At 42.3% G+C, this 122,685-nt stretch overlaps 1 protein-coding gene, 1 non-coding gene and 2 pseudogenes across 3 annotated transcripts; 1 reads left to right on the top strand and 3 right to left on the bottom strand.

The window, feature by feature from the left end:
• Nucleotides 1–1,899: 1,899 nt before the first annotated feature.
• Nucleotides 1,900–53,090, bottom strand: ST3GAL5 (ST3 beta-galactoside alpha-2,3-sialyltransferase 5). Of its 2 annotated transcripts, XM_045827697.1 has the most exons (7): nucleotides 52,873–53,090; nucleotides 32,917–33,040; nucleotides 25,883–25,994; nucleotides 12,514–12,857; nucleotides 8,765–8,951; nucleotides 7,356–7,514; nucleotides 1,900–3,114 (listed from the first exon to the last, which is right to left on the bottom strand). In XM_045827697.1, exons 1-7 carry the CDS (start codon nucleotides 52,955–52,957, stop codon nucleotides 2,866–2,868), a joined length of 1,260 nt encoding a protein of 419 aa, XP_045683653.1. In that variant the 5' UTR covers nucleotides 52,958–53,090; the 3' UTR covers nucleotides 1,900–2,865. The 2 variants fall into 2 exon arrangements, with proteins under 2 accessions (XP_045683653.1, XP_045683655.1); XM_045827699.1 differs by lacking the exon at nucleotides 25,883–25,994 and having other exon boundaries at nucleotides 52,873–53,009.
• On the top strand, nucleotides 20,916–21,591 carry LOC123811511 (annotated as a pseudogene).
• Nucleotides 53,091–55,341: 2,251 nt separating the features above from the next.
• Nucleotides 55,342–55,423, bottom strand: TRNAM-CAU. The gene has a single exon. It is a non-coding gene; the product is annotated as a tRNA-Met (tRNA).
• A 10,098-nt stretch (nucleotides 55,424–65,521) lies between these two features.
• Nucleotides 65,522–77,432, bottom strand: LOC123811287 (annotated as a pseudogene).
• Nucleotides 77,433–122,685: the final 45,253 nt, after the last annotated feature.

Raw genomic sequence — 122,685 nt, 5'->3', positions numbered from 1 at the left:
TGAAGACTAAGTTACCATTTCTTAATCTTCTACAACACTGGATTGAAAGTTTCTCTTGAGACAACAAGGCAAATTCAACAACCCCTTTGATATCAAGTCCCAAAGCGCTGGAATTAGACTGTAACTAAAAGTGGTCCTTGGTTTTAGAAATCTTTAATAACCTGGAGAGACCTGGGTGTGACCACTGCTTTTTCTTTGCGATTAAGCTCCTGTCTACCACAGACTGGACTGATGGCTGATGGCCAAGAGGTTCAATACTCAGTCTAGTCAAAAAGCTGGTTTGACGACTTGTTTCAACTAATGGGTCCAACAAATGATGAGACCCCTCCAGTTCTGTGGAAACAGGCATTGTCAATGCCTTATTAATGCACTCCTGGGACACGAAAAGAAAGTCAGCATGACATCAAAGGGGCAGAGAAGCAGGCAAGGTAACAGCTAGAATACACACAGGGTCTAGGCCTCCACTTAGCTTTTGCCTAACAATACAAGATGCGTCATCGGCAAGTGCCCACCCCGGTCCCAGAGCATTTCTCTAAGACCAGCCTAGGTTTCTGGAGAGAGTATGCTTTCCATAGGAGAAAAATAAAAATGTACATGAGTTCACTGATATCGTCTGTGGCTCCAAGTTCCAGGAAGAAGTGTATTAACATGTGTAAGTCCTCCTAAGTTGCCTCAAAACCCACAAATATGACCATGTGAGAGGGGTGTGTGCTACAGAAGATAGAAAGAGTGATGGCGAAACCTGAGTTACTAGACTTCAACCTTGTGACACCCTGAAGCACCTGAGGTCTGTTTCCCGAAAAGTGAGTGTGGAGCAACTCTAAAGCAAAGACACAACTTCGATGAACTGCCACAGCGCTATTGTTTGCAGAGTGGCCTCTAATCAACCCCACCTGGCTGGGAGACTCCATAAAAGGTCTGAAAGAATATGCCTTTTCATTCCTTTAGGGAACTTACTGCCTGCTAGTAACTAAAAGTCGAGAGTCGTGGGTAAAGCAATATTAAGGATGCAAGAGAAGAGATAGATGAGGAAGGGTGGGGACAGACCAGGTGTGACATCTGCTGGCATTGAGCTATACAGTGCATACAGCCTTGGGAGGACATGAGTCCACATGAACTGCTGGAGAGGTGCTCGCAGCACTGGTAAGCTGTCTGAGGAAGTTACAAGCCGTGGCTTAAAAGAACAATCAGGCTTTGAATAGCCGCTGAAGGATGAGGAACTGGACATGTGTGGGACAGTCTGGCCGGACCTGAGTCACAGGACAGCTATGGCCCATCTTCCTGGGCCTCCATCTTCAAGTCTTAAGTCATCTAACTGCGGAGAATTTAAAAGCCTTTTCTCTTAAATAAATAGTATCTTACAAAGTAGAAAGCAAAATCCAAAGAAAACTGTAAGACACAAACCCAGAAAATACTATTTTGTTAGGCTGGCTAGTCTGAGCCTGACCCCAGAGCCCTGGATGCCCGGGGACTGGGCCGGGACGCTGCAGCCTGGCTCGCTGACCTGCAAGTGCAGGAGACACCAGGCGGGCTGGGGGTCAGAGCTGCCCTGGGGCTGCAGAAGCAGTTAAGGGAAACTCAGGGAGAGGCAGCAGCAAGAGCGAGGGGGAGCAAGATCTCTGGCAGCAAACACTAGAGAAATTAAGAGACAAAAGCTGGAACGAGATGCCAGTTGTCTGGGAAGAAGCCACCAACACCCAGCGTCCCCCTCCCGCCCCCCTCCCCCCAGGAGAGCTTGCAGCCATCTGGGGGGAAGCCCCTCGCAGGACAGGCGGCCTTCATCGTGGTCCCTCATGCTGGCACCCAGTGAGGCCCCCGTCTGGCAGCACCCAAATAAACATTTCAGGTAGACTTACAGACTTCTTTTTTTAAAAGCGCTCAAACTAACTATACCGTGAGAGCTCTTCAAAAACTTTTATTCCTTTTGACCAGCACACTGCCTGGCACATGCTGCCAGGCAACATTAAAAAATTTTTTTTAAATGGGCAAGTTATATCACTGGGCGAACTGCATTTCACTGTTTCAGAAAGTGTGGTTATTCTTGGAAAGGCTTCGTTCTTCCCGAACTCTGGATAACAGGGGTTTTGTCCTATTTTTATAAGCCACCTCGCACAGACAGTGGAATGCCTTAGATTGCCATTTAAGTGCGTTAGAAGGGCAGTTAAGAACTCACAAGAAATTCAAGAGTTGTCATAATTGCAGGGATGACAGTGGCTTCTAGAGCCCAGGACAGATCTGCAGAACTGAGAGGGCACAGGAAACGTCCTCCTTGTCTCTCCCCAACCAGGAACCTTCAGGATGGTTCCCTGGGTTGATTCCTGCAGGTTGCTTGCAGGAGGCAGACTGACAGAGAGGAACCTCGAACTTCTCCAACCAGCCCAGGCCTCCCCAGCAGCACGGCCCAACCAGTACCAGGGGCATGTCATTCTGAAAGTGCCCCCGACATCTGCCCTGCCACATGGGGTAACAAGGGCCAGAATCAGGCATTTGGGGCTCTCTTTGAAGGCTGACCTCCCTTCTTCCACTTCATTACCTGGTCTTCTATGTGCACTAGACAAGGGCAGAGGTTTTATAAATTAAATAACTTTCTTAATATACAATAGAACATCATCACATACAATTCTCTTTGAAAGGTCTTTCCAATTCAGTTCTCAAAATTAACTTATAAAACATTGTGCAAAAACACTGACCTCAAATAAATAGGGGGGAAAAGTGGGAAGACCTAAACTGTTGTTCTTTTTTTTTAATTAGAAGTTAAAAACACCAGCTGCACTTCAAAGTATTTGCAGGCTGAAATGACTCAAGAAGGCTCTGAAAAACAGCCCTCTGAGTCAGAGGTGCATTTTCAAGTGAGGTTTTCTGTGTTCAAAACTCGCAAAGGATGCCTCCGCTGAGGTCCTTCACCACGCCCTCTTTGACCAGCCGCAGGAGCAGCCGGGTCTCCGTGGTCACGTTGTGCATGGTCTGGAAGTTCATGGCAGCCATGCAGAGATTGTCAAAGTAATGCAAAGGTGTTCTGGGTTGACTGAGGTCGTATCCAAAGCCTGCCAAACTGACTTCATCACACAGATGTGTGGCTAAGACAACAGCAATGACACCAATCGTGGGCACGTTCTGAAAGAGAAAAAAGACAAAAAAATCTTAGCAGGATTCACTGCTTCCCAAGTAGTACAGATGCCATGCCAAGTCATACAGCCTGCAGTGGGGGCTGCATGCAGAAACATCACACAATTTTATACATCACAGAGTTCTAAAGTGTGACTTCCTGTCGAAGGCAAGACTCTAGACTGTAAAACATGGGCTGTGGTGGGAATACTTTCAGTGCACCACCCAGAGGCGGCGTGCCACCACACCAGTTCTTTCAGTTCTTTCTGCACCAACCTAAGAATTTTATTTTCCTAAAACTTCTACCTACTGGTCCTAAGGGTGACAACCAGCATTACAAAACAAGGCCATTTCCTCTTTCACACGACAAACGTCTAAGGTCTGTTCAGGGATAAGAGGCTAAAGGTCCTTCCACAGTCCTTCTCGGGACACGTGCCTCCCTGGCTGCACCTGTGGACCGGCTGTGCCCGAGAACACAGCCGTATCGGTGCCGCAGGTGAAGACTCTGCTCACCCGTTAACTGCAGCCACGGCCCATTGAAGGCCCTCATTGCTTTTCTGGCAAACAATGCTTCAGGCCATTTTCACATGTACAGATGCTCAGTCAGTTTCTGCTCACCCTCTCTGGGCAAATACATTTTCAGGCCCCAAATGTCTAAATCATTTGGGATTCTGACTGTACCAGCACTCCCTCCTCACAGCTGATATCTTGCCACTTGCAAATCTGGATCCCTGCTTTTGGGATCTCCAGCCCAGCCTTGCATAGACAGCACACAGGGCGGAGAGGAAGAGAAGGCCCCACAGCTGTCTCAGCCCTCACTGAAGGCTGCTGCTGATCTATTAACTGATATATTCTGTTGTACATTTTTTTAGGTGCAAATGGACCTCATCTGCTCATCTCAGCTAAGTCTGTGGCTTGCAGAACCAACTTTCATGGTTGGTAAACAGGATGAGTGAATGCTTCAGGGTTCCCGGATTAAAGAATGATTAGGCAGCCTTTGCTGAAGCCACCAGCCGTTGAGAGCAGCTTCCTGCTCCTCATGTTGCATCTACCTCTTGAAGACAACCTAAAAAGGAACTGACCAGTCATTCTGCATGTTTGAAAATAGAAACTGAGAGAAATCAGCCCAAAGGAAGCCTTGCTTCTGCTCAGCCTTAGGACCCCCAGGCAGTGTCCTGCCATCTCTACCTGTGGTCAGCTTGGCCCCCAGCCTGTCGGGAGCACTCAGTAAGAGCGAGTGGAAGAAGCATTCTGAAATCAACTGTTCACAGGGGCAAGGCACGGAGAGAAACTCAGAAACTGTCAGAAACTACCCAAATCGTGTTATCTCTAGAACATGGCCCCTAAGATCATTATCCAACAGACTGTCCTCTCTGTGGAAGGCCATATGCATGAGGGAAGTTCTGGACAGTGTAATTTTTAGATCAGAAGTCATCTTTAAGTTACTGTTTTCATCCAAAAGAAAAATATCATCTTGTCCACTTTAAAAATAAAGAAATATTCAATTCAAACACATAAATCGATTGTAATGTAGAAAGTAAAAGTCTCCCACAGCCTCAGCCTCCAGAGAAGGGCCTTCTTCACAGTTTGATGCTTATTTCCAAGCTTTTTCCTGTGCATCTCTATATACACACCTTTATTTTCAAACAAAAATGGAATTGTATAAATGTTCTGTAATTTAATTTCTTACTTAATATATTATGGAGGTGTTTTCGTTTCCATTAGTTTTTCTTCATCCTTAACAGTCACACAATATTGCACTGACTGAATCATAATACGTTCATACAGTCCCCTAATGATGAATGTTTGGGCTGTTTTTAATCATTTGTTGTTAATGCTATGGTGAGTATCTTAGAATATCCATCTTTTCAGATCTCTCTAATTTCCTTATACTGAAATTTTACAGTAAAATTATGGTTCAAAATTATTCATATTTAAAATTGATCTGTATTGCTAGACTACCTCACCACCATAATTCTGCCCAAGAGGGTAGGACTAAGTTCTGCCCCAAATCTAGGAATGAATCCGGTGCCTGTCTCTGCTTCCTTCCCCAGAAGCCTGCTCTGTTAAGTACTCAGACTTCTCAGCTCCGCCCCAAAAACAGACCAAAAAATGTCATTTGGCTCTGATTTGCTTCTGATTGTTGGGGAAGTGGAACTGTTTGCCATGTATTCCTCGCTGTATTAATTTCTTCTTTTGTGAAATGTCTGTTCATGTTCTTTCTCTAGTTTTTGTTTGGTCATCTTTTTGGTTTAATATGATCTCTTTATGCTCTGAAAGTATTTACTCTGTAATATACATGCTACATTCCCCCCATTTATTTTGTCCTAACTCTCATTTCTGATACCTTTTGCCATTCAGCAATTTCATATTTTATGCAATCACATCTGTCCATTTTTTAAAGGTTACCTTTTAATAAAATCTCCTTATAAACAAATGAGCATTTGCTTGTGTTTTTTAAAAAATACTATGGAATTTAATAAAGAAACAGGCTAGTTTAAAAGATACAGAAATCTAAAACAATTGAAAGATACTTAAGTATATATATAGTAAAACATCTTTTTTTTCAGCCTCACCCAAGGACATTTTTTCATTGCTTTTAGAGAGGAAGTAGGAAAGAAAGTAAGGGGGAAACATCAACACAAGAGAGAAACATCAAATGCCTCTTGCCGGCATTTGGGGTATCTTGGGGCATCAAATACCCCAACTGGAGACCGAACCAGCACGTGCTTTGCCTGGGAATCAAAACCGCTACCTTTTCGTTTATGGGCTGAGCCACCTTTGTAACTTAGTTTAAGAATCTTGCCAAAGTCTGCTAAGTCTTTTTAAAAAACTTTTGTTAAAAGTGATGCTAACAGATTAACACGTTCTGGGGCCCCCTATGTGCTCTGTGTGGGACAGAGCAGCTGAAGTACCATGTTCAAAGATTCCAGTCATAGTCCCTGACAGCCCCTCATGAGGGGCAAGGCCTCTGTCCTCTGAGGGGAAAACCCACCGCTTCTGGACTGGAAATTGGTCCCAGACACACTCCTGCAACGGGCAGGAACCATTTGTGGGCCTGCCGTGGATGGAGAGGCAGGAAAGCACCAAAGAGGGTGGAGCATCTGAGGAAAAGGGCAGCCTGCTGGGGAAGAGCTTCAACACTGTGAAATGCCCAGCTGAGCTGGGCAGTGGAGCCTGAGGCTAGAACCAGAGTTGAATTTAGCTGTCACTGACCATAGTAAAGAACAAGGTTTTGTTTTCAAGAAGCCTCCGTAGGTGTTCATTTTCCCTAATAACCACAGAGTTATTCCTTTAAAATGTACAGAGTTGTTTTCAAGAATCTTTATAATTGGAATCTGATTTACATGGAAAATAAAGGAACCTGCTAGTCTGCCTATCACTGACTACACCTCAGAGTCTGGCTCAGTGTCTGCAAATTGTGACCCTGGCCAGCTCCACCTCCTAGGACATATCTCAGGCCCTCAGTGTGAGCAGCAGCCCCACATTTCAAAATTCCTTGCTTTCCTTTACATATAAAGGTTTTGCTCAAAATTTTGTTTAAGAATGATTTCCACTGCTTTAACAAGTTTTAAAGACAGAGGTCTAGCTATTCAGATCACAAAGAAACAGGTAATAAAGGCCTCGCCACCCCCTGGTGGCAGCACAGGCTAATTGCAGGTAAAGAACTGACTGCAGTGAACAGCCTATAGTGTGCAAAGATTCTCAAATTACGCTGCAAAATAAAATCACTTGGGGAACTCTGAAAATTCCAAGGTATAGCTCACAGAACAGACCAATTAAATCAGAGTGCCTAGGGTAGGGCCCGTGCATCAACTGAAAAGCACTGCTCTGGGGGGTGACTTTATTTACTATCACCTATGAAATGTTGAGAAATGTCAATTCTCACCCGAGCAGGCCACAGAGTTAAAATGTAAAGAACTTTCCAAACCATCACAGTGCCTTTCAGTATCCTGCAAGTTAGTTATATGGAGTCCCAGAGTAAGAATACTTTAAATAACATCTCAGTGACCTAATGTCAATGTGCTGATTATACTAAAGAGATGAGTCACCAGGGGGAAGGCCAAGTAAGCGATGAGGAGCCCTGGAATCAAGGTGCAGAGTGGAGAACACAGATGAAGCCTCTGCCCATGAACTAGTTTCTCCACTGGAAAGTACCTCTAGGTATACTGCTGAGCCCAGGTGACATTTGTGCAGATGCCGCCCCTCAAACACAGAGAATAGTTAAAGTTCAGTAGCAACAAAAATACCTTATCTCGGCCCCAGAACCTTGACTGAGGCTCTGAATATTGAAGGATGTCAAACGCAGTCTCTTTGATAATAACTGGATTCAAAATCCTGAAATTTTTTGGCTGTAATGGGATTTTTTCTGCTACCTGCTTCCAAAAGAAGAGTCGTACCCAAAATGGCTAAGAAAAGAAAACAAACAATCATTAGAACTATTTAGTTGTCATCTGATCAGTGGAGGAAGAAGAGGCCTCCCCTGACGGGCAGGCCAGGCCATGGTCATAGCCCCTTATGGGCATACCTTCTGTAGCAAAGTCACAGATCTTTGCAAATTCAGTATCTCGACTCAAAAAAGCAACTCCAAAGGACCTGATTTATGAAGGTGGCACTGGACTAGGACAGGAACTGCAGAAGCAGCTCTTGTTTGTTTGGGGAAGAAATTCTTCAAGGAGAGACCTGAGGTGGTAGCGTTTTCAGGGTCCAAAGCCACCATCTGGCCCAGGGAAGACTGGCAAGCAGAGCCAATCCAAGAGTAAGAAGTGCTGGGAGTGTCCCCTCTGATCAGGCCCTCACCCTGTGTCCTCTCTCTCCACTTACCCTGCGTCCCTGTCCTGTGAAGTCTCTTGGTAACTGACTGTAAGTCATTTCATATGTGCTTCATCTTCCAGCTAAAACAACTTCTACTCAACAGAAGGTCCAGAAGACCATGATAACCTGTACAGAATCAAGCTCTGGAGATACAAAGTCTCCATCATGTGAGGCTTATGTGAAAAGTCTGATATGTTCTATTAATTTTATGGACAGCTAGTTGGTGCAAGTGTTTATAAATGCACACACACTCCACAACAGCTAGCCTCTGAAATTTACTTCAACACAATGGAAGGGACGATAAAGTAATGTGATTGGTCATTGTAAAGACAAACAACAGGAATATAACCAAGTGAGGGGCACTTCCTCCAGATCTGCCCCTCTGGAATGCTGTGAATTTACTCTTACAAGAACACCACCAATCAAAGCGCTTTTGGAGAAGTTCCCTGAGAATATTCCTAGGAGATTTTACGTATATACTTTTGAAAATCCTCCATAATGGTTTCCGTTAATCTGTGTAAGCCCAATTTCTAGAAAGAGCCAAAAGCCATATAAGTTCAATTCTGGTGAATAAAGTGGATCATCATCGTTAGTATTAACACTTTTGGTCCAACCTCGATATTCCCATTGAGTAATGATCATGATTTCCACCTGTGACTCGATCAAATTCTGAAAGCCATTCCCAGCAGGGAGTTCTGCGGGGTTTCTACAGGGAGTGGTTATTAAAGAACACACAAAAGTGAGCCTTCTGCTGTGTTTCTTTACAAGCAAGGCTGTAATTACAACAAGAGACCCCTTCGCTTTTCACAAAGGCACATCTGATGGTTGAATTTCTAGTGCTTACCAGGGTTTCGTTTTTTACCATTGCTTGAAGCCAGTTGAAGTCAACACTCTTAAATAAAACAGCAACAAACAAGTCATTGGAATAATACTCAAAGTCAGACAGGGGGGCGCCTTCTGGGTAAGTCATCCTTATAGTAGTTTTATTTCCAACATGCTCTGAATATCCCTCGACTGGTGCACTGTTTAACCTATTTAAATAAAAAGGACAAGATAAATGACAGAGCAGGACATTAACTATCTTATCACATTACAAAAAAATCCCCTCCTCATGTTCTCCACACTTTTTCGGGGACTGGGAGTGAGTACAAGGTTGGGGGGTAGGGTGCCCTCCCAGCAGCCTCCTTTCCCCTACAGCTCGGCCCTTCCAAGGTGCTTGATGAAGGCAGCCTCCAGTCCCCTGTGAGGGACTCTGAACATCACGCAATTCTCTCTAGTCCTGCTACTTTAAGCCAATCCAAACATATCATACTTGGGTTTTCTCTGGGCACTGGTAATGTTTCCTTGAAAGCCTCCCATTGTGCTCAGACATTGGTGGCTCTTGCTAGAATTTCAAAAAGGTAACCAGAGAGGAAAACCTAGAAACCAGAGCAAGGGAGATAAGAGTGACAGTTGTATATGGACAGGGCGGAACCACGGGCAGCAATGGGCCCAGGTGCAGCCTGGTCTTAAGCAAGGATTTGGGACACATATAACTATTAGATCAGTGAGGACTTTACCGGAGTAGTTGTTTGGGGAAAAATCTAAGCATTCTTCCCAAAGCAAGAACACTCACCCTGCCACACAGGTTTGTAGTCTGGTCCTTCACCTGAATTGTGTCACCTGTATCTAACCTTTCTTTTCTATTCCACTGTCACTTCCTCTTCTAGATCTCAGACACCTAACCCCTGGATTATCAAAAGATATTAGACACGACAACTAAATGCAAAGCATGATCCTAGACCAGTTACTTTTTCTTTCCCTTTCTGCTTTTCCCTCTCTTTCTTTCCTTTTCTAAAATGAAGGGCTTTATAAGGATAACTGGCAAAATCTGAATAAAAACTGTAGGTAAGGCCTACTGTATCAGTGTTACAGTTCCTCATTTTGAATATTATCTCTGGTATTATCAATAATATATTATCTATAATAGCATGTCCTTGTTCTCAGGAAACACACACTAAAGGATTCAGAGGTAAAGGAGCTACATATTTGCAACTAACTCTGAAAGGGTTCAGAAAAAATAATGGTATATACAGAGAGAAAACGATAAAGTCAATGTGACAAACTGTTATCAGTTGGGGGGTCTGGGAGAAGGGTGAATGGGATTCTTTGTACTAGTTTTGCAACTTTTCTGTTAGGTCTGGGATCAATTTAAGTCTAAAAGTTCCCCCAAAAGCTTCTTAACTGAACTTCTCCCTCATAATTACCCTACAGCCACCTTTTCTCTGCCCCCAGTGCTCAGGGGCCTCCCAGTGCCTACGTGTAAAATCTACACTCCCCTGTCTGGTGCCTGCCACCACCAGGCACCTTCCCAGCCCCTGTTTCTGCTCTCCCAGGGCCCTTTCTTCCTCCGGTCAGGTGAGGCTCCTCACCCAGGTCTCACTGCCCACCCTCCTCCCCGAAGAGCTGACCCCACTATTCTACTGCTCAGGGCTGCCCGTCTGCCCCACATCTCCCCTCTGGACCAGAGTGCACACCACCAGCACCCCCGGTTTCTCACCTCCTCGCCTCCTACTTCCCAGTCATGCACCATAGATGGGCATGGGGTCCTGTCTGCCTCCCCCAGTGCTGCCTGTGCACAGGAGACCATTCAGCTGCTCACACAAGACCAGCGTTGAGGTTCTAGAAGCTTAAAAACCCTGCATTTGGAATGCTGGGGTCTGGCTTGGAGCCTGGGGCCTACAGTGTCCTCATCTACAACACTGGCCAACGCTGAGAGCTTCACCAAGGAATGAGGACATCTAAAGCACATGACATGCACTGTCACAAAGACATCCGCCAGTGAAAGGTAGCAGACACACCTGCCTTCACCTGAATCTTGACACTCCCGGTTCACACCGTCCCTGCTTTCTGGATGGGGCCTATGGCACCCGCTTTGCCTTAAAACTTGTTCTCACCTGTTTCTTCTATCTCTTGGAACTTCCAAAAGTCTGGTTCTTTCCTTCAAATACCTTACACCCCTTGCCCTCTCCTCCTTATTTTCCCACATTTCCCCCCAAATGAAGCAAACATTTATTGAGCATTTACTATAGGCCTGACGCTACTCTAAGTGCCTTTAATCTGTTCACTCACTTCATCTTCACAGTGACCCCATCAGGTCTGCGCTAGCACTGCCTCCACTTCCACAGGAGGAAGCGAAGGCACGGGCCAGGGAGGAAAACTGCCCAAGATCTCAGCGACTGCAGACATGGGCGTTATGTTGTCACATCGTCACTTTTAGTTTAAAATATCTGAAATGGATCTTGTCACCCTCTCTCACTAACCAGAGATTTTCCTCAACTGCTCCATTTCTGCCGGTGGTTCCACTCCTGTCTCAGACCCTCAGACTAGAACACTGAGTGTCCTCTGACATTAATTATCAAACTGTCAGAAAGTCCTGTAACTTACTGTTCCAGTACGTCTCTCATATTTGTTCTTTAGCCTCTATTTTTTCATTCTCTGTCTCATGTCAGGCCTGCACAGCGCAGGCCTTGATCGCAACCTCCAAACCCAGGCTCCTGTCCCTGTTTTCTCCTGCTTTCAGTCAAATCCACATCCTACTCTGACAAATTTAATGAGCACCTACCTTTCATCATGTTCCCAGTTCTTCATACCCTTAAGATAGGGACAATTTACTAAAATAAATTAAGAGTCTTAAAAACATTCAAATATCTTTAAGGCAACAATTCTAGGAATTCTTGGAATTACTTCCAAGGAAATGATCAGAGATGTACATAAAGACATATGTATGGGAATGTGCGAGGCGTTTTCACAACAACAAAGAACTGGAAACATTGTGAATGTCCTATAGTTGGAGAATGGCTAAAAAACTTATGATATAGTTATTTAAAGGAATATTAAACACTCAGTAAAGTCAGTTTCCCAAAGACATTTAATGACCTCAGAAACTGTACTATTAAATTAAAAAAGCAAAATATTCCACAAGAATATAAATGCACTCGTTAGTATGTATATAGAACAAAAGTAAAAAAAAAATACAGCAAATTAATAGTGCTAGGTTATTTGCACTGAGTGACATTTTCTTCCTTATATTTTCCTATATTTTTAATCTTCAAGAATAAATATATTTTACCTTTATAATCAGAAAAATCTATAGCCAGCTAAACCTAGAAGAGTCTCGGCTGATTGTATTGTGACCCGTTGGATGCATAAAAACTTCTCGGCCCTCTGTACCCCCAGCAGCCCACTGACTACGGCTCCCCCCCAACCCAGCCCGCTCCCAGAGGCCAGGCATCCCGCTGACTCAGTCTCTCCCATCCTCCTCTGGCTCCGCCTGTCACAGCCTTTGCTGGCTGATCTGAATCTATTCATCCTTCCAAATCTCACCTCTTCTGAAAGTGTTTTGCCAAACTGGGGCCAATACAGCAGTTTGGAATTGGAATTCCAAACATTATTGGAACATCTAATAATCATTTCATGTTTTTGTGACGCAGTTAACTCCCCTGATGGCAGGGACACACAGTGCTGCCCTGTCCTCACTGTTCCCGGTGCCGCTGGGACCAACAGCCGTGAACTCACCTCTAGAGGAGAAAGGCTGGTTGGAAACTAACGTACCTTATCACGACGTCGAACTGGTTGAGGGCACGGCCCAGCTCTAGTCCGTGGAGTATTCCGCCGCTTCCGACAACCACACAGCGCCTGCAACTCCTCGCTTTCAAGTGTTCGGGGACGTCGTGCTCAGGCAGCACTGCCAAGAGGTCCTGGACTTTACTGGAGAACTTCCGGAACCCAAAAGGAGGGTCGTACTTGTACTCGGCCTCATTCACGTCGGGGGTTTTCTTCACGAAAGGCGGCAAGTCCACGCTGTACCTGTGCCCGAACAACCGCGCCATGGACTTCTTGGCGAACTTGGGTCGGCATTCCTTTTGCAAGACTTGCTGAGCGTATTTCTGAGCTCTCTGGAATGAGATCACGCCAGTCAGAGTTGAACACACTCCCAGGCATTAGAAATACATCCTCTGTAAGATGTCTGACGTAGCTCCCCGTTTCATTCTCTTTTACCACAGATCATCTGCTCTTAAGAGTTAATCTATGCTAGAAATTTGAAGAAAAAACCTGGGAGAATCACATTACAAGGAGACAGACTGAACCAGAACACTTTTTTTTTCCATTACAGAAGTAAAGCAGAAAGGACCTCCACCTTGTACCATCCCCAGCCTAACCTCGTTCAAAAAAAAAAAAAATGGAGCATAGGAGATACATTTTGAGGAGTTTAAGATTTCGTGTTTCATAAAATCCTGTCACATCCTACAACATGGATGCACCTTGAGGACCTTATACTAGGTGAAATAAGCCAGTCACACGTGGTGACTGCAGGGGTGGGGGTGGGGGGGGAGGGAGGTGTGAGAGGACTAAATGGTAATAGAAAAAAATACAATACAAAAGAAACAAAAACAAGCCAGTCACGAAAATACAAATACTGTAGGATTCCATTTATGTAAGGTATCAACAGTATTCAAATGTACAGAAATAGAAAGTAGAATGGTGGTTACCAGGGACTGGGTGAAGGAGAAAATGGGAAGTAGTTGTTTCATGGGTAGAGTTTCAGTTTTGTAAGATAAAAAACTTCTAGGGATCTGTTTCACAATGAATATACTTAAAGCTTAAAAATGGTTAAGATGGTAAATTTTATGTTATGTGTTTCTTACCACAAGTAAACATTTTTTCACATTTCAGGTTCCAATCCAGTGGGGTAAGAAATAAGGCTTATTTATCAGCTGGGGGCAATGACCTCCACATACTCTAAAACACAGATCACTTGAAATATAATCAGGGAATGATGTCGTGTCAACACAGAAGTTGCCTTGGTTTCCTACACCGTTTCCCCTGTAGATCAACATTTTGCATCAATAAGAAACTACTGAATGCCAAGTACACCAGCCCAGCTGAACACAGCACGTCACAGAAGAACATGGTACAAATGTCCATCTACCCCAGTCTTCCTCTTGGGGTAGTCTGGGCAAATGCTGACTCAGGACCAACCGACTGGCAGAAAATTCCCCCCATCACTGCTTTTTGTCCTTATCTCCGCACCCAGCGGCCTTGGCCCTCCCTTACACTTCTTGTTACCAAGCTACCTTCACACGCACGTGAACATCAGCAAGTGTGTATGTGTCAGTGGTTCTAAATTTACTGGCATATTTTTAGGATTGAGCATGTCTTTTGAACTGTGCCAGTACAACTATGAGGATTATTACTGTTGTAATAGTTTTAACTGTTTGCCCCAACTATGATTTTTCTCAGTCTTGTTATTTTTAATTGTCAGATTTTTGTACAGTACCTTTTTTGTATTTCTTATTTTTCAATTACACTTGGCGTACAATATTATATTAGTTTCAGCTATAAAACATAGTGATTAGGCATTTACATAACTTATTAAGTGACCACCCCAATAAGTCTAGTACCCACCTAATAGCATACATAGTTATTACAATATTATTGACTATATGCCCTATGCTGTACTTTACATACCTGTGACCATTTTTAAAAAGATTTTATTTACTTTTTATCTATTTTTATTTTAAAAAAAGATTTTGTTTATTTATTTTTAGAGAGAAGGGAAGGGGAAGAAAGGAGAGAAATATCAATGTGTGGTTACCTCTCACACGCCCCCTACTGGGGACCTGGCCTGCAACCCAGGCATGTGCCCTGACTGGGATTCAAACTGGCAACCCTTTGGTTTATAGGCCCACACTCAATCCACTGAGCTACACCAGCCAGGGCTATTTATTTATTTTTTAGAGAGAAAGTAAGGGAGGGAGAAAGAAAGGGAGAGAAAAACTTCAATGTGCAATCGTCCCTTGCATGCTCCCTACTGGGGACCTGGCCCGAAACCCAGGCATGTGTCCTGACTGGGAATCTAACCTGCAACCCTTGGTTTGCAGGCTGGCACTCAATCCACTGAGCAACACCAGCCAGCACCTCTGTGACTATTTTTATAACCGCCAACTTACACTTCTTAATCCCTTCACATTTTTCACCAGCCCCCAACTCTCTTCCCATCTGGCAACTGTCAATTTATTTTCTGTATCCATGCGTTTGTTTCTGTTTTGTTTGTTTACTTATTTTGTTTTTTAGATTCCACATATAAGTAAAATCATATGGTGTTTGTCTTTCTTTGTCTGACTTATTTCACTTAGCACAATACCCTCTAGGTCCACTTATGTTGTCACAGATGGCAAGATTTAATTCTTTCTACGGCTGAGGAATATTCTTCTTCAATCAATCATCTATCCATGGACACTCAGGTTGCTTCCATATCTTGGTTATTTTAATAGTACTGCAATAAACATAGGGATGCATGTATCTTTCTGAATTAGTGTTTTGAATTTATTTGGATAAATACCCAGAAGTGAGATTGCTAGGTCATATGGTAGCTCTATTTTTAATTTTTTGAGGAACCTCCACTCTGTTTTCCATAGTAGCTGCACCAATTTACATTCCCACCGACAGTGAGTGCACAAGTGAGTGCCCTTTCCTCCACATCCTTGCCAGCACTCGTTTATTGATGATATCTATTTGGACAGGTGTGAGGTGATATCTCATTGCAGTTTTAATTTGCATTTCCCTGATGATTAGTGACATTAGCATATGGGTGTTCTCTTTGGAGAAATGTCTATTCAGGACCTCTGCCCATTTTTTAATTGGACTATTTGTCCTTTTGGTGTTACGTTGTATGAATTCCTTATTATTTTTTGGATATAAACCTCTTATTGGCTATATCATTGGCAAATATCTTCTCACTTGATAGGTTCTTTTTATTTTGTTGATGGTTTCCTTTGCTGTGCAAAAACGTTTTGGTTTGATGTAGTCCCAGGTGTTCGCTTTTCTTTTGTTTCCCTTTCCCAAACTGACATACCCCCCCAAAATCACTAAGAGCAATGGTGGAAAGTTTACTGACTGCCTATACTTTCTTGTAGGATTTTTATGGTTTGGATTCTAATGTTTAAGTCTTTAATCTAAAATGTGCCTAATTTTAACAAACCATTTTTTAAGAAATCCTCCTGCCCTGGCTGGTGGAGCCCATTGCAATGAGTACCTGTGAACCAAAGGGTCTCTGGTTCGATTCCCAGTCAGGGCACACGCCTGGGTTGCAGGCTAGGTTCCTGTGGGGGTGCACGAGAGGCACAGCCACACATTGATGTTTCTCTCCCTCCCTTCCTCTCTCTCTCTAAATAAGAAAATAAAATCTTAAAAAAAATCCTCCTCTCTGACTTTATTTTAATAATTCAAAGGTAACTGCAGGTTCAAGATATGAGATAATAAAAAAATCAGAGGCAAATGGATCAAATGTTAAATAATAATAGATTCCAATACACTGAGATTTTACTGGATTTTCTGGCAAGCACTTTTAACCACGATTAAATGGTAGTGGGGTGAAGAATATTTTCAATCCAATATCTGTACATCTTGTTTTAGCTTTCTGTATTAGCATCATCTACTTCTTGGCAAACTTAGTAACATTTTCCTTGGACAATGTTTCCAGCTTTCCTCTCTTCAGGGAGCCTGCTAGTCAAGTATTCTCTTCGCCTTAGGCTTCCCTGTCCTGGGGTGGCTGATGGAGCCCTGCTGCCCCATCTCGCACAGATCCTCCACGGCCACCCACCCACGGCGGCCCCGCGGCTCTGCACTCCACACCTGGCTGCCACCATACTTCTGTGTGCAGCTGCTATAATAATTTTTTTTGTAGAAACATACCTATCTTATTATAGCAGAACCCCCTCCTTTTAAACAAATTATAGCTTTGAAAATTTATCCGTACCTGGAAAGATCACGCTGTTTACATCTTGAGGCTCTGACCCGGGTTCTGACGAGGAAAACTGATATTCTTTTAGCCTCAGACAATGCTGTAGACACTATGCATAATCACTGTCTCAGTTCACTTCACGGTGCCTAAGACACCTCGCAAGACTGTCATCAGTATCATCATTCTGTGGGCTCACTTCCTGGGTAGCATAACTAGTAAGGGCAGAGCTGCCAAGCTAACTAACCTGGGCTAAAGATTACTTCCCCGACTCCCAAAGCCACACACAGCCTCTGCAGACACAGAGCAGCATGCAAACACCCCAGACAACAACAGTCTTGAATACAAATTGGCAGCTTCAGGAAGAATCAGTGGGAAAGCCTGGCGAGGAATTGGTCCTGACCTGGAGCAACCCCAGAACTGAGGGCCGGTTCCTGACCTAACCTGATACCCAGCAGGCCCGTAATTCCTGGTTGGGGGGGGGGTGTGGTGTGGGCAGGGCAGAGGAGCTGTGCACACTATACACATCTGTCTCCAGACTCTGGGTCTGAAGCTTAGAAACAGCAATTTTTAGGGGACAAAGATCTAATTCTTCACTACACAATGACGCCCCAAACATCCAGCTTTACAAGTCTCCCAGGATAGAAATGGACATCTGAGAGGTGCCAAGGGAGACCTAGAGAAGCTCGGGGACTGACTCATGACCTGGAAGAGAGGTAGGTGATCGAGCCGGAAACCTATGCACAACGCGGCTGGGCTGCCAAAAGTTCTCTTTATTAATTTCATTTAGAAAGAATGAAACTTCATTCCATTTCCACTTTGGCAGAGTTCCATTTCAGGCTTCAAACTTAATTTTCTAGACTGTGAGCAGAGCACAAGTTTAGAATAGGCTCCTGACTGTGACCCCTCCTGGACCTCATTCACAGCAGGTGCAATAAATCAACCCCAGGAGGGAAAATGTTCCAAATGCCACCAGAAATGCCTAAAGCTGCAGCAATTCTTTTTCTTATTTTGTTTTAACTCCTTCAAAGATGTATAATTGCAGCCTTTCTCCTCCCTCTTCCAGGCTTTGAAGCTCAGAAGGAAAACACCTGGGGGATCTCACCTTGCAGGGCTGTGATAAAGAGAGGAAGGCCTTCCTCCCCTCTGCTGCAGATAACTTCAAGGCTGGAAGCCAAGGTAGGCAGCAAGGATGGATGTGGAAGGGTGTGGATGACATTTCGCAGGGGAAGGCCCACTGGGAAGCAGAGTTGGCGACTCTCAAAGACACAGGAACCCCCACATCTCTCAAATCAAGGCATGGGAATGAGGGCTTCAGTTTTTAGGTCTTCCAGGCTGAGCTCGCTGGCAGCCCACAACTGAGAATAAACCAACATCCGGCAGTTGCAAACATCACCAACTGGCAATTTGCCAGGGAAAACCAGTGTGACATTTCGTGGAAGTGTAATTTAAAAAATCGAAGTATGTTGCTTTTTATTTTATATCCCACATACAATTGAGATCATATGGTATTTGTCTTTCTTGGTTTGATTTATTTCACTTAGCATAATGCCCTTGAGGTTCATCCACGTTGTTGCAAAAGGCAGGATTTCCTTGTTTTATATGGCTGAGCAGTACTCCATCGTGTGTGCGTATAACCAACAGTATGGTGGCTATCAGAGGAGAAGGGGGTGGGAGGTGCTGAAGAGGGTAAGTGCAATTTCACATGTGAACTATCCTTTCAAAGTGTCCAAGCATTCCTGCAGGGACCACTGTTAGTCTTTTAACAAGAAGCACATTAAGGGACATCTTTAAATAAAAAAACACAAAACCCTGAACCAACATGGCCACACATCTCTGTAGTACTGCAGGCAAAGTCCAGTGCAACACAAACACTGCACTGAGTTCAACAGAGTCAGCAAGGTCCCACTAACACTGCAAGTCGCTGAATGTCATCAACAAAGATAACGGCACCCCACCCTTGTGGCTTGGAGATCCTCTTCTGCTAATACACATCCACGATAATTCACATTATCCAAAAGCTTCGGACCCACTCCACCACCAGCCTGGAGGCAGGCGGGCTTTCCTTTGTGGAGAGTTCATACTGGACATCATCTCATGGCCACTGAGAATCTCATGACCTCCTGATCAGCTTCCTGAAACATTTCCCCTATTCTGGGGACTTGAGAGAGGGTTTCTGTTCTCATTTTAATGATGTACAGCTACATATCAAATTTAGGAGCTGCTTAGTGTGGCATCCAGGGGCTTGCACTTCCAGCCCGACTTCATTTTCAGTCTCATATTCTGCTATTCCCCACCCCAAATCCTCAGCGATATTCAACCCTTGCATTCCACTAATTTGCAAGGCCCTCTGAGGCACCTGTTTCTGCACACACTACTCCCTCTGCCTCGAATGAAGCATCACAACTTGTGAGGACCATTGTGGAAAGTGTGGCATTTTGACAGGGTCAACAATGTTAAAAAGCTACACTAAAAATAAGTCTCAAGGTAGCAGAATAAAAGACACCCCTAAATCCACCATGGTTATAGGATGGCTTTACTTCCTGTTTTGTTAACTTCTGAACCGAGACTGTCACACACAAGTGTGCCCCCTTATTCTTCCCTCTGTCCCCACAAATTACAGGGGACTTTCCACTTTATTCGTTTCTGTACTATCTGAACTTTTATAATTTTAAAAAATAATCTTTTAGAAATCTTTTAGAACTGGGTTGATGTGGTGGTTACTATGGGCTGCCTGCTGGGTCTCCATTTCCCACACCTTTGTAGGGAACCACAGTTTTGTCCATCCTTTCTCCACCTGGGCAGTGGGCTTGGGAGGCAGACCCTGGCCATCAGGTACTCCCATCCCTCTTGTCAGTGACTGGTCAGGAATCATCACTAGAGCCAATCAGGGAAGGGCACTGGTGGCCGTCAGAGTCTGTTGTTGGTCCAGCAGTAAATTTAGGTTTTAAAACTAGCCCATAAGCCTAAATGGGGCACTTGTATTCCATACTTTAGGGGGAAAGTGGTTGGGGAGCTTTTTTTCTGTCTACTGTCTCCTGGTAGATACAGGGAGTTAAACAAAAGGTATCTGTCCTACTTCTCAAAGAAATTTTAAATTTAATCTATATTACTGAAAGTAACTTCCTGTTATTTAACTGTAGATTTTCTGTATAATTTGGAGATCAAAGATGAGACATCAAACTGCAGTTCAAGTAATATCTCCCTCTTCCTCTGGAGTTTAATAAGGATAAATACATTTTCATTAATGTAAAATGTTAGCACACAATCCCTATCCCCCAAGGGCTTGTGTGCTGGACAGTGAGGAAGACAGTCAAAATACCAGTGGCAAGTGTTAGGATTAAGGTACAAAGGGGCTTCCAGAAGCCAGAGAGAAGGATGAGCAGAAAAGGCTTCTAGAAAAGGGAATCCCCGAGCTGACATTTGATGTAACAGGTAAGTAACAAAGAAGCAAAGAAAGGGAAGGGCTCCAGGCAGAGAAGAAAGAAAGAATGCGGCCCTCACAGGGGAAAGTCTTTTCAACAAACAGTGCTGGAGCAACTGGAGAGCCACATGCAAAAGAATGAAGTAAGACCCCCTACCTCACTCCATATATAAAAACTAACACAAAAATGTGTCAAAGACATAAACTATAAAGAGCTAAACTTTAAGATCTAAAACTATAAAACTCTTAGAAGAAAACACAGCATTAAACAATGTTTTCTTAGGTATGACATCAAAAGCACAAGAAACAAAAGGAAAAATAGACAAACTGGACTTCATCAAAATTAGAAACTGTTGTGCTAAAAATGAAGAGGGAGAAAAGACAATTCACAGAATGGGAGAAAATACTTGCAAATCATATATCTGATATGGGACTGGTACCCTAAATATGTAGAGAACTCTTACAACTCAATAATAAAAAGATAAATAACCCAATTAAAAATTGGACAAAGAATTTGAATAGAGAGTTCTTCTTAGAAGATATACAAATGGACAGTGAACATATGAAAAGATGTTCAACATTATTACTTATCAGAGGAATGAAAATCACAACCATAATGAGGAAGAAGAAAGAAGCTCAAATGACATCCTGTGAGGGGGTTCAGTGCACCTGATACAGGCAGTGCTGGGGTAGTGGAGATGGCAGAGGGAGGCTGAAGAGACTGGTAGAAATCAAGTCATGAGGAGCCCTACAGGCCAGACTAAGAAGTGTGGATATTCTCCTAAAGGTAATGAAGAGAATAAAAAATTTGAATCTGAGAAGCAACACATTAGATTCAACCATATTCAATGAGTGGGTCATGACTGGCTGCAGGAAGGCAGGTAAAGAGCTTTCCCAGGCAGCTGCCAAAGATGGCGGAGGGGCAGGTCTGGGTGCCCAGTGGCTGACACCATCTCCTGGGCGCCTGGTGGCCATCATGGCAAAGCAGGTACTGCTGGGCTGGAAGGTAGTGGTCGTGTGCTCTGAGGGCATCAACATTTCTAGCAATTTCTACAGGAACAAGTTGAAGTACCTGACCTACCATTTCTGAGTCCCCAGACACATCTGTTGGTGGACCATGAGAGGCATGTTGCCCCCCAAGACCAAGTAGGGCCAGGCTGCCCTGGGTAGCCTCAATGTGTTTGATGGGATCTTGCCACCCTGTGACTAGAAAGAGCGAATGGCAGTTCCTGCTGCCCTCAAGGTCGTGCATCTGATGCCTACACAGATCCCTCCTGTGTAGTGTGCCTGGCTCATGAGGCTGGCAGTCACAGACACAATGGAGGAGAAGAGGAAGGAGAAGGTTAAGATCCATTACCAAAAGGAAAAGCAGCTCATGAGGCTGCAGAAACAGGCTGAGAAGAATGTGAAAAAGAAAACTGACAGATACACAGAGGTCCTCGAGAACCATGGATTCCTGGTCTGAGTCCAATAAAATTGACTGTTGATTCCTCAAAAAAAAAAAAAAAAAAAGGTGGGCAAGGAGACATGAATTTGGGGCAATGGGTAAGAGCCAAGGGCAACCTGAGATCATGATCCTTTTCCTGAAATCCCAGACATTACATATTTAAATTTTTTATTATTTACTAATTTGAGAGAGAGAGAAACCTTGATTTACTGTTCCACTTATTTACAAGGTCTGTCCAAAAAGTATCCAGCCATGTACTATGAAAAATAGAGATATTTACTGCAGAAGATATAAGATTCAAGAAGCAATGCACATAGGACAATGATGCTTCAGTCCCCTTCAAAGTAGGCACCTTAGGACCTCACACAGTTCTCCCAGCATCTCCTCCACTGGTCAAAACACTGTAAAATCCTTTGCTGGAATCACCATCAGATGCCCTGTTGTATTTTCCTGAATCTCACTGATGGTCAGAAGTCTCTTCCCTTTCAGAGGTGATTTTAGTTTTGGGAAAAGTCAGAAGTCATATGGCACCAAATCTGGGCTGTAGGGGGACTGAGTCACAGGAATGATTTGATGTTTCACCAAAAATCTCTGCACCAAATGTGATGCGTGAGTGGGTGCACTGTTGTGATGAAGCTGCCAATCACCAGTTGCCTATAGCTGCAGCCATTTTTGTTGTATTGCATCTTTCAACCAATCAAAAACATTAAGGTTGTACTCCTTATTCATTGTTTGGCCTGGAGAGGGGTATACTTGTGATAGACAGCACCTTCCCAATCAAAAAACAAAGTTAACATGGTCTCGATCTTGCTGTGACTTTGCTGTGCCTTCTTTAGGCGTGGAGAACCCGGCAACTTCCATTGGGACGACTGGGCCTTCGTTTCCAGATCATAGCCATTGACCCACCATTCATCTCTGGTGATGACCTATTTGAGGAAACCTGGTTCATTTGTAATGGTCTGAATCAAGTCATTAGCAACTGCAACACAATGTTCCTTCGGCTCTGGTTGCAGAAGCCATGGAACAAATTTTGCCATAACATGTTTCACGCCAAGACCCTTCGTCAAAATGTCAGAAACAGTAGTTTTTGGAATCCCAAGATTAGCTTCTAGTTCTCACACTGTCAGACATCAATCTTTGTGGATTGTAGCCCGAACACGTTCAACATTCTCAGGTGTTCTGCTTGTTGCAGGTCTTCCAGAACATGGATCATTTTCAACATATTCTCAACCATCTTTGAAGGTTTTGTGCCAAATTTTTATTTGCACTGCACTCATTGCATCATCCCTGAAAGCCTTCTGAATCATCTGAATAGTTTCCATGTAGCAATGTTCAAGCTTAATACAAAATTTGATGCAGATTCGTTGCTATTCTCCCTCAGTTATTTTGAATGTGACAGCCACACAGTACACATGCTCACTCACTGGTGTCTACTGTCCCCACTGACTACTACAGCGAAGTCGTCATTGTTCACGCATGCACATTCCAGTCCAATTTCCTTGGCTGCCAGGTTACATCGATGTCATACAAACTGTTCTCATTATATTAACAATGGATGGACTTTTTCCAGGTTGATGCTTGTATGTGCACTGACCAGGGACTGAACCTACAACCTTGGTGGGACAATGCTCTAACCAACTGAGCTACCTGGCCAGGGTCCAGAAACTACGTATTTTTATAAGCACTGGCCCTAACATTAGAGGGCGCAACAACATGCTTACATAAATCATAATACTCAGACTCCAGAGGGAGTCTGGTAAGTTTCAGAGAAGCTCCAAAGTACCACTGAAATCGGTTTGAAAGTCACTGAGTTGGGAACTAGTGGTGCCCACATACCCACCTTCAGAACAGGGAAAGCCCCAAGTTGTGAAACCAGCCTAAACCTTCTAGTCAGGTACTGGTGAATTGTGAGAACCATAGAATCTCAGGGCTAGAAAGGATCTAAAAGGCCCCTGAGTCACCCACTGTCTGATGCCTGAATTCTACCTATAGGGCCCCCAAAACAGTTATCCTGGCTTTGCTTCAAGACCTCCAGAGATTTGTCAAAAAGGTGAACTGTTTATCCCATCTTTGAAAGCTCTGGAATATCAAACCCTTCCTTCAGCTCGGTTCCCACCCCCTGGTCTGCATCTCTGACATTAAGGCCACCTAGGCAGGGCAACCTGTGCATGGGGGAGTCCTTGGCTTGTTGACAGTAGCTGCTATGTGCCCTGTACCAGGTCTTCTCTCCCTCAGGCTACACAAATGTCCTCATTCCCTAAAAGGTTCCTCAGGCACATGATCTTGAGTCTCTTCTCTGGTCATTCTCAGAAGTCACTGTGATTCCTTGGGGGGACCTTAGAGAGTGACAGTCATAATGTTCAGAGTACTGATCTGAACACTGCAGGGACCAGAAAACCATCCCTGGTCTATTAATAGGCAGCCACAGCACACACTGATGCAGATAGCACTGGTCAGGCACTAAAATAACAAAGTAACCTTTACCCACGGTGTTACTAAACCACTTCTTCCCCATTCTGGTACTTGTGAAATGGTGTGCTCGACCCCTCAGAAGAGAGCTCACATTTCTCAGACAATTCCCACTCAGCAACGATTATCTGCAACTGATCAGGTGGCTGGTGGTACGCAAGAGGACTCATAGAGAATGTGGAGTGCAGCAAAGGAATAAAGGGAAGAGTTCACAGGAGACAAAAAAGAGAAAGGGTGTCTAAAAACTTTATCCAAGAGTGCTGAGAAGGGGCCTTGGAATTGAAAGGGACTTGGGGATGTCTGCAAGGCCGGCCACTTCGGGAGGAGAGGGACCGCCCGAGCACAGGCTGCTGGACACACCCTGCTCCAGCAAAGCAGATGTGCTACCGCTGAGGAACTGAGTCAGCCAGCTGAGGGCACATGCAGCTGGGACAGTAAGGCTTCATGATCAGCAAGTGCCCTGAGACACAAGGGTCTGCACAGGCCAACCTGTGCATTTATTAGGTACACTCTTTTCATTTACTTGTTTATACCTGTCTATGCCACCAAAACTTTGAGGCACTTAGGACAGACGGATTACATCAGAAACACGTGAATAAAAATCAGGATCAGAAAAGGGGCTTTGTGGATACTATCTAACTCAACTTGGATGACCATCCAACTACATAGATGCTGTTATCTATATTTCACAGCTAAGAACACTGGGTCTCAAAACAGTTAAGGAAATTGCCCAAGGTCTCATTGTTATTAAGTGACATTTACACTTGAATCTAGGTCAGAAACTTAAGCTCTCTTCTGTTATCACACTATCCACATCTTCTGGCTTCTTCTCTGTGGGCACTCCCTAGCCAGGCAGAGAACAGAGTCACCTGGAGCTCAGACTCTGAAATCAAGCTGCTGGGACCAAGCCCTGACTCCTCACCAGGTATGGTAACCTTGGACAGGTGATAATATCCTGCCCCTCCACTTCCTTACCTGTAAGCTGGGGTTAATAACAGTACCTACATCCCCAGGACTGGTCAGAGGGTTAAATGAATTTGTATTACTAGAGCACTTTTAGAACAGTTACACAGTACACACTAAAGTAGATTAACTAGATTAGTCAACTAAAGTAGATGTGAACTCAGGCAAGCAGCTTAACCTCCTAGGCCATCATCTGTAAACTGGGGAGAATACGGAGAAATCTCCCAGGCATGACAATTACTAAGTGAGATAATACGTGTAAAGCACCTATATGTGTTTGGTTATCACTATTACCACACTACCTTACTTAAAATCATCTCTTCTTTCATCCAAGGCTGAACATTATTGGGTAATTTAACCACTCAAATAATCAGCACAATTAGCATTTAATAGGTTAATTGATTTAGAAAAATAAATATAAACTTAAGGAAAAATGATGAAATACAATGTGAAATCATTAAAAAGCAAAATGAAACACAGGAATGACAGGTGATGCTAAAAGAAATTCTTCCCATTCTGTTTTGAGAACACATGCAGAGAGAGCATCACAGCATATGGACTACAGGGCAGCTGCCTGAGAGCGTGCTGAATGGAACTCACCCCCACCCTACCCCACCCCACCCCACCCCACCCCACCCCACCCCACCCCATGACGCCAGTAAAGGGGAAGAACACTGGGAGTTAGGTGGCTGAGTTGGTTGGGTTTTTTTAGGGTGGACTGTCTCTGATTCTGGGTTTAGAGCGCTAAGACTAAGTGTTTTCCCCTCTGTTTATAACTTTCATGAACATTTATTTATAATACTTCAGAGATGATATTACTGTTTAAATGTATGCTCAGAAACATTTTAATTTAAACCACACCAATGGAATATCTAACCTTTACGCGGTCAGGGTCCACATAATGCATTTTTTTCATATCACATTCTTCAGTAGTATAATTTAACTTGAGGATATAAAGGATCCACACTCCAAACACAAGCAATATACACCTAGAAAAAAAATCAATTAGGTAGAATGATCCAGTCACATGATAATCAGGAGCAACTGTGAAATAAGTGAAAACCTAACCCAAATTGGGTTTGCCTGTCATGCAGCATAAAAGTACCATCTTTTTAAAATTTATTTATTTATTTATTTTAGAGAGGGAAAGGAGGGAGAATGAGAGAGAGAGAGAGAGAGAGAGAGAGAGACATCAATGTGTGGTTGCTGGGGGCCGTGGCCTGCAACCCAGGCATGTGCCCTGACTGGGAATCGAACCTGCGACACTTTGGTTCGAAGCCCGTGTTCAATCCACTGAGCTACGCCAGCCAGGGCAAAAGTACCATGTTTAAAGCTGACCTCAGTGGCCAACTGAAGGCACAACTTCTTATTTCCTGAGAAGATACATTAGTCATTTATGATCACCTTTGTTACAAAAAAATTTTTTAAAACCTTTTCCCACAAAGGCACCCTAATAAAATCTGAATCAAAATGCAGCCTACTGGACTTTAAAAAACCAAGTAATAGCTTTTGAATTACACAATCTCAGCTTCAAATTTTTCCTGCTTTAAGATACTGTCAACCCTTGAAATACCATATGATTCCACTTACATGAAGTACGCAGAGTAGTCAGAAGGGCAGACACAGAAGTGGACTGGTGGTTGCCAGGGGCAGGGGGAGAGGAATGGGGAGTTAGCATTGAATGGATGCCGACCTTCTGTTTTGCAAGATAAAAAGAGTTCTGGAGATGAGTGGTGTGATGCTTGTGCAACAATGTGAAAGTGCTTAACATCACCAAATTGTTCCCTTAGAAATGGTTAAGAGATAATTAGGTTCTGGCCAAGATGGAGGCATAGGTAGAAACCCTCTACTTCCTTGCATAACCAAAAAAAGGATAACAACCAATCTAAAATCAATAAACAACCAAAAGGGCCAGAGAATCAAACTGCATGGGACTCTTGACAACCATGGAATTAAAGAAAAAATCAGCTAGAACAACCAGACCAGTAAGGCAGCAGACTGCACCAGCTGACTCAGAAAAACCGTGGGGAGGTGGCAGGCCATGTGAGCAGGGCTGGCTGAAGGTGAAAATGAAACTCAGAGCTGACTGTGGACTATGGCCTCACTATGGTGGGAGAAACTCCCAGTCTCACAGTTGGTTAGAAACCATGCGCTAGAGACGAGCAGGGGAGCTGCACTGTGCCCTCTCTGGCCCCTCTCCCACAGGCAGTGCCACAGTGCAGCAAGGAGGGTTGCCTTGCCCTGGTGAACACCTAAGGCCACAACCCCTTACAACTTATCAGGTGCAGAGAAAAAGAACTAGGGCCCAAATGAAAGAACAGAGCAAAACCTCAGAAATAGAACTAAGCAATGAGGAGATCACCAACCTATCCAATGGAGAATTTAAAGGCCTGGTAATCAAAATGCTCACACAACTGATTGAGCTTGGTCAAAAAATGAAAAAACAAATGAAGAAAACCCAAAGTGAAATAAAGCAAAATATTCAGGGAACCAACCTTGACAGGAAGAAAACCAGGAGTTAAAGTAATGATTGGAACAAAAAGAAAAAATAAACACACAACCAGAACAAAATGAAGAAACAAGAATTCAAAAAGGTGAAGAGAGTCTTACAAACCTCTGGGACAACCTGAAACATTCCAACATACGAATTATATGGGTGCCAGAAGGAGAACAGCAGCAAGAAATTTGAAAACTCATTTGAACAAATAATGAAGGAAAACTTCCCCAATCTGGCAAAGGAAATAGACCTCTAGGAAGTCCGGGAAGCCCAGAGAGTCCCAAAAAAGTTGGACCCAAAGAAGAACACACAAAGGCACATCATCATTAAGTTACCCAAGATTAAATAAAGAGAGAATCCTAAAAGAAGCAAGAGGAAAGGAGAGAGTTACCCACAAAGGAGTTCCCATAAGACTGTCAGCCAATATCTCAAAAAAAACCTTTCAGGCAAGAAGGGGCTGGAAAGAAGTATTCCAAGTCATGAAAGGCAAGGACCTACATCCAAGATTACTCTATCCAGCAAAGCTATTATTTAGAATGGGAGGGCAGATAAAGTGTTTCCCAGATAAGGTCAAGTTCAAGGAGTTCATCATCACCAAGCCCTTATTATATGAGAAGTTAAAGGGAGTTATCTAAGAAAAAGGTGAAAAATATGAACAGTAAAATGACAAGAAACTCACAGCCATCAACAACTGAACCTAAAAAACAAAACCAAAAACAAACTAATCAAACAACTGGAACAGGAACAGAATCACAGAAATGGACATCACACAGAGAGATTTCAGCGGGGAGTGGGTAGGAAGGAATAGGGGGGAAAGGTACAGGGAAGAAGAAGCATAACTAGTAGGCATAAAATAGATGGGGAGAGACAAAAGAAACAGAGGTATAGGAAACAGAGGACTCAAAGAACTTATATGCACAACCCATGGACATGAACTGGGGGAAGAATCCTGAAGAGTTGGGGGGCAGGGAGGAAGGGGGATAAAGGGGTAAAAATTGGGAAAACTATAATAGCATAATCAATAAAAATACTTAAAAAATAAAAATTGAGATGATTGAAAAAAAGAAATGGTTAAGACGGTAAATTGTATATTACATGTATTTTATTTACCACAGTAAAAAAAATGGGGGGAAAAGACGGAGTCCTTAAACAATCTCCTCATTATTTCTCTAGGAATTCTCCCCAGAAATGAGGCTGCCTGCAGGGACACTGTGCCACCAGTCACCCTTAAGATCATCTAAAACATTGCTTTAAGCATTTGATACAGCCACACTGTTATATAGTTTAAAACACACGTGGGCACACACACACACACAGGATTTGGAGAGAAGAACTGAGCCTCGTTGTAATTCTAGAAATCTCATTTTTAATAAGCTCCCCAAGTGATACTGACAAACTAAAAATTAAAAAAAGTTTAAACCGATGTTTAAGAGCCACTGTTTTAAATAATTCGTGTTGGAAATAACCTTAAGGGGAAAAATAACCTATTTTTTAAAGAAAGGGGAAGTTTTAAAAATACAGCATCTAGCATAGTACACTGTACACAATATATGCTAAATATTTTTTCCTTCTTGCATTTTAAAAATTTTTTATTTACCCCTCAGCACCCCTCTACCCAGCACCCACCACTCCCTCAGGCAATACCCACACCATTGTTAATGTCACTGGGTCATGGGTATAAATTCTTTGGCTACTCCACTTCTTATTCTGTACTTTACATCCCCATGGCTATTCTGTAACTACCTATTTGTACTCCTTAATCCCCTCATCTCTTCACCCATTCCCTGACACCTCTCCCATCTGGCAACCATCAAAACCTTCTCCATATCCATGATTCAGTCTCTGCTCTTGTTTGCTTAGTTTGGTTTTTAGATTCAACTGTTGGTAGATATGTATTTATTGCCCTATTAATAGTTTTCATAGTTTTTTCATAGTTTTGATCTTCTTTTTCTTAAATAATCCCTTTAACATTTTATACAATAATAGTTTGGTGATGATGAACTCTTTTAGTTTTTTCTTGTCTGGGAATCTCTTTATCTGTCCTTTGATTCTAAATGATAGCTTTGCTAGGTATAGCAATCTTGGCTATAGGTCCCTGCTTTTCGTAATTTTGAATATTTCTTGCCAATACTTTCTAGCCTGCAAAGTTTCTTTTGAGAAATCAGCTGACAGTCTTATGGGAACTGAGCTGTAGGTAACTAACTTCTTTGTTCTTGCTGCTTTTAAGATTCTCTTTATCTTTAACCTTTGGCACTTTAATTATGATGTGTCTTGGAGTAGGCTTCTTTGCATCCATCTTGTTTGGGATTCTCTGTGCTTCCTGTGCTTGCATGTCTATTTCCTTCACCAAATTAGGGAAGTTTTCTTTCATTATTTTTTCAATTAGATTTTCAATTTCTTACTCTGTCTCTTCTCTTTCTGGCACCCCCATGATATTACTGTTGGAATGCCTGAAGTTGTCCCAGAGTCTGCTTACACTACCCTTATTTTTTGTTGGGTTCTTTTTCTTCTTGTTCTTTTGATTGGTTGTTTTTTGCTTCCTTATGTTCCAAATCATTGTTCTGATTCTCGGTTTCATCCACTCTACTGTCACTTCCCTGTAAATTGTTCTTTGTGTCAATTAGTGAATCCTTTGTTTCTGACTGGATCTTTTTTACACTATTGAGGTCCTTACTAAGTTCCTTGAGCATCCTAATAACCAGTGTTTTGAATTCTGCATCTCATAGATTGCTTATCTCCCTTTTGTTTAGTTCTTTTTCTGGAGCTTTGATCTGTTCTTTCATTTGGACCACATTTCTTTGTCTCCTCATTTTGGCAGTCTCCCTATGTTTGTTTCTTTGTATTAGGTAGAGCTTTTGTGACTCCCTGTCTTGGTAGCATGCCCTAATGTAGTGAGTGTTCTGTAGGGTCCAGTGGCACAGCCTCCCCTATCACCCAAGCTGGGTACATAAGGTGTACCCTTCATGTGGGCTGAGTACTCCCGCCTCTGGTAGTTGAGCCTTGATTGCTATCGGTAGGTCAATGGGAGGGATTTATCCAGGCCAGTCAGCTGCAAGGACTGTCTGTGACCACTGACCACAGAATTCTGCTCTCCATGAAGGATCAGCTGTACAGGGTTCGGGTGGTGGTGTTCTGATGTGGTCTGTAGCTGTCCATTGGGTGTGTGGGCCCTGAGGTTTTCTGAGTGGTGTAGGCCAAGGTCAGCCCCAACCTGTACTTTGCCCAGGGCCACTGTGCCTGGGCTATAAAGCAATCTGAGAGGGCTGTTACTTGTGCTGGGCTTGGAGATTTCCAGGTGAAGCCAACCTGTGAATCTAGGCTGGCTACTGTTAGTTGCTGGGCCTGAGGCCACTTAGCAAGAGGTACTGGGGTTGGGGGCTCACTGAGGCTGGCTATTCAAGGCACAAGCCAAAACCAGCCATTCATATGGAAAAGTCTCTATTAGCAGCTTGGTTGAGCCCCATGAGGGAAGTCTCATGGGATCTCCAAGCAGAATGGGGGTTGGAGAGAAACCATGTTAGCCAGTTTCATGGAGTCTCAGATGTGGTGCCCACCTGCTGGCTCTATGGCTCTGTTGGGGGAGGTTTCAGGAAAGGGACAATGGCCTCTGCCCTCCTTTGTGTCTGGGAGAAAGCTGTCCCCGAGCTCTCACCTTGATGTCAGATAGTTTAGTTCCACCCTGTATGCCACTGGTACTTTTCAAGCTGCTACCCTGGTGCTAAAGCTCAGAGGGAGTGAGTCTGAGTAGGTGAGTCTGTGTGTGGGTTCTTTAAAAGGAACTGCTTGAGACTCCAGAAGTTTCTTCCACCGACTGAATCCCCGCTGGTTTTTGCCACCAGAAATTATGGGGACTTATCTTCCTGTCACTGGAACCCTAGGGTGGGAGGCCTAGTGTAAGGTGCTCCCAAGATATCCCTCCCAAATTTTTATCTATCACACGTGGTTGTGGGACCAGCCCGTTCCTCATCTCTGCCCCTCCTACCACTCTGGGTGGATGTGGTTTCTTGAATTCTGTAGTTGTCAGATTTTCATTCAGTTCGATTTCTGATAGTTCTGAGTGATGGTTGGTCTATATTTTAATTATAATTTTGATGTGGTTCTGTGAGGAGGCGAGCCATGTTACCTATGCTGCCATCTTGACTGGTAGTTTTCTAAATATTTCTTAATATTTGAGGATGCTGGTACAAAAAAGTATTGCTAGGAAGTTATTTTCAACACATTTTAATTCTCTTTTTAACAGTCTCCCCATGTGAACCTGGACAAGCACAATGTTAAGTGAATAGTATGCTACCATTTGTGTAAAAAAGCGGGGCAGAGTGGGCCTAGAGGGAGGAACGGATACACAGTATTTCCTGTATATATAAGACTGGAAATATTGGTTATCTGTAACTGGGAAGAGGAAATGTGTGGAGCAGAGAGAAGGTCTTTTATTGAGTACCTTTAATATCTATTGAATTTTGAATCTTGTGAATACAGTATTATTTATTCTTCTCTTCAGCCCCCTGAAAAAGTATTACATTCAGTGCACGTAATAATTCCCCTATTTTGATTTGTTCTTTTTTTAAACAAAGGAAAAAATGGTATTGAAAGCAGGCCCAGTGTGTACAGCACTGATCCCACTCCTGGTCACAAGTCTGTCTCGTGCAGACTGTAAGGAGCGTGGGAAGCAGGTCTGTTCTGTTTGTGGCCACGTGGCCAGTCCCCAACACAATGCCAGGAATGTGCAGACATCAGAAAACACTGGCTGATGACTACGAGGAGATGAAAAATGACGTAAGTGTTTATGAATGTACATTTCCTTTTCACATCATTTTTAATCTACACCTCCTACTTTAGTAAAGAGAGAAGGGAAAGTAGACTTCAGGGTAACGTTTCTGTATGTAGTCATGAAAAGGGGTAATTTTCAACGTGGTTCAGCTGGTACCAAATAAAACTGACAAGTTCCTCCTTTAACAGTTCTACCACTTATTAGTATATACAGGTGACCTGGCTGAGACACCTGTCATCCTTTTTAGTATTCAATATTTAATGTGATTCAAATGCCTTTAGGGGCCTTTAATTAATCATATTTTAGATTAACTGAAAATAGCTAAGGGAAAAAGCCCTCTTTTGTTAAATAACGGCAGGAAGAGCTGTGCACTGTCAGAGCTGCCCTCCTGGGCCTCCAAGCTCAGGTACAGAGCCCAAGGGGCCCCCTGGCTGGGCAGTGTACTCTTACCGAGTATAGTTTGATGCATAAGCCCAGGGCATCTGTGCATTGAATCTCTCACTTACGTGCCTTTAAACGATCCTTTGCCCAAGTGTGATCAAGTACAAGAGCCACTGTTAGGGCTCTCACTGTATTCTATTCTTAATTCTTATTTTGACTCAAATCAGGGGGATCTTATGGCCCAAGGGGCCATACTTGTACTTACTTCAAAACATCTTTTAACAACAAGCTCGGTCTTCTCATCTTGTTTTGAGCCCGGGTGTACCATTGCAGGGAGGGTTTTGAGCAGTCGCTTCTCAGTTTCACACAGTGATACTCACTTGGCATTGCTGTGAAGAGAGGGGAAGAGGACAGGAGGAGGAAAAGGGATGAGTTAAGTGGATGATGGTTTTAAAGAACCTTCATGTGGTACATCCATACCAAGGAATACTACTCAGTAATAAAAAGGAACGAACTATTGATATAAGCAACAACTAGATGAACCTAGAAAGAATTATGCTGAGCCAAAGACTAAAAGGTTACATATTGTATGACTACATGTATAGAACGTTGATGAAATGACAAAATTATAGAAATGGAGAACAGACCAGTAGTTGTCAGGAGTTATATCGGGGTGCTGGGTATGTCTATGAAAAGCACCATGAAGGATCCTTGTGAGGATGAAAATGTTCTGTGACTTGCCTGTATGCACGTCAATATCCCCGCTGTGATACTGTACTATGGTTTTGCGACATGCTACCACTGAGGGGAACTGAGGAAAGATTACACAGGGTCTCACTGTATTTCTTACCATTGCATGTGGACTTACAATTATCCCAAGATAAAAAGTCTAATTTATTAAAGAGCCTTTAACTTTTAGAGATACACATGGAAATATTTACAGGTAAAAGGGCAGAAATGAGATCATCAAAAAATCAGTAAGGGGATAAGTATGTGGTAGGGGAACATGTGAGACAAGACTGGCTTTACACTGACAGCTGTCGAAGCTGGGGTTGGGGACGGGCTCACACCATTCTCATCCTCTTACACTTACATATGAAGTTCGCTATAATACAACAGTTTACAAATAGAGTGTAATAAGAAAATTGTTGCACTAAGAAAAAAGGAAATATGGCAATTTTAAAAGACATTTTTCTTTAAAAATATATATGTTCTTGGGTACGCTTATGTACTTATTCTTTTGAGTTAATTTTATTCTCAAATATTCAATTTCTAAACAATATCCCCAGAGGTGCTGCAGTAAAAACTGACGCAAAGAAGCACTGTTGGAAACCTGGATGTGCCTTTGCACATGAGGTACCCTCAGTCTGCAATCCGCTGGGAGTCCCTCCCACAGTCTGCCTGGCCAACCACTTCATCCTCTCCACCCACGGGCTCTCCTTCGCTGTGAAGACCAGTTTTCAATACCATAGCCGTCTCTGGGAACTCCACTACCTGTTTACCATGATTAACTGAAATGTTCTGTTAATGTTCAAGGTCTCCTCTACCTTTTTCCAAGCACTGGGGGCACTGAGCTGCAGGGCCAGAACTTCGTCATTTTTGTATCTCCATCATCTAGGACAGGGCTGGGCACACACAGGCCCTCAAGAAACGAGACCCTGAATGGGACGTGCATTACGTGGCCGTGGCCTGTCATCAGATAAGATACCCGCCCCGCCTACATGCACACACAAACTGTATTTTCTCAATTACATTTAAGACTAACACTGAAGTTGACTGTTAACGGAAATTCTAATAGCAAAGAATAAAGCATGCACTCTATTGAAAGATCTAAAATGTACAACAACAGGAAATTTGTTGGTGAATTACGGTGCAAACCGCATGGAATACGCTGCAGTACTTAAAGCCTAGCTGCATGAGAAAGTGCCTCAGGAACCACAAATTTGAGCCTGTTCTCCCTCAGACTGGCAGGGAGAGTGCCTCCACATCATCACTTCACTAACCATCTTCATGCAGGAAAGACCTGGTATTCAAAAATTATATATTTCTATTCACGCATAAAAATATAACAGATTCTTCTTAAATGCCTGCCTGCCTGCCAGATGAAGACATTCTTCTTACCAAAGCTCCAATGAAGAAAGATAAGGTCAAGGCCGGGCTTTCAGTCCATTTGTAGAACTGGCACTGACATTTTCAAAATTAAGGATTAACCATTCAGAAGGAGAATAGACAGACACCACAGAGTAGTACATGATGAACTGACAAATTAACTGCACACAGTTACTAGTACAAGGGTGGGGATGGTGTTAATATTTTGGCAAAGGAATGAGCCTACACATGATCTCACTAAGTCTTAAAAACAACTACTTCATTCCCTTGCATTTAACCTGTCAAAAGGCCACACATGACTAACCGAGGAGCTCAGAATGCAGCCTACATCAGCCTACACATGACAGGCCACACATGACTAACCGAGGAGCTCAGAATGCAGCCTACATCTGTCCACCTCCAAGTCCACGCCCTTCCACCTGCAGGTGCTTAGGAAAGGCAGGTCTCAGAACAGGTGGGTATATATATATGGGACTGGTCTTTTGCTTTGTTTTTAATAGTAAAGGCATGCCAAGGCACACATTATTATAAATAAAAATCTGAAGTTGAGAAAATAGTGAATAAACCAGCATGGCTGGAGTGGACTGTCTAGGAAAGTGAACAAGATGGTGCTATGGCAGCCAAAAGAGCAAGTCTTTTAAGGTGGGAGATTTCTGAGAGCAGGACTTCACAGCAGGAGAGGAGGAAGACTGGTCTCCCGCCTGCAAGGCCGCCTGGGGACAACAAGACAGGATACTGGATGCACGACGCTGTCCGGGCGGAAGGAGAGCCTGAGGTCCGTCCTGGTGAGGATAAAGAGCAAAGGACAAGGACAGAAATCTACTGACAAATGGCATCAGGAAGAATGGTGATGAAAAGATAAATCTGGGTCTTGGTTACAGAAAGAAATAGTAATGGAAGTCAATTTTTGTAGTTAGTCGTGAGGATGGGATGAATTTGAGGAGATATATAACTACATAGTTGTCCAGGAGGCAGCTGGAAATGTGGCCTGGGGCTCAATGGACCGTCCATCCCACCGGCCAGCCTTTCTCAGCCAGTAGAGTTAAGCCCTAAGGCACCCACACAGTATGGAACAAATTAACTTCTGTCCTGGAAACCCAGACTGGTGGGTTCCGCACCATGCATGGGAAAGGTGAGAAAAGCCTCAAATCATGTTTGGGTTCTGTGTTTCAGATGAAGAATTCTACTTGATAAAGGAGAACAGAAGGCAGAGAGCCTGCCCTCAGGGAGAAGACAGCCTTGTGGTGCACAGAGACTAAACCTGTCTCAGTAGCAAGGAGAATGCACGACAGCCACAGCACAGCAGCAGGAGCTGGGAGAGGGGCCGAGTGAGGAGGGAAGACACAGAAAGGACATTCCCATGGGCAGAAAGAATGGAATGAGCAAAGCACAAAGGCCTGGTTAGTCTGAGGGAACAGCAAATGACTGGGGATAGCTGAGAAAGCATGGCACAGGGTGGAGATGGGTGGTGGGCAGGAGTTAAGGGCAATACTGTGGTCCTACTGGACACCCCAGGGCTGGTGCTGTATCTCGGGTGTGAGTGGTGGCTGCTAACAGAACACAGCTGTCCCTTTCTCTGCAGGCTTGCCCTCTGTCCCCAGCCAGTGACTGGCTGACTGATAGGGGTACCTCTGGCCTCCAGGTGGGATCACCCTGGGAGAACAAATCAAGCTCCAAAGCTTCCTGAGGACTCAGCTGAGACCACAGCTCTGCTCAGCTGCTTCTCCTGCTTCACTTCCCTCTCTCACTCCTTTTTGTCCTGGCAGCTCCCTCAATAAAGCAGGAGCCCTTGGGTTCCCGTTTCAGGCTCTGCTTCTAGAGAACATGACCTAAGACAGCCATTAGGTCGGCAGGGTCAACATTTGGGAAAATCACAGAAGGTCATGGATGATCACAAGAAGCCCTTGAGGATTTTATTCATGAGGGATCATGAATCACGTGGAAGAAAATCACTGGGGAAGCAGCAGGGACAGCAACAGAGGCAGAGGCGAGTCTGGGATGGCAGGCTGCTGAGGAGCTGCCATCACGCGCTCACGGCCCACGCGGGCTGTCCCCGCAAAGATGGCGGGGGCCGGGTGAGCGGGGTGGCTCCCAGCCACAGAAATGACAGGGCTGGAGATAGATCAGGCGTGGTGAGCAGGCAGGAGGGAAGATAACTCAAGTGACAGGGGGGAAAGTGCAGCTCTTTTTACAGAGAGGTCGCAGGAGGAGGGGAATCCGTTGAGATGGTAAGGCCCCGCCTTCTAGAAACCCAAGTGTAGGGAAATGATAGCAGGAATATATAACTACAACAGTGTGGGAAGGGCTGAGAGAGAAAGGAGACTGCTCAGAAGTGTGGAGTCTGATACCGGCACAGACGCACAGTGTGGTCAGAGAGCTGACTCCCTAGGCTGCCTTGCCAAAGCCCATCCATGGGCACCACGACAAAAGTCGTGCATGCAAGCGTACATCTAAACTTTCTTCTGTCCTCATCCAACAGGGAGGAGGATTTGGGGGTGAGGAGACAATGGTTTAGTTATAAATGCTCAAAAGTATACCAGTCTAGGTGAGACAGGATAGTGAGAAGCTAGGAAAAGTCCTTGACAAGTGGAATAGGGAAACGGAGACGGACAGCTGAACAGAATGGTCCAGCAATTTACAGCCAGGTGTAGATGGTCACCAGGACCTGGCAGGGGGCAAAACTGGGAAAACAAGGACCTGACCCCCAGGGTAACCTTTCCTCCCTAGAGACAGCACCTAGGCCTCAGTGGTGTTTCAGCTCCAGGTCCAGAAAAGCAGCAAAACCAGGTGGGCTATGCCAGAGCCAATTGCAATGACTAACAAGCCCCTTGCCCTGTCACTGACCAACCAGAGGGGACCATGACCCTGAAAGGGCACTCCTGGAGAACTGATGAATATTCCGCTGAAACCCTCCCCTGAAACCTCCCCTAAGACTCCAAGCCTGCAAAAAAGGGGGAAACGCCTAAAGACAAAGGACGCAGCATGCACCTGCACGCTCTCCATCTGGGGAGCAATCTACACCACTCCCTCCTTCTCCCCCCACTTCGTTCCCCACAGGCACGAGTCTCCTAAACTCCAAGGCAATGGGTAGCTGGCAGCTTGTCCCAGGCTGACCCCCCAAACCTGTCCCCAAAGCCCCCTTTACTCTGACTTCCCAGGGAGCTCAGGCAGCCCAGCCTAGGCTCTCCTGCTGCTTCTTCTATACTAAGCCCTTCCTTGTTTTACTCTCCCCAACTTTAATAAACATATCCTCGAAGTCATCTGGGCACGTGTTGTGAGATCTTTCTCACACGAAGTCAAGAACCCACACACTACAGCTGGCCCTAGGCAGACACACTCAGGGCCAGGCCCCTGTCTGGGAACACAGGGTTTCAACTGTTGTTGTGTGGAACTCCTGGTGACATGTTACTTCTCTTAGTGACTGCAGAAGTAGATCTCCTCCCAAGCACACTGCCATTCTTGTATGGTCTAGGTAGCTAATTTCAAACTAGTTTTAGCTTTAGAACTCTTTTTTTTAAATCTGAAAACAGATTTAGAATCCTAAAATATAACACAGGTAAGAAGTATTCAATTGCTCTCTTGCAGGGTTTCCCTACCTCACGCTATTGACATCTGGGCTGGGTAATTCTCTGTAGTAGGAGGATGTCTTGCGCATTACAGGGCGTTTTGCAGCATCCCTGGCCCGTATCCACTGGATGCCACTAGTATCTCTGGACCTCCCCTCTTCCAGCTGTGACAACCAAAAATGTCTCCAGATATTGCCAAATGTCCTCTGGGGGGCAAAATCACCCCAACTTCACCCACTGGGATGAAGTCATATTAAAATTCCAACCTTGCTGTATCTTTAAGTGTTGGAGGTGTACAAAACAACATAAGCAGAGCCACTTTCAAATGGAATCAGAGCTGCCCTCCTAGAGGAGCTGCCTCACATGTCGTGCTCCTCAAGCCCTGGGATGTCAAAAGAGGGCAAAATAACCTCCGACCTGGGCCTAGAGCACTGCATTTTGCCGTGTATAATGCACACCCACATTTTTGGCCCAAACTTTCAGGAAAAAAATCTTTCATTTTAATTTTTTAACTAACTTATTTATTTACATTTAGATATTTGTTTTTATACTATAACGGAATTTTAGCATTTATTTTTTGAACATACTATGGTACAAGAAATTTTGTATGACAAATAATTACAAAACACAAGAACATATATAAGGTACAGGAAATGTTGTTACTGGTAACAAATTGGTACTACCCATGTATAATGCACATCCCTACTTTTCCCTCAAAGATTTGGGCAAAAAAGTGTGCATTATACACAGCAAAATACAGTATTCCAAACAACTCTTTGTTCTGACTGCTGGGACTGAAAATTGAAGACATTCTTTAGAATTAGCATCACATCACCTCTGGGCCTTTTGGCTAAGATCAAATGCTAGCTAATCTATGTCTATCCTTCTATTCATGTAATTACTCCCTGTCTCATAAATACCTCTTGCCTTCACCTAAATCACAACACTATTTGGGTTTCTGCCTGAATCAGCACTTCCTGCATAGTTACCCTTTTGGATCTCAAATAAACGCTGTTGTCTCTTATTTTTGGCCTTTTATTTATAGATTAGCAAAGGTAATTAAATGTAATGCAGCCCTGGCTGGGGTGGCTCAGTTGGTTGGAGCATCATCCTGTCTCACAACCAAAGGGTTATGGGTTCAATCCCTGGTCCAAGCACATATGGGAGGCAGTCGATTGATGCTTCTCTCTAGCATCGGTGATCTCTCTTTCCCTTTCTCTCTCTGTAAAAGCAATGGAAGAATGTCCTCGGGTGAGGATAAAGGAACAAGAAAAACTCTGTGCGAAAACTGAAAACTCAAAGACTGGGTTAAAAATTGATGATCCTTAAGCTCCAGTATCTATATGGGAATGGACAGACACACACAGGTGTGCATTGCACACGAGCCTGCTGACACGGAGTTCACACATGTGCACATGGGCAGGACAACACTCATTCCTGAACCCGTACATCTCGAGCAGAACTCCCTCAACCATCTCATTTCACTCCCACCCCCAAAGGGGGGATGCCCCACTGTACGGTACTCCCCTGTTTCTACCAGTTAGTCAGTGTTTCATTTGTCTTTTAGAAATGTGCAATTTACCCATGATATGAAAACCATGAAGAAAGTGCAGGCAAGAGCACTGATGCGGGGACCACACCCTGTCATCTCTGATATCTCATAGTATTTGTTCAATTTAATGCACTGATACCTCGACTGCTGTCTCAGTCAGTGAACCCCAGTCTGACTATGCACAAGAATCCCTGGAGGAGGCTGTAACGTAGTCAGATTCCTGGACCTCATCCTCAGAATCTGCCTCCCAGTAAGGCCAGGTAAGGACACCCAATGTGCACTGGAAGCAAGTTTTCCCCTGAGTGATGTGGGTGTGGAGCTTTGAGAAACCCTGCTCTCCAGCAAGCTTCTCACAGTGTAATTACACTAGATTTTAGTCTAAGGATGTTCAGATCCTACAATCTGTGCAAAATTATCGGGACCTGTCTCCTACAACGAAAAATAAAAGTGTTGTTCTGTAAATGCAACACTTTTGTGTAGTGGCGAGTCTGCATTCCACTAGTTTTGACCACCAGCCAAGATACAAGCACTTCAGTGATACTGAGGCATGCTTTTTAATCTTACTTGTAATCAACTGGTCGGTATTCCTCTCATGTTGAGAGTGCATCATCATTACTATCATTCAACTGCCTGCCTTTTACATGTTTAAAAGTGTTAAGGCAATTAATTCTGAGTCTCAGGGTACAAAAACATTTGCCCAAACCAGACCATGTCCAGCAGCTATAGATGGTATTCTTCTAAGATTTCACTGAGGTGCAAAGATACTAAAGGGGCAGCAACCCTTGCAAGGTCAAATCCAGAGCCCTCTGCTGGCCCCATCTTTCTTACACTCTCCTCCTCCTCACTCCACTCCAGTCTAGAAGGTTTCCTACTGTTCCTCAGACCCCTGCCCCCTCCATCTCCGCCTCAGGTCTCCACTTGCAGCTTCCTCTGTCTCCTCCAGAAGGCTCCCTCCCTCACCATTTTTACTGTGGTCTTTGTTCAAAACTCACCCTCCTTGGGGAGAGAGAGGGGGGAAAATTGGGAAAACTGTAATAGCATAATCAGTATAAAATGTTTTTCAAAAAGTCACCCTCCTTGACCACCCTTGGTAATACAGCATTCCCACTCCTCAAGCCCTGTTATTCCCTTTGCTGCTTTGTCTTCCTTCAGAGCACTCACTGCTCCTCATACCTATCTGCCTATTGTCTGTTCTCCCCGTTTGAAAATTCCTGAGAAGGGACTTGCTCGATTTTGCTCCTTGCTATAACCTCGGAACCTGAAACATAGTACCTAGCATGTAAAAAGCACTTAACAAATACTTGCTGAATGAACTGATGAGTGAACAAATAAATGCACTGATCAGTGGCCTGCACTTAGATCCCCACAGAGAAGCTAACCCAAGTCCAGCATGGTCCTATCACACGCAGACGTGAAGACAGGACCTTTCCATGTATCCAGACACCACAACCACTGGGTGTTTATGCAGTGTCCACCTCAAGCCTGGCACATGCAGAACAAGGATATGAATCTTTCTCCAAGAAGAATCACTGTTGCAGAAGGAGATAAACAAAATCCAATGATTGTCCCAGCCACCACCATGGAGGAGAAAAGAGCAACTGGATCTGTTGATATTGAAGAGAAGAGGAAAGAGATAAAACACTCAGCCATTCCTCTGTTGCCTATTTGACTGTGGCCAAGTCACCTCTGTGAGAATGTTTGCTAATATATAAAAAGCAGGTTTGGCCAAGAACACTTTTACTGCCCCTTTGTCCACTAAAATGTTGCGTCTCACCAACTTTTCAAAGTAAGAACAGGAAACATAAAACTTATCTTATTCAATAGATACTAACACTTAACAGCCAGTTAGGAGAGACCAACAGGAAACTGGAGTAAGTGGAAGAAGACCGACTCAAAAAGACAAAAAGAGGAGCCCTGGCTGGGTGGTTCAGTTGGTTGGAACGTTGTCCCATGCACTGAAAAGGTTGCGGGTTCAATCCCCAGTCAGGGCACATACCTAGGTTGTGGGTTTGATCCCTGGTCGGGACACCTACAGGAGACAACACATGATGTTTCTCTCTCTCTCTAAGCAATAAACATATCCTTGGGTAAGAAATAAAAAAAAAAGATAAAAGGGGAGTAGGGGTGGGACACAAGAGGGGAGAAAATGGAGTGCGGGGAAGGACAGGACTTTCTGGGAAAGAGCAGGAAAGGAAAGACAGAAAGGAGGAACCGTTTTGCCACCATTCTTATCATGTTCTGGTCCTTGGGTGACAGGTTTCAGAGGAACTCTTTGCAAATTCTGATAAGCAGACTCATCCACATACCAGCCTTAGGCCCCAGAGTGCAGCTCCCCTTTTGAGCCCCAGGGCAGGTCACAGTGGGTAGTCATGGCTGTAACTTCTTTAGCGGAAAGTTTGAAGCCAAGCCTGTCCACTGTTTTTGCACATCCAGGTTAACACACTTTTGAAACACCCGAAGTAATACCCTTTGAAGGGGTGTTAACCCTCAAGAGAGGATATAGTTTTGTTAACTATCCTATAATCAAATCCCTGACTTACTTTCTCCAATCTTCCTTATCTCCCCTCCTTAATTTCAAATGCAAAAAGGAAGATGCAAAACTGTTATCTTCTGGAGCATTTGAGATCTTGCTTCCTGGCATGGGTTGTCAGTTTGGCTCAAACAAACTCATAAAAATTCTCTACAGGTTTGGGTGTTTCTTACATTGACATTGATGAAGCACACTGAATTCATGCACAAAACTCTCAACTGCATTTAAATAGGTTTTTGCAGTCACATTCTGCCTGAAAAGCCTCTTTGGCAGGACAGTTGTAGGTCTCGGCTACAGGTAAACGTGCAGATCAGAGACGGTCAACCAGAGACCTGAGGACAGCCAGCAGGAGTAACGTCTCCAGAGCAGCCACTGCCACAGGCGGCTGAAGAAAGCAAGCTTCTGGTCAGGTGGAGCCACACTACCCGTGGTTGTCCACCCTGTCTTCTGCCAACGCCAGAGGTGGCAAAGGCAGCTTTGAGGAGAGCTCAGTACTGCGGGGAACGACTTCAGCACGACCGACCACAGGAAGGGCAGGCACCGAGCAGCGCCACCACCGCTCTGGTGCTGGGCGGGCCGCAGCGCCGTGACCCGGAGGCTTCCGAGATTTTAGACTTTATTTTCTGACATAATCTCCAACCTACGGAAATACTGCAAGGTAGTACAAAGAATTCCTATATACCCTTGACCCAGACTCCCCAGTCGCTCACATTCAGCACATCTGCCCTGTTACTACATTCTATTACATAACCCACATAGTGGTTTTTACCCATTTAAAAGTTGAAGACATGATATTTATGCCTAAATATTTTAGGATTCCCTAAAAACAAGGGCATTCCCTTATACAACAACCACAGTATGATGATAAAAATCAGGAAACTGCTTTTTCTTCCATAGTGTTAACTACTCTAAAGACCTGGAGTAGAGAAATACAAATTTCTCTGGTAGTCCCCAAATGGCCTTGGAGCGCAGGTGGCAAACACAAGGCCCGCGGGCTGAATCTGGCCCTCCCCCTTGTTTCATCCGCCTGGCACCTTGTTTCTGCCTGGTGGCAGCGGTAAGCTCTCACTTAACAGCTAAGGAGTAGTTACATTTATACAGTCCTAAAATAACGTTTGGCCCTTTGACGGCAACCTCAAGGCTGCTGTGGCCCCCAGTGAAAATGAGTTTGGCACCCCCGCCTTAGGGCAAACATAGGATCATGTGTGACTTTCAGTTGTCATATCTTTTCAGCCTCCTTTAATCTGAAAGAGTTCCTTTATCTTTCATGTCCTTGGCATTTTTTGAAAAGTACAGGCCAGTTATTTTACGGAATGTCCCTAAACTGAGGTTTGTCTGTTTCTTCAAGATTAGATTCAAGTTACCCATTTTGGGCAGGAATATCATGGAAGTGAGTCTGTGCCCTTCTTGATATATTTTACCTGGAGGCGCCTGATGTTGATTTGTTTCAGAACTGGTGGTGTTAAATTTGGTCGACTGGTGAAAGTGGTGGAAGGCAGGTTTCGCCACTGTCAAGTTACAATCTTCCCTTTGTAATTAATAAGTAACTTGATGGGAGCTACTTAGAGACTAAGCAAATATCCTGTTCCTCACCAAACCTTCTTGTTTTACCACCCACGGGTGGATTCTTGCCTGGATAGAGATAAAATTGTGTATGATGTCACACAAGGTCAAACTTCAGGGTAAAAACTAGGCTGGTTGCAGCGGTAGCTGATGAGCATCCGAGACTCTTCTGTCAGATTTAATTCAAATGACTACAGGTTGTGTTGACGCTTCGCTATTATAAAAACAAACACCCCCAAAAACACCACCTCTGGAGTTGCTTGTGAGAAGAGCCATGAGTATTCATGAATATGATAGGGTCTCTCACAGTGAGCCATGCCTGCTGGGAACTCAGCCCTCCCATTTACAAGGTGTCCACTGGCAGCAAAAAGGGACATCCGGGTGCAGAGAGACCCGGCAGATCATCATCCTCACACTGAGGCCCAATTCTCTAGGGCCCACAATGAGGCGCTCAGCTTGGTGATTCCCGGTCCACTGTGGCAAGGCATAGGGAGCTGTGTTTGAAAACAAATGCTCTAACCCTCTACTACTTTATACTGAGGCACATCCAAGTTTGGGAATTCTGATTTCACTTATTCTAGAAACACTTTTTAAAACTGTTATCACAAAGTTATAAACTTCAGAAATCATGTAAAAGCAGAGAGAACATTCTGAAATCACGTACTGGTTGTTACACTACAGCCCAGCGATACCCACCCGTAACATTCTGGTTTATGTTCTACGGGTCTTTTCTCTTTGCATATGTGTATTTTATCAGGATTGGGATCATGCTGTCTATACCAGCCTTTCTCAAGCTGGGCTGCACTGGACAATTACAGAAAAGGATCTCAGTGTCTGTTTTCTCAATTCTCCCAGGGATGGTCTATACTTAGATTCATTCCAGAGGCACAGGAGAGAAGTTATTCGTGACATACAATGGCTGCCTTAGAGTATTAGGGTAAAATTCTCCTGTACAGCCCAACTGAGAAGGGCTGGTCTGTATCTTTGTGTCATTTGTTTTGCTCACTTAATAATCCATGAAATAAGCATTTAATAAGCACCTTCCATAACCCAGGCACTGGGAATCTAAAGATAAATAAGACACAACTCCTTTCTTCTTTAAATGAATCACCTAGCCAGGGAGAGTGAAAATACCTAAATACCCCAAATACTGAGTAATGCCTTGACCTGGAGTGCCCTGGGCACGAAACCACCAGCACTGACAGAGGAATCTAGGGAGGCTTTGCTGAGGCGATGCTGTGTAAATGGGTCCTTAAAGGATGGGCAAGACTGCAGAGATAGAAAGATAAGAAGAGGCATTCTTGGTGGTAGGAAGGGCATGCCAAATGTCCAGAGGTGTGCTCAGGCCAGATCACAGGGGCCCTGTGGGAGATGTGGCTAAGAAGGAACCAGGCCCTCCGAACTGGCCACAAAGGAGGCATCAGGAGGCCCTAAGCAGTTCTTAAGCAGGGGGATAGTGAGCTTACCCTGGGACGAAGGTGACCCTGGAAGAGGGTGGTCCAGGGGCCTCTGAGATCACTGCAGCCAGAGGTGAAGGGGCAGCTGAACCAGAGCAGGGACGGCAAGAAAGGGACCAAGAGATGTGCAGGAAGAAGATGCCACTGAACCCAATGACTGAACTGGCAGGGACTGTACTTCCAGCACCCAGTCAGCCAAGATTGGCCTGCACGATAACAAATTCAGGGCACTAATGAAAAAAGGAAAAAAAGAGCATGCAAGAAGGCTCCACATGTGGCAACCACCTGAGGTGATTTCACAGCAGAGGTGAGGGCCACAGGGAATAAGATATGATATTGCGGTAAACTGAGGGAACTGCTCATAAAACTGCCCCTCCCGGGGGGTCCCTCCAAGCCCCAAAGGAAGGCCCTGGGTAGCAGCAGCTCCGGGGTGGTGGGCCCCTGTGACGGCAAATTCCAGGTGCAGGGTGCGCCAAAGAAGAACGAGTCTGTGGCAGCCCCGTGGAAGCCACAAATAAAGAGAACCCTAGAAGTTACCTTTTTAATAAAAGAGTTCACTCTTAATTTAAACATAAAAAATACAAGTAGTTGGGCTGAATAAATAATCCTTAATAAGAGAAAGTGAAAGTTAGTAGAATTAACAGTTAACAAGAGCAACTCTGGGACCAATGTAAGCAGGCTCCAACACAGGGACGCTTCCCCAAATTCAGTGTAATGGGAACCGCAGGGAATGGGATCATGGGAAAGAGTGCATGCGAACGCTAAGATAACCGAGAACCTACGCCCAAAGAGGAAAGGTAGGGGTGTGGGTTCTTCAGATGTGGGGCCATGAAGTGACATCACTAAACAGGACCTTAAGTAATAATACTTCTCAGGGAGCACCTGGCTGGATGGATGAGTAAGGGAAGGTGGAGGATTCCCTGGGCAGTTTATTCAATAATCTGTGATTCAAAAATCCCATTTGTCCTACAGGAACAGAGGAACCAGGCTGGTCATACAAAACCCCAAATCAGCAAGTGGTAATGACCCTCGCAAAAGGAGGATCACCTGAAACAACCTGGAGTTCGACAGGCCCTGGCAGTTTGGAGAGGGAAGGAAAGGCAGTCATGGTACAGGAGACAAAAGAACATTTTATTAGGGCCGCTTTAACCTCAGAACAAGTTAAACATGTCTGAATTCCTAAAACCAACAACATATATTTAGGTCTGTAGGAGGCATGGCTAAAATATCCAATTTCCCTTTCCACCCCCATTGTACATCCTTTTTCACTTTGTTTCAAAAATCAGGGAAACCAGCATTTGGGCAGGCTCCCAAACAGGCATACCTCATTCACATATCCGGGTTTTAACCAAGCGTGGAGCATGCACCTCATTTAGAAAAAAGCAATATGGACATTAGCAACATTAGAAATAACATTAGCTCATTAGAAATAAAGCAACGTGAACAGTCTCTTCTTTTAAAAAGCTCTCACAATCTCATTTTAAAAATCAGACAAGTAGATTTATCACCAATGTAATTATTTTCATAGTACTTCTTTTTAACTTATTCCACAAAGGACACAAGGGCAGTGTTAGGAGATGTTTTAGATTTGGGGTGTGTGTGTATGTACATGTGTGTCTGGGAGGCAGCTTAGAAAAGGCTCCCCTCAAGGTGGAATGAGTAGGACCTGGTGGGTAAGGGGCAGGGGGAGGCAGGTGCCCCCTGAGCCAGGACAGCAAGCATGGAGGGGGAACTCCCAGTGAGTGTCTGAAGGTCCAGCCAGGGAGGAACAACGTACAAGAGAGGCTAGAAAAGGAAGCAGACCGTGCCATGGCAGGTTGGAATACTATCCTAACGGGAGCCAGTGTGGGAACGGGAGGGAATTGAAATTGGAATAGGGTTTTGGAGAAACCTCTTGTGAGGTTAGATTGGTGATGGAGAAGTCCTCACGTGAGCTGAGACCAGTCAGGAGGCGTGCCTGAGAATGCATGACCTGGACCAGGGAACGAAGCCATTTCACCAGCTCAGCTAAACCCTCTCAAGAATTTCCACAGGAGCCTTTCTGAGGGGCAGAGTGGGAATGCAATCTATGCTACAAAGATGGGGAAGCACTGCCTCACCTACCATCTCATGCCAGACTGCCCAAGTCTGAATCCCAGCTCTCTCCCCTGGGGTTTCTTAACTTATTCAAGCCTCAGTATCCTCATGTGTAAAATGGGAAGAAAATGATACCAAACTCATATGGCTTTTGTGAAATTAAATGGGCTGACATATATAACATATCTAGGACAGGTGAGGATGGAGTGAGTCAGTAGAGTATTTATCCTTTTTCCTGTTCTTTTGTTTTCCTATTCTTTAGTAGCACGTGGATTCGGGGAGGCATGTTTAGTATCAAGATTTTCACAAAGAGCCCACTCCCTTTGTCAGCCACAAAAACATTGCTAGATTACCACGACTCTAGACTCACTTGGCAGATAACTGAATCCCATCATTAGCTCCCTTTATCCAGACTAGTCACTCATGTTTACGGGCTAAGATTTAGACCTGTGCTGTCCAGTACAGCTGCCACGAGCCACATGTGGCTGCTGAGTACTTCAAATACCACATTGAAATGTGGTACCACAATGTGGTACTTCCACCACATTGAAATGTGCTCTGTGTAAGTGCAAGAGACACACCAGGCTTCGAAGACTAAGTTGAACAGAAAAATGTAAAGTAGCTCATTAACAATTTTTATAATTTGATCTGATACTATATGGAACATATTGGGTGAACCAAAATATATCATTAAAGTTAATCTCACCTGTTATTTTAAATTCCTTCCTTCTCATTTACTGGATTTATTTTAATTGCTATGTTCCTAACTTCTTAACTTAGCTGATTAGCTCATTCATGCCTTTTTTTTGCTAATATGAGGAATTAATATTTCACATTTCTCTCCCACAAGTTTTGTAAGTGTACAATTCATCCTAAAGTGTTTCAAATCCAAACACTTTCAAATCCAAATTTAAAAAATAATAAAAATTATTTCTTAAATTTGATATGTAATTTAGTTGCATTGTATTCAGAAACCTTTGTCTCTATAGTACTGATTATTTTAAATATGTTGGAAATTATTTTTATGACCTGGTGTACACTCAATTTTTATAAATATATAGTCTTCATTTGCCAGGATTATGTTTTTTATGCAATAAGTTTGATCAAGCTTATTAATTGTGTTGGGTTTTTTAAATTTTTCATATACTTATTTGAGAGAGAGATCTGTTGTTCCACCCATCCACACATTCATTGGTTGATTCCTGTATGTGCCCTGACTGGGGATTGAACCTGCAACCCTGGCACATCAGGATGATGCTCTAACCAACTGAGCTACTCGGCCAGGGTTAATTGTGTTTTTTTTTAGAATAACTCATTATTGGTTTTTAGTCAACTTCTTCCACCAATTACCTGAAGAGATATACTAAAATCTCTCACTATGAGGTTGATTTGTCAACTTTTTTGTCATTCTGTTGCATTTTACTTTATATTGTTTGAAGCTGTGTTATTAGATATTCAGAACCTAAGAACTTTTTATCTCCCTGGAAAATTAAAACTTGATCCACTTATTTCAATTTTTTAAATGCAGCTACTTGCACATTTTAAATTATATGTGTGGCTTGGGTTATATTTCCATTTGACAGCTCTAGTCTAGGAGAGGACAAGCAAGAAGCCTGCATCAGCCACCAAGTCCTGGATGGGTAAGGATTTGATTACTTAAAATGACAAGCAACGAGGGGAGCGTATTAGCAGCCTTGTAAAGTACCACAGAATGGAGGTGACAAACAGATAGAAGTGGATGAAAAATCTTAAGCAAATACAAGCAGAAGCCAGGAAGAGAGGAAGGCTAAGGAAGAAGGAACTCTTATGGGTAATGGAAAAACAGCTCTGCTCTGAATATAATACATATTAGCCTTTAATTATGAAAATGACACCTGGCCTTAAAAAAAGACTTTAAGTTCAAAAGACAGAACTACTATTCCATCAAAGTAGACCTTTGAAATTTAATTTGTTGTCATCAATTTTCTCTCCTTGAATAAATCAAATCATATCATGATACTTTTCTAAAAATATTTATTTATTTATTTTTAGAGAGAAGGGAAATGAGGGAGAAAGAGAGGGAGAGAAACACTGATGTGCAAGTGATATATCTATCAGTTGCCTTTCATGTGCCCCCAACTGGGGACCTGGCCCACAACCCAGGCATGTGCCTTGACTAGGAGTCAAACCAGCAACCTTTCAGTTTGCAGGCCAGCCCTCAGTCCACTGAGCCACACCAGCCAGGACCATATCATCGTACTTAACTACTATGATTCCAGATATTAAAAACTTGAAGGAAAATGGGGAAATTCATGGGTGTAGGAGTTACTGAACCATCCAATCACTTAATCGTGGATATTTTTCCAAGGCACATAAGGAGAAGAGCAAAAATGTCTTACATGGCTTCAAAAGACAAAACAAAAACAGGCTTTTCCTCTAGGGTAGCAATTTGCAATCTTTTTCATGTCATGGCACACATAAAATAGTTACTGAAATTCTTCAGCACACCAAAAATGTGTATATTTTTGTCTAACAAAAACAATAGGTATACTTTTGATTCTTTCATACCAGATGGCTATTGTGTTGGCTGTTGTCATTTCTTTTATTTGACAATCTAAGAGAAAAGAGGTCAGTGCCCCTGACTAAATAGTCAGGTTTTGCATGTTTTAAAAATTCTTGTAGCACACCAGTTGAAAAACCCCTAGGACACAGGGGAATTCTTAAGTAAAAATCCAGAGCTACAAGGAAGGCAGTTCAGAGAAGTAGAAAGTAGAAGCAGAAACTATAGAAAGTACAATATTATAAAAGCTAAGTAAGAAGCAGGGGAGCTGGGACAAAGCAAAGCAGTTTGGCCAGAGAAATTCTTCCCTGGCGACAGGGGAGTCTTGGAGCTTAAAGGGTTCCCACAGATGAGCCTGTCCTGCAACCTGACTCAGGAGACACTGGGGCCTAGAGATGACTGCGCTTGCCCAGAACAAATAGGGCATGGCCAGGTAGAATCCGATGTTGAGTCCTGGTCCAACTCCTGCCTCAGCCTCCTTGGTGAAAAGATGCAGTGAAAAGTGACGTTGCACTCATCAGCTAGTAGTGAGGAATTACCAATGTAGTTATTCCAAAATTGGAAAATAGCTTTGTCTGTAGCTCTCAAAGCTAAACATACATGCACTCACGACCCAGCAATCACTCCTTTGTATGCCCCCATCAGAAATGCATGCATATGTATACAAAAGATCGGCAAAAGAACAGTCAGTGCAGCATTTGTAAAAGCCAAATACTGAAAACTGCCCAAATGTCTATCAACAGTGCACAGATAAATATGTGGTATATTATTCACCCAGTGGCCAAATCAGAGAGTGAACACACTATGACAGAAACCTAACTCATGAGGAAAGAAGACAAACACTTGATTGGATTCCATTTATACAAGCACAGGAAGCCAAGCAGGGATGACCCTCATGGAGGCAGCGACTGGAAGGGAATGTAAGGGCACAAAATTTTTCCCTCCCTCCCTCCTAGGCTCTTCGGCTGGCCTAATAGTTAAGTTGATGTAAGACAGAGTGACAAAACAAATTTAATACATACATAGGGGAGCCCCATAAAAATATGAAGACTGAAACGTCAGCCAGGTAACTAGTAACATCCTCTTTTTATCGTTCATTCACTTCCCAAGAACCAACTTGCTAGATAAATGCCCCTCATTGCTGCCCAATAGCCCAGCAGGGAAAGAGGGAAGAACTAGAAGAGGCAAATCAAAGAACAAAGGGTTTGTTCTTATTCTGCCTTGAATATATCCTTAGAATTCAATACCAATCTATTTTGATCACATGCAACAATTTGGTAGTTTGTGCCAAAATTGTAAGCATTTTCAAAAAAGTCATAAATGCAAATTTTTTAGAATTTATGCCTGTTAGCTCTCTTTCTCTTTTCCATAAAGTTTTCATTCCTTCTTATTTCACCCATTTCTTTTCTTGCCTAGAGGAAGAAACAGCTACTAATTACAAGAGAGGTTCCTTTCATCTCACAGGACAAGCAGCACTCATTATGGAGAGACATATAAAACGACCCATGACATTTGGTTACAGCGCTCTCACTCTGGCAGCTCACAGCAGCAGACTCTGCTTGCCGGGGCTAGCATTGGTTGGAATTCAGGTGATCTCCAGATCACCAGGAGAGATACAAGACATTCTTCATAGCTGTCAGTCTTGCAGAATTACCAAGTGAAACCACAACCCATCCTGTTTTTGAGTCTGTGCCCTTCACTCAACAGACACAGATTCCTCTTCCACAGCTTCAGGACAAGCATCCTTCTGTGGAACAGGATTACCAGTCACCAGTCCAGAGGGCAGGTGGTCAGTCTCCTTTCTCTTTATAATCCCTACGCCCAGCCCAGCACCGTGCTTGTCACGAAGAGCAGGCAACCCAAAGGTGCCAGATAAAGCATAGCATGCAATTTTATCTTTTAAATGTACTATACCTAATTAAGCAGAGGTCATATAACACATAAACTATGACATATGGCCATAAAAATCAGTCTTTCAAGTCTGCTAGTAATTCTGCAGGATCTTCACTCCTAAACACATTTTGCGGTCAGAACCACGAAACCCTGAAAGAGACCCTGGCAATGAGCAAGTCAAGCCTCCCAGCAGACCAGAAGACCGAGCTCCACAGAGGCAGAGGTGTTGGCCAAGGTCACCCAGCTGGTATGGGGTAGGGGTGGAACCCAGCCTCTCCGTATTTGCCCAGCTCCTCGGAGATGCTCTCCGCAAACCTTGTGTTACTTAATGCACGAAAGGCACATAATAAATGCATGCCTAGGAGGTCAAGTCACAGCTTACAATTCAGAAGAAACCAAAGGTCACTAAAACGTATCTCCTCCTCAGGGCTGGGCACAGAGCGGAGGCAGGAAAGGCCACTGGGGAATTTCTACCTGCAGATACCACACGCTACGCCCTCCTGATGGATGCAAGGGTCAGTTTCTCAGGAGCTGCTAGTTACCTTCCAAAGGGGCCCCCAACTCCGTCCCTGGGCAACGAGTTAACTCGGCTATGCTTGGCTTGGAAGCTTCCAGCAATGAATTAAACCCCGAGCCTCTGCGGAAAACTGGGGATTAAAAGCCACTGCAGTTGGACAAGGAACCCCCACTGTTCATCCCTGCGCCTCCTCCGCCTCCACACTTGCTCGGGCCACAGCGCCCCACGCCCGTCCACGCGACCCGAGGCCACGACTCTCAGCCCACATCCCCGCAAAGCGTCTGGGGGATCCGTGCCCTGGGCGCTGGCCGTGGGGGCTGGGGCGGAGCCACCAGGCACTACCAGGAGGAGGCTAGGAAGGATGCCACCGCCCCCAGCCCGCGGCCCGGCAGAGCCGAGGAGGGGGCTGCGCCACGTACCTCGGCCGGCAGGTGCCGCCGCCACCGCCTTGGTTCGCGGCTGCAGAGGACGCCGCTCCACGCCGCCTGCCTCCTTCATCCGCATACTAGGGAGGGGGCGCCGACCGACAGCCAGCCCCGGGCCCAGCGAACCCGCCTGCCCCCAGCACCCCGCTCGTGCCCATTCAGTCTGGACCCTCTGCTGCCCAGCGCGGATGCGGAGGAGGGGCGTGAGGGCGGGACCGTGAATCACGAGGACACGAAAGGCCAGTCGGAGTGCTGGAAGGCTACAGCGGCGGCCCCGCCCCTAGGACACGCAGTCCCTCCACCCAGCAGGGTGGAGGGAGCTGGGCGCCCCTGGATAGTCTCATCCAGGGTGGCTTGCGTGCTGGGGTGGGGGTTCCAGGCACTCCCTGTTTGCTCGAACTCTGCGTGCAGTTAGATGGTGGAAGAAACTAAAGGTGTTTTCAGACTGGTCATAGGCTTTTACTGCACAGAGGACTCGGTGTGGAGCCAGTGAATGAAGGGGCTTTCTGTAGCCCTTTTACTCGCCACCACAGCACCCCAGACTGAGTGAGACTGGTCCTGATCTCTTGGGGCCCTCCAGACAAGCGCGAAGGCAGCCTGGGCGTGTCTGGCAATTTGTGTAACAGCCTTATGTTTTTCCACGTGTAGGATAAGAGAGAACGTGCTCATTATCCGCCAGTTTTACAGATGGGAAACAGGTCCAGAGAGCAGGAGTCACCCCAAATCATTCACTGGCAGAGCAATCAGAACCTGTACTAGGAGCTCCCACTTCCATACCACTGGAGTCCCCTTTAATTCTAGAATTTTAAAAAAGTAAATACTAGTGAATCCTAAAATTGAGAAATTAAATTTTGTTGACTCTTGAGTGAAGTTGGTCTGCTTTCAGAATTTCCTTTCAGATTAATGAACTCAGATCCATGTCATGGTTATGTGCCTGTGACACCACCTTCTGTTTGAAAGGACGATCCTAGATTTTGAGCCAAATATATTTGTGTAAAGCAAGGGTCTTGTCATGCATCACAAGGGCTTCTCCAGGTTTGCACAACTCCCAACAGGGTTTGAAGATAGATGTCTGTGTTCTTCTCTGGAATCAGGAGTTCTGGAAAAAAATTCCGTCTGGGTAACAAAGGTCAGGAGGCAAGTCTTCAAAAGGAAAGGGTAGGAAGACTGCTTTCACATCTCCCAAAGAGATTTTGCCATACCAATGTTTCTGGATTATTTTAATGCAAGGACACTTGAGCATTTTGGGAAAAAAAAATGAAGGAAAAGCTGTCACTGGGACATCTAATCCAGAAGATTGGCCAAGGCCAGCCAGGCAGAACAGCTGCCTGGTTCAGTGGCAGCTGCAAGGACAATGCTGAGCACCTCACCCTGTCTATCTTGGAGACCAGCCCGAGGCTTGCCTGCTTGATTAGATGCTTTACTTCTCTTTGCCTCAGCTACTCTTTCCCATTTCTCCCAGATACTCCTGGCCCATAGAACCAGGCCCTGAAAGCATTTTAGCTTCCTTGGGGGCCAGCAGTACTGTGGCTTGAAAGAGTGGGTGTAAGGTGGTGGTGGGGAAGAATTGGAGCTTGAAGCTGACTACTGTCTTAGCCAAATAGGACAGCTATTTAGCTTATCTTGTACCCACTACCTCATTCAACCCAGTCACATTTGGTGGAGAGACAGGCTGACCCACTTGTGCAACGAGATAAGCCCTGCCACAAAACATCCTTTTATTGGCCTCAGAGCCATCTTTAGCTGCTGTTCTGGATTAAGGCAGAGATCCCCAAACAGTAGATTAGGATCCTCCACCAGATATCAAAGCCTCCCCTAGAATCTCTTCATGTCAGTGACTGGTGTTTAAAAAGTTTCTGGACCCTGCTAGCAAAGAGACTATAAATCCAGGAGAGCAACCACAAATTTTTAGTTCTTTAGATCCATATGCTCATTACTTTGGTCATTCTGTTAGCAGGCTTTTGGTTGTCCTCAGCATCCATCCTACCCTTCCCCTCTTAGGTAAACTTGCCCCACTTAGCTCCATGAGTGGGGTTGAATTAATTGGTCTAAGTCAGTGGTTCTCAGAGTGTGTGTGGTCCATGGACACCTGGTGGTCTCTGAGAACCTTTCAGGGAGTCTCTAAAGTCAAAATTATTTCACAATAATCCAAGGCATTACTTACCTTTCTCACTGATGGCTCAAAAGCAAAAACATGCAAAACTTCTGGTGCCTTCACAAATCAAGGTAGTGGCCCCAAACCACACTACAACTACCACCACATACTCATGATAAAAAAATGCACTTTCACTTAAGAATGTTCTTGATAGAGTAGTAAAAATTATTAACTTTATTAAAATCTCAATTGTTGCATACGCATCTTTGTAATAAATGACAATGAAAACTGTACATAAAACAAACTGCTACGACCCCTGCTATAAACTGCAGTGTGATAACTGCCTCAGGAGAAGCACTTGTATAACCATTTGTGAGCAGGATTCAAACCTGCGCAGGGAGACCCCATTGGATTATGAGTCCAATGCCTTAACCACTCAGCCATCACAGACACATCACTTGTGCAATCATTTGCACTGCAAGCTGGACTAGCTGTTTGTTTTATTTCATGGAACACTGTTTTTACTTGAGAAAAGAACAGACAAATTATGATTATTTCATCTGGGATATTTGGTGTACATTTTCTTGAAAATGAACTAAGTGAGCCTGTCCAAGGAAAACAATTGACTGTTGCCAATAATGAAAAAAATTTCAGTTTTCAAAAGAAATTTCGAATTTTGGGAGATTTGTATCATTATGAGCTTGACAACTTCTCAGTATTTAAGGACACTTCTGATGGGATCAATGGTGATATTAATGAATGTAATTTTTGGATATTGGATAAGGTATAATGTGTCAACATTTGGAAAATCTGCATTTACCACGTGAATCAAGGTTTTCCAAATGGCTAATGCATGATGTTACAAAATCATTAATTTTTATCTGTAAGGCAGATCATGAATTTTAATTTAACAACATGAAAAGCTTATAGATAAGGTTTCAGATTCCATAGTGCAACACACCTTAGTTATGGCTTGGAGAGTTTTGGTGTAATATCAAAAGAGAATATCCACAATTTTCTTAAAAAGCTATTAAAACACTCCTCTCTCTTCCAATTACATATTGATGTGAAGTAGATTTTCTTCATTTACTTTAACCAAAAACAACAACAACAACAATGGGTTGAATGCAGAAGCAGATATAAAAATTCAGCTGTCTTCTACTAACCCAATCTTAAAGAGAAGTTAATTTCTAATTTGGCAAATATCAATAGATAAGACTTCCATTAAAAAGATTCTTGGAATCCTCAGTAGTTTTTGGAAGTGTTAAGGGGTCCAAAGACCAGAATTTAAGACTAGCTGGTGTAAGCCACCCAGAGTTGTTTCACCTTCCTTGCCTCTGGAATTGGTTCATGGGTGGCTGTAGGAATCAGACTGATCCAAGCAGAGATAATCTCAGGAATTTATTGGCTGGTGGAGGAGAGATGCTTTCCCTTCCTGCTAGACAGGAGCAAGGCAGTAAGTAGCCTTGGAAGTTGCTAAGGCCACTAGTTTAGACTATAGGAAGGGATTATCCTAGGAAAAGAGTAGTGCTATGGGAAGCAGAGAGAGAGGTTAGAAAGAAACCATTTCCTTTCTGACTTTTTTCAGCCAGTATATCAGAACACCCTGCAGCCCATTCTAACTACTTGCTATATATACACATTCCAGTTTTGTGAGCCAATGAAATCCAGTTTAGGTTAGACTAGTTAACCTCAGGTGCCCTAACTGATGCATTATGTACCTGTTTGTACTTATTTTTACCTAAACAAGTACCTAATGTGTCAGATAATATACTTTCTAGGGTTTACTCATTCAGCTGTTATCATTAAAACACAAGTTAGCTTCTAAAGTAAAGTTAGAAGGCAGAGCAGGGTCTCTGAGGAAAGGAACCTAGCAGAGACAAGTGGGGTCTAAAGTGCTAACAATATTTTTGAGAGCAATAAAGAACACTGGCATGTGATATTGAACAGCAAGATTATAGCAGATTTTTAATTTTCTTCGCTTTTATGTATTACTCAAATTGGACAGCATGAGCACATATTACTTTTATTTTATGGAAAAACTGGAACTATATATTTTTTTAAGATTTTATTTATTTATTTTAGAGAGGGGATGGGAGGAAGAAAGAGAGAGAGAGAAACATCAATGTGTGGTTGCCTTTCAAGCACCCCTACTGGCCCGCAATCCAGGCATGAGTGCTGACTGGGAATCCAACCAGTGACCCTTTGGTTTGCAGGCTGGCACTCAATCCACTGAGCCACACCAGCCAGGGCTATATTGTTACTTTTTTAATAGTCCACTGAATGGGCTCAGAGGGCAGGTTGGGATTGGGATATGCCAAGAGAATTCTTGGGCTAAAATTGCTAGCAGGAAGGAAAGATCTAAAAGGAGTGTAGATGGGCCCAGAAAACAAAATTCCTTTCATTTACAGTTTGCCAAGAGTCAGTCTCAGTCCTGTCTGGTGTTGCTCAGAGCATTGAGTGGAAGTCTGTGAACCAAAGGGTCGCCAGTTTGATTCTCATGCTGGGGCACATGCCTTGGTTGCAAGCTAGGTCACCAATTGGGGGTGCATGAGAGGCAACCACGCACTGATGTTTCTTCCCCTCTCTTTCTCCCTCTCTTCCCCTCTCTCTCTAGAAATAAATAAATAAAATATTTAAAAAAGAGTCAACCTCAAAGATTCAAATTAATAAGCAAGAATCCCTAAGGGTTAAGGAATCATTAAGTATGCCTCAAACAAATCAATGGTAACAGTTGCAGTTTGAAAAAAAAAAAAAGAGAGGGAGGGGGAGGCCAATGTGCACATTATGTCAACACGGGAAAAGGCTTAAGACATAATATTAAGTGAAAACAAAAAATAGGACATAGATTATATGCAAACTTCTATCATGTGGCCCAAACCTGGAAGAGAGCTTGGAAAAAGGAAACAGTTGTGGTGTTAGGATGGTGGGATCATGAGTAATCCTTTCTTCCTTTTAAAGAAATGTCCTTTCATGTTGTTATACTATTTTTGTTACAATAAATAAAAATGAGAACAATCATTGGTTCGAATTACTGAGGTCTTGGAGTCCTTTCCAGATGGAGTGTTTCTTGAGACAGCCAAATGACTCTCATCTGACACCAAGACAAAAGCTGTGATTTCCCCAGGACCTGTCATTTTCCAAACTGTTAGGGGTGATGCTAATGTGACTATTTTATAGGTGGCCAGAGGAAGGAAAGGAGGATTGAGGATGTTTGTAAAGTAAGGGATCAGGAATCCCTCTACCACTGCCTTGTTGGGGGGGCGGTTCTGGCCAAGCCATGGACTTCATCTTTTTCTCCTGATGGGCTTCCCCTTTTGTTCAGCTCCCATTCTCATCTTTTCCTGAGATGCTGTCTTTCCTTCAGAACCCGAGGGGGCTGGAGCACAGCTGCAGCCAACAGACACAGACTCTGTCTGCTGTCCCAAATCACAAAGGAAGTCAATCAATCCCTTGAGGTTTCTCTAGGAATGTTTCCTGTGATCAGTCAAGGGAAAAGCAGGAGTGAAACAAACAAGGAGGAGAAAGAGACAAAAACATCAGGCAGGGAAGGCTTTCTCTTGGCAAAGGGAGGCTCAGATTGAAGAAATAGTTCCACGCAGATTAAATTCTTTTGAAAGCCATGGGACACATCTTCAAACATGCAAATTCAGGCCCTCATTCTGTCCATTATGTTAAATTACACAAACACTTGTTGAGTGACTATTATGTGCCAGGTATTATGCTAAGTGTTTACATAAATTAATTCATTGTTATCATCAAAACACTCATTTGAGACAGGCTCTTCTTATTCCCATATCTTATCTAAGGAAGGCAAGGCTTGCAAAAACTCCAGGAAATGAAGTAAACTGCCCAAGTTCTTATGTCTAAGAAGTAGCAAAGCCAGAATTTGAATCTAGGCCATCATACTCTAGAGCCCACATAAGACATGGTCCCTGCCCTGAAGGACCGAATGGTCTAACTGAAGAGAAGGATATCTTAAAACAAATTAACAAAGAAACCAGTGACATGATGAGGTGTAGGAAAACTATTAATTAACAAAGAGCCATGGAAGCTCCTGAGCTCAAGTATACCTCTTGGAGGGAGGTGGAAATCAATTTTGACTAAGAACTGCAAGACAAACAAAAACTTTATTTAGTGGTCTTTTCTTTTCTTTTTTCTTTTTTTCTTTTTTTTTAAGAATTGCAATCCAGGAAACACAGATTTTGGTAGAAAACCAACTATGTTCCAAGGGGAAAAGAAAGGGACACAGTGTATAAAGACAGAAAAAGGGGGGGGGGCTATAAAAAAGATTGTAAGTTGGTTTACAATGCTTCAAACCCAGTACTAGTGGAAGCCAGCCTTGGCTCACAGCATAACCACTCCCAGGGGCCTCTAATCCACCCACAGACAGCTACCAACCACTCAGCCTGAGTGTCAACCCCATCCACTAACTTGCAAATAGCAATCAAGGCTCAACTGAAATAGGAGAGCACATACAATGTACACAAAGGACACCACTGGAGCACCTGATTCAGGTGATCAAGGAGCCTGCACCACTGGGCTCAACAGGACACTTACTACATAAGGCTACTCTGACAAGACTGGAAGATGTAGCAGCTCTACCTAATACATAGAAACAAACACTGGGAGGCAGCCAAAATGAGAATACAAAGAAACATGTCCAAAATGAAAGAATGATACAAAACTCCAGAAAAAGAACTAAACAAAATGGAGGCAAGCAAACTACCAGATGCAGAGTTCAAAATGCTGGTTATAAGGATGCTCAAGGAACTTAGTGAGAACTTCATAAAAGAGATAGTAAGCATAAAAAATGACATAGGAACCATAAAAAAACCAGTAAGAAATGAAAACTATAATAACTAAAATAAAGAACACACTAGAAGAAATCAATGTCAGATGAGATGAAGCAGAGGATCAAATCAGCGATTTGGAAGACAAGGTAGCAGAAAGCATATATCAGTAAAAAGAAGAAAGAATCCAAAAATAAATGAAGATAGTTTAAGGGACCTCTGGGACAATATGAAGTGTAACAAAAGTTGCATTATAGGACTACTGGAAGAAGAGGAACAAGGGTTTAAGAAACTATGTGCAGAAATAATGACTGAAAACTTTCCTACCCTAGTGAAGGAAATAGGCACACAAATCCAGGAGGTGTAGAGAGTCCCAAACAAGATGAACCCAAGGAGGCCCAAACCAAGACCCATCATAATTAAAATACCAAAGGTTAAGAACAAAGAGAATCTTAAAAGCAGTAAGGGAAAAGCAGTTAGTTATCTTCAAGGGAGCCCCCATAAGATTGTCAGCTAATTTCTCAACAGAAACTTTGCAGGCCAGAAAGATTTGGCATGAAATATTCAAAGTGATGAAAAGGAAGGACATACTACCCAGCAAGGCTATCATTTAAGATCAAAGAAGAAATAAAGAGCTTCACAGATGAGAAAAAGCTAAAGGAGTTCATCACCGACAAATCAGTATTACAAGAAATGTTGAAATTCTTTAAGAAGAAACAAAAAAGAACAAAAATATGAATGATAAAATGGAAATAACTACATATCTATCAACAATTATTTTAAATGCAAATTAATTAAATGCTTCAATCAAAAGACATACTTCATCATGGCTGAAGGGATAATAAACAAGACCCTTACATATGCTGTCTACAAAAGACTCAATTCAGATCAAAAGACACACACAGATAGAAAGTGAAGTATGAAAAAAGATATTTCATGAAAAATGGAAATGAAAAAAAAGCTGGAATAGCAATACTTAGACAAAAATAGAGTTTAAAACAAAGGCTATAATAAGAGACAAAGAAGGATATTCTATAATTATAAAATAAATGATCCATCCACTCCTCAGTATTTCCCTAATTAAACCCAAAACACTAATTTGAAAAGAAATATGCGCCTCTATGTTCATAGCAGCATTATTTACAATAGCCAGGATTTGGAAGTAGCCAAAGTGCCCATTTATAAATGAGTGTATAAAAAAGCCGTAGTACATTTACACAATGAAATACTACTCAGCCTTAAAAAGAATGTAATCTAACCATTTGCTACAAATGTATTGACCTATACTGTATTATGCTAAGTGAAATAAGTCAGAGAGAAAGAAAAATACCATGTAATTTCATTTACATTGGAATCTGAAGAACAAAACAAACAAACAAAACAGAAACAGACTCATACAGAGGGCAAACTGATGGTTGCCAGATTTGAGGGATTTGGGAGGCTGGGTAAAAAAGGTGAAGGGATTAAAAAGTGCAAATTGGCAGTTACAAAATAGTCATGGGATGTAAAGTACAATATAGTGAATATAGTTAATTATAATAACTATGTGTGGTGCCAGGTGGGTACTAGACTTACTAGGGAGATCGTTTCATAAATTATATAAATGTCTAGCCACCGTGCTGTACACCTAAAACTGATATAAAATAGTACTGAATGTCAACTGTAATTTAAATATAAAAAAATTTTAAAGGAAAACAAAAAGAAAAAGAAGAAACACCAGCTGCCCTCAATGAGAATGCATAATTAGGCTCTTCAAACCAGACTTTGCAGGAAGTATTAAGGCCTATTTCTGAGGCAGTGACTTTATGTCCTCCATATATTTGGTGATAATAAACTTCAGGTGCTCTGTTTTGGGGGGTCAGGATTGAAAGGTTAGCATGGGATCGATTCTTCCAAGTTTTCCAGTTGGGATTCCCTAAGAGATAGATTTCATTTATATTCCAGTAAATACTAGATTTTTTATCTAGTCCCAAAGTAGTATTTGGGAGTAGAAGGACATCTTCTTTTTAGGGTTGAGTGACGTTATTCCCTGAATTTTCCCACATTAGAGTTGCAGTGCAAGAAGTAACATGGTAGTTATTTAAGGCCCACTGCAATGTAAACTCATGCTCATCTGAATCATACGAAAGAGTATAGTCACACATTTTCAAAGGGACAAAATCCAAGATTCTGCCTGATCCATTTACTTTCTCAAAGCAGACAAGCTGTCAGTAAGAGTCAAGATTGTATTTATGGGTATCCCCTTGTGGACTGGGGGAAACTTATGGATGAATCTGGCTGCAGGGAGATCATGTGTTCCATCATTTTGTGAGGTTTCCAAATAAAGCAGGACTTTTAAAATACAGCTTTATGTCCAATTGGGTTTTGTAAGCTTTCAAGGCTTAAAGGTCTTGGATGACTATTCAAAAGTTAGTTAAATTGCAGATTTCTGGCCAAGATGGAGGCATAGGTAGATATACTTTGCCACCTCATACAACCAAAAGAAGGACAACAACAAATTTAAAAACAAAAAACAACCAGAACTGCCAGAAAATCACACTTTATGGAACTCTGAAAACCAAGGAGTTAAAGAAGGAACATTCATATAGACCAGTAGGAGGGGTGGAGATGGGCAGCTGGCACAGAGAGAATTCAAAGCTGAGCAGCAGCTGGGGCAGGCAAAGCAGTGGCTGGAGGACTGGGTGAGGCAGCAGCTGTTGGAGCAGACAGTCCCACATTTGTGTGTAGATAAACTGGGAGGGACAACTGAGGAGCGAGATAGACTGCACAACCCAGAGTTCCAGTGTGGGGAAATAAAGCCTCAAAACCTCTGATTAAAAAAACCTGTGGGGGCTGAGGCAGCACTAGAAGCTCCCAGCTTTATAGGAGAGGTTGTTGGAGAGACCCACATGGTCCTAGAGAGTACACCACCCAGGAATCAGCACCAGAAGGGCCCAATTTGCTTGTGGGTAGCAGGGGAAGTGCCTGAAAGCCACTGAGAGCTGAGCAAGTAGCATTGTTCCCTCTCGGACCCCTGCCCCACATACAGCACCACAGTGCAGGGACATGGGTTGCCTCTCCCTGGCAAATACGTAAGGCTCCACTCCTTACTATGAAACAGGTGCACCAAGACAAAAAAAAATATGGCCCAAATGGAGGAACAGATAAAAATTCCAGAAAAAATACAACTAAGCAATGAAGAGATAGCCAACCTATCATATGCAGAGTTCAAAACACTGGTAATCAGGATGCTCACAGAAATGGTTGAGTATGGTTACAAAATAGAGGAGAAAGTGAAGGCTATGAAAGGTGAAATAAAGGGAACCAATAGTTAAGGGAAGGAAACCCAGACTCAAATCAATGGTTTGGAGCAGAAGGAAGAAATAAACATTCAACCAGAACAGAATGAAGAAACAAGAATTTAAAAAAATGAGGAGAGGCTTAGGAACCTCCAGGACAACTTTAAACATTCCAACATCTGAATCATAGGGGTGCCAGAAGGAGAAGAGGAAAAGCAAGACATTGACAACTTATTTAAAAAAGTAATGAAGGAGAACTTCCCCAATCTGGTGAAGGAAACAGACTTCCAGGAAGTCCAGGAAGTTCAGAGAGTCCCAAAGAAGTTGGACCCAAGGAAGCACACACCAAGGCACATCATAATTACATTAGCCAAGCTTAAAGATAAGGAGAGAATCTTAAAAGCAGAAAGGGGAAAGGACACAGTTGCCTACAAAGGAGTTCCCATAAGACTATCAGGTAATTTTTCAAAAGAAAATTTACAGGCGAGAAGGGGCTAGAAAGAACTATTCCAAGTCAAGAAAGGCAAGGACCTACATCCAAGATTACTGTATCCCGCAAAGCTATTATTTAGAATGGGAGGGCAGATAAAGTGCTTCCCAGATAAGGTCAAGTTAAAGGGGTTTATCATCACCAAGCCCTTATATGAAAAGTTAAAGGGGGTTATCTAAGAAAAAGAAGGTAAAAAACATGAACATTAAAATGACAAGAAACTCACAACTATCAACAACTGAACCTGAAACAAACAAACAAATAAACAAACAAAAAACTAAGTAAACCACTAGAACAGGAACAGAGTCACAGAAGTAGAGATCACATGGAGGGTTATCAGTGGGGATCGGGAGGGGAGAGAATGGGGGAAAAGGTATAGGGAATTAGAAGCATAAATGGTAGGTACAAAATAGACAGGGGGAGGCTAAGAATAGTATAGGAAATGGAGAAGTCAAATAATTTATATGTATGACCCATGAGCATGAACTAAAGTGGGGGAATGATGGGGGAGGTACAGGGTGGAGGAGAATAAAGGGGAGGAAAAAATGGGACAATTGTAATAGCATAATCAATAAAATATAGATAAAAATAAGAAAAAGAACAAAAGTTAAATTGGTGCTGTTGGGTAATCACTGGATGGCAATAGCAAAACGCTATTGAAGGACAAATAAGGTAGTCATTTCAGGAAGCAGACATAAATCTGATTGTGTTCATCTTAAAATTAGACTAAAAGAACTAGGAAAAGAAAGAACATTTTCTTCAGCATTTTGTTCAGGCACAAATTAGGTTATGATAGCAATATAATCAGTAAATGAAACAAAGGTGGTCAAAAGGAAGACCAAGTACAAGGTTTTCTGGGTAGAATCTTGTATGACTGGCCTGGTCTGAGGTCTTGGGACAGCCAACCACATCAGGAGCTGTCTGCTTCGATCCAGTGAGAACTCCAGTGGTGGTGTTGGGTTGTTTAGAGATTTTCAACTTAAGATCAAGATCTGCAATAGGCTGAGATGACCATTTAGGTGTGGCTTTCCTTTTTAACTGAGACATGTGAAAGCATGCATCAGTGCCCTTAAATTTAGCAGCATAAGGGTCAGTATGTAGTACTTGATGTGGCTTTTTCCATGGAGTTGGTGTTTCCAGTAGACATTATTTGGGGATTGGAGATCATGATATTGTAGATCTTCATCTCCTGGGAGTGAAATATAGAATGATCACTCCATGAGCTGTTAGTTTTAGGGGCCCTTATAAGTTCTTCACAGTAGATCAGGAGGTCTGCTTTCGTCAGTACAAGTTCATACATTCTTTGATCTAATTTTATGGGTCTGCCAGTAATAATTTCAAATGGAGACAGTCTGTGTTTGCTGAAGGGCACAGATCTAAGGTTGAACAGTACCAAGGGAAGAGCCTTTGGCCAAGGCAGATTAAAAGACTGTATGAGTTTTGTCAGTTGAGTTTTGATCCTTTCATTAGCCCATTCTACAAGATCTGAGGCCTGGGGATGATAAGCACAATGAAGAATGATGAGGTTGATGGGGTTAGAAACTGATAGGCTCCAGTATCTACTAGACCTTGGTTATCTTACTCCTAATAGTTTGATCAATTTATCCTCAAGAATTAATTAGAAGCATGGGATGAATCCCCTTTTGCTGGAAGGGGATTTTTGTTTGTTTTAAATCAGTACAACTGCTGTTTTTGCTTCCAGTATTTACATCTTATCACTTACATACACAGTACTTTCTGAGACATAATTAATGCTTCAGTCTTTCCTACTATTAAGTTTTGTTAATCTTCAACATACACCAAACTGACCAATGAGGTTGGCTGCATTTGATTGACTGAAGACTATTGAAGAAAACAGATCACTTGGAAACCAAAATCTCAGTCAGTAGTGATTCTCCATCATTTCCCGCCTGTCATCTGAACTCTAGCTCAAGAACACAAGGATTCAAGCCCTGGTGTTAGTTAGGATAGAGGTGGAGGGTGTTAGTTAGGGTAGAGGTGGAGGGTCTTGCTGGTCCTCAGTAAGAGCGGCTTCATCCTACTCCTCACTCATCTCGTTGGATAGCAGGCCCACCGAGGTCTTCGCTGCCTCCTTCACTCTGCTCCTCACTGTGATCTTCACTGGGCTCCATAGTGTGTTCCAGGTTGTTCTCCAGAAGTGTGGTAGAATTGCTACCACCTTCTTCAGCCATCTTATTTAAGGGCTGGGAAGGAGGCGGTATGGGAGTGTCAGACTGCATGATGCTTTCAATAGAAGAGATGGGACCTTTGGTTAGAGTATTATCCGTGACAATCTCATTTTGAGGCAAAAACTTTTCCATAAGTTTCCACTGAATGATGCTCATGTCTTTTCCACCAGTTGAAATCAAGTGACTGTTATTATGAGTAAAACTGACACTGGTGACATGACTGCTGTGGGCACTGTACTTGTGACTAGGAGCCTTTGCTTTGGAGCAGGGATACAGATAGACTTTGCAAAAGTCATCAGCAACAGCTATCACCTTCCTATTGTGGGGTCACACCAGTGTGTTGATATCTGTCCTATCAGATCCTTCTGGCCAGATACCAAAGACTTGAAAGTCTAGTACACAGGTGTATGTTGTCCAGTCAATGTACTTACACTGCAATCAATTCCTGATTAGTTTGCCACCACTTGGAATGTCCCAGTACAGTATTTCATAGTCTGAGTTAGGTATTATATACTTGTTGTCTGGGGACCAGTCAAGGTGTGTGATAGAGCTGGAATGTTCAGTGCACTTTCCTTATCTGCTATATTTTCTTCCATTTTCTGAGACTACATAGAGGTAAATAAAATTGTTATGAGATCCTACATCCATCTACTGAGTAGCGCATCACAGAGAGCTGTTCATTCCCATCTGTGTGGAGACAAGATCTCTGGTTTCTGCATCCAGAGCAAACCACCTGCCTGAGTGCATTCCTATGGCCACCACTGTGCCACATGGATGAAAATCTGCACACTGTCCTGGCTCATCCATGAGCCTCGTCCATTCCAGCCTGTGTTCCACTGAGTTTCACATGCACCTTTCTATCCTGAGCACAAGTCAAGAGCAAATCTTTGAAAGAATGTGTGTCAAGACCCCAAAGCTCATCTGTATGACATTGGAGTTCCATTTGGAGGCCATCATTAAATGTACCCCATAAAATAAAGTTTTGTGATGTGCCTACTAAAAATTGATCTGCCTTTCCTTCTGCTACAGCTCTGATTGTTCCATACTGATCGGGAACCTCAATTTCTCTCTCAGCGTTCAGATCATGATCCCACAGAATTACTTTCCTGCCCTTCCCTCCTACAGTTAAGAACATCCCATTTCTCATCTGACAAAGTGTGAACACACTGCCCTTATGAGCTTTGATCTGTTTGCTGATCTGATAAACACCTTTAGGTCCTTTCCCAGGTATGGGTTCTACAGTAGTTTTGCTCCATATAAGTAGGACTCCACCAGAGTCTCCAGTTAGGACACCTCCATGCCCCCAAAATGCTAAACACTGCACAAATTTTGGTTTTTCATATTTTCCCCAAATTCCCTGTTCCCTTGTTAGTGAATTGCCACTGCAGGTCCAGAAAAAATATGAGATTTGCCACATGTTATTATGGTATTTGCATCTGTTGGATGGAACTCCACAGCCAAAACAACTTCATTTGTTGTCTTTATTTCTGCTGCTTTTGACTTTTTCTGCCAATCCCACATAGTAAGCATGTGCTAATTGGCGTTGTCAATAATATATAGATGAACGCGCAAGTCTGCTTTTGAAAAATCCAGGCATCCTACTCCACGCTCAAAAGTTCCAAGTCCAATAATCTGCAGTGTGGGTAGACTAACTGAACCCCACACTCTGACATGGGCTTGCAGAGGTCTTCCATCTTCATCTACTCTAGCTATCTGTCCAGTTGCAATCCTAATTTTGTCAGGGTGTACAGAAAGGCATTTCACACAGTCTGTATGACCCAGGTAGTGTCATTGAGTTCTTTCCTCATAATTAAATAGTACTATTACTGATGCTATGAAATAAACTATTTCCCCAGTAGGAAGAAGGTAAACATTAGCTCAACAGTCCTTTCCTTGATAACCATTGGCCACTCCAGTTTGGAAGGGGAAACTTGGGTGGGAATCCTTGAGGAGAATTCACAAATTTTATGGGCTGTTAGCCTTGTAATTGACTTTTGAGTTTTAAACAAATTTTTCCCCAATATCCTGGCTTTTTGGTAATAATTATAAAGTTATAAATCACCTTTGAATGGTGATTTGTCTGGGGACCTTAAAAGGCAGCCTTATACCATTGTAGCTGTTGTAGGCTCATTACTTGAGTTGTCTGAAGTTAGGAATTTAAGGCTGGTGCAGCTTTCTTTTTGGTATCTTTTTGGATAGCTCCAGAGAGCTGCTCAGCATAGTTCACTGATTCATGGGTTTGCATGGAGGTCCAATAAAACTGTATTTTTTTTCTTTTTACATGTTGTTCAAGTTTGTCTTGTATCCCCTCCACAAAAGCTGAATTATAAAGCTTTGAAGTGTCATCATGAACTACATCTAAGCTGACATACTTAAAAATCTATCTTGATAATAAAAAAGAGTTTCATCGGGCTTTTAAACATACTTTTGAATTTTACAAGTATTCTAATGAATAACTTGAGGAAAAGCATCAGATACTTTCTCATAAAGCTGTTCAACCAGCTTTGAAGCTTCATTCATGGCTTCTTGTTCCTGAAGGGGGAAGTTTCTCGGAGGGTTTTGCCATCCCACCTTGATTAGTCATTCTCTGGCATGTCCTTCTCTTATGAGCATATGGTTGAACTGATAGAGATCAGAGAATGCTGGCTCATGTGCTTGGATAGTGGACAGAAATTCTCTTGCAAACCCAATGGGATCCACTTTAGGATTAAGAAAATCTTTAGTAATGGCGTGGAGCTCAGTTTTAGTCCATGGGATGTAAGAAATTAGGGGTTGTTTTCCTGGGCCCGATTCATCCAATGGTTTAACTTTAAATGAGGTGGTAAAGGCAGGCATCTCTGACTCCTCATTTTAAAAAGGAAGTTCATTGAGTGAAGGATAAAGAGAGAAGGACAGACAGGCAGCAAAGGAGCAGAAGGTACAATGAAATATCAGAATAACATTTAGTAGTTGTCTCAAGTTCAGTAAGCCTCTGAGACAACTCAGAATTTGCTTTGGTTAATTTAGAATTTATTTCTTGGAGGGAAGCAAGGTTTGAATCACTTATGTGTAGAGTAGCCACAAAAATGCCAGTTGAAATATGTTTCTTATTCAGTTTGCTTAGTTTTGTAGTTTGTTCCCAAATGACTACACAGGTAGACTAACTTGGGAATTTCAAAAGAACCCCAAGTTGGCTGGTTCAACTTTAAATCTACCTGGTTAATTATGGTCCAGAGAGACATAAAGTTGCAGGACGAGGGCCCATAATTTTTGTACATAAATCCAGCAGGAGTTCCAGAAGGTTCAGCAGCCATTCCATTAGAAAGTGAAAATTCCCATTTTTTAAAAGAGTAGTTACCCAGCAGACAGGTGGTTAAAATTCTGTAGACAAAAAGTCAGCAGCAGGACACCCAAATAGAGCCTGAACATAAACCAAGGTGGGAGGTTTGAGTACAGGAGGACTTACCACAATGATCTGTGACCAGTGGGGAGGTGAGAGAGTGCATGGACTTGTGTAGATGCCTTACTCAAATCTGTGGAGGCACCAGAGGAGGAAATGAGTCACTCTGGATTCCATTTCTCTCATATCATGTAATAGAAATCAATTTTGACCAAGAACTACAATACAAACAAAAACTATATTTGGAGGTCTTTTTAGGAATTACAATTGGAGAGATACAACTTTAGATAGAACCCCTAACTGTGTTTTGAGGGAGAAAGAAGGAACAGAATTTATAAAGACAGAAAAAGAGGAGTTTTCAAAGGAATTACACAAGTTACTTTGAAAGAACTGTGATTAGTGCTGGTAAGCTGACTTACTGTATGCTATATGTGTTTAATTGCTTATGTCTGTTGCTAGGTGAAAATTTTATTTTTTAATAGAGTTCAGTGATGCAGAGTCCATTCCAAGAACTGTATTAGAATACAGCCATTTGGTTTAGCCCAGTTCAAAAGTTTAGTTTCACACTAAGGGGTCGAGTTAGCTCAACTTCCCAGAGGCCTCCTGGCTCCATTTTAAATTGTTCTCTTGACAATACCAACTCAATTTTGATGGAGTTTTTCTCCACAGATGAAACTTGAATTTGTCTTTGAAGGATGAGATAGATATATTGGTAGGTACATTAGTTTAAGGTTGTATTAGCTTTTTTATTGCTGCATAACATTACCACAAATTTAGCAGATTAAAACAACAAAAATTATCTCACAGTTTAAGTATGGATATATTGCAACTGCATTCTCTGCTCATGGTTTCACATAACTGAAATCAAAGTGTTATACAGGATTGCAGTTCTCAGGTAGTCTCCAAGTCCTCACTTGAGCTCACTGGTTTGTGGCAGTTACAGGATTGAGGCCCTCAGTGTTTTTGGTAGCTGTCAGCGAAGGACCACCCTCAGCTTCTAGTGGCTGCTCATAGTTCCTTGCCGTGTAGCCTGACAGGAAGTTCACATCATGGATGCTTGTTTTCTTCTAGGCTAGCCAGAGAACAACTCCATGACGTTCTCTTCTACTACCATCAGGAAAAAAAACAAAAACAAAACAAAACAAAACTCTACTTTTCAAAACCTCTTGTGATGAAGTCAGGCCCACCCAGATAATTTACCAATTTAAAATCAACTGATTTGGAATGTTAATTACATCTGCAGAATTATTTTACAGCAACACCTAGATTAGTGTTTTATTGAATAACTGGGAGGAAGTGTGCATACATCAGAGGCTAGGAATTTGGGGACCATTTTTATAATTCTGCTATAATTGGCAGTAAAATTTAACAAATGGAGATGATGAAGATCAACCAAGGAAGAGGAAATAGGATAAGCAAAGGATTCTGGGAGACTGCTGGAAAATGAAGAAAGAAAAGTGAGCCATGTTTCCAACAACATAATAGACTAGATCTTTTTTTGGGGGGGACGGGGGATAGGAGAGAAAGATGTAAAGCAATATTGAAACAATTTTAAACTCCAGACTATTTCATAATTACAGTATAATTTGTAAAATATCTAAGTATTTGGGTGCCCACCATGTAGATTTAGAGAAAAAATTACCAGTAATTCTCACTGTTCATATCATCCCCAGAGTCGGAGTCTTCCTACATTTCGTGTTAACTCCTCCTTTGCTTTTATTTATGCTTTACCACTTATCTATACATAGCTAAACAATAGACTAGATCTTGAAAAAAAAATCTGTCAAGTAAAAAATCCCTAAAATCCTAGAGAGACACTATGAAAAACATTTTTACAGCAAAGTTGAGTTGGTAAGAATGGGAGGAAACTGCTCAGAGGCAAAAAAACAAGTAAGAAGAAGAAAGTATAAATCCAGAGAGGTCAGCGGAAGCCAGAATTTGCCTTGGAGCCATCTGCTAATCGTGGCTAAGTGGGCAGAGATGAGATCCTTATGCATACCTAGAACCCTCAGGGTGGAAATTTCAGTGGGCGTAGGCAGATCTTGCTCCCCAGGGGAAATAGTGGGATACCCGCCATAGACGATTACTTGCTTTAAGATACCTGATTTTAGTTCAGAATGAAACTAAAATAAACATAAAAGTTGCCCCTGAAATTCCCAATTCAAAAGGCTGCACTCATGTTTAGATTTGGGGCTAGAATTCATACCACATTTGTGACCAAAAATTTTTTTAAGTGGTCCTAAATTGATAGTTCCTTTGGGCACCTGTAAAAAGCAAATCACTTCTAGGGACATGCCTTTTAGATCAAGCCTAAGACAATTCCCACAAAGTTCTAAGGAGTTTGACTTTGAGATTTAAAATACCACAATACACATAAGGAAAAAAGCCACTATATGTGAAAGTCAGCCGAATCTTGTCGAATAAAATGAAGACTCAGACCCACAAAGCCTACAGAGAATGGAACTAGGAGATTCAAAAATATCAAATAAGTTTGTTTAATATGTTTTTGGAAATAAAAGAAGGTATTGAAAGCATGACTAAGAAATAAAGAAGCAGAAGACTATCAACAATAATAACTCAGTAGACAGGTGAAATGATAGAATAAAGAGGTAAATATAGAACTAGTAAATTAGAACATACAAAGAAATTACCTAAAATGCAGCACCAAAAGAAAAAAGGTTATAGAAAAAATGAGATCAAGAGGCTTGAAGGATAGAAAGAGTAAGTCAAAATCAAGTACATGTCTGACAAGATTTCAAGAAAGAAAGAAAGAAAGAAAGAAAGAAAGAAAGAAAGAAAGAAAGAAAGAAAGAAAGAAAGAAAGACTGAAGAAATAATGACTGAAAAATTTCCAGAACTGATAAAAAAACACGCACAGTCCTCAGTTCAGGAATCCCAACAAATTATAAGCAGAAAAATTAACAGAAATTCTAGATACATCAGAAGAAATTGCAGAATGCTAAAGATAAAAAAGGAATCTTAAAAGCAGTTGCAGAGAGAAGACATATTACCTACAGAGAGAAATAGCAATTAGGCTGAAAATTGCCAGAAGTACAAAGTCCTGGGAAAAAGTAACTGTCAACCCACAACTGTACAAATAAGAAAATCATCTTTCAAGATCCATGGCAAAATTAAAACATTTTCTGATAACAAAACATCAATTAGCATATCCTAAGTAATGGAATTTCTAAGAGACATATATTAGAGTGAAGGAAAATAATCTTGGGAAGCCAGAGATGCCAGAAATTGTCTAGCAATCAAGGGCATAGGCAAAAGAGTTGAAAAGTAAAACTTGATTCTGAGAAAACAACCAGCTTAAATGCACAAAACCATGAAGATTATTTGTGTGCATCCTAATATTGGGAGAAAAACATGCATAGAGGAGCATTGGGAGACTAGGACCAGATTTTGAAAGATTTACCAGCCTAAGGCATTTGGACTTTATTCTCCTAGCGGGAGAAAGGAATTGAATTTTTATATTAGAAAAAGATAAGATTAGATGTCTGGGAGGACCAACCAGGTAACCTAAATGAGTGAAGCAGGCTGGGTGTGAGACAATAGAAAGTGGGGACAGTGTGTCTGGACTCTGAGAGCTGGAGAGACCCACCTAAAGGGGACAGCCAGCTCTTGCCATGTGGCGACTAAGCACCCTGTTGCCAGATCTTTAGATTTTTCCCAAGAGGCTAGAAATCTGGATTTTTAGGTCAGTTCCCTCAGTTCTTAAAAGTTCACAACAAACTCAATTATTATTATTATTAAAGATTTTATTTATGTATTTTTAGACAGAGGGGAAGGGAGGGAGAAAGTGAAAGAAACATCGATGTGTGGTTGCCTCTCATGTGCCCGTACTGGGCACCTGGCCTTCAATTCAGGCCTGTGCCCTGACTGGGAATCAAACCAGCAACCCTTTGGTTTGAAGACTGGTGCTCAATCCACTGAGCCACACCAGCCAGGACAATTATTTTTTTTTAAATTTCAGTGCAGATGAACAATGTATGGGTGAAACAAAATTTCCACACAGAGGGTCTGAAAGTTTGTGACCTCTGGATGCAGGAACTTGAGAGGTTGGTCCCCGGTTCCTTCTGCCTCTTCAAAAATCATCTTGTCTAGTCGGATGTGGTTTTGTCTTACTCAAGGATGCTGTTAGGTCCTCTTAGCCAGAGACCTCATCTCTCTTCATTCCACAGGATAGAGCATATTGCTGGGCTTTTAGAGGGTAGGACAGACAAACCGGTAAGAAATTAGCTCTCTTCTTCCCCCTCCAAGTTTCATTCTCAAAAAATTGAAGGTATTGTTTCTTGCCTCTACCCCATCAACATTGCTGTACCCTAGGGATTTGGGTTTCCCTTGCCTTTGCTCTAGTGGGTGGTCTAGAGAGGCTCCTTGGCCTGGGGTTGGTACAAATGTTACCATTTACTTTTATGTCTGGCTCTGGACATCTGCTGCTCCAGGGTCCACAGGGATGCCCTCAGCACACATTGCTCAGCCATAGTTTTGACCACAGGAGCTCTAGCTTCCTGCACAGCTGTGGCATTTAGTTCTCAGCACCTAGGCATCCATAGACATCCTTGTAGAAGGTCCTCTACTTCCTAGGTCATTTTAGGCAAACTGGCATAGGTCTCAATCTCTCTAGGAAGTTATCCACTCACACTCAGAGTCTGGACATTTAGATAAGAACTTGAGTTTAGGATTCCTGCTGAAACTTTCCACTTTGCTTCTCCTGGGGCACCTTTTAAAATGACCACTTACAATTAAGTCTGTGAAAAGGTAGGACCTGTTCTCTAACCACCTTATAAGTAACAGGTGATTGCCACTCTGCTCTCTATCTCCTCCTCACTCATGGCCTAGGGTGGAAAACTGCCCTTTCCAGGCTCAATGGCCCCTCCCAGTTCTCTGACTCCACTTTCATTAGGTGAGTGTATTGAAATTTGGGCTTCAATCAAAACAACCCTGTGGATTTCACTTCCCCAAAGTGGAAGCTCATGGGCATTTGTGAAAGATTTGTGGAAGCTCCACCAAGAATGGAAATTGAGGAAGGTGGGGGAAAGGAGTCGGTGGAAATGGAAGAAATTACCAAGCCTTCAATCATCAGGGACACGTCACCTTTGCTTATCCCGAAGGGCACTTCTTCTTTTGTGGCCAATTTTACTAAGTTCAACGGGGAGAAAAACCACAGACTTCCATTTTTCATATACTTAAAATTGTTTACTGAAGTATAAGAGACCTACCACACAGTTTAAAAATCATAAATGTACAGTTCAGTGACTTGTCTCTCAGTGAGCATTCCATGTCAGAAAACAGAAGCACGCCTGCCTTCCCGAAGCATGCTGCACGGCTCCCCCCCCCCCCCCCACGTCACGACCCTCACCCTGCTACTGCAATGGCGGCCACTCTTCTGACTTCCACCCCTTAGATCTGTTTAGCCTGTTTTTGAACTTTATACGGAAGAAATTTTACATTACAGACCATTTGTGTCTGGCTCATTTCACTCGACCTATTTGACTTTATGTATGTTGCTGCATACAGTTTAAATTTGTTCATTTTCAATGCCACACATTGTAAATATGTCACAAGTTTTTTACCCCCTAGATGGACATTTGGCTTGTTTCAAATTGGAGACTATAACAAACTGTGCTGCTGTGAATGTGCGTGCTCATGGTGACCTTTTCCTTTTTTTTTTAATCCTTCAAGAAGAGGAAGAACAATCTTAAGAGAGTCGGGGAATGATGGGGAGTCCCATGATCACCTCATCATATCTCTCATGATCATAGCATCTTAAAGAACTAAGAAAACCTGAAAGTACACTATCATATTCTTGGTATATTCCAGGTATGGTAAGTCTTCATTTAACGTCATCAATAGGTTCTTGGAAACTGCAACTTTAAGTGAAAAGATGTGTAATGAAACCAGTTTTACCATAGGCTACTTGATATAAACGAGTTAAGTTCCTACAGCATATTTCTGGTCATAACAGCATTACCAGCTTCTTTCAAAAGTATATTTTATTGATTATGCTATTACTTTTGTCCCACTTTGTCCCTCTCCTTTATCCCCCCTCCACCCTGCAATGTCCCTCCATTCAGCATTCCCCACCACCTTAGTTTATGTCCATGGGTCATACATTTAAGTTCTTAGATTTCTCAATTTATTATACTATTCTGTACTTCCCCCTGTCTATTTTGTGCCTACCAATCATGATTCTTATTCCTTGTCTCTATTCCCTCATTCTCCTCCATCCCCACCCCTGCTTATAACCCTCCATGTGATCTCCATTTCTGGAATTCTGTTCCTATCCCAGTTGTTTGCTTAGTTTGTTTGTTTTGTTTTTTTTAGGCTCAGTTGTTAATAGTTGTGAGTTTCTTGTCATTTTAATGTTCATATTTTTTACCTTCTTTTTCTTAGATAACCCCCTTTAACTTTTCATATAATAAGGGCTTGGTGATGATGAACTCCTTTAACTTGACCTTATCTGGGAAGCACTTTATCTGCCCTCCCATTCTAAATAATAGCTTTGTGGGATAGAATAATCTTGGATATAGGTCCTTGTCTTCCATGACTTGGAATTCTTCTTCCCAGCCCCTTCTTGCCTGCAAGGTTTCTTTTGAGAAATCAGCTGACAGTCTTATGGGAATTCCTTTGTAGGCAACTGTGTCCTTTCCCCTTTCTGCTTTTAAGATTCTCTCCTTATCTTTAAGCTTGGCTAATGTAATTATGATGTGCCTTGGTGTGTGCTTCCTTGGGTCCAACTTCTTTGGGACTCTCTGAACTTCCTGGACTTCCTGGAAGTCTATTTCCTTCACCAGATTGGGGAAGTTCTCCTTCATTACTTTTTCAAATAAGTTTTCAATGTCTTGCTTTTCCTCTTCTCCTTCTGGCACCCCTATGATTCAGATGCTGGAATGTTTAAAGTTGTCCTGGAGGTTCCTAAGCCTCTCCTCATTTTTTAAAATTCTTCAATCTGTTCTGGTTGAATATTTATTTCTTCCTTCTATTCCAAATTGTTGATTTGAGTCCAGGTTTCCTTCCCTTCACTGCTGGTTCTCTGTATAGTTTTATTTACTTTATATAGCCTTCACTTATTTCTTTATTTTGCACCTGTACTCAACCATTTCTGTGAGCATCCTGGTTACCAGTGTTTTGAACTCTGCATCTGACAGGTTGTCTATCTCCTCATTGCTTAGTTCCTTTTCTGGAGGTTTTTTAAAAAATATTTTATTTATTTATTTTTAGAGAGAGGGGAAGGGAGGGAGAAAGGGAGAGAAATAGTGATGTGTGAGAGAAACATTGGCTGCCTCTCGCATGCCCTCAACTGGGGACTTGGCCCGCAACCCAGGCACGTGCCCTGACTGTCAATCAAACCAGCAACATTTTGGTTCACAGGCTGGCACTCAATCTGCTGAGCCACACCAGCCAGGGCTTTTTTCTGGAGTTTTGATATGTTCTTTTTCTTTTTTAACTATTTTATTATTGCTCAATTACAGTTGTCTGCATTTTCTCCTCCCTCTACCCCACCCCATCAAACCCACCTCCCTTCCTTGCTTCCATCCTCCCCCTTGGCTTTGTTCATGTGTCCTTTATAGTAGTTCCTGAAAACCCTTCGCCCCACTGTCCACTCCCCCTTCCCTCTGGCTATTGTTAGATTATTCTTAATTTCAATGACTCTGGTTATATTTTGTTTGCTTTTTTCTTTTGTTGATTATGTTCCAGTCAAAGGTGAGATCATATGGTATTTGTCCCTCACCACTTGGCTTATTTCACTTATACCCTTTGCAACAGCATGGATGGAACTGGAGAGCATTATGCTAAGTGATCTGTTCTTTTATTTGGGCCATATTTCTTGTTTCAGAGCAGCTGTTATGTTGTAAGGGGTGGAGCCTTAGGTATTCACCAGGGTGAAGCAACCAGCTTTGCTATGTTGTGGCCCTGTATGTGGGGGAGGGGTCAGAGAGAGAACAATGCAGCTTGCTCAGCTCTTGCCTGCTTTCAGTCATTTCCCCCACTACTCACAAGCAAATTGGGCCCTTCTGGTGCTGATTCCCAGGTGGGTGGGTTTGTGTATGTTCTAGGATCCTATGGGTGCCTCCAGCAGACTCTCCTGTGAGACTGGTAGTTTCTCCCACCACTGAAACCCCCACAGGTTTTTACAGTCAGAAGTTTTGAGGCTTTATTTCCCCACACTGGAACCCTGGGTCACATGGTCCTTCTCGCTCCAGTTGTTCCTCCAGCTTCTCCACATGCAAATGTGGGAACGCTCACCAGCCACCACCTCACCCGCCTGGTCCTCCAACTGCCACCTTGCCACGAGCGTCCTCTCCACCCTGGCTGCCCATCTCTACCCCTCCCACCAGTCTGGATGAATGTTTCTTCTTTAACTCTTTGGTTTGGGGGCTTCCATACAGTGAGATTTTCTGGAAGTTCTGGTTATTTTTGTTTTTAAATTTGTTGTTGTCCTTCTTTTGGTTGCGCAAGGAAGCAAAGCATATCTACCTATACCATCGTCTTGGCTGGAAGTCTCCCCCAACTTCTGAATAAAGACTCAAAAATTCCAATATTAAATATTGAAACAAATGTGAGCTACACATAACATTTTGGAAAGATTAATAAAAACAAGTAAGACCATTCTTTTCCAGCCCCCTAATTCTAGTTCAGGGTCTCAGGTGGCCAGATCCTCTCTGGCAGCTCAGGCCACAAGCTGGGGCCCAGTCCTGGATGGAACATGCTTCCATCACAGGGCCACTCACATCCACAATGACATTCACTCAGACTGAGCAACACGGACACACCAATCTCACTCATGTGCACTTCTTTGGAATGTGGGAGGAAACCAGAGTCCCCAGAGAAAAACCATGCAGATGGGTAGAATGTGCCACAGATAGTCCTGCCAGAATCGATTTTTCTTTTCTCATCATATTATAACAAAACAATTTTTAATGAAATGAAGTTATTTGAAGACATGTTGTACTGAATTCAGACACTTAGAAACTCAAACGGTGTCAGAGATGGAAGAAACCTTATATATCTTTCAGCCCAGAATTTCTCAAACTTCAGTTTTACAAATTCCTTCTCTGTGATTTTTGTCATGTTCTTGTACCATCTGCACTATCATTTAATATTTTTCTTTCAATTGTCTAATTTTCAATCATTTAAAGACCTGCTTTAGTCTTATCTTAAGCAATAATAGCTGCAAACTCATAGCTTTCATGTGCTAGCTATATTCTTTTTATTACATATTCAAATAAGCATATAATGATTCAAATTTTGTCAGCCTGCCACTTGTGTGAGATATTCTTCATTGCCTCCTTCTAGCCCCTTCCCAGGCCAGCTGTGTCTGGGAAGCTGACCCCTAGACTGCCTCAACCTGCTCTCTGGCTTTGGCTTGTGTTCCGCTGAGAGGCACTGGAGCGTGGCTAGAGGTCAGAGTATTTACTCCCCTGGCCTCTGCCCTGCCTTACCAAATTTGGCAGTAGTTGCATTCTGTATCAAAGACCACTGGTCTGGTCACATGGCTCCTCCTCACAGCTAATAGTTTCATCCCCTTGTCCCTTCATGTCAAGGAGTGATAATAGCTTCCTGATGTTGCAACTCCCTGGCATTTTACCATCTATTGTTGGCTCCCTTAATTGTACCCAACCCTTTATAAACAATCTTTAATGAAGTCCTGTTCAGCTTCCTCCTTCATGGAGCCACCTGTTTCCTGCCAGGAGGGATATGATGTCATACCTTCCTTGTACCGGTACAGATGCTAGCTGAGACCCAGGAGGGAACTCACTTATCCAAGGCCCCACAAGCTGTAATCTCAGAGCTAGGAATGGTTTCCCTGATTCAATGCATTTCTCACCATAGATGTTACTCCGTAGGAGAGAAACCAGTCAGTTCCAAAAACTGTGTCCGTGTTCAATATTGTAAGTCTTCTTACTAATCTCTCTCTATATACACCCTCACCTGTCCTAATCCATTTATTTCTCAGCCCCAGATCTAAGTGGAACACAGCCAGCTCAATTCTTTTCTCCCCTAACACAGTACATGCATATGTCATGCATCAGCTCTTCTGGAGCACATGCCTTTTTTCAGACACACCTGCACTTCATTTCTCTCCTTTGATCATGAACCTTTCCCGAAAACAGGCCAAAGTCCTCACCCAAACATCTCTTCTTCTATAGTCTACTGCCTAACTTTTCCCCTTTATCCAGAAATAATCATTGACTTCCCTGTTAACCCATTACTCAAACTCAGCACTGGCCCGAATAGTAAGTAGTGGTATATGTTTTCTCAACTACATTGTGACTGCTTCTTTGAACGACCACCCTGAATTCCTCTTTCTATCCTCAGCACCCACAACAGAGCCTGACTCAAATAGGTCCTCACAGTGCTATGTTGAATTAAATTGCATTCACTAGGCCATCAAGAACATTAAACGTGAAAGATGTTCTAATGGGTCACAGATGAATTCCTATCCTGGTAATTTTTAACGACTAATTATTTTAAAATAATGTATTGGAGGCCTGGCTGGTGTAGTTCAGTGGATTGAGCACAAGTCTTCAAACTAAAGGGTCACCAGTTGATTCCTGGTCAGGGCACATGCCTGGGCTGTCAGCCGGGTCCCTCCCCAGGTGAGGACATGCAAGAGGCAGCTGATCAATGTTTCTTTCCCTCTCTTTCTCCCTCCCTTTCCCTCTCTCTAAAAAATAAATAAAATTAAAATACATATATTAGAGACATGATCTGAGCCGAGAAGGTTGGGGAGGAGCAACTTCCCAGTCTCTTATTCTTCCCCTGTGAGGCCTGAGGGAAAGGGGTGAGGAAGTAGTCATCTAGTTTCATTTCCGGTCATGGGTCGTTCAGCTGATGTCCCTAGATGGGCAGCATTAGATCTATAAACCTCAGCAATTGTGTGCAAACTGTTGAGTAAGTACTGTGGGGAGAGTGTCAGGATGAGGGGGGTCTCAAAGCTCTCCCTGAATTCCCAAAGGGATCCAGCTCCAAAGTGCACTTTGGCCTTCCTCCTTCCTTCCTTTGGCCTTGAAGATAAAGGAGGTCTTGATGATCCCATGTCTGAGATTGGGTCAAAACACCCACAAGTTGTAAATTGTCCCTTTTGAGCTTTCCCTCTGTGCGTGGATCCCCCACAGGGGCCTTGAGGAAGAAGTGTAGCCTTGACCTCAAGAGGTAGCATATCTGGGACCTAGGTGTTTGAATCCAGAGTTAGGGTCATGTTTCTCCCTTTCAGGTATAGTTCCTAATAGCATGTGTCCAGGGTCTGAGCTTTGGAGACAAGTTCTTTGTGGAGAGTATCAGCTCCCACACAAAGAGCAGCCTCCATGTGTACCATTGACAGTGGGCTCACACACAGGCAGTCAGCTCCCAGCTTTAAGCATCTCAGGGACCTTGAGCTAGGGTGGTCACATGACACAGAGGACTGTGTCGAGTTCTTCAAGAGGGGCCAAGCTCTTCCATGGTGATCTTGCCTATGTAGGGAAAGCTAAAGCTTGTACTGATTGTAGGGCTGGCTCTCCAGGTCAGGCTTCCCCAGAGAGGAGCAAAGAACTAGGATGGAGAGTTGGGTTTTAGAATTGATGGGTGACTCAGGGTTTAATGCCCACTATTGTCTTCTTTATCTCTCTTTACCCAGAGCTGAGAGAAGAGGCCTTATCTGTGGGTGAAATTTAGGGGAGCCTGACTGTGTCTTCAATCTCAGCAGTTGGTGGTATGCCAAAGACCTCCCAGATCTTGTTCTCTCAGGTCCTCAGGTGCCATCTCCACCTCACATCACCCTGGGATAGTGTACCACACCCCAGACCATCCCAACATTCACTCCACCATCCACACTTAGGAAAAGACATCACGCTAAATATCAGGAGCCCTGGGTTCAATCCCAGCTCTGCCAACAACTACCTGTGTATCCTTGGGCAAGTCACTTAGCTTCTCTGGGTCTTAATCCCCTCAGCTTTAAAAGGGAGATATTAATCTGTAAGGCCCTCCATGCTACTTTGAGGATCAAGATAATGAATGTGAAAGTCTTCAACTTACCTAACGGGTGATCAGTATTTATTATAATTTATCCGGGAACCCCTTCTTTCCTTGGGCTGAGATATAAATGGTTAGTGATATACTTTTGTTTTCCTCCCTAGACAATTATTTGTACTTGTAGCCATGACCTGTGCCTTTATTTTCTAAGTTCACAGGCAGGCTGGCAAAAAGAGACTTCTGAGCAGAAGCCCTGATTCCTTCCCTGGACACACTGCTGGCATCGCCATTCTCCTCTGGAAAGATGGGCCTTGTTATCTACTTCAGGGAAGCCCTTGTACGGGAGGCTGTGGGAGAAAGGATTTCCAAGGACAAAGCACTCAACGGGAGACCCAGCTTCACAAGCTTCCCTTGTTAGACACTTCGTACACAGTTGGTGCTTCCATGAGGCTGTTTTAACTAAAAACACCACAACAGTGGGATGGGGGAATAATTTCTCTCTTGCATCCCAGTCAGTGTTAGGCTGGTTAAAGGGAAGAAAACTGCCAAAAATTTGGTGACATTTGAAGCCTCATGTCATGTTCAAGGTGTTTGCTTTCGTTCAGATAGGTTGGCAGCTGCTTTCTTTCTTTCTTGTTTAATCCTTCCTTCTGCAAGCCATGGGAGTTCTTTCTCATCCAAAAGGCTCAAATCCTTTTTGAGCAAGTTTGGTTTCCTAGTCTTTCATTTCCTCCTCACTCTATAACTGTGGGCACTGCTTCCTCTCAGAGTTCCCCAGTTAACCTTGGTGTAGCTCTGCATTGTCTCAGTGTCTGGCTCATGAATGAATTTATCCTTCCGTCTAACTCAATTATATATATCACTCTCCTGTTTCCAAACTCTCATCAGTCTCCCCATTATCTACGGAATTAGCTTCCATCTCCTAAGCCTGGCGTTAGAGGGCTTCTTCCATCTGGTCCCCAGGACAGCAGCCAGCATAGACCCAGGGCCAGACACTGTTTCCACAGGCAGATGCAGAGCTAGGTTCAGGGTGTATGACTTGGAAAGTGGAATTTGACCTGGATGTTAGCCCCACTGTACCCACTCACCCTGGTGCCTTTGTCAGGCACCTGCTGGTCCCAGACACCCTTCCCAACTTCATCTCCTGCCTTTCCCTTACCTCTGCCCTGCTCCCTGGTCCAATACCCTACTCACTGCCTCTCTTAAAGGCCTCACCCTCATCTGTGTCTACACCCAAAGTTATTTCATTTCTCTCTTTTTTTGAAAACAGTAATTTACTGCTTTTTCTTCCAAAGCTTTGTGGCTTTACAGGAAGTTTACAGACAGCTCAGTTCAGACTTAGAATGCAAAAAGTGAGAACCTAAACCACTGCAGTCACTGGGTGTTCACCAGCTATGTACTGACATGTGTAACAAACTCGCCTGGATTTGTTTTATCACCTTCACAGGAGCTGCATCTTTTACATAGCATCTCACATGACATACTTGGGTCATTAGTCATAGTCACTGGAATGGTACAGAGGTTTTGGGTCATTTCATTTCATTTCATTTGTTTTTGCCCTCTGCTATAAAATGAAATTTTCAATTCATTTCTGAAGCATAAATTGGTCAAAAAATCATTTTGCTCTGTTTCTACTTTCACAAAGCTTTATAGTCAACCTGATACCTTTGAAGCTGCATTTTCTTTTCTACTGTTAGTGTTGGAAGTTGCTCTTGTTGGGCTTCTCTCTGCTTTCCTATGGATTTGAGCAAGTTCTAAGCACCAGTTGCCTTTTTCCTGAGTTCACAAGGAAATCTCTTTAATCTTTCCATTCTGTTGGTAAGGGGAGACCTGGCTGAGAAAGAGTACTTACAGGCAGTGAGAGACAAAAATGAGAGCATTTTGTCTAATAGACATTTATTATTATTTTTTAAATTAATCCACTTCTTTTCCAGCTATTTTATTTTAGGTTCACAGAAAAATTTAGTGGAAAATACAGTTCTTTTATATACCTTCATCCTTAGCAAGCTTCCCCTATTATTAACACCTTGCATTAATGTGATACATTTGTTAAATTTGATGAATCAATATTAATACATTATTATATAATGGTTTACATTAGGGTTCACTTTTTGTGGTGTACATTCCATGGGTTTTGACAAATGTCTAATGACATTTATCTACCATGACAGTACCACACAGACTCCCCTGTGCGCCACCTTTCATCCCTTCCTTCCACTCCTGCTCTGAACCTCTGGCTATGTTTATTTTTTTTAGTCCTGAACACTTTATTCTTTCCAAACCCTGATGCTGACATACCTTAGTGCCCTTGGTCCGTGGAATAGAGTAGGAAAGGGTGGACGTGCTGGGAGGTTCCCTGTGAGGCTGCCATTCCTCAGGGCTTTGTACTTTTTTCCTGCTCACCCAATACCCCTCCAAGGAGGAGGGTAGATGCAGAGATCAATAAATGTCAAGCTGATTACTTTTCTCCTCTTTCTCCTTGAGCTGCTTCACATCAGATCCAGGAGAAGTGAGAAGAAATTGGCATGAAAGAAAAGCATACAATAAAACATACATCCTTTTATTTTGTGGTGATGTAGTTAAGCAAGTTTATAAATACACATTTTACTATTTTACTTGAATGTTGGTAGAAAGCATCTTTTTCATTATACTGGCAAAGTTCATGGGTTAAAAATAAAGTTTGTGAATATTTTGTGCCTCATGTAATTTTGAGGAAGAATTTTTTGTAACAGTGCAGCCATATTCCTTCCAAAAAACTGATTCTGGTTGCCCTGTTTGGGTGTCAAGGAGACAGCCACATGGGCAGGATGACAGCCAAAATATCTAGGAACTTGTACAGCATTGGTGTATATTGATCAGGATGCCCTGAGTTATGCCATAGTAACAATCAACCCTGCAATATCAGTGTCTTAAAATAGATTAATTTCTTGGTCACACTTTATGCTCCTCCTGCATTGGTGGGGGCAAGGGTGTGTTGGGTTAAATGTTCTGCTGTTACCACCCTGAAATGTTTAATATTTGAAAAAACATTTGATTGAATTTATTGGGGTGACACTGGTTAATAAAATTATATAAGTTTCAAGTGTATAGCCCTATAATATATCATCCGTATATTATATTGTGTGTTCACCACCCAAATCAGATCTCATTCCATCACTATTTATCCCCTCTTTACTCTCTTCTACCTCCCCCAACACCTTTTCCCTCTGGTAATCATGATACTGTTGTCTATGTCTATGAGGTTTCTTTTTTTAATCCCCTCACCTCTTTCACTCAGCATCCCAACTTCCTTCTCCTTTAATAGTTGTCACTCTGTTCTCTGTATCTTTGAGTCTGTTTCTATTATGTTTACTAGTTTATTTTGTTCATTAGTTCCCACATATAAATGAAATCATGTGGTATATGTCTTTCTCTGACTGGCTTATTTCATTTAGCATAATGTTCTCCATGTATATCCATGCTGTCTCAAAAGGTAAAATTTCCATTCTTTTTATAGCTGAGTAGTATTCCATTGTGTAAATGGAACCACAACTTTTTTAGCTACTCATCTAGGATGGGCACTTGGGCTGCTTCCAAATCTTAGCTATTGAAAATAATGCTGCAATGAGAATAGAGGTGCACATATTCTTTCCAATTAGTGTTTCAGGTTTCTTCAGATAAATTCACAGAAGTAGAATCACTGGGTCAAAAGGCAGTTCTATTTTTAATTTTTCTGAGGAAACTCCATACTGTTTTCCACAGTGGCTGTACCAATTTTCATTCCCACAAACAGTGCACAAGAGTTTCCTTTTATCCACATCCTTGTCAGTAGTTGTTGTTTGTGATTTATTGATGCTAGCCACTTGGACAGGTATGAGGTGATATCTCATTGTGGTTTTAATTTGTATTTCTCTGATGATTAGTGACATTGAGCATCTTTTCATGTGTCTATTGTCCATCTGAATGTCATCTTTGGAGAAGTGTCCATTCAGGTCCTTTGCCCATTTCTTAATTGGATTGGGGTGTTCTTTTTTGGTGTTGAGTTTTATAAGTTCTTTATAAATTTTGGATATTAACTCCTTATCATATGTATCATTGACAAATATGTTCTCCCATTTGGTAGTTTGTCCTTTCATTTTGTTAATGGTTTTTTTTTGCTATGCAAAACATTTTTAATTTGATATAGTCCCATTTGTTTATTTTTAATTTGTTTCCCTTGCCTGAATATTTTTATTAAAAAATATTGCTACAAGAAATGTTCGAGATTTTACTGCCTATGTTTTCTTCTAAGATTTTTGTGGTTTCAAGTATTACATTTAAGTCTTTCAATCTTCTTACATTTATTGAGACCACCAGGTCACATTATCATGTGACCTACCATATGGCCTATTCTAGAAAATGTTTCATGTGCACTTGAAAAGAGTGTGTATTCTAATGCTTTAGGATGAAATACTCTGAAGATGGCAATTAAACCATCTGATCTACTGTGACATTTAAGGCCACCATTTCCTTATTGATTTTCTGTCTGGAAAATCTATCCATTGATGTCAATGAGGTATTAAAGTTTGTTACTATGACTGTACTACTGTTTATCTCTCCCTTTATGTCCATCAAGATTTGCTTTATATATTTAGGTGCTCCTATGTTTGGTGCATAAATGGATACAAGGGTTATATCCTCTTGTTGGATTGATCCCTGTATCATTAGGTAGTGTCCTTATTTGTCTCTTACTAAGGACTTTGTCTTAAAGTCTACTTTGTCTGATATAAGTATTGCTACCCCAGCCTTTTTTCATTTCCATTTGTATGAAATAATCTTGTTTCATCCCTTTACTATTAGTTTGTGTGTATCTTTCATTCTGAGGTGGGTCTCTTTTGGACAGCATATGTATAGGTCTTATTTTCTTATCCATTCAGTTCCTTATGTCTTTTGATTGAAGCATTGAAGCCATTTACATTTAAAGTGATTATTGATAATTATGTATTTATTGCCATTTTATTCTTTATAACTATGCTCTTCTGTTTCTCCTCCTCCCTCTCCTTCTCATTCCTCCTCCTCTTCCTCTTCTTAAAAAATGCCCTTTTACATTTCTTTTAATACTAGTTTGGTGGTAACAAACTCCTTTAGCTTTTTCTTGTCTGGGAAGCTCTTTGTTTCTCCAATTTTAAATGATAGCCTTACCTGGTAGTTTTGGTTGTAGGTCCTTGCTTTTCATCACTTTGGATATTTCATACCAATCCCTTCTGGCCTGAAATGTTTCTGTTGAGAAATCAGCTGACAGTCTTATGGGATCTCCCTTATAGGTAACTACCAGCTTTTCTCTTGCTGCTTTTTAAGATACTCTCTTTGTCTTTAAACTTTGCCATTTTAATTATAATTTGTTTTGGTGTGGACCTCTTTGGGTTTATCAAAAGACTTGTATCTGACTCCAAAGGTAAATGAAACAAAAGCAAAAATAAGCCAATGAGAGTACTAAAAAGCTTCTGCATAGCAAAGGAAATCATCTACAAAATGGAAAGATACCCTATCAAGTGGGAGAAGATATTTGCAAGTCATATATCTAATAAAGGATTAGTATCAAACATATATAAAGAATTCATATAACTCAACAGCATAAAACAAACAACCCAATTAAAAAATGGGCAGAGGATCTAAATAGACATTTTAGCAAAGAAGACACACAGATGGCCAGCAGGCACATGAAAAGATGTTCAATATCACTAATTATCAGGAAAATGCAAATCAAAGCCAAAATTAGAATGGTTATTATCAATAAATCAACAAACAACAACTGTTGGTAAGAATGTGGAAAAGGGAAACCTCATGCACTGCTGGTAAGAATGTAAACTGGTGTTACTATGGAAAACAGTATGGAGGTTCTTTTAAAAATTAAAAATAAAATGATCATATTTTATGTCTGGGTATTTATCTGAAGAAATTAAAAGCACTAATTCAAAAAGATATATGCATTCTTAAGTTCACTGCAGAATTTTTAAAAAATAGCCAAGATATGGAAACAACCTAAGTGCCCACCACTGGAGGAATGGATTAAAAAATGTAATACATATATATAATGAAATATTACTTAGCCATAAAAAAGAAGGAAATCTTGCCATGTGCAACAACATGGATGGACCTTGAGGGTATTATGTTGAGAGTTGGAGTTTTGAGTTAGGTGGCATCAATCTACAGCAGTGGGGGACCTGAAGATTGATTTCAATCATGTGGCCAGTGATTCAATTAATCATGTCTATGTTATGACATCCCAAGAAAAACTCTGAACACTGAGATTTGGGCAAACTTCCTGGAAGATTAACAAATCAATGTGCTGGAAGGGTGATGTGTCCTGGATTCCACATGGAAAGGACTCAGAACCCTCCCAGACTTCTCCCTATGGGTCTCTTTATTTGGCTATTGCTAATTTGTATTCTTTATAATAAAACCAAAATTGTAAGTATAGCATTTTCCTGAGTTCTGTGAGTGATTCTAGTGAATTGTCATCTGGACTGGGTAGTAGAAACCCCCAAATTTGTAGCCAGTTGGTCAGAAGTGTGAGTAGCCTGGGGATTCCTGAACCTGTGGCTGCTGTGTGAGGCATGACTGTTTTGTTGGAGACTGTGCCCTTAACCTGTAGAGTCCAGATATTCAGTGTCACAACTACATTGCAGTATTGCAGATGTGAAAGGCAAGAAGGAAGCCCCACTCTCCAAGGTTGCAATTGATGACAAGAGTAAAGGAGATGAAGAGGTCTCTAGGGTCAAAGAGAACCTTTCTGGACCCCACCTGCTCTTGCAACCAGAGCATTCTCTCTTCACTGCCAACTTCAGAAGATCTGGATTTGGGGAATAACGTGTGTGAGTTTTCTCAGGCCTCACAGGTACAAATGAGGTCACATTTATGTCCTCATTTCTCAAGTTACTCTTTAGATCTGCCCCTGCAAAGTGCCTGTGCCCCATGAGAACTTCTGGGAGTGCCCAGAATGGCTTGTGTGTGCTCTTTCTGAAGTCCATGGGCACTATTGCTTCCACTGGATGGCACTGTGTTGGATAAATTCTGCTAGCCCCTCCAGGTTCCCTCCTCCCTCCTCAGCTATGCTTGGTGTATTGCAATTCTGACCTTCATAAATTGCATTATTCAGGCTACTTTGCCCTGACTTCTAGTCAGGTTCAGTCAAGGAACACTCAGGATGGAGGAGGAGTGTGAGGTCAAGGTATTTATTTCCTGCTACCTCCCTGCAGTGAGTGGTTCCCTGAAGAGAGGATACAGCTCTTACCATGTGACCTATATTCTAACCAGTTCCTTGCTTGTGTCCTCAGACCTAGGAGAGGTAAAGGTTTCCTGCTGCGGCTAGCCCTGTGAGCCCTTAACACTTCCCATATCTTTGTAAATGGTCCTTCAGACTCTTCAGATACCCCATTAGGAGCCATTTTCTTCCTGTTGGCACCCTGCCACAGACACCACTGCTATTTCCACTAGATATACATTCTCAGGTCATTCCACCTCCCCCTGCACGTCACCAGTAACTCCACTGTGTGTTATTGAAGCAGAGCTGACATGGTGTCAAGGGTGAATAACTGCCTTCCTCAAGAGGGAGAGAACGTCTCTCCCTGCTCCATTTGACTCTGTTAGAGGGTGTCAGAGATATCCTGATTGTGATTTGATGTCTTCTAGAATTTTGAGTGAAACAGCTCCTTCTGTTTTATCTGTAGGAGTCCAGAAATTAGGAGGTGCTGAGCTGGAAGAAGCCAAGGAGATGTGCTCTCATGGAGAGGGCACTGCACTGGGGCCTCAGGGTTGGAGCTGAGAGCTAGCTCTGCTGCTGAATGGACAAGTCATTCTCATTTTTAGGCCTCAGTTTCCTTACCCATACCACAGGAAGTGGACTCGGTGATTCTCAAACTGCTCTGAGCTCCAGCCTCACTTCAACCAGAGCAGCTCCAGTTTGGTCTACTTTTAGAATTTTGGGATTTTGTAAAGATTTCTTTTAAAGCATGAATTTCACTGCTTTGAAAATGCTTGAAAACAATAAACTAGGTGAGTCTAAGGTCCCTTCCAGCCACAAAGTTGGTGAGCATAAAATCAATCTTGGCTTCCTTACCGTTGTGCCAGGCAGGGTCTGGTTCCAGGAGGTAATGGAAAATTATTGTCCAAAGGCCCATCTCCTCCTGCCAGACTGTCTGCCATGGCCAATATGCCATGATCAGGTAAATGGTTGTGCTCCCTTCCCATCCATCATCAGCACTTTCTCAATTCTCATTTGTTTCTGCCATTGTTCCCAGACAAGGATAAGAAAGGGGAATTGTAAACCAGTTGCACAAAATGCAAACCAGCTCAGCAAACAAAAAAGGTAGAAAAGATGGCATCTCTAACAAATTGACTTTGTGGGCTTTGCAAATGTTTGTCCCATAGCAGTGGGAACTGTCAGCCCTTTAGTAATTCATCCCAAACATTTGGTGCTGGAGAGAATTACAGAGCAGTGATTAATAGTTTGGGCTCTGGGATTAAAGAGATATGGATCAAACCCCAGCACCACTATTTACTAACTGGATGATCCTGACCAAGTTCCTTAACCATGCTGAACCTATTTCCATAATCTGTAAAATCAGAGTAATAGTGATATCTACTTTATAGAGTTATGAGGATTAAGAGTCAGATAAAACACGTAGATGTTTAGCACAGTGCCTGGTATATAGAAAGTACTCAATGAATCAGCTGTTTATGGTTTTTGTCATTAGAATTATTCCCCCTGGCTTCCAGGAAGCTCAGAGATCAGATCTCTGTTGAGTGCTCAGTGCAGAAACTCTCCTAAGTGTCATTCTCTTCCCTCCTCTCCTGTTTCTTAGCTTCTTTTAAGATAGTTATCATTGAATGCTTATCATATGCCAGGACTTAGAGAGGTTACTAAGCACCTAGCACAGTGCTGGGAATATTATAGACAACTCAGTATATGATGGTAGAATAAATGAATAATGTTTTTAAAAATATATTTTATTGATTATGCTATTACAGTTGTCCCATTTTCCCCCTTCTCTCCCCTCCACCCTGCACACCCTCTCCCACCCACATTCCCCCTCTTTAGTTTATGTACATGTGCCATAAGTTCTTTAGCTTCTACATTTCCCATACTACTCTTGCCCTCCCCCTGTCGATTTTTCTACCTACCGTCTATGCTACTTATTCTCTGTACCTTCTCCCCTTCTCTCCTCCTCCCACTCCCCTGTTGCTAACCCTCCATGTGATCTCTATTTCTGTGGTTCTGTTCCTGTTCTAGTTGTTTGCTTAGTTTGTTTTTGTTTTGGTTTTAGGTGTGGTTGTTAATAATTGTGAGTTTGCTGTCATTTTACTATACATGCTTTTTATCTTCTTTTTCTTAGATAAGTCCCTTTAACATTTCATAAAATAAGGGCTTGGTGATGATGAACTCCTTGAACTTGACCTTATCTGAGAAGCACTTTATCTGCCCTTCCATTCCAAATGAAAGCTTTGCTAGAGAGAGCAATCTTGGATGGAGGGCCTTGCCTTTAATGACTTGGAATTCTTCTTTCCAGCTCCTTCTTGCCTGCAAGGTCTCTTTTGAGAAATCAGCTGACAGTCTGATGGGAACTCCTTTGTAGGTTACTGTCTCCTTATCTCTTGCTGCTTCTAGTATCCTCTCCTTCATTTTTACTTTGGCTAATGTAATTATGATGTGCTTTGATGTGTTCCTTCTTGGGTCCAACTTCTTTGGGACTCTCTGAGCTTCCTGGACTTCCGGGAAGTCCATTTCCTTTGCCAGATTGGGGAAGTTCTCCTTTATTATTTGTTCAAATAACTTCCACTTGTTGCTTTTCCTCTTCCCCTTCTGGTACCCCTATAACTCGGATGTTGGAACATTTAGAAATGTCCTGGAGGTTCCTAAGCCTCTCCACATTTTTTTGAATTCTTTTTGCTTCATTCTTTTCTGTTTGGTTGTTTCTTTCTTCCTTCTGGTCCACTCCATTGATTTGAGTCCCAGTTTAATTCCAATCACTATTGGTACCCTGTGCATTTTCCTTCATTTCACTTAATGTAGCCTTCATTTTTTAATCTAATTTGCAACCAAATTCAACCAATTCTGTGAGCATCTTGATCACCAGTGCTTTGAACTGTGCATCTGATAAATTGGCTATCTCTTAGTCACTTAATTGTATTTGCTGTGGAGCTTTGATCTGTTCTTCCGTTTCAGCCATTTTTTTGGCTTGTCACACATGTTATGTAGGAGGGGTCGAGCCTTAGGTGTCACAATCCAGTCACTAGGTTGTGACACTGTATGTGGGGGTGGGGCCCAAGAGAGAACAATGGTGCTTGCTCTGCTCTCTGTCAGATTTCAGTACCTTCCACCACTTCCCCCAAGCAAACTGGGCCTTTCTGGTGCTAATTCTCATGTGGGTGGGCTTGTGCACATTCTAGAACCCCGTGGATCTCTCCAACAAACTCTCCTGTGAGGCTGGGAGTCTCTCCTGGCACCTCAACCCCCACAGGTGTTTTCAATCAGTGCCCGAAGGTTCTATTTCCCAGTGCTGGGACCCTGGGTTGCGTGGTCTGTCTTGCTCCCCAATTTTGCCTGGTTTATCTGCACATGAATGTGGGACAACCCGGTCAGCCAGCCGTCTTGTGCACAGTGCCTTGCTTCACAATTGCCACCTCGCTGGTCTGCCTGTTGCCACCCCACACCCGGGGTCTGCCAGCCGCCTCCTGAGCACCCAGAGTCTTCCTGCTGTGGTCTTGTGGGCCTGGATGCCTTATGCGCCTGGTGCCACTGCTTTTTGTGCCAAGGCCCGTCTCCACTCGGCTGCCCAACTCCACCCTTCCTACCAATCTGGATGAATGTGTCTATTTTAACTCCTTGGTTGTCCGACTTCCATACAGTTCAATTTTCTGTCAGTTCTGCTTGTTATTTTGTTTCTAAACTATTGTTGTCTTTATGTTGGTTGTGTGAGGAGGCACAGTGTGTCTACCTACACCTCCATCTTGGTTGGAAGTCATCTAAATGTAATCTTAATCAATGCTCCCAGCAACCCTGAGAATTAGGTATCATTATCTTGCTTGTAGTAGACATATTTGTGTCATAATTGTGTAGCATCTGAGCCTATTTACTGATTGTGGGGAATCTGCCCTTATGTGAGAATCTCACTCTGGACTTGAAGAAGAAAACAAACTCTCCTTAACCTCTGGCAGCTGAAGCACAGACATATGAACCAAGCACAGTCAGATCCTCATCTGAGACTTTTAAATCCAGGATGAACAATATAATTGGAATTCCTTCTGGTGGGGCTGAAGGCTATGGCATTGAACATCCAGTGTCCTGGCATTGATGGCACTGGGGCTAACAGTAAGCACAGTGCTGACAAAGGGCCCAGTGTAGATTCCAGCTATCTACCATCCATTTTGAAAGGGAGAAAGATATTAAAAATGATATTATATGATTTTAGTTTTGCAAGAGAATTTCTACATCTTGCCAGGCTTTTCAACTTCCTCTTTTCTATAGTTTGTGAGTTTTCTTGACACTCATTTGCCTTCAGAGTCTCTCAGGGGATTCCTTTCTCACGGTGCTCGCCTTTCAGCTCCTCAGCAGACATTTAGGCAGCTCTTTTTGCCTCTTAGAAGATGAAGCCACATATCTCCTGCTTTTCTCCCCCAACCCCATCTGCCAATTTAATGCTAACCTCTGCCAGTGCAGGGCTGTTGGCACGCTTCTTCTCTTGGAAATGAAAGCTTGAGTGAGTCTTGCTGTCACACACATATGTGCTTGGGCTGAGGGCGGATTCATAAATCTTGCTTAAGGGAAAAATGCCCTTAGGCAAGCTGGCAAAAGATTGGCTTTTATTTATTTATTTTTATTCCCTTCTTGAATGCCTCCTCTGCTCCAGGCCGGTAGTAAGACCCCATGGGGGATTCTGAAGAAAAAATACATGTACAAAATAAGGAAAAGAACGTCAAATTCTAAATTAGGAGACCTGGGTGGAACCCTGGTTTGGTTGCTCACTATTTGTAAGAACTTGGGTAAGTTACCTAACCTCACTGAGCTTTGTTTTCCTCATCTGTGAAATGTGTGCCTCAATGTTTGCAGTCAATGGATTGTTGGGGAGTTAAGCACGACTTCAAGTATTCATCAGAATTGCTGGTTCATAGGAGACCTTCCATAAGTGTGTGCTGCTATCAGTTGGCAGTCCCCCCAGAGGATGGAGCCCCAAAGGAAGGTGCCTCACACCTCCAGCGATCCTCCAACTATCACTGCATGGAGGGGCATTTGAAAGTTGGGATACCTGACAATGTGGGAAAAACTACTTGCAGTTGTATTATATGTTGGTTTATATCAGTCAAATATCTTTTATGTTTCTTGGCAAGAATGCTTGTAAAGGAGAGAGAGAGAGCAGGGGCCCTGAACAACCGGGGTAGTTGGCATGTGAGTGGGCTAACTAAAGAGAAGGATATGTCAGGGAAGAAGGTGCTAAAAAGAAGAGCTGAAAAGAAGCTGCACCCACAGCCCAGAGTCGACTAAACAGTCCTGAGTGCAGTTTCCCTGTGGCCCTACAGTGGGGTGGCAACACAACTGACGGCTGCTCGGCTGCTCGTGTCAGGAGGCCTGACAGCCTGACTGAGGCCCAGTCTTGTCCCTGGCATTTGTGAAGTGAATGCTCTGGGAGGGTCAGTGAAGCTCTCTGAGCCTTAGTTTTCTGTGTTGGGCAATGTAGGGGAAGTACTAGTGCCTGCCTCACAGTGGCATAAACAATGAGTAGGCCACTGATTTTTTCAACAGTTTATTGGGATATGATTCACATACCATTAAATTCATCCTTTTAAATGATATACTTCCATTGATTTTCATTATTCACAGAGTTGTGCAAACACCACTACTATCTTATGTTAGAACATTCTTATTACCCCCAAAAGAACCTACGCCCAGTATCAGTCACTTCCCATTCTCCCCCAAGAAGTTTATTTTTAACTTGCTCTGTGTTATACTCACTTTGATTAGTATAAAAACGTTGATTAGTAGTAATAGTGGATCACTGCTGCACAACAGTTTGCTTGTAAAGTAATATCACAATTCTTTATCAGGTTTATTAAAAGATAGCTTGGGAACAATGTCGGGAATAAGCTCAGTGAGAGAATTTTAAAAATAAAGAGCTGAAAGAACATAATTTATTTCTCTCTTATAGAGTAGCCTACATAGCTCTAGGTAGCTCACTGCTCCATGTTCCCCAGGATGTGGCTTTTTTCCTCAAGATCCAACATCTCAGCTAGAGCTCCAGCCACCACATTCTTGTTCCAGATAGCAAGATGAGGGGAGGGATGAATACAGTATGCCACAGGCCTTTAAGGAAGTGTCTCCAAAGCTCTCACACAACACTTCTACTAATGTCTCATTGACCAAAACTCAGTTATATGGCCACCTCTACCTACAAGAAAAGATGGGAAATTTAACTTTATTCTAGATAGTCAGCTAAAAAATGTGATTTGCATTGTTATGAAAGAAGAGAGAACAGAATTAATATCAGTTAGCAAATGCTACAATAATACTGCATAACAAACCACACCAAAATGCAATGGTGTATTCAACCACGATCATTTCCTTTTCTTTCTCTTAGGTCTGTAGGTTGGCTGGAAAATCTCTACTTGAGTGCTACCAGTCTGCTGGGCTAGGATTAAAGCTTTAGGTTGGCTAAAGTCTACTTATCTCCACATTTTCCTTGGGCCAGCCCTACTAGGTCATATTCTTTTCATGGCAAATTGCAGGAGCACAGGAAGTTGAGCACATGATGCCACTTGAGGTCACTTGAGTCACTCCTGCCCACATTCCATCAACCAAAGCAAGTCACATGGCCCCACCAATATCAATGGCAGGAAGGGTATTCCACTCACACTAATAGGGAACACTGCAAAGTCACATGGCAAAGGGTGTGAGTATCAAATTCTAATACAGAAAGTATCTGAAGAATGATGAACAATGAGCCATCCTACAACAGAGGACAACCACCATTGCCAGGAAATGCAGCATCAGTGGGTTTTGTTCTCCAAGATCTACCAGGGGCCCTCTGATGTTTCTGTTCTTACAATTGCAGTTTCCTGCTCTAGCTTTCCACTTTTTTTAAATGCTTACCCAAGGATATATTTATTGATCTTAGAGAGAGAGGAAAAGAGAGAGAGAGAGACATCAATATGAGAGATAAACATTGATTGGTTACCTACCATACTGGGTATCAAACCCAAAACCTAAGTTTTGTGCACTGACAAGGGATCAAACCTGCAACCTTTTTGGTACATGGGATGATGCTCCAACTAAGTGGCCAGCCTGGCCAGGGCTCTAGCTTCCCACTTTTAATGGCCCACTTTCCAGGTAGGAGACTATGCTAGTAAAGCCTCTCACATAAGATTTCTAAGCCAGAATTTCTAGTTCCTGGCCTCACCATTTCCTCTGAGGTCTTACCAACACAAGCAGGGCTTCCAAGGGTTTCTGGACTACCCCATATGGGACCAGCTATGGTCAAACTCCTTTGCTCCAGTTCCCAGGGATCCAAACAGGGTCTGATTCCTTTCTTCTGTCCAATCACCCAAACACAAAAGCTATCTGGTGCTGTTTTTTCGTACAATATGTTTTTATGATAAATCTGGTGAAGGGTGAAAGCACTCAAGTCACAGAAGAGCTTGTTTATCTTTCTTGGGGTAGGACAGGAGTCTACAGCAGTGAAAATTCAGAACCCAGATTAGCTTCTCATAGGGTGACCTTTCCATATTTAATATTCTCAATAAATCACTCTGTTAAATTGTAATTGGTTGAGCTTAAGGCAAAATTCCAAAAGGTTTTGCCAACATTTCAGTGTGAATAACCTTCAGTGTATTTCAGTACTGCTACTCTGCTTAGTCCATTTCCATTAGCAATGTGAATAAATCACTTTCTTGGCTACAGCCCAAAGTTAGCACCAATTATGCAACCTACTCAGTAATTAGTTAATTCAGGAGCTATCGAAAAACAGCCTTTTCTCAAAAAGAGCTGTCACCTCCCTGTTACCGTTTTCTCTCTGTGGAGGTTATTTTGCTGTGGTCTTTACAAGCTGATTTCTAAACATCCTTTCAGGAAGGTTATATATATTTAAAAAAACAAGCCACAATTCTTTGATAAAGTTAAATATACAATTATAACCCAGGAATTCCACGACTAGATATTTTTACCCTAGACAAATGAAACTTCTATCACACAAAAAGATTTGCAAAAAATGTCCAGAGCTGCTTTATTCTTAGCAGCCCCAAACCATAAAAGCCTAAATATGCATCAAAAGATGAATAGATAAATGAATTGTAGAATGGACGTACAATGGAAAACTCTTCCTCAATAAAAAGGAAGAGCTGCCAGTACATGTGACAACATGGATGAATCTCACAGATATGCTATGTGAAAGAAACCAGATACAAAAGACTATTTACTGTCTTATTTAATTTATATGACACTATCTTAGTCAGTTTGGTTTGCTTAACAGAATACCACAGACTGAGTGACTTATAAACAACAGCAATTTATTTCTGGAGGCTGGAGGTTCAAGATCACAGTGCAGGAAGATTTGGTGTCTGGTGAGGGCCCTCATCCTGGTTCATAGATGGCTATCTTCCCTGTGTCCTCACATAGCAGAAGGTACAGAGTCCTCAGGGATGCTTCTCTGTGGGCACAAATCCCATTTATGACGCTTCACCCTCCTGACCTAAACACCTCCCAAAGGCACCCCCACCCCACTACTAACACATTGGGAGTTGAGGTTTCAACATATTTAGGAGGAGCAAAAGAGAATTCCCCACTTTACTTCTCTTTAGTTCTTCTGGCTAGACTAGTTATTAAATAATAAAATTGACACAAAATTAACAGGAGAAAAAAAAGACACAATGTAATACACAAACACAGGAGAATCAATATAATGCCCAGATCATAAAATGAGGCTCAAAAAGCAATCAAACTAGGCACTTTTATATATTTTTTAGATAAAATAAATTTGTGAAAAATTGACAGGACAAAGAAAGTTAGTGCTCTTTAGAAAGGAATCTGCCCCGGCTGGTGTGGCTCAGTGGACTGAGTGCCAGCCTGTAATACAAAGGGTCACCGGTTCGATTCTCAGTCAGGGCACATGCCTGGGTTGTGGGCCAGGTCCCCATCAGGGGATGTGCAAGAGGCAACCACACATTGATGTTTCTCTCTCTCCTTCCCTTCCCCTCTGTCTCTAAAAATAAATAAAATCTTTTTTTTTAAAAAGGAAAGGAATCTAAGTAGGTTTGGGTATTCGTAAGTGAGGAATCTAAACAAAGTTTGGGCTTGGGTAGTAAATTAGTGAAAGTATTAGAAGGTTTGTTTATACAGGCTTTTTTCAACTCTGGATTTTATAAGATAAAGTTATCTCTCAGTCTTTCAAGAGTGGAAGGAGCACCTATCATGGAGATTTATTTCCTGCTTTTAAGGGGACAGAGGAGAGTCAGAGAGCTCTTCTTGCTCTGGCTACTTCTCACATGATTTTAGTTACAATAATTAATACAACATTGTGGAATGGCTTGGAACAGCCTGCCTTGGGCCCTGAAAATACGAATTTTTGAGGGACACAAATATTTACTCTATAACAGACACTACAGAAAAGTCAAACCAATCTATAGTGCTAGTAGTCAGAATAGTGGGACTGAATGGAAAAGGGTGAAGAGGAACTTCCTAGGTGATGAAAAGGTTTTATATCTTGATTGGGGTGGTGGTTATGTTGTCAGTGAAAAATCAGGCTCTCCCACAGGATCACAAGGAAGGCATTCCAAGGACCCACACATGGGAGACTGTGGTGTAGCAAGATGGTTTATTCAGGTGAAAATCTGCCCCTGGGTTTCCAATGTGCCATCTCCCTTAATTCCACCATGGAAGAAGTTCAAGCATGTGTTTATTAAGGCCAAGACAAAGGCCATTGTCCATAGTTTCTGCTTCATATTAAAGCTTAGTCCTTTGGAGCCCACATAGTCTGCTGTGGCCCCAGTAACTGCTAGACCTAGTACCCAGTTGTGTGCTCCCAGGCAAGAGAGAATGTGCGAATGTATGCAGGGAGTGCAGGTTCCTGAGTGAGGGAGAATGCACTTCTTTGTAAGCCTGGAATTATATCATCTTAGGTTTGGGACAGACCAGGTACTTTGTCAAAATAGCTAATCAACTTGCCACGTTTTCATTACCTTTCTGATGGGTTCATTCTGTAGTTAGGCTGACAGGCATCTCTGGTCAATTGCCTCCCACTGTACCCCTCACCCCAACAATCCGGTACCAGAGGGAGGGTGGGCAGTGCTCCTGGGGAGATTCCCTGTGCTCTTAGGATTAAGTCTTCTCAGCAGCATCCCCTGGAGTGTATGAATGAGTCTGTACATGCTATAGCTAGTCCTGGCCAAGCAAGCAGGCTTATGCACCCCAGTTTATAAAGCTCAATGTTTAATTCCTTTTGCTCCCCTTTATTAATATGTAGTTAACTCCTACAGTAACAATTACACCATCTATATGTTTGTCAAAATCATCAAACTTTATAGGTTAGACCTGAGCATTTCACTATATATTAATTATACCTCAATAAAAAATAATTTTTAAAAATCAAGCTACTTTCTCAAATGTCCCAAGAGCAAACTTAGGAGATACATGTTCTGAATGTTAATGGAGACATCAGTGACCTTCAAGCTGCAGAGGTGTTTTGTAACATACAATCTACACAGCCAACTGGCAACATTTTCATTTTGGGTCATCAATCATTTATGAAAAAAATATTCTGAAAATAGAGTATGAGGCTCATCCAATTAGGTCCTTAAGATCATTTTGCAAGTGCCTCTCAGGTTCTGTTCAGTAAGTTCAAAATGTTGTTATAGGTGGCTTTTATGTCAAGGCATCATGATGGCCCCTTGCTGAGAAACAGGCCTTGTCCAAGAGTTCAGACCATGGGTTGAACAGACTGTGACATATTGGTCAGAAAGAGCACCTCTCTAACCCCAGGCAAAATGTGCGATTCTAAAGGCATCACAGAGTTGGAGGAGACCATGGATTCTGTTTGCTGGGGTGGTGGGAAGAGCTCTGGATTGGAGTTAAGAAGCTTGAAGTGAAACTTTTCCCTTCTAACAACCTCCACTGACTATCTGGGATCCTGCTGACACTCAACCAGAGAGAAAGAGTGCAGTGATCTTGGGTAACGCACTCCTTGCTGCTCCTATGATCTATCCAGGGCCTCAGAATTCCTAGAACAGAACATTCACTATCACATTCCCTTGACTCAAATCCTTTATAATTACCATGCTATTGTTCCTGCCAGGAAGGGCAAAAAGTCTTGCTTGTGCTGAAGGCCTTGCTTTGTTTAATGTGGCCTGGGACTGACTAGGGCCATGAGTTTTCTTCCACATGCTCAGTTGGGCAAGTTCATCTGACACAGAGCTATACCCCCCCCAAAAAAAAAAACGAAACAAAAACATGAACAAACAAACAAAAACCCACACAAAAAACTGTGTGTAAGCTGCAAATGAAGATGAAGAGTCCCTTCTCCCTTTAAAAATTTTCTTTGGAATATGTTTTCCTTCCCATCTCACCAAAGAGGGGATCCTTCCTAATCAGGGGAGGACCATCACTGGGGGATGTCAGTTACTGGATGGCCTATTTACTTGGCTCCTGGAATGATCATGTAGAATGCACTTTAACGGCTTGGCTAAATGCCTCTTCCATTCTTTTATCTTCTGCTAACCATCTTCTCAGTTTCATTAAGAATACTTGCCTCAGAACTTTCATAACTTATGTATACACAGAGGCATGTGCAACCAACCACACCTGTGTATGACATCCATATATTTAGTCCCACAGCACTGAAACTCATACACATAACTACATATCACACACATACAGTGCATGTGTAGATACACACACATGCACTCAACTATTATTCTGGGTACTGGTCCTTGTCCTCCCACAGACTCCAGTGCTTCTCAAATCCCAGGTTACATGTTGCTGGGGGCTGATTGTCCATTTCCCCATCTTGACCATGAATAATTTCCTTGTACCCACCAAAAACGTTATTTTAGGCAACTAGCAGACAAGCTGTCTTTTCAACCATTCAGCCTACTCTAGTTCTGTATATTCTGCCATTGACTGCTGTTGCTGGTCACTTCAAGGAAGTCACTGGTAGAATAAACAATATACACAGACAGAATGTACCAAGATGGCATTATTTGTTGTTAAAGTATTGAAATGCTTCTGTACCAGGTGGTAAACACATGCTGTTAGGAGCTCCCTAAAGGCCACACCCTCTGCACCTCTAGGACCTCTCCTGGGCCTTCTCAGATTCAGCAACCAAATGATTAGTGCTTTGCTTGTCAAGGGAGCCTGTGATACTGGCCCCTTGTTGTGATTAGTTGTAGTCCATGATGTACTAGTTATTTGTACTTTAACCACCTTTGCTGTCCTCAGGGAATGGGGTAAGGAGGCAGGTTGCCTTACCTGCTTCTAGATTTTGCCTGTTTCTAGGCAAAAAACATATGATTGTCAAACATATTTTGTCAAAGTATAGATTAAGCCCTTCTTTGTGCATGGGGCCATCATTAGAGACTCAGCAGGACATGGCCCAGTTGGTGGCAGTGAAATGAGAGTCCCAGGAAGGACCACAACCAGCCAGACCTGCTCACCAGGTGGGGCAGACACAGAACACAGGGAGGACAGCCAGTCCAGCAGATGAACAATGAGCCTGGAGAATAAGACATCAGCAGCAGGCAGGGTCTAGGCCAGCAGTCAGTGCCATGGAGTTACAAGGCAGAGCCCCACTACCAGGTGAGTGAGTACCAAAAAGTCACACAGAATCCAGTGGGAGGTGCTCATAGTACAAGTTGGAGACAGGGCTGGGAGGATTGACCCTGAGGAGGAGAGGCATGAGCAGTCATTCATTAATGCATTCTCCAATAAGTACGATGGGGCACTATGTGCCAGACACAGTGTTAACCAGTCAGTATACAACAATAAGCAAGATTAACAACAGGGAAAAGGTATACAGTGCTCATGCTAACAGACAAGAAGACAGAGATGTCAAAAGGCAACTCCAATACAGAGTGGGGAATCCGACCACAGTAGAAGTGCTACAGGAATGCAGCACTTCTGAGTGCAGAGTTGGTTCAGGCTTAGACTTCAAGTGATTGTTACTTTTATCTTTATTTTCTATATTGTTTGAATCTTCATTATTATCTATTTTCATAATCAGAAACTCAATAAAGCTAGATTTTTTCTTTGTATTAAAATTTTTTAATTGAAGTATAATTGACCTACAACATTGTATTAGTTTCATGTGTACAACATAATGATTCACATTGGTGTACATTGTGAAATGATCACCAGTGTAAGTCATTGCCACCTGTCACCATTAATACAATAGTTAATGCAATATTATGGACTGAGTTCCCCATTCTGTACATCATATCCCTATTTCTTTGTTTTAAAAAGGAACTTTTGTGAAGATTCTGGCCAAGATGGAGGTGTAGGCAGAAACACTACACTTCCTTGCACAATCAAAAAAAGAATAACAACCAATTTAAAAACAAAGAGAAATCAGAACTGCCTGCCAGAAAATCATTTGCATGGAAGTCCAACAACCAAAGAACTAAAGAAACATTCATCCAGTCTGGTAGGATGGGCAGCCAGGATGGAGAGGATGTGCAGGTAGGCAAGGCGGACAGTGGACAGTGTGGGTGAGGAGGAAATGGTGGACCAGGCAGTTCCACATTCCAGAGCAGATAAGTCAGGAGGAACAGGGAGCGAGACAGACCGTGAAACCCAGGGTTGCAGAGTGGGAAACTAAAGACTCAAAACCTCTGGCTATAAAAAATTTGTGGGTGTTGCTGTGGTGGGAGAAACTCCCAGCCTCACAGGAGAGTTAACAATCCACTTGTGGGAAGTGAGGGAAGTGACAGAAAGTGGGACAAAAGCAAAGCAAGCAGCATTAATCCCTCTCTGACCCCTCACCCACAGACAGTGCCACAGCACTGCAAAAAGGGTTGTCCCACTTAGGTGAATACTTAAGGCTCCACTCCTTACCACATGACAGGTGTGTCGAGACAAAGAAAGATAGCCCAAATGAAAGAACAGATGAAAACTCCAGAAAAAAAACTAAGTGACAAGGAGATAGACAACCTATCAGATGTGAAGTTCAAAACACTGGTAATCAGGATGCTCACAGAATTGACTGAGCTCAGTCATAAAATGAAGGAAGAAATTAAAGCTACACAAAGTGAAATAAAGAAAAATATACAGGGAACCAACAATGAAGGGAAGAAACCCAAAACTCAAATCAACAATTTGGAACAAAAGGAAGAAATAAAGTGTCTAACTGGCACAGAATGAAGAAACAAGAATTCAAAAAAATGAGTAGAGCCTTAGGAAACTATGGGATAATTTTAAGCATTCTAACATCTGAATCATGGCAGTGCCAGAAGGAGAAGAGGAAGAACAAGAAATGGAAAGTTTACTTGAACCAATAATAAGGAAAACTTCCCCAATCTGAGGACTCCAGGAAGTCCAGAAAGCCCAGAGAGTCCCAAAGAAATTAGACCCAAAGAGAAACACACAGAGATACATCATAATTAAGTTACCCAAGGTTGAAGATAAGGAGAGATTCTTAAAAACAAAAAAAGGAAAGAAGACACTTACCTACAAAAGAGTTCCCACATGATTATCAGCTGATTTCTCAAAAGAAACCTTGCAGGCACGAAGGGGCTGGAAAGAATTATTTGAAGTCATGAAAGACAAGGACCTACATCCAAAATTACTCTATTCAGCAAAGCTATCATTTAGAATGGAAAGGCAGATGAAGTGTTTCCAAGATAAGGTCAAGTTAAAGGAGTTCATCATCACCAAGCCCTTATTATATGAAATGTTAAAGGGACTTATCTAAGAAAAAGAAGATAAAAAACTATGAATAGTAAAATGATAACAAACTCACAACTGTCAACAACTGAACCTAAAAAACAAAGGCAAAAACTAAGCAAACAACTGGAACAGGGACAGAATCACAAAAATGGAGATTACATGGAGGGTTTTCAGTGGGGAGGGGGAGAATGGAGGAAAAGTACAAGGAATAAGAAGCATAATAGGTAGGCACAAAAAGAGACAGGGGGAGGTTAAGAATAGTATAGGAAATTGAGAAGCAAAAGAATTTATATGTACAGCCCATGGACATGAACTAAGGGGGGTTAATGGTGGAGGGTTGAGGGGCCAGTGCAGGGCAGAGGGGGATAAAGGGGAGAAAAAATTGGGACAACTGTAATAGTATAATCAATAAAATATAAATGATACATCTACACTAGAGAGTACTATACAGCTATTAAAAGTATCAGATTTGCAGGAATTTCCACAAGAGATTGGTAACTGAGAAATGTAAAATGAATAACCTATGCTAATAAACTTTCTAAAATAAACAATAACAAAAAAACACTATGTGTATACACGTATATGTGACTGTAAATAGAATGTGAAAGGAAAACTATGAGGGTTTTCATATAGAAACCCGACAGGGGGATGCTGATGTGCCTAGGGGAAAACAAGATGGGACCAGGCCAATATTTTTTAAAAAGAAAAATGCACCTTTAAAATGACATTTGTATAAAAAGTTTTTATACTCTTTAAAACAAAAACATGTATGTGGGTATATTACATATTTTTAAAATAAAGAGCTTTAAAAATGGACTTTTAATTTCAGAATAGTTTTATAGAAACTATTCTCATATATAGAGTTCCCATGTAGTCCTTAATTCAGTGTCCTTGTTAACCTAGACAGAACCCTTCATTTACATGGAGGACACACTTGTAGGATTTGCCTCTATAACACCCTGCCTTCCTTTGTTCTCTCTGGAGCTCAACTTAGGTTGCTCCCTGAATCTGTGACTCATAGAGTGCTGTCCTCTTTTGCTCAAATTAATGCTGTTTGTTCTTTATTGCAGCCTAAAACATCTTTTTTGTTGTTGTTTATAAGCTCTTCTGCATCAAGGATTTGTCCCTTCTCCCCCATTTATTTGTTTATTTAATAATTTATTTTTATCACTATGAGCTCATGGTTATTTATTGCATATTTTAATCCCATATTACTTTAATTATTTTGTTACTCTGAATAATTTGTTCCAGCTTTGCCAATGGGCACTCTTTCAGTTGGCTCCTGAGCCTCTCTGACATAACCCCATCAGTGTGTGTGTGTGGTCTGCTTCTTTTTTTTCTCTCTCTTTCTTTCCTCCTTCCTTCCTTCCTTCCTTCCTTCCTTCTCCTTCTTTTCCTTCCTTCCTTCCTTCCTTCCTTCCTTCCTTCCTTCCTTCCTTCCTTCCTTTCTTTCTTTCTTTCTTTCTTTCTTTCTTTCTTTCTTTCTTTCTTCCTTTCTTTCTTTCCTTTCTCTCTCCCTCCCCCCGCCAGTTTCTCACTCCTTACTTTCTGGCACTACAAGATGCTCCAGGCTCATCTTCTGTATTCCCTACCCTAGTCCTAGGAACCTATCTCTCCTGGGAGCCCTGGTTCCTTTTACTGGGGAATGCTATTAGAAACCAGGATCTATGCCCTAGGTGTGCCTAGTAAACTGTGGGAATAAAGCCAGTGAAGTCAGGTCAGCATCCATGCATGTAGGCAGACAGTGAGGCCCCGAGGCAGGATGAGGGTCTCCTCTTAGGAGGGTGGTCAGGACTAGCAGGGGATTTTCCATGGGAGAAGGGTAAGCTGGGGCTCAGTACAGGAGATTTTCAAGACACAGACAGTACACCTGGTCCTGTCCTGACCCATCTCAGGGTTTCTCTTGATGGTCGGGGCAGGGTGGGTGGGAAGAGGAAAAATACCTCTTCCTCCTCTAGATTTCAGGGAGGAGGGTAGGAAAGTATGCTCCTCTTGATGGCCTGGAAGCACCCTGTCACCTGTTTGTAATGCCTCGGGGTGGTGTCCAGGGCTGTGTCCACAGTGGCCGCTAGCCACTCTCTGGCTGCCAGGCAGCACTTCAAACCTGTCCAGAGTTGGGAAAATCCCTCCACAGGAGCCTTGGAGAAGTGAGACCTTTCAGTACAGAGGCCTGGGAGGCAGCAGTTCTCCTCCCAGCATTCCGCTGAGGCAGGGCTATGGTATGTGCCCAGGATGCTCCCAGGCATGTGCATCAGGGACAAGTGAGAAGAAAGTGCAGGCTGAGACCTGCTGAGCCCTGGCCGACCTGCAGGGCACCCAAAAGTCTGGCTTGGGGATCCAGTGTTGGCTGTACTCAGATATAGGATATACCGTATTTTGTCATTTATAACATGCACTTTTTTGTCTAAATTTTTTAGGAAAAAATAAGGATGAACATTATACATGGATAGTACCTGAAATACCTTGTATATGTTCTTGTGTTTTGTAAGTATTTGTTACATAAAACTTCTTGTACCATAATATGTTTAAAAATAAGTGCTAAAATTCCTTTACAATACAAAAAGCAAGTATCTAAATATAAATTAATTAATTAATTAAAAATTCAAATGAAAGATTTTTTTTCCTGAAAGTTTCGGCCAAAAATGTGGGTGTGCATTATATATGGCATAATACAGTATACTAAGTGACACATATTAATACCTTGTAAAAATGGTTCCTAGTCTATTTGAAATTAAATCCAAACTAGGCATCTTGTATTTGATCTGACAGCCTACCCAGGAAACCTGTCTGAGGGCTGTCTCCAGCCACAGCAAGGTCATAGCAGGTTTGTGCCCATTGAAGTGTCCTGTCCTAAGTCATTTACCACATCATCTCTTTTCTAGAATTTTTCCTGAAATCTAGGTACTATACAATACAAACTCCTCTAACTGATAAAACACAATCAGAGGTGGCAGTATTTGATGTGCTCCAAGGCAGGATTAGGGACACTGACTGTGTCCTTTACCCTCAGTTCCAAGCACATTGTCACGGACTCACTGTCAGGGTGATGTCAAAAATGCCAATGTCAAAGGAGCTAAGCCATGCACCCCAAAGGGTTTGGACACTTTAAGAGAGAATCAGGAGCTGATCTACTGCACCTCCCAGAATGAGAGGTCCAGAAAAGAGAGTTGTAAGTTATTCTGGAACAACGGGGAAGTGTGGATAAACAGGGGTGACATGGGCCAGCACTCACTGTACCCTTTCTACTGTGTGTGCTAATAAGGGTGGGGTAACCCCTTTCCTAACCTTATATAAATGACATAATTGAGACAGTCAATAACTTTTCCTGATTAATCATGACTTTCTCAAATGAAAGTAAGACATCAGAGCAAACACAGAAAATACAGCTAGTTGATAACTGTATTCTTTCCTGTTGGATTGGAACACTACCTCAGATTCATTCTCAGAACTCCACGTAGTCCTTACTAATCAAGATAAAACCCTCATTCCATTTCTGCTTTATAGCTGCTTGTCCCATCCCTGCCTACTGCCCTGGGCAATACTGTGAAACTCTTCAAGTCAAATGGCCCTATATTTGTGAAGAGTTTTCCTTTCTAACTAGGCAAGTGTGCTCAATGCTGCTGAGCAAGTTTTCAAGTCATTACTCAATACCCCTTCCCTGAAAGGAAGGCCCCTGCAGGAAGCCATCACAGGCTGAGACAGGTAGAGTCTGTAGTGGGAAACAAGGGAGAGATGGTAAGAACGTTTCTTATCTGCAGCCTGAGTCACAGTGCTGGAAGGTGAATGTCAGGCTCATGTTTGCATCTCTAGCTTTTTTGAAAGTCAGAGGAAAAGTTATTGCAGTGACATGTGTCATGCTGTGATATGTTGATCAAACTAAAATCTAGCTTTGCAATAATACGTATTTTCACGCCCAGAAACTCAGCCTAAATTGTTTCTGCTTTGAACTGCACAATGTACTTGAAAATTGCAATGTACCTATCATTTACTCTGAAACCTTTATGTCACCCTTTGACCAAAAACACTGAAGTTTTGGAGAATATGGTGAAATAAATGTCACTGTCTTTGTTAACACATGTAGCACTGTGCCTGAAGTAGAAATGGCGTTCAACAGATGGTAGCAATGTTCATTCTCTTTCATTAATTTTTGACAAACATTTAAAATGTTTATATCTAGGCCAAAGGATTTAGAAAAAACAGCAGTCACACCTGTACTTGAGACTTCTGTAAGATTTTAAAAGATATTATGATCATCGTCCAGGGTTTCTAAGTCTTGGCACTATTGACACCTGCGGGCAGACAGTCTTTGTTGTGTACGGGGTGCTCTGCATGCTGGAAGCAGTATCCCAGGCCTCTACCCACTAGATGCCAGGAGCACCCCCTTCTCAACTGTGACAACCCAAAAATGCCTTCAGACATTTGCCAAATGCCCTCAGGGAAGAAGGAAGGTGCAAAACTGCCCAGTGAGAGCAATTGATGCTTGTCAAATCCTCTGTATGAACTGCAACAGACAGAAGAAAATTCTATGGTCAAGCACAACTGTCTTATAAAGAAGGAAATCTGCTGTGCAGTAAGCCTTATGGGTGAGCCCAAGGCACCTGATTGGTTGGGACATGCTCAGATCAGCTTGTAGCTGAGTTTCTCAGTGGGCAGTCATTCAGAAGTGACGGTTCCCAGTAGAGATGCCAGAGAAATTTTGCTAATGTAGAGCACTCAGAAATGCTGAGTACAATATTTTTAAACAGCATTTTTAAATGTAGGGTTAAAATAGTGAAAAGGCAAAGGAAATATTCAGAGGCCCAAGATGAGAAAATCCAAATACACTGGTAAGCAAATGCTGCGGTCGGAACTCACCCTGCAGATATCTGCCCATCTGGGCACAAGACACCTTCTCAAGCCAATACCTCTGAAAGGCAGCTGAAAGAAAAAAAGAAAAACACCCTCAAAGTTCTTCTGTCTAGATCTTGGCTCTAAGTGGAATGGAAAAAAATCTACTAATTCCTAATCATGAGCCTGCTCACATTTTTCTTAAGGGCTAGAATTTACACTCTTTATGTAACTACAAACTCAAAGTTAAAAATTCAGTGAACAAGACTATCAGGTTGGTAGTACCCCAGGCACCTGGCAGAAGAAATGCAAATTCTCCTAAGAGGTACACATGCCAAACCCACACCTCAAAACTCACAACAGATAAAACACTGAGAAATATGAGATAACAATATCATAAAATATTTAAGGAAAAAAGCCTCCACAAATTAGAGTCAGCAGAAACAATAAAATGAAGAAGCAGATCCCCAATGACAATAGATATGCAATCATTGGATACATAACAGAACATAAATATGTTTAAAGAAATAAGAAATAAAGAATAGACAGCAACCAGAGGGGAAATGGGATGGGATAATGGGTGGGGCGGGAGAGGGTGAAGTGTTTTCAGAAAGAATTATAAAGGACACATGGACAAAACCGAGGGGTGGTGGAATCAGGGCAGGGAGGTGGAGATGGCTGGGTGGTGGGGAGAGGTGGGGGAAAAAAAGAAATAAAAGAAAGAGTAGGAAATGTGACAGAGAAGTAAGACTATCAAGATTGACAAAACAGAAAGGGAGAAATATGCCATTATTTCTAGATGACATATTTGTGTATACAGAAAACCCAAATGAATATTTGAACAAACAACTATGATTAAATGAATTTAGCAAAGATGAGGAGTATAAAGGTAATATGCCAAAATCAATTGTACCCATAACAGCCAAAATAATCTTGAAAAAGAATGAAGTTGGAGTACTCACACTTCTAATTTCAAAACTTACTATAAAGCCACAGTAACTGAGCCAGTGTAGTGCTCACACAACAGCACACGTGGAGCCATGAAATAGAGTTAACTGTCCAGAAATAACAGGAGAAAAATGTTCAAATAATATGTTCGATAAAGGACTTAATGTAGAATATATAAAGAGACTCTACAACTCAGTTAATGTGACAAATAACCAGAAAGTGAAAGGTAGGGGCTGAGTAGGGCCAGGGAGAGTAAGGGGGGGAAAACACAGACAACTGTAATTAAACAATAATAAAAAAATATTTTAAATGGTCAAAGAGTCTGAATAGATATTTCTCTAAAAGAAGATATACAAATGGCCAATAAGTACATGAAAAGATGCTCAACATCATTAGTTACCAGGGAAATGTAAATCAACATGTATATGTTCACCTGATTGATGACAAAGGTGACAGCAATACAGTGGGGACAGGCAGAAAGATGTACTTTTCTAGGGCAATTGAATAGCCAAAGGAACAAAATGAATCTAGACTCCTACCTCATATCATTCACAAAAATCAATTCCAGGTGAACTGAAGGTGTCAATGTGAAAGGTTAAAAAATAATCCTTTAGGTACAGAGGTGTTGAACCTTTTGGCATCTCTGGGCCACACTAGAAGAAGAGCTGTCTTGGGCCACACATTAAATACACCAACACTAACAAAAACTGATGAGCAAAAAAAAAAGGTTTTAAGTAAATTTGCAACTTTGTGTTGGGCCACGTTCATAGCCATCCTGGGCTGCATGCGGCCCTCGGGCTACACATTGGCCACCCTGGCCAGGAACTTGGGGTAGGCAAATATTTCTTAGCATGACATAAAAATTACTAACTATAAAGGAGAAAAAAATGGAAAATTGGGCTATATTAAGATCAAAAACTTTGGTTCATCAAAAAAATGCCATGAAAAGTGTGAAAGGCAAGAACAGACTGGAAGAAGGTATTTATAATAGACACAGATGCACCATTCAGATCCCCCTACAAGAAAGGACCCACTGAGGAGCTATGAGAAGTGTGGTCAACTCTCAACCCACTGCCATTCAGGTCTACATTGGCTTTTGAGCCAAGGTCATACTCTTCTTGTGGTGATCTTTGACCAATGATTGAGAAAGTCACTGCCGACTGAACATGTTCTTTGTGGAGAGTTCCCTACCAAAGACAAACAAGGCAGTAGTATAAGGGCCTAGCTCTTTCTACCCCTGGGGGGCTCCTCTGTGGGCAGCCTTGCTCCAGAGCTCCCTATTGGGCTGTCAGAGGCCTTCATGCCTGTAGTGTTGTCTGATGGTTCCCCTCCCCAACCTAAGTACCCTCCCCTCCCTTCCTCTCCTCTCCTCTCCTCTCTCCTCTCCTCTCCTCTCCTTTCCTCTCCTCTACTTTCCTTAACTTTCCTTAACTTTCCTTTCCTTTCATAGGTGTATTCCACAATAAGCCTTCCAACTCAGCCTCCTTCCCAAAGAATGCAAACCAGTTCAACTTATATTCAGAATATTAAAAAACAAAACAAAAATGCACAGTTCAATTAACATAATGGCAGCTAACCCAATAAAAAACAGGCAATATACTTGAATAGGCACTCCACAAGAGAGAATATCCAAATGTTAAAATGTTAAATGAAAGTGTTCTTAAATTAGTTTCCTGGAACTGCTACAACAAATTGCCACGGCCTTGGTAGCTTAAAGCAACAGAATTTTTTCCTTACAATTCTGGAAGCTAAAAGTCTGAAATCTAGATTTTGGCAAGGTCACCCTACATCTGGAGGTACTGGGCAAAAATCTGTTCCTTGAGTTTTCTAGTCTCTGGGCACTGCTGGCATTCCTTGACTTGTGGCTATATCAGTCCAATCTCTGCCTCCATCTTCCTCTTTCTTTCTGTTCTGTGTATGTCTAATCTCCCTCCGCCTTACCCTGTTAAGGACACTCACTTGTTACAGCATTTAGGGCCCATAAAAAATCCAAGATAATTTTTTCATCTCAAAATCCTTAACTTAATCACATCTACAAAAACTTTACCATGTAAGATAATGTTACCAATTTCTAGGAGTGAGGGCCTGACATCTTTGGGGGGCAACATCCAGCCCACTAAAGCTTATATCATTAGTCATCAGGGAAATGCAAAAAAAATGCAAGATTGAAATGTGCTGCCCTGACCAGTGTGGCTCAGTTGGTTGGGTGTAATTCTGCAAAGTGAGGGGTGCACATGCCTAGGTTGCGGGTTCATCCCGGCTGGGGTTGGGGCATATACAGGAAGCAATCAATCAATGTTTCTCTCCATTTTTACCTCTCTTCCCCTCTCTTTAAAAGTAAATAAGTAAAATCTTTTTTAAAATATTAAAATGTGCTACTACTTTACACCTACCAGAATAGCTAAAATGAAAAAGGTAACATCAGTGTTGGCAGGAATGTAGAGCATCTACAACTCTCATGCATTGCTCATGTATAACTTGTTACGACTATGCTATACAGCTGGTTGGCAGTACTACAGCTGATCATATGCATGTGATATGACCCAAAAAATTTGGTCCTAGATATGTAGCAGTTTTAAAACACAGCTGCAAATTCTTTGGCACTTTCTTCATCAAGAAGTGGGTGCATATATCCACTGCCTTTGAATCACAGAGGGCTTCTGATTGTTTTTAACAATGAATCATGGTGTTGGTGATACTGTGTGACTTTTGAAGCTAGATCATGACAGGTTTTTCTGTTTCCACTTTGCTTGCTAGAAAACTAATGACTAGAGCCCCAAGCCTCCAAGTAAGAAGTCTGATTATATGAGGCCACCATACTGTGGAGAAAGCTTAAACCACATGGAGGGGCTGTGAATAAGTACCCTGGAGCAGAATCTCAGCTGAGCCCAGCCTTTGAGTTATTCCAGTCCTGACACCGCTAGGTGAGTGAAGAAGCCCCCACATGATTCCAGTCCCTAGCCATTTGATCACCCTCAGCCATTTTAGTTTTCCCAGCTGAAGTCCCAGACAACATGGAGCAGAGAGAAAGCATACTCTGTGTCCTACACAAATTCCTCACCTACAGAATCTATGATACAATAAACTGTTGTTTGATGCCACTAAGTTTTGGGGCACCTTGTCAGGCAAATATAGGTAACTGGGACAATATTCACCAAAAATATGTACATGAATGCATCAAAAGACAACTATAAGAATATTCATTGTTGTAGTATTATGCTAGTCCCAAAGAAGTGGCTTCCCAAAACACTCATCAACAGTGGAATAGAGCAATAATCTGTGGTATATTGACACAATGGGATACTAAACAACAATAAGAATAAACAAATTACAGCCACATGCAACAATATGGATAATTCCCACAAACATTTAGGCCTTTGAACAACAGAAGCCAGACACAAAAAACATGCACTTATTATTCCACATATGCATATTTTATACATAATTTTTATACAATTTATAAATAGGCAAAATAAATCTATGACATTAGAAGTCGGGATAGCAGTTACCCTTGAGGTGAGTAGTGACTGGAAGGTTTATGCTATAGATGATATTCTGACAATTGATGGTCTCAAGGTTTAAAAGAAATCAACTTGGTTTCAAGCGAAAACCTGGAAGCCTACTAAGCTTTGAAGGGAACTATACTGCCAAAAACATCCCAACACTGGCCAATTGCGACCGGAGACAATTCAATGTCCCAAAGGACACCACACGGCCCGAATATGCACCAGCAGAGGCAGACAGTGAGTCAGTGCAGCTTCAAGAAGACTTGTCAGTGCCCACTCAGATGTGGCTGTGAAGGACGAGGAACAAGGAAGAATCTCAGAGAAGGTGGGGACATGACCACAAAGAAATATTCATATAAAACAAGATGTTTTTCCTAGAGGAACTTGGGGCTCCCAGATGAGCTAGCCAGGCAGCAATCCCTGTATCAAGGCTGGAAGTCTCCACCAGATCTGTTCCACTGTACTTGGTGATTGCTGTGGACCAGGGACTGCTGCATGCTTCCCATTCTCCCCATTTCTGAATGAGACTTTTAATCACATTAACCTAATCCTCTCAATCATTGTTCATCAAAAGGTTTCTCTTTTAGATTGATCACTAGAACATAAAGAATCACATCTGAGCCTGACAGGAAGGGCTTTATGTCACCTGAAGATACTGGACTTACAGCTAGATATAATGGGTTGGAAGTTTGAGATTTTTTCTTTTGGGAGATAAGTGTGTTCTCTAGGGAAGTGAGTGTAAAATGGCTGTTTAATAGCCAAAAGGTAAACTGGCAGAGATTGTCAGTTGCTTATCCCAACAACTATTGTCCTCCTCTTCCTCATGTCAGAACCACAAATTTATTTGGGGTGGCAATGTAACCCACTGAAGTTGCATAATAAGTTCTGAGCATGGAAATAAGCAGAAGTGTAAGACTTCTGGGAAGTATCCTTAGAGGAAAAGGTGCAAGTCCTCCTTACCATGCACTTTACAGCTTACTAGAATGCAGGTGTGAAGGCTGGACCTTGAGAAAGAAAGTCATGGGCTATAGGGCAGTGGGATAATGAGATAAAAGACCTTATAACAGCCAAAGATTGCCTCACATCTGATTACTTTATGTGAAAAATTATGTTGTATCTTTTATAAACTACTATTATTTTGAGCTTTCTGTCACATGTGCTTAATCTAGTTCTAGCTGATATATACATAAATTGTCAGATTCAGAATGCCCAACATATCTCATGCAATAAAAATAAGAGGAAATTTATATTTAGATGGTTTTGTGGTACAATTTCAGAATACTAGAGACAAAAAGATATTAAAGACAGAACAGACAAAGAATGACAAACTGATTGTTGACTTACTTAAAAACAGAAGCCAATAAGCAGTTCAATGATGTCTTCAAAATACTAAAAGAAAACAACTAGAATTTTATATTCACCAAAATTCTTACTTGAGAACTAGAGCAGAAAAAGATATTTTCAGATAGGACCTGCCACCAATAGACCCTTGAGTCAAAAAGATACACTTCAGGAAGAATTACAAAAGATGTACTTCAGGAAGAATTACAAATGAGTTCAGAAGAACAATCTATGGTATTAGAGGGAAAAATGAGCAACAAAAATTATAAACATATGGAGAAATCTAAGCAAACACTTGACTATATAAAATCATCATCATCTCTAATTGTGTGGTTAAAAAGAACAAAATTATGAACAAGAATAGCATATAATTTGGGAGAGAGTGGTTTGAGTTAAAGTGTTCTAAGGTCGAGACTTCTGCTCAAGATGGCAGCACAGGCAGACATGGTTTGCCTCTTCACACAAGCACATCAAAATTACAACTAAAATATAGAAAAACTATCACTCAGAACTGTCAGAAATTGAGTTGAATGGAAATCTGACAACTACATAATTAATGAAACTACATCCATCCAAGATGGTAGGAGGGACAAACTCAAAATGGGCTGATCCCACACCCTCATGTGGTGGATAAAAATTTGGGAGGGATATCTCAGGAGAAAGGAGTCGCAGACCCAGACTAGCCCCCCCACCCAGACCAGTGTTCCAGGGCCAAGAATAAGTCTCCATAAAATCTGGCTGCAAAAACCAGTGAGGATTGAATTGCTGGAAGAAACTCCTGGAGCCCCAAGCAGTTCTTCTTAAAGAACCCACACTTGGACTCACCTACTTAGACTTACTGCCTCTGTGCTCCAGCACCAGTGTAGCAGCTTAAAAGGCACCAGTGGCATACTGAGAGAAACCTAACTGCCTGGCATCAAGGCAAGCAGACGCCATTGTCCCTTTTCTAAACCCTCCCCCTACAGAGCCATAGAGTCAGCAAGATGGTGCCATATCTGAGACTCCATCAACCTGGCTAATACTATTTGACCTGCCTTGGAGATTCCCAGAGACTCTGCCCCACCTAATTTATAGGCTCACCCAAGCTGTTTTTCTAAATGAATGGCTGGTCTTGGCTCATACAGCACGACTTTCTAAATCCTCTTAAACAAGCAACAACTGGCCTCAGTGAACCATAGGCCCAGCACTAGCAGCGGCCAGCCTAGATTCACAGCTTAGTTTTGCCTAGGAATTTCCAAGCCTAGGACAATGAGCAGCCATCTCAGACTGCTTTATAGCTCATGCATGGTGGCCCTAGGCAAAACACAGGTGGGGGCTGACCTTGGCCTGCACCACCCAGGAAACCCTAGGGCCAGCACACCTAGTGGACAGATACAGACCACATCGGAGCACCACCACCCTGCCCTTGTACAGCTTATCTCCCACAGAGGGCAGAGATTGGTGGTAAAGGCTCACAGCCAATCCTTTCAGCTGACTGGTCTAGGTAAATCCTTCCCATTGACCTGCCAACAGCTAGCAAGGCTTAACTACAAGAGGAGGTTATACTAGACCCACATAAAGTACACAACTTGAGTATCCAGGCTGGGTGATAGCGGGGGCTGTGCTACTGGATCCTACAGGGCACCTACAACATTAGGCCACACTTACCAAGACACGGAATTAAAGCAGCTCTACCTAATACATAGAAACAAACACAGGGAGGTTGCCAAAATGAGAATACAAAGAAACATGACCTAAATGAAAGAACAGATCAAAACTCCAGAAAGAGAGTTAAGCAAATGGAGATAAGCAATCTATCAGATGATGAGTTCAAAACCCTGATTATAAGGATGCTCAAGGAACTTAGTGAGGACCTCAGCAACATACAAAAGATCCAGTAAGAAATAAAGGATACACTAATTGAAATAAAGAACAATTTACATGGAAACAACAGTCTATTGGATGAAGCTGAGAATCAAATCAATGATTTGGAACGTGAGGAAGCAGAAAACAACCAGTCAGAAGAACAAGAAGAAGAAGGATCCAACAAAAACAAGGATAATGTAAGCACACTCTGGGACAACTTCAGGCATTCCAACAGTAGCATCACAGGGGTGCCAGAAAGAGAAGAGACAAAGTAAGAAATTGAAAATCTAATTGAAAAAATAATGAAAGAAAACTTCCCTAATTTGGTGAAGGAAATAGATATGCAAGCCCAGGAAGCAGAGAGAATCCCAAACAAGATGAATGCAAAGAGGCCTACTCCAAGACACATCATAATTAAAATGCCAAAGGTTAAAGATAAAGAGAATCTTAAAAGCAGCAAGAACAAAGAAGACTGTCAGCTGATTTCTCAAAAGAAACTTTGCAGGCTAGAAGGGATTGGCAAAAAATATTCAAAGTCATGAAAAGCAGGGATTTACAGCCAAGATTGCTCTACCCAGCAAAGCTATCATTTAGAATCAAAGGGCAGATAAAGAGCTTCCCAGACAAGAAAAATCTAAAAGAGTTCATCATCACCAAACCATTATTATATGAAATGTTAAAGGGGCTTATTTAAGATAAAAAAGATTAAAACCATGAACATTAAAATAGCAATAAAAACATATCTATCAACAATTGAATCTAAAGAACAAACTGAACAAACCGGAACAGAGAATCATGGATACAGGGAGTGTTTTCATTTATACCAGATGGAAGCGGGCATGGGGGAATGGGTGAACAGGTGATGGGATTTAGAAGTACAAATAGGTATTTATAGAATAGCCATGGGGATATAAAGTACAGGAAAGTATAGGAAATGGGAGTAGCCAAAGAACTAATACACAAAACCCATGGACATGAACAATGGTGGGGGGATAGCCTGAGGGAGTAGGGAATGCTGGGTGGAGAGGGACAAAGGAGGAAAATCAGGACAACTATAATAGCATAATCAATAAAGTATAATAAAAAATAAAGTCTTCTAAGGTTTTTGTATCTTGGAGAGGAGGTTAAAGACATGAATTTTACAGATGCTATTAATTCAGAAGAGCTAAATAAATGGAGGAGTATTCCAAGTTCATGGATAGAAACTCAGTATTGTTAAGATGCCAGTTCTTCCCAATTTAAACTATAGATTAAATGCAATCTCAATCAAAATCATAGCAAGTTATTTTGTAGATATTGACAAACTGATTCTAAAGTTTCTATGGAAAGACAAAAGATCCAGAATAGCCAACATGATGTTGAAAGAGAAAAACAAAGTTGGAGAACAGACACAACCCAACTTCAAGACTAACTATAAAGCTGCAATAACCAAGACAATCTAGTTTTGGCAAAATAATAGACAAACAAATTAATGGAACAGAATAGACAGCACAGAGATAGACCATATAAATATAGTCAACTGACTTTTGACAAAGGAGTAAAGGTAATACAGTGGAGAAAAGACATTCTCTTCAGCAAATGGTGTTGGATTAATTACACACCCACATGCAAAAACTGGTTGCAGACCTGGTGTGGTGAACACACAATGCAGTATACAGATGATATATCGTAGAACTGTATACCTGAAACCTATATAATTTTATTAATCAATGTTACCCCAATAAATTCAATTAATAAAAACTGATTATAGACACAGACCTTACACTCTTTACAAAAACTAACTCAAAATAGATCATAAACCTAAATGTAAAAAACCTATAAAATTTTAGAAGATAACAGGAGAAAAGCTAGATGACTTTGGGTTTGCTTATGACTTTTTAGATATGATACCAAAGGCAAAATCCATGAAAAAGAACTGATGAGTTGGACTTCATGAAAATTAAAATTTTCTGCTCTGGGAAAGATATAGTCAAGAGAATGAAAAGACAACCTGCAGCCTAGAAGAAATTATTTGCAAAAGACGCATCTGATAAAGGACTGATATTAAAAGTATAGAAAGAACTCTAAAAACTTAACAATAAGAAAACAATCCTGTTTAAAAATGGGCCAAAAACCCTAACAGACACCTCACCAAAGAAAATATACAGATGTCAAGCATATGAAAAGGTGCTTCATATCATATATCATCAGAGAAATGTAAATTAAAACAATGAAATACCAGTGCACATGTTAGAATGTTCAAAATCCAGACCACTGACAACACAAAATGCTGGCAAGCATGTGGAACAGTAGGAACTCTCATACATTGCTGGCGAACATGCAAAATGGTAGAGCCACTTTGGAAGACAGGCGCTCCATTTGTTTGTTTTCCCACCTAATTTAATGTAAACATATCCTTACCATGGGATCCAGAATTGTGCTCCTGGATATCTACCCAAAGAAGGTGAAAATTTATGTTCATACAAAGGCCTGCACCAGGATGTTTCTAGCAGCTTTATTCATAATTGCCAAAACTTAGACACATCCTAGATGTACCTCAGTAGGTAAATGGATAAATAAACTGTGACACCTCCAGTTGTAAATTCCAGGCAATAGAATATTATTCAGCTATGGAAAGCAAGACATGAAAGAACCTTAACTGCATATTACTAAGTGAAATATATATTACCAAACCAATCTGAAAAGGCTATATACTATATGATTCCAACTATATGACATTCTGGAAAAGTCCAAACTATGGAGATGGTAAAAAATCACTGGTTTCTAGGAGCTAGGGGTGACAGAGGATTTTCAGGACTGTGAAACTGCTCTTTATGATACCCTAATGGTGGATACATATCATTATACATTTGTTCAAACCCACAGAATACAGAACAATAGAAGAGAATAATATAAGCAATGGACTTTGGACAATATTGTGTCAGTGTGAATTCACCAGTTGAGACACAGGCATCACCCTGATGGGGGATGGTGATATTTGGGGAGGCTCCGCATGTGAGGGGGCAGCGGCTGTACAGGAACCCCCTGTACCCTGCACTCAATTTTGCTGTGCATTTAAAACTGCTCTTAAAAAAGTGTTTTTTTAAAACAGAGAGGAAAAAAATTAGAAAAACAAGGAGAAATTTACTTATTCATTATCATAATGGGAGAATTTAATACAACTTTTTGTAATTTACAGACCAAATAGATGAAAAAATCAGTTAAAATATTGATGATTTGGACAACATAAATAATGTTTGACTTACACATAATTCTGCACTAATAAATTTAGGAAAACATTCTTTTCAAGCACCCAAGATATGTTTCATAAAAATTGATCACTTACAACTACATAGTCTAAAAAATGTTCAAAGCATTGAACATTATCAATCACATACAGAGTCACACAGATCATATTATCTAGCAAAAACAATAAAGTTAATCAGTAACAACAAAACATCTATAGATTTGGAAATTAAAACTTACCATTTAAATAACTCTGCCCCATGGCATGGTGCAAAAGAAAATGAATGGTCTGTAGCTCCAAATTCTCATGAGTTGAAACAGTTAGTGAAAAATCTCTGATTGTAGGAGGACTAAAGAGCCTTTAAGAAAAGAGAGCCTACTGCTGAATTTGAAGCTGCTTTTACTTTTTAAGCATTTTGGGGGTGAAAAGGACCTCCCTTATCTAATGTCATATGTCAATGATGATTGGCCTTGCTTAGGTTACATGTCCATAATTGAACCAATCACTGTGGTTAGAAAAACGGGGCCTGATTAGCCAATCTCGGCTGGGTTCTCTCTCTGTATAGATGACTATAGGGGTGGGACTGTCTTGATTCCCAGATTCTCCAAGAGCACATGGAGTCAAAAAGAGGTCCCTCCTGGGAAGGAAGCTGTTCACAAACAAAATCACCCTTTTCCCCATAAATACAGTTCTATAAACGTCCCTGACTAGCATAATACAATAACTTTATAAACAAAAAACTAAGAACCAAAATCATGGTTAGCTGTCACATCTAGTTCCAAGCCCAGGATTTCATGGATTTGATAGCCTAGAGCTAAAAGATAAGCTTAACCACCATCATCACTATCCTCAACATTGCTAGGACCCAAAGACTAGGGGAAATCAGAAACATTGCACATGTCTCCCATCTGGCAGTGGGAGAAGGGAAACCCATGTGAGGCGGTTCCTCAAACACTCCATCTTGGCAGTGCAGGCCAGGGGCAGCCCCAGGCAGAGCTGTCTCTGGGTCAGCCCACTCAGCTGCTTCACTTCCTACTAACTGCAAGGGCACCCCTTGCCTAGGGATTTCTGTGGCCACTTCTGAGGAGGGTCTAGGAGAAGACTCCCTATGAGGGGGGCTACTTCAGTGGCCACTTCCTTTCAGCATAACTGCAGGTCCTGGGACCTGCCCTGGGGGCTAAGCAATCACAGACCACTATTCATAAAGCTTTGGATTTTCTGAAAATGTAATAACCCCACAATCCTAGGGGGTGGCTGTTCTATTTGAGTTTATAAACTCTGTTAACTAGTAACTAACTCCAGAAGTCTATTCCTGGTCATGGTCCTTGAACTGAACTTGCCCTTGTGGTTTCTGACTCAGATAAACACTGCTCCTTTGGCCTGGTACTCAAATTGAGGGCTTTCTTCTGGACTTGAAATGAGAAACACAGCTAATCTAATCCCTACCTCCAGTCTACATCCCAGTGTGTGGTGGGAAAAGAGAATTTATTACCTCCAATTGCAGGGTATATCCAGGGGTGGATCTGGCTTAAGTGTAGCTAGATCTTGTGGCTCAAATGGTACAATCAAGGCTCTGTCTCTTCTATTTCTCAGCTCTGCTGGCTTCTGCTTGGCCTCATGCTAAATGAGGCTGTGTCCTTACGTCAGGAAAGATAGCTCCTAGAAATCTCAGATTCATACTTTTTCAAATTAATAAACAGCTAAGTGAACATCTCTCTCCCTATATCGATCACAGGTAATTCTCTGATTAACCCATCTTGAGTTACATGGCCATCCCTGTGGCCATATGGGAGGAGCACTTTGGCTAGCCTGAGTCGGGTGCCTACCCAGTCATGAGGGTAGGAGACAGCACTGGACACTATGATCGGCAGCTCTGTAGAAGCTATCTGGAATGGGGTGAAATGCTTCAAAGAACGGATGTTGGGCAAACAGAGAGAGAAAAGGTCCACAATAGACATGCAAGTGAAAATGAAAGCCAAATAGTAGGATAAAGCATGGGGAACAATAGCTCTGCATAAGTCCATTTATATTAAAGAATCTCCATTTGGACTCTGGGATTCCTGACAATGAAGGCCAAGATGGAAACATGACCAGTGATGCAAACCAGATGGTTGCTGAGGTCTCCGGGCCCAGGGAGGTTCAAAGCACATCCCCAGTTCCCTTCTGTCTCCCTGGAGCCTCACTTTCTCAGAGTTTATTATCCTACAAGGGCTACCTCTGTTCCATATCACAGGGCCCCCAAATGTGAGGTTTACCTTTTCTTTGACTCCTACAGAAGATGCTGCTCACACAAAGTAGTTAGTGAAGATTCTCATGGGAAGACAAGGTTGGTGGGGTGGAGAGTGGTCTTCAAATGTCTGCTGGCTTCTGTTATAGGCTGAACTGTGTCCCCCAAAACCTATATGCTGAAGTCCTAACCCCTAGTAGTTCAGTTCAGAGAGTGACTGTGTTTAGAGTCAGAGTCTTTGAAGATGAAGTTAAAATGAAGTCACAGGGGGACCCAAATCCAGTATGACTGGTGTCCTTACGAGGAGAGGACACTAGGCCACAGACACGTGCAGAGGGAAGATCACACAACGACACAGGGAGACGATGGCCATTTACAAGCCGAGGAAAGAGGCTTTAGAAGAAACCAACCCTGCCAACACCTTAATCTCGCCCTTCTAGCCTCCAGAACCATGAGAAAATAAATTTCTTTGGTTAAAGAAATTCTTAAATTTCTTTAGAAGTTCTTAAATTTCTTTGGTTAAAGAAATTCTTAAATTTCTTAAAGAAGTTCTTAAATTTCTTTAAGTCACCCAGTCTGTGGTGTTTTGTTAGGGTAACCCTGGCAGATTGATACAACCCCTCTGTTACTGGCCTTAACTTCACTGCCACCTTCCAGGAATCCTTCCCACTCTTCCCCTGGCCTCCCTGGATTTCCTCTCCTCCTCACAGGCCAAATTCCCCTCTGTCTCAGGAAGAGCTGTCTGGGCCTTATCTTGAGTTGCTTGACCTACAGAAACACCTAGTTCTTGGGCTCCTGCTCCCATGCCTACAGCTTATCAAAATATTTTCCTTAACAAGGACAGTTTTCTGCCTCAGAAGAATTCTACCACCAACAATTAAGATCAAAACATTTCCCCTCATTAGAGCACTGTGCCTGTGCTGGAGACAATATCCGTTTTAGAGAAGTGTGCCCACAATCCTCATGTTAACCCTCAGAAGGAATGTTTTTGTGACAGACAAGGAATGCATCAACAGCAAAAATAGTCAAGCACTTTTTTAGACTTACAGTGCAGGTTAAAGCAGTAAAGGTTCTAATGAATCCTGTTATTTGGGAATAATCTAGTAAAACGCTGCTAAAGCCAAGGAAGGAAGGAAAAAGAGAGACAGGAAGGGAAAGGGGAGGGGAAAAGGAGGCCTCATCCCCATGGGCAAATATCTGGACCCTCCCGTCATCATCTTAAGTGCACCCCCAGCCTTCCTTTGAGCTTCCCCTCCCCCCTGGACCTGGGCTCTGGTGGTTCTGAAAGAGCCTTGGTTGCCCTTTGCTGGCCAGTCTGTGTTCCTGACACAACCTTCCTTTTGCTGGAGCCACCCTACCCCGAGCTGGCGTTTTCTCTGACCAAGTAACCTGACCCAGCCTCCAGAGGGCCCTTCCACATTGGCCCCAGACAATACTGACCGCACTCCAATTAACCCCACCTTCTTGTTACTCAGGTTGTCCCTCTGGACAATGGGTGTGAGTGACCAGTGATGTGCCTAAAGGTGAGCCTGGTGGCCCCTATGTCACTTGGGAAGACCCTCTCCAGGGCTGGCTGTGCACATTTAGCTATTTATCAAGAGCTGATAGTGGCGGCAAATTCTTTCTCTGTGTTGTTTTTTTTTCCCCAAAGTGTCAACCACAGAGGCAGGGAATCGTCTCATGAATGTCATTTGGAATGGAATGTTTGCCACAAAACACTACTGTCTATTTCGGTAGAGTCTCTGCCTCACCTCTAGGTGGAGGCGTCTCATGTGGGGGGTGGTGAGAAAAGGTCATTTGGTGGTGGCTGGGCTCTTACTCC

Source organism: Phyllostomus hastatus, unplaced genomic scaffold (assembly GCF_019186645.2).
Source record: "Phyllostomus hastatus isolate PE091 unplaced genomic scaffold, TTU_PhHast_1.1 phas_scaffold_78, whole genome shotgun sequence".
Classification (NCBI taxonomy): Eukaryota; Metazoa; Chordata; class Mammalia; order Chiroptera; family Phyllostomidae; genus Phyllostomus; species Phyllostomus hastatus.
The sequence above is the reverse complement of the archived record's forward strand: the minus strand, read 5'-3'. Positions and strand labels throughout refer to the sequence as shown.

Excerpts from the sequence above, each read along its gene's own strand:
- ST3GAL5 (XM_045827697.1), bottom strand. The coding sequence starts at position 52,957 with ATGCGGATGAAGGAGGCAGGCGGCGTGGAGCGGCGTCCTCTGCAGCCG. Across the intron at positions 33,041-52,872 it reads GGCGGCACCTGCCGGCCGAG|CAATGCCAAGTGAGTATCAC; the intron begins GTACGTGGCGCA and ends CTCTCTTCACAG. Across the intron at positions 25,995-32,916 it reads TTGTTAAAAGATGTTTTGAA|GTGTATATTGCTTGTGTTTG; the intron begins GTAAGTACAAGT and ends TTTTTTTTCTAG.